The 144,179-nt window shown below is 35.8% G+C and overlaps 4 protein-coding genes and 1 long non-coding RNA gene across 7 annotated transcripts; 2 read left to right on the plus strand and 3 right to left on the minus strand.

Annotated features, from left to right (window-relative positions):
• The first annotated feature begins 9,143 nt into the window (after nt 1-9,143).
• On the plus strand, nt 9,144-12,235 carry LOC121174876 (uncharacterized). 3 transcript variants are annotated; one of them, XR_005891396.1, is made up of 4 exons: nt 9,148-9,497; nt 10,486-10,661; nt 11,670-11,945; nt 12,053-12,235. It is a non-coding gene; the product is annotated as an uncharacterized lncRNA (long non-coding RNA). The 3 variants fall into 3 exon arrangements; XR_005891395.1 differs by having other exon boundaries at nt 9,144-9,497; nt 9,772-11,945; XR_005891394.1 differs by having other exon boundaries at nt 9,144-9,497; nt 10,486-11,945.
• An 8,284-nt stretch (nt 12,236-20,519) lies between these two features.
• On the plus strand, nt 20,520-47,439 carry LOC102669003 (uncharacterized). Its single transcript, XM_006580673.1, has 7 exons — nt 20,520-20,702; nt 22,892-23,269; nt 23,365-23,910; nt 24,101-24,324; nt 24,480-24,690; nt 24,768-24,927; nt 47,357-47,439. Exons 1-7 carry the CDS (start codon nt 20,520-20,522, stop codon nt 47,437-47,439), a joined length of 1,785 nt encoding a protein of 594 aa, XP_006580736.1.
• Nucleotides 47,440-51,588: 4,149 nt separating this feature from the next.
• On the minus strand, nt 51,589-59,896 carry LOC106798780 (protein MAIN-LIKE 1-like). Its single transcript, XM_014775955.1, has 6 exons — nt 59,714-59,896; nt 57,540-57,585; nt 53,289-53,641; nt 52,534-53,193; nt 52,175-52,453; nt 51,589-51,783 (listed from the first exon to the last, which is right to left on the minus strand). The coding sequence occupies exons 1-6, from the start codon at nt 59,894-59,896 to the stop codon at nt 51,589-51,591; spliced, it is 1,716 nt and encodes a 571-aa protein (XP_014631441.1).
• Nucleotides 59,897-67,130: 7,234 nt separating this feature from the next.
• On the minus strand, nt 67,131-69,124 carry LOC100781353 (ribosomal RNA-processing protein 14-C-like). The gene is made up of 2 exons (NM_001317463.2): nt 68,938-69,124; nt 67,131-68,761 (listed from the first exon to the last, which is right to left on the minus strand). Exon 2 carries the CDS (start codon nt 68,739-68,741, stop codon nt 67,686-67,688), a length of 1,056 nt encoding a protein of 351 aa, NP_001304392.2. The 5' UTR covers nt 68,742-68,761; nt 68,938-69,124; the 3' UTR covers nt 67,131-67,685.
• A 21,724-nt stretch (nt 69,125-90,848) lies between these two features.
• On the minus strand, nt 90,849-92,836 carry LOC113001652 (kinesin-like protein KIP2). Its single transcript, XM_026128548.1, has 4 exons — nt 92,344-92,836; nt 91,295-91,362; nt 90,989-91,147; nt 90,849-90,908 (listed from the first exon to the last, which is right to left on the minus strand). The coding sequence occupies exons 1-4, from the start codon at nt 92,834-92,836 to the stop codon at nt 90,849-90,851; spliced, it is 780 nt and encodes a 259-aa protein (XP_025984333.1).
• Between the last annotated feature and the right edge of the window lie 51,343 nt (nt 92,837-144,179).

Below are 144,179 nucleotides of genomic sequence, written 5' to 3' on the forward strand. Positions count from 1 at the left end.
TTGATTACATAAAATAAAACCCACTAATGATAAATAACCAATATAATTATCTTATAATATTAGCCCACATTAATTATTAGAATAGAAAATTCCAAAAATCTTTCACCTGGGCTACATATTGTAACAATTTTATCAAAAATCCTTAAGCGTGCATCTGTATGCTATTTATCTTTAGACTTCCACCTTAACAACCTGATCCATCTCATGCGTCAATAATGGAATCATTGCGTCTTAACGTATGTGATAAATTGAGTATGCATTGACTTGTATATATGTGCATTGAGATATTATGTGCACTAAGTTGTGAGTTATGAACCGTACAATCACACGACTATAAGACCCTTTAAGGGTGACGAGTTAATGTGCGATGAGTATTGTGATGGGAACCACTGTGCAGACCCGACCAATTTAATCATAAGTGCGACGAGATAAAATTATTTTGAGAACAATTGAGAAGTCGTGTATTTTGTACAGTTCATAGATAAAGTATGTGTGCTAAAATATTTTCTGGGTTGGACCTAAATCAGGAGGGAGAGACCTTGACAAACTCTTCGAAGTCTAGGCCTTGGGGTAAATACATCTGGTTTGAGTGCTCTTTTAAGCATGTGTCGATCCCACATGGTTGGAGCATTTTCATAAAACAGCGTGACCCTGATTGGTCTCCCTATGATTTTACCTAGTGAAAGTGACCTGACTTACCAACATGTGATTTATCTTGTACGTACTCCTGGGCGCCCAATGAGGTTTTTCATTGACATGGTACCACATTGTATATAGGATTGAGTCTTAGTATATATGTTGCATAATGCTCGTACATTGATTGATTGGTTGAGTGATATCACGTTTGATCCTTGAGTACGTGAATGATGTGAAAATAAATGAGATGTGTTGTGTTGAGGTATGGTATTACGTGATAGGTGGTGGAATGATACGAACTGTATTTAAGTAAGTTATATTTCATTTATATTATATGTATATCTATGTTGTCTTGTTTCTCTCTATTAGTTAGGAATGTGATAACTCATTCCCCATGTGCTATTTGTGTTTGGATCCTGTGATGATCTTGAACTTTGTGTTCGTGGGAGCAGATGATTAGATGGATGACTATGGAAAATCTCATGCTAGAAGACGCCGGAACACAATGCTCTGATAAAATGTGACGTTGGGGGGTATAGATTTCTATATTAATTGCATGAAGTCTTGGACGACCTTGTTTTGAGCCAAGATGATTTTGCTATTTATTTGAACAAGTTCTATTATGATGTTAGAAAAGTGAATGTGGATCTTTTACCCTTTGAAATGCTTTTATTTAAATGTGTTTTAAAACTTTTAATTAATTCTGCATTCCTATTTCTTTTATTATTAGTACATATATGTGTGGGGTAGAGGGTGTCACATTGACAATGGGAAGGAATACATAAATGATGTTTTTGATAAATTTTGTGAAGAAACTGGTATTGAGCACCAACTCACCGTACCTTACACCCCACAACAAAATGGTGTGAGTGAGAGAAAAAATAGAAGCATCATGGAGATGACAAGGTGTATGCTGCATGAAAAGGAGTTGCAAAAGAAGTTATGGCGGAGGCTACAACCATTATAGTATTTTTGTTGAATAGACTACCTACTGGAGTTTTGCACAGAAAAACTCCATTTGAAGGCTCTTTGGTTACAAACCAGATTTACAAAATCTAAAAATCTTTGGTTGTGTTTATTTCTCTTATGTTCCACATGTTAAAAGGGACAAACTTGATAAGAAGGCAAAACCCAAAGTTTTCATTGGATACACCAACACTTCCAAAGCTTATAGAATTTTCCAACTTCAAAATGGAAAAATTCTTGTGAGTAGAGATGTCAAATTTATGGAAGATCAACAATGGAGTTAGGATGAGCCAATAAGGAAGCAGCTGCTAGAAATCTCACAATTCCTTGATGGTGTTGTTGTCAGAGGTTCAAGATCTTTATTTGAGATTTACCAAAAGAGCATTGTAGTTGTCTTAGAACCTGCAGAATTTGAAGAAGCTAAAAAGGATAGTGGATAAATGCCATGAAGGAAAAGTTGAAGATGATCGAAAAAATGACACGTGGGAGCTAATGGACAAACCTTAGCACAAGCAACCTATAGGGGTCAAATGGGTTTATAGAACCAAACTCAATTCAAACAGTTCTATAAATAAATACAAGGTCGGGGTGGTGGTGAAAGGCTATGCTCAGGTGTTTGGAGTCGATTTTTCAGAAACCTTTGCTCCAATTGCACACCTTGATACAATTAAAATGCTACTTGCCTTGATTGCACATAAAGGGTAGAAAGTTTATCATTTAGATGTAAAATCTGCTTTTCTAAATGGTTACTTGCAGGAGGAGATTTATGTAGAGCAACTTGAGGGATTTTAAACTAAAGGAAAGGAGGAGAAAGTTTACATGTTGAAAAAGGCCTTATATGGTCTTAAGCAGGCTCCTAGGGCCTGGTACAACAGGATAGATGATCATCTTCAAGATCTTGGATTTGTCAAAATTCCAAGTGAGGCTGCACTATACTTGAATTTGGTAGATGCAAATTTAATCATTATTGTTGTCTATGTTGATGATTTGCTTGTGACCGGAAGTGATAAGAAACTCATAAAGGAGTTTAAAGCAGAAATGCTTAAGGCATTTGAGATGAAAGACCTTGTCATGATGAGTTTCCTTTTGGGAATGAAGGTGAAACAAGATCATGATGGAATCTTCATTCGCCAAAAGAAATATGCAAGGGAAATACTCAAGAAGGTTCATATGGAGGACTGCAAAAGCACTACATCTCCAATGAACCAAAAGGATAAATTTAGCAAGGATGGTGGAGCTGATAAAGTTGACGAAATGCATTACAAAAACTTGATTGGTTGCTTAATGTATCTTACTGCAACTAAACCTGACGTTTTGTTTGTAGTAAGTATGTTTTCAAGGTTCATGCATTATGCTAGTGAAGTACATTTTCAAGCTGCCAAATGAGTTGTTAGATATATTAAAGGCACTTTAGACTATGGTGTGATGTACACTCATTCTCATAATTTTAAGCTTCATGGATACTCTGATAGTGATTGGACAAGTTGTATTGATGACATAATAAGCACCTTTGGTTACTGTTTTTCTTTTGGTTCTAGAGTTTTTTTTTTCTTGGTGTTCTAAAAAACAAGTTGTAGCACAATCAACTGTAGAAGCAGACATTGTAGCTATTGTTGATGCAGTGAATCAGACTCTTTGGATAAAAAAAAATATGATAGATTTGCATATGGAACAAGAAGAAAGCACACAGATTTTTATGAACAACCAGGCTGCCATCTCAATTGTTAATGATCTGGTGTTTTATGGAAAAACTAAGCATTTCAAGATAAAAATTTTTCTTCTAAGAGAAGTTCAAAGGGAAGGAGAAGTGAAGTTACTGTACTACAAAACAAAGAATCAAAGTGTTGATATTCTGACCAAAATACTTCCAAAAGCCAGATTTGAATACTTGAGACAAATGCTTGGAGTTTACAATTCCAAAGTCAAGGAGGAGTGTTGAAGATGTGATTGTTGTAACTATCTAACAAGCTATAGTAAATCAAATTTTTATGTTATTTTTTAGGAAAAATAAAACTTATGTTGATCGATAGGATAAAGTTGTTTTAGTCCTATTCTTTAGGCATGATCTGTTAGTGATTTTATCTCTCTGTTCACCATTTTTTTTATTATGTTTATAGATACATTGCTTCATATCTGAATAAAAATAAGTCTTTGCAGTCTAAATTTCCTCTACTTTCTCTTTCATTCTTTAACACTTTATATTTGTTGTTATTAACAAAAAAAACAACAAAAACAAATTTGGCAAAAATATAAATGAAATGTGTTAGAGACTTAGAAGTTCCAAAGTTAAAAGAAAAGAACTATAAAATTATACCTGGGGTAGCAAATTCAAGTGGCCATCCCTTACAATGAAAACCCGACACAACAAAACAAAAGAAGATTCTGAAACTCAATAAAAAGGGAGGGGAGCCACATCCAGGAGAAGGATATCTGGATCCAGAGCACACAACAATTAGAAAGCGAACAACATAGTAATCTACTTACATAAATAATATTTATTACTTATGGACAAGTAATAAAAAAAGCTAGATTACAGACTAAGGTACCTTTGGTTTCTTCCCCACCCTCTTCACTCAAAATGCTTCTTTGCACTGCATCACCATATGCAACTCTTCATCAGGGTTGACACCCTTGTTTGGCTTTTTTCCTTCAAAGTAGTCCTTCAAAAGATGTCGTACCTTTGGAATCCTTGTGCTTCCACCAACAAGATCGATCTCATCCATCTGATTCTTGTGTAATCCAACATCTTCCATACCCTTTTTATATACTATTTTACCATAATTCTTTTTATGTATGAAATAAGAGGAAACTAATATTGACATGCTGTAATGTACAAATACAGCTAGTTATGGAAGAAGAAAAAAACAAGAAAATCAAGAAAGTGTGTACAATTGCAATGTGCGTAATTGCACTGACACTCTTGGAAAGATTTCCTCAAGAGGAAAGAATGATATAAAAAATAACTGAACCTTAACATCCGAGTCCTTTAATTTATAAGCTAGTTGGTATACTTACCAACGAGAAATATGGAGGTCCCTTTGAGCTTTCAAGACCTCTGCTGCTTTGATCAACCAAAACAAAACAAACAGTTAAAACAATCATCTATTCTATCCACACTTATCACTTAATACAACAATATCTCTCAAAACCAGCTACCATTAGCATTTGCTTAAATGGTCAATGCAACTATGAATTTTATAGAAAAAATGTGGATCAGCAAGCTAGTCAAGCATGAATTGAGTCTGAAAAAATTGAAAATATATGTTAAAATCTATCTAAGATATTTAAAGAGAAGAAAGAGACGAGAAAACATTTGCAAAGAGAAGGAACACTATCAGAAAATCAGATTAATAGAATGATAGAACTGGACCAGAGGATTAAGGAAAAAGAAAGAGAGAAACTAAATAGAAGAAAAGGAACACAACAATTTGTGTTATTCTAAAGAGAGATGGTGTGTTTGATTTGGTACAGTGACCCTTGCACTTCAGTAATCTCCCCTTTCCTAAATCTTTCTTGGCTTAGTTCTTACATAAACTGGTCTAATTGGAGGCATACTCCTGTCATGGAACAAAAAAATAAATGGTAACAGTAACACTGTTATATAGCAGCCTCATTATTTCCTTAGCGTGATCACGTGGCGTATTCTTCACGCGCCTTCATATATGCATTTTTTGGTAGAGTAACCAACACCATTTATGTTCTGTAACATCTCTTCTGCATCCACGACACTGACAATCTGTGGATCCGTTTGGGGTCACCTTGTCCTACTTGAAACACACTCCTTCGATGAGTCTGAGAAAAAAGAGTGTATGGGACGAACAGAGAATTTAGATGCTCATTGTCTAACTATAACAAGATTTTAAGAAATACTATTAAAAAAAAAATACTCTGTTCGTCCCATTTGGGTTATAATTATAGTCATATCATATGTTATTTTATATAGACTAAAAAAATAATAAATGAATAGAAAATATGATACAACAACAACAACAACAACGCCTTATCCCACTAGGTGGGGTCGGCTACATGGATCAACTTCCGCCATAATGTTCTATCAAGTACCATACTTCTATCCAAACCATTAATTTCGAGATCCTTTTTTATAGTCTTTTTGGGTCTTCCTCTGCCTCGAATTGTTTGTCTTCTCTCCATCTGGTCTACTCTCCTCACTACAGAGTCTACCGGTCTTCTCTCTACATGCCCAAACCACCTAAGTCTATTTTCCACCATCTTCTCTACAATAGGCGCTACTCCAACCCTCTCTCTAATAGCTTCGTTTCTAATTTTATCCTGTCGAGTCTTACCACACATCCACCGCAACATCCTCATCTCCGCTACACCTACTTTATTCTCATGTTGGCTCTTGACCGCCCAACATTCTGTTCCGTACAAAATCGCCGGTCTTACCGCAGTCCGATAAAACTTTCCCTTTAGCTTGATCGGTACCTTTGCATCACATAACACCCCCGATGCTTTTCTCCATTTCATCCATCCTGCTTGAATGCGATGATTCACATCCCCTTCAATTTCCCCATCATCCTGTATTACAAACCCAAGATATTTAAACCGTGTGACTTGAGGGATAATATGGTCTCCTATTTTCACCTCTGAGTTAGAAGCCCTCCTTCTTTTGTTGAACTTACATTCCATATACTCCGATTTGCTTCTGCTTAGGCGAAAGCCATGTGTTTCTAGAGCTCGTCTCCAAGTTTCCAACCTCTCATTCAACTCCTCCCTCGACTCTCCAAGGAGGACTATGTCATCTGCAAAGAGCATGCATCTCGGCGCTATCTCTTGGATTTGTACCGTGAGGACATCCAGAATTAAGGTAAAAAGGTAGGGGCTAAGGGTTGACCCTTGATGTAAACCAATTGTGATGGGAAAATCGTCTGACTCTCCACCCTGTGTCCTAACACTAGTCGATACCCTATCATACATATCTTGGATAGCTTGAATATATGCAACCCTAACCCCTTTCTTCTCTAGAGCTTTCCACAAAATCTCTCTAGGCACTCTATCATACGCTTTCTCCAAGTCAATAAAAATCAAGTGCAAGTCTTGTTGGGCCATGCGATATTGCTCCATCACCCGCCGTAATAAATAAATCGCTTCCATGGTCGACCTTCCTGGCATGAAACCAAATTGATTCTCAGTAACTTGAGTCTCCTTTCTTAATCTCCGTTCAATCACTCTTTCCCATAATTTCATGGTATGACTCATGAGCTTGATTCCCCTATAATTTGCACAATTTTGTATATCCCCCTTGTTCTTATAGATTGGCACTAACGTGCTTCTCCTCCATTCCTCCGGCATGCTTTTTGACCTCATAATTTCGTTAAAGAGTTCGGTGAGCCACTCAAGACCTCTATCTCCAAGAGTTTTCCACACTTCAATAGGTATGTTGTCTGGCCCCACCGCCTTACCATTACTCATTCTTTTCAACGCTTCCTTTACTTCCTGTTTCTGAATCCGACGATAGTACTTATAGTTCCGGTCTTCTTCTCTTGTGTCTAGACTGCTAGAGTCATATCCATATACATCATTAAATAAATTGTGGAAATACGCCTTCCACCTTTCCTTGATATCTTTTTCATGCACTAAGACTTTGCCTTCTTCATCCTTAACACACTTTACTTGATCCAAATCTCTAGTCTTCCTCTCTCTACCCTTAGCAAGCCTATATATAGATCTTTCTCCGTCCCTGGTTCCTAGAGCTTGGTATAGTCCGTCAAAAGCTTGGGCTCTTGCCTCACTCACCGCCTTTTTGGTTTCATTTCTAGCTATCTTATACTTATCCCAAGTTTCAGAATTTCTACACCTAGACCACTCCTTGAAACACTCCTTTTTTACTCTAACTTTGCTCTGAACATTTTCATTCCACCACCACGATTCTTTACCCCTAGGTCCAAAACCTCTAGATTCACCCAACGTCTCTTTAGCCACTTTAATAATCTCTTGGGACATCTTGTTCCACATATCATTTGCACTTCCTTGTGATTGTCCACACCAACCCTCCCATATCTTTTGTTGGAAGATTCCTTGTTTCTCACCCTTCAAGTGCCACCATTTGATCCTTGGTGCTACCAGAGGACCTCTTCTCTTTTCCCTATCTCTAATTCTTACATCCATAACCAAAACTCTATGTTGGGTAGTCAAGCTCTCTCCCGGGATAACTTTACAGTTCAAGCAATACTTCCTATCAGACTTCCTGATAAGGAAGAAATCTATCTGAGAACATGTCCCTCCACTTTTGTAAGTGATAAGATGTTCCTCTCCAAGATCCAAAGCCTCCGAAAACTCCAAGATGGATTTACCCTCCCCATTCATCTCCCCTAGGCCAAAACCCCCATGCACCCCCTCAAAACCTCTAGCCACGCTACCTACATGTCCATTGAGATCCCCTCCTAGGAAAACTTTCTCTCCTTGGGGTATATCCTGAAGTACCCCTTCTAGATCCTCCCAAAATTTTACCTTAAAGTGTTCTGCTAACCCAACCTGAGGTGCGTACCCACTAATAACATTAAAGGTGTCCTGTCCCACTACCAATTTTAAGACGTACCCCATTGCTCAGAGGCTCTTCGCTATGCGAAAGTATGGGGGAGAGATATTGTACGCAGCCTTACCCTTGCATATGCAAAGAGGCTGTTTCCGGATTCGAACCCATGACCAACAAGTCACCAAGGCACAACTTTACCGCTGCACCAGGGCTCGCCCTCGAATAGAAAATATGATAATTTTATAAAATTAATTTTATGATCATTAATTTATTTTTCATTTTTATAACCTATATTATTAATATTATAAAGATATAAGTAAAAAAATAACTAATTAATATTATATTAAAAATTTAAAATGTTAATTATCATGATTATCATGGGACAAAGAGAATAATTTAATAAGTATGTATGCTTAACCAATCAAAATTATTTTTTAGATGATTTTTAAGATAATTATTATAAACATCAACAAATTTATTGATACAAATAAAATTTATTCAAAAGAAAAATATTATAAATATAACACATTATATTGTTTTTAGAAGCTATCACACATTTGATTATTGGCTAAAATTTATCAAAAATCACAAATTATCAATATCTAACCAATTTGTTTTTTTAGTTTTCAATAAATTTCTATTAACAATATAACAATATTAGAGAATTTACTACCGGAAAATATCTTTTTAAAAAAATATATTGTTAGTTCTATACTTAATGTTTTAATGACATTGATTAATATTTGTTTATACATTTTATAGTTTAAAAAAAAATATGCTGTAAAAACTGCGGCAAATTGGTAATGCATCATTTACGGCAGAATTTTTCTAGTTCCAAAATATACGTTCCTTACAGGATACATCATATACATTACAAAAAATATATAAACATAAAAGTCAATTAAATTTTGATCTTTTAACCTGAGAAAAAGAAATGAGGTTTATGTAGCACCATTAACTTCAACGTTTGATGTGAAAGTCGCTTGATTCTGGCGAGGCATCGCCATCAAGGACAATGGTGTTTTTAGTAGTTTACACTAAACAATCCCTTTGATGAGCCTTACCAAATGAATTACACATTCTTGGTAACAACAAGAGCCAGCCTTTTATTAATTTATTTTTTTAAACTACTTTAACTTGGAAATTCTATCTTTGCTTGAATGTTGCAATATTATATATATTCGAGTTAGTGTGCTTCACTAGCTGCATCGGAAAGTGAACCAGAAACAAAAAGAGTGTCAGAACAAAATAGAAAAAAAAAAAAAAAGACTACACTAAGTTACGGAGGGTGCTCATATTAACCAAAGTCAGATATCATATGGTGACCCCATTTCGGTTATAGCCATTTCTTGCAGCTTTCTGATTCTTCCAACACCTCCACCAGTCATTGCTTTTCCTGGTAAGGTCTACATACACCACTGGCTTTTTTTAATGCATTTTTATTTTTGTTATTTTATCTGTGACAAATTTAATGGCTTTTATGTTGTCGTGTTGTGTATTTAACTTGTAACTGGATTCAATGGTCCACATTATTAATTTTCTTCTTGGTTTTAGCTCCTTCCCATTTGTACACCCTTTTTGTTTATTTGGGTGGTTCTCTTTTTGAATATGATCCTGCATTTGTTTATTAATTAAAGTTCACACTTCACATGGTGTTCTGTGTTGCATTACAGTTATGTGCAACTAGTTTGTGAATTCATTTTGTGTTCCCAAGCTGGATTTGCTTGAGGGGGCTTGTGATTTTCTGCACATTCAACCAAGTTGAAGTAAAAGGTTCATATGGGAGGGTCAATCAGCTTAGATGCTCTATGGTTTTGGGCATGAGAAGAAAGAACAGGAGAGGTGTCACAATTCAAATTAATTTCCTCATTCATATTCAGGAGATTAAGCCACCGACTCTTCTTTAATGCATTTTCTTTCTGTTATCAGTGAAAAATTTGATGACTTTTATGTTGTGTACTTAACCTGTAACTGGATTCCATGGTTTACGTTATCAATTTTCTTCTTGGTTCATTTGTACACCCTTTTCATTTATGTTTTTTGGGTTATCCAGAGTACTTCGTAAATATGATCCTTCTAACTCAGGAGTAAAGAACTTGTTTGTATGTGTTTATTAATTAAGTTCACACTTCATAGGCTGTTCTCTGTGGTATTAAAGTTATGTGCAATTAGTTTGTGAAATATTTGTTAGGAATTTTATAATTCTTAATTAATTAATTAGTATAGGCTACATAGTATATTTATCATTTATATTAGTTGTTTATATTTATGAGCTTAATAAGAGTGATCTAATTTGATGAATTTATTGGACTATCATCAGAAGTTAATATGGGTTTGATAAGCGAAAATCAGTTTGGTTCGTTAAAAAATAATGGAAACTTTAACAGGTTAAAACCTAAAGCAAAGTTGTGGTTCTCAAGACATCAAATAAGAAATTATATTTTCTTCCCCCATCTCACGAGAAACCTAAGATCCCAAAAGGAAAACGATGATTTGGTTGAGGAAGAACACAAAATCAACAGTTCCTCAGACTCATCAATTTCGTTGCTTATCATGGATCCAGGTATTTTTTCACAGCCCCTCTTGATAATCTAACGTAATGTATTTTTGGTGATTATTGGTATTTTATTAAGATCCCTAAAATGTCAAACAAGTGGTATCAAAGTCACCATTATTGTTAGATTATTGGGAATTAGAGTTATTTGGTTTGTGTTATACCTGTATTATTTTGTTACATGTACCCTAATTTTATTTTGGGATTTTATCTTTGCAATTATAATTATGATTGTAAGTTTGAATTTTTTTTCTTTTCGATCACGATATAATAATAATCATATGCGCATTCATGTTTTGCGTTCGGATTCCATGAGAAAAACTTTTTTTTCTCGCTCCAGAATAGTCATCCTTTTGTTTCTCGTTCACGTGTTTGCTTTTTTATGCCTGCTGGTTTTGTTTCCTTATGCATGCCATGAATCCATGCCATACATGCCATGCCATGATATACATGTGATACATAATCTTTGGCTTTATTATATCATCATAAGAAAACCCCTGTTGCGTATCCTTAAATGCAATTTGGCTTTTGCATTTTCTTTTTGTTTTCCTTGTTTTTATTTGTGAATTATGTGTATTAATTGGTGATTCCCATTATGATTTGGTGTAAATTTAGAAATTACAAACCCTCAAAATTATTCCTTTTTTATGTCTGGTAATTTTGATTGAGTTGATTGAAACAATATATTATCAAAACAATCTCTATTGCCTAAATTAATTTAATTAAAATTACATAGATATTAGTATAAAATTATTTATGCGAATTTTGCTCAACCCAAAGGAAGACACAATTTGACCAAATAATTTTGTACACGTGATGATAAATGTGTGACAGTTATAAGGTAATTTCATGTGAACTATAGTCAGCCCAAAGAAAGACTATGATTTGATAGAATTTGTTGTCAATATTTGTCTGACTTGTCATCTAAACTGAAAGCACTTAAGTTAGAGCTTGGTGAAGATATTCTCGTGCATTTAGTTTTGATCTCACTTCCTGCACACTTTGGGCAATTCAAAGTGAGTTATAACATTCAGAAGGACAAATGGTTCCTTAATGAACTTATATCTCAATGTGGGCAAGAGGAAGAGAGGCTGCAGAGAGATAGATCTGAAAGTGCGCATTTAAGCTCCACCTCTCAGAATAAGAAAAGAAAGAAACCTAAGGGTGTTATTGAAGGGTTTTCTCAGCAAAAGAAACCAAAGAAGGATGAGGAATTTACCTGCTACTTCTGCAAGAAGTCTGGACACATAAAGAAAGAGTGTCCCAAGTACGCCACATGACGTGTAAAGAAAGGTAAATCTCTTGCTTTTGTTTGTTCTGAAGTTAATTTAGCTTTCGTGCCTAAAGATACCTGGTGGGTAGATTCTGGTGCTACTACTCACATAAGTGTAACCATGCAGGGTTGCTTGTGGAGCCATCTGCCAAGTGATGATGAAAGATTCATATTTGTTGGTGATGGCAAAAAGGTTGCGGTGGAGGCTATAGGAACTTTTAGATTGTAGTTAAAGACTAGATTTTATTTGGATTTGTTTGATACTTTTGTTGTACCCTCTTTTAGATGGAATTTAATTTCTATTTCTAGTTTGGACAAATTTGATTTTTCTCATTCATTTGGAAATAATAAAGTTAGTCTTTACCAGAATTTGAATTTGATTGGTTCCGATTCCTTAATTGATAATCTATATATGTTGAATGTTAATTGTTCCTATAATAAAATACTGCAAACAAATTCACGTGGTACAAAAAGGAAATTAAAAGAGAATTCAACCACTTTATGGCACAAACACTTAGGTCATATCTCTAAACAGAGAATTCAGAGACTTGTGTGATATAAAATTCTTGAACCTTTAGATTTATCCGACTTTGAAGTCCATGTTGAATTCATAAAGGGAAAACGAACAAACATAAGGAAATTAGGTGTCGAAAGAGCTAAAGACATCTTAGAACTGGTACATACGAACATTTGTGATCCTTTTCCAACACCTTCTTGGAATGAGTAGCAATACTTTATCTTGTTCATAGATGACTACTCTAGATACGGTTACCTTTATTTGCTACATGAGAAGTCCCAATCCCTAGACGTTTTTAAGGGTTTCATGGCTAAAGTTGAACTTCAACTTGGAAAGAAAATTAAGGCTATCAAATATGACCGTGGTGGAGAGTACTATGGTAGATATGATGGATAAGGAGAACAACGTCCAGGACCTTTTACGCTTTTTCTCAAAGAGTGTGGAGTTGTTCCACAATACACTATGCCAGGCAAACCTAGCATGAATGGTGTTGTAGAGCGACAAAACCGAACTCTTAAGGATATGGTGAGAAGTATGGTTAGTCATTCTTCTTTTCCAGAGTCACTTTGGGGAAAAGCCTTAAAGACCGCAGCTTACATCCTTAATAGGGTGTCAAGTAAAGCAGTTAATAAAACCCCTTATGAACTTTGGACTAGCAAAAAGCCAAGCATTAAGCATTTGCATATTTGGGGTTGTCCGGCTGAGGCGCGGCCTTATAGGCCAAATGAAAGAAAGTTGGATTCAAGAACAATTAGCTGTTATTTTGTTGGCTACGCTGAATGCTCTTGGGGCTATAAGTTTTATGATCCCACTTTAAGATCAATATTTGAAATGGGAAATGCAAGATTTCTTGAAGAAGTTGAGTTTGGGAAGGAAGAGAACATAAGGAAAGTTTTCTTTGAGGAAGAACCTGTTATTGACAGTGCTCAAGTCCACATACCTATTATTGTTCAAGAAACAACTCTAGTGATAGAAAACAATGTTCAAACTATTGTTGATGACATTGTTCAAGAACAAGACAATGATGAAGTTCTTCCTCAAATACCTATACAACAACCTCAACAACTTCAAGAAGTGCCATTAAGGAGATCTGATAGAGAGAGGAGAAGTGTAATCCCTGATGATTATATTATCTTTCTCCAAGAACATGAGGATGACATTGGTTTAACAGAGGATGATCTGATTAACTTCTGTCATGTCATGTGTAGTTCTAACTCTCAAAACTGGATCAATGCCATGAAGGATGAGATGAAATCTATGCAAGACAATGACGTTTGGGATCTTGTTGAATTACCTGAAAGTGTGAAACCTATTGGTTGCAAATGGATATTTAAAACCAAAAGGGATTCAAAGGGCAATGTTGAGTGATATAAGGCTTGTCTAGTTGCTAAAGGATTTATCCAAAAGGAAGGCATTGACTATAAAGAAACATTTTCTCCAGTATCTTCAAAGGATTCTTTTAGAACAATAATGACACTGGTAGCTCATTATGATTTAGAGTTACATCAAATGGATGTTAAGACTGTGTTTCTAAATGGTGACATTGAAGAAAAAATTTATATGATGCAACCAGAAAACTTTGTATCAGGTGACTCAAAGTCTATGGTTTGCAAACTAAACAAATTCATCTATCGTTTGAACCCATCAATGGTATTACAAGTTCTATCAACTCATTACCTCATATGGTTTTGAGGCAAATGCAGTTGATGATTGTGTATACCACAAGTTTAGTGGGAGTAAATACACATTCTTGGTGTTATATGTCAATGATATACTGCTTGCTAGCAACGATATAAGCTTTCTACAAAAGACTAAGAAATTTCTGACGAAATTTTTTGAGATGAAAGATCTTGGGGAAGCCTCTTTTGTATTAGGAATCAAGATACTAAGAGATCTCTCTCAAGGTATCCTAAGGTTGTCACAAGAGAGTTATATCGATAAGGTCGTAGATAGATTCGACATGAAAGATAATGAAACAAGAGATACCCCGATAGCTAAAGGAGACAAATTTAGTCTCAAACAATGCCCCAATAATGACCTTGAAAGAATAGAGATGCAAAAGATTCCTTATGCATTAGCAATATGAAGTCTAATGTACGCTCAAGTTTGCACTTGTCCCGATATAGCATTTGTAGTAGGAGTTCTGGGCAGATATTTGAGTAATCCTAGAATACAACATCGGAAAGCAGCAAAACGTGTGATGTGTTACCTAAAGAGAACAAAAGGATACATGCTCACTTATCAGAAGTCTGAGAATTTGGAGATCATTGGGTACTCAAACTCTGATTTTTTTGGATGTCAACATAGCAAATGCTCCACATCTAGATACAAATTTATGCTAGATGGAGGAGCTATTTCTTGGAATTCTGCGAAACAGACTCTCATAAGCTTCTTCGACCATGGTCGTGGAGTTCATTGCTTGTTTTGAGGCATCCAACCATGGGATATGGATGAGAAATTTTTTCACTAGTTTACATGTGGTTGACGGCATTGAAAGACCATTAAAAATTTATTTTGACAATAACTCAGTAGTTCTTTATTCCAACAACAATAGGAGTGCAACCAAATCAAAGTTTATTGACATCAAGTTTTTGGTTGTTAAAGAAAGAGTTCAGAATAAACAAATTTCCATAGAACATTTAAGGACTAATGATATGCTAGCTGACCTACTTATGAAAGGTTTGGTACTTAAAGTTTTTCATGACCACACTGCTCATATGGGATTGATTCCTTATAGTACCTTAGTTTAGTGAGAGTCCCATTTATGTTCTATATATGCCTTATATTTTTTCAGATATTTGTATAGATTGATTTTCTATAAAATAAAGTTAAAGGTTATCATTTCATTCTGAGCTTGTTTTGTTTGCAATATTTATATTATGTTTGGATTGATTTCTATAAAGAATAAAGTTTGGACTAGTTGGAAATGAACATAAATGAGATCATATTGCATGTTATTTTCATGTCACTTATCCATATTTGACCTATGTCATCAAGTATATGTGACATTGGTAATCATTGTGGCTCAATCACATTGGATTGTGAGAAAAACTGCAATGGTTTTGTGTTACTATATAAGATGAACCATATTGTTTAAGGAAAGTCTAAAAGTAAATAACATACGGTTGCGCGCATAAAGACTTTTGCAATATAAATGATTAAGGTTAATATGAAACTCAAGTGGGAGATTGTTAGGAATTTTATAATTCCTAATTAATTAATTAGTGTGGGATACATAATATACTTATCATTTATATTAGTTATTTACATTTATGGGCTCAATAAGAGTGATCTAATTTTGTGAGCCTATTGGACTATCATCAGAAATTAATATGAGCTTGATAAACAAAAATCAATTTGGCTCGTTAGGGAACAATGAGAACTCTAACAAGTTAAAACCTAAAGCAAGGTTGTGGTCCCCAATACACTAAATCAGAAATTGTATTCTCTTCTCCCCATTTGACAAGAAACCTAAGGTCTCAAAAGGAAAACGGTGATTTGGTTGAGGAAGAACACAAAACCAACAATTCCTCATACTCATTTATTCCGTTGCTTATCATGGATCCATGTATTTTTCACAACCCCTCTTGATAATGTAACGTAATATATTTTCGATGATTATTGATATTTTATTAAGATCCCTAAAATGTCAAACAAAACAATCTTAGGGTCCTCACTATAGCTTTCATAGCAACGTCCCCATCTAGGATCTCTACAGATCTGTGGAAGAATAAGGCTATAAAGTATCAACATAGTAGGACACTAGATCAATGTTAAACTTTTATGTCATCTAGAAAACATAATAATCAACACTTGCTTAATTACCGGAATGCATGGAGCAAACACATTGAATTCCAGTAGCCCTAACTTCAAGGGCAGTTGAATCTCCAATCTTCTTTATCAACACTGGATCCCTATCAACATTAATATAATTATCGCAATACATGGAGCAAACACATATTTGATTTATCTCTGAATGAAGGATAATTAATTGAGGGGTCTAGTGATAAATCAAATGTTAGCATATTGAAATATTCAACTACATATAACAACATTTGCATTTGAAAAACCAAGGTCTTCATATTACCAATAAGTAAAAAAAGTTAACATGACTACTAATTGAGTGCATGTATACTTGCCTGGTAACTCCTAGCCAAACATTGTGAGGAAAAATGGTTGCCTTGTAGACATTATTGTGACCATGAACAACATCTATTCCACAAATCATTCGAATCCCAAGGCATGTAGACAAAGATCCATTTTGGATCCCATTCACCATTTGGATCCCATTCACCATTTGGATCCAAGTCTCAGCAGATGCATTTATTTCTGGAACACTCCCTCCCCCACTCAGCACACTCCCTGCCCATCAATCATCACATGACTTATATCTCTTTAATGTATGTCACCTCCATAATAGCAAACACTATTATGCCCCTTATATTAAACAAATCATACACTTAAATAAGGAAAAGAAAACATTACTAACTATTAATCATAGTAAACTATAGTATAGCATATAAGGCACTAGTATTTGGTTAGAGTTTGGATGAGAGCAATTTACCAATGAATTGAATGAGAATAGAAAGGAATAGAATAAGAGGAGAATACACTTAATTAGGGGTGTGAGGTTAAAAATATGAGAGAAATAAATAAGTGACAAAATATTTACAATATACTAGAAATTAACCAGATAATAATAAATAAATAAATAATAATAGAACCAGACCCCAAAAAGGATGGTGTAAATAGTAGTTTCTACTTCATGCTCCAAGCACTCAATCTTGTGATCTTGACATCAGCAGTTCCATTATTAAAAGCATTGTGCTTTATCATTGATTTTTGTTTTTATCTCCATTAGCACTATTAAACTTATCTGTTTACAAATGATCTTTTTGTGCATAAATGTTTGAATAGGTGTATATAAAATTCTTTTTTATATTTTCTGAGAAATACTAGTATACCTATATTTTTTTTATATTAAGATCATGCACTTGTTAAAACGTAAAAGTTTGATTTGAATGCATCCATTTTGTGAGCCACTACAATTCATAGAAATTTTTATTTGAAGAAAGTTTGTGCTTTGTAATATTTCATCATTTTAGACAAATTGGAAAATTTTCTAATTAATGTGATCATCATGCATAGACATGGCAGTGAGGTGAGGCGGATAAGGGTATTGTCTCCCCAATCTCTGACCCTGACTCCCCAACATATCCCTATACCCGTACCCGATACTCGACGGGTTAAAGTTTATTATCCCATCCCCGTACCCATAAGGTATCGGGTATCCCCGACCCCGTCCTATACTGTTCGGCTTCTGGCAAGTGCACCGAATATCATAAGTAATATAAAATGGTAAGAACCGAGTATCGAACTCTCGGGGAACTTGTGTTATTTGGTAAGCTATTTCAGCAAATAGATGTCTGGTGTGTAAAGATAAGTGTGAATATGAACAGGTGTATAAACTATCTGTGCAAAAAGAAAGCAAATTATGCGAGAGAAATGATGTGTAAAAACAAGTAGAAACATGTTGGCCTTCCTAATAGGTGCTTGATGCTAAAAAGATATTCTCTATCTAACAATGCTCATGTGTTCTTATGGTGTCTCCTGAGATAGTAAACCCTGATTCCTCATGATAGTTTAGCCTAATCCTGATCAAGCATCGTCCGCAGATTCCTCTTGTAGGACTAAACTCAACCAGGACCGCATTAAGACACACATACACAACTAACTTATCGCACCCCGATTCCTCATGATAGTATGACAGCTTAGCCCTGTACTCTCAAGGACTTTAGAGTCAGACCAGTTTCCACTGTTGAATAACCCTAACAAAGCATGCATCTACGTGATAAAGGTAAAGGCATACTGGAGTGAAAATCAGACAGCACAGAGAACACACAAAACATCATTAAATAGATAGAAATATATTTACATCAGGTACCTACAGGGAAGATCCAACAGAGGATTTAACTTTCCATACCAGGAAATCTTCTTTACAACAAAGAGAAGAACAAGATGAGAGATTGTTAAAATACAAGTGGTGAGGATGTCTCCACCTCTAGGATCACACAATCACTCACAAACTCATCTCAAGCTCTCAAACCGGCTTCTGCTTCAAGCTCTGGTCTCTGCAGATCTTCACACAGCAAAATCTCTCAAAACTCTCTGGAACTTGGACCTTTCTCTCTCTAGAAACTCTAGACATGCAAAGCTTTGAATCTCAGTCCAAACTCTCCCTCTAAAATCTGATTTCAAGCTTAAATAGGTGGCCTTGTTCGTGCTCGTGCGCTTAGCGCAATTATGGACCGCTTAGCGCACATTAGTGAATTTTGGCTTAGCGTGTGCCTTTCTCCCTTAGCAGATGAACTGAAGCGGTGCGCTTAGTGAGATGAAGCAGTGCGCTTGGCGAACCTGTACAACTCATCTTCTTCCAGAGTCTTCCTCGCGCTTAGCCCATGAGTGTTGCGCTTAGCGGACACTCGCTAAGCCAGCAGATTGACTTAGCGAGAAGGTGAAAAACAACACTTTTCAAAGCTTGCCTAATTAACCTGAAATTGAGAGAAAATGATTATTAAACACACAAAATGGAAGTACTAAGTATTTATTACCTATACTTAACAGAAAATACTTATAACACTACAAAATAACCATAAATTGGAAGAGTTTGATACAATTTACACAAGTTTTATACACACAAGTTAGTTGTATTCACCGACTAACACATACCCGATTCAAATTAGAAAAATAGTTTTTTTTTGTAAAAAAATATTAAAAATTTGATTTTAGAAAAAATAAATTGATTGTTAAAAATTTATTTTTAACTACTTATATATCAATAAATTTATTATAAATCGTTAAGAAAATAATATTAAATTATGTAAAAATTCTAAAATAAAATTAACTAGTAATAAAAATTCTAGGCCTTTTGATTAAATTATACTAAAATTCTAAAGATTTTAAGTGCCGGGGCGGATTCGTGTTCGGGGTCGGGGCAAATCTAGTAATCTCATACCTGTACCCGTAGCCGACTTTTGGTTATCGGGAAAAACCTGAACCCGAACCCATACCCAGTTAACTCAAATATTGTCCGTCAGAACGGATTCGGATGGATACCCACGGGTACGGATTTTCTTGCCATGTCTAATCATGCATTTGATGTAATTAGGTGGAACTTACCAAGGTTCTCAATGTTATGAAGAGGGTCCACGTCCACAAAAGTTCCATAAGTGGTCAAATCATTTTCTTTGTTTAAGGAAGACCTGTCAGGCATTTGTATATCATGACAGTTAGGCTCCATTCCTTTGAGTTAAAAAAGATAAAGAAAAAAAAGGAAAAATAAATAAGAAAATAAGATGATTTACATTTTTTACATTTCATTTTAATTCAAAAAATTTATTTCAATTGATTTTTATTTCATTTTTTTCCACTCAATCAAACGTAACCTTAATGTGGAGAGAATTAAATTTGAATCGATGAAAATAATTAGAGAACACAACACAAACCTGTTTTGGTCACTGCACAAGAGCACCAAATATTTGGGTTGGTGTCTGAATATTCTGAAGAAAACTGATGTATACTCTTGCAAACCCTCTGAAGCAAAAACTTGCAATCAAATGGGCCCAATCCACTTTTGACGAATGAACCTTTTTGGGCGTTGCTAGGTGCACCCAGCAATTCAATGAACTTTCAAAAATACCCTTCATTTAAAAAATAAAAGTTAATATATTTTTTTTAAAAAAACCTTTTCTTCTTCCGCGCTTTCGTTCTTCTCCCGTGCACCCAGCAATCTCCCTCCCAGCAAGCTTTCATTCTTCTTTCGCGCTTTCGTTCTTCTCCTTCCAAAAAGGTTCGTCTTCTTCCTTCGTCTTCTTCCGTTCTTCCTTTGCACCCTTCATTTGCTTCTCGATTTCAAATTTGGTTCCCTTCTTCTCCTCCACAGCTATTGGCATCCTCCATTGGCTATTGGCATCCTCCATTGGCTAGCTTTGTTCGTTTCTTCCGCCATCCAGGTTAGTGTTCTAACCTCGTGTCTGTTTGAATCGCGTAAATGGCCGTAGGATAGACGACATTAGTGATGTGTAGTGATGTGTGGTGCCTGAGGTTGAAGACGAAGATTCTTCCGCGAGAAGAACCTTCTTCCGGGCGTGTGGAAGTGGAAGTTGGATATTGTAGCGGAAGAAGGAGTTCTTCCACGGGCTCCTGCGGAAGAAAGGTGAAAAGGTTCTTCCGCGGGTTCCGGCGGAAGAAGGCGAAGAAGGTTCTTCCGCTGGATCCAGCGGAAGAAGGTTCCGCAGGCTACATTTTATGGTCGTGGAAGAACCTGCGGAACCTTCTTCCGCAGGCAACATTTTTTGGTTGCGGAAGAACCTGCGGAACCTTCTTCCGCAGGCTACCTATCCTTCTCGCGGAAGAACATGCGAAACTTCTTCTGTGGACCATGTTTTGCTGTTTTTTGGTTTTTTTTCTTGAAAATTTTGTCTGAACCACCAATTTATTGATATTAGTAATTAGTTTTATTTATTTATTTGCTATTACAAAATGTATATGGTATTTAACTTACACAAACTCCCTAATTTTGATGCATCACCGTACTACAGGTTTATTGTATTTTGCTTTCATTTGGTTAGGATGTCTAAATTGAATTGTTATTTACTGTCATTTGGTTAGGATGTCTAAATGACTGTGTACACTGCATAAATTATGTGGATTAGTTAGGATTCTTTTCCCCTGATGAATGAGAGGGTTAAGAAAAAAAACAAGGTAAGCTAGGATACTAATATGCACTAAACTCAAATGGGATTGAAGTTGTATTTAAATATTGTAATAGATACCAATAGAACCAGAATGCAACTATTAGACTAATGATAGACTTGTAATTAAGAAAAAATATGAGACAAGAAAACAAAGTTCCTATGTTACTCTGTTTCTAAATTTATTTTGATATTGAAAAGAAATTTGTCTAATCTAATCTAATAGCCTGCAACCTGTCAAGTACAATGGGAATTCTTTTGATATTGAAAACAAATTTGTCTACTCTGATACCTACACAATCTAAGCAATGTTATAAGCATGGGAATTCAAAGCTGATACCATATGAGATAAATAGGAACTTGTGAATCACAAATACAGCATCGCATCTCATCATCACACAATGTTACAGGCTAATAGAATTCATTTCAGGCTAATAGAATTGAAGAGAGAGAGAAAAATGGAGGAAACTGAAAGGTAGAAGAATAATAAACAAAACTTAGTGATATTAATCAGGAAGTAGTTGAGGGCTAGCTTTTAGGTTGGATTCTACGTACCAAAAAATAAGAATAAGCAAAAAGTAAGACAACATTTGATAGTGCTTTACATTTGTTGGAAAGTATTAGTTTGCTTTCTACATTGAAGCAGTTAATAAGCACAAATTGATCTTCTTTATGTCAATATATGCGAGCGGCACATGAATCGTGTGTTGATCCCCTTCTCAAGCTTCCAACCATAGGTAAACTTACCCCACATTTGTTCTTTGCACTTGCTCTACATAAATGAGATCTCATTAAAGATTGAATTAGTGAAATATTTTTGTTTCACCAAGCTGTGTTCTAGATAAGTTTCATCATGAGACATATTTGAGAAGCAACCATCTCCTGATTCTTTAAATTATGCATCAAATAGTGGCCTATGCGAGGGAGATAATAAGGAGATTGAGTGTAGAGCTGCAACATCAAAGCCTAGATATGTTTTGGCCAACAACTCAGATCTCAACATATTTGAGAAGCAACCATCTCTTGATCCCTTGATAATTTTGTCACAAGATTTTGGATTGGATTTATCAGAAAACATTTTAGTCAAGCAAGCTATGCTTAATGTATTGTATAATATAATTCTAGACATGTAAGGATGGCAAAAATGTGGAGTGAATTAGCTTTGTATGGATTATGGAATACGAGGTAGGTAGCAATTTGGATCATTACTAATGAGAGAAGGGTAAGTGTTAATCTTGTTGGAGCTGTAAAAAGAATTTAAGCATGATCCAAACAGAAACCAAAAATTGTGCCTATTATTTTTCCCTCGGAAGTAAATCTTATAATGTTTGATTTGATTATTCCCTTGGAAGCAAACTATTTGATTATTCAATTTTAGTTTTTAGGAGAATTGTGTCTCCTAAATTCTTTGTCCTATTTTCAAAATACTAAACCAAAAAACAAAAAGAATCAAGACACACAAACCAGCTTCGTTTGGAAGAGAATGGCATGCCTTGATTCTACATGTCCCTCATAATGAAGCATAATGTCACACATATCATAAGTGACAATGTCACACATATCATGAGAACATCATGTCCAAGAAACATTGAAAACTTAATTTGACCAAATTAGTAAGAAACATACAAAACAAGTGTTTGAACAAATTTGTAATGACAAAGCTTTGTTACCAATTATTTGTTCTTCATGATTTCAGATCATGGTTAGAATACGAGGTTTAGGTCATGCGTTAGGAGTTGGTAGAGGTAGAGGCATTAGTGAGGATCCGCATCAGGCTGATGTTCCTCGACGTTGCAGGCCTATTGCTTCAGCATGTAGGCAACGGGTTCGTGTGCATAAGGACAATACAGAGAAACCTAAGGATGTGCCTCAGTTGCATGAGGGTGTTCCTCATGTGTCTGATGCTACCCCAGAGATGACAGGCGCCGCCGATGCTGTTCACACAGAGGGAGTGGCTATTGATGGAAGCTTGGGGTCACCTGCTGCAGATGAGGGATTCCCCGGTGGGCCACGCGACCCATCCTTTTTGACAGGTTTTGCTGAGCATGTTGCACACAGCATTTGGAGTGGACAGGTAAGTAGTTTTTAATGTTGAGTAATTACATAAAAATTATTTGTAGTTTGATTGTTTTTTATATACACGTTATTATAAATTGTTATTCAATTTAGGAACGACCCGATCTGAAGTTGGTCTCCCACGATAGAAAAGTAGATAAAATTGGGAGACCAGCGCCTGAGATCGAAGGCATGATTGCTGCCACCGGATTGAGTCCACTGATCAGGTGTTCTGTTATCACTACTGATCCTGGACTCATATCCGTCTTCGTCGAGAGGTGGCATCGCGAGACTAGCACGTTCCACTTGCCAGTAGGCGAGTTGATGATCACGCTGGATGACGTGGCGTCACTCCTACACGTTCCCATCACTGGCGCGCTGCATAAGTTTGAGCCGCTAGTTACTTCAGACACGATTGGTCTACTGATAGAGCTTCTTGAGGTCAGTCATGAGGAGGCTACATTTGAGACCCGACAGGCTGGTGGGCCTCATGTCCGGTTGGGGTGGCTTCGGGACTTGTATGAGAGCCAGTGCAGGGCCAGACGATGGGTTGCAACAGTCCGCACGTATCTGCTCCACTTGGTGGGTTGTACTCTTTTCGCCAAGAGTTCAACCCATGTACATGTCGTGCACCTAGAGGCTTTCAGGGACCTGGCCCAGGTAGGGGGATTCGCCTGGGAAGCGACTGCATTAGTCCACATGTATGAGCATCTGAACGACGCGTCGCATGCCTCTACACGGTAGCTGGGCGGTTATATTAAACTTCTCCAGGTACTATTATTACTGATAATTTAAATTGAAGTAGCATTGAATCCCTTTTTTTTTATTGATGTTGACTATGTGTTTGTAGTGCTGGATATACGAGCACTTTCCTACAGTGCATACATGTGTCATTCATGATGCTTATGATGAGGAGAGCCCACGGGCCTACAGGTGGCTTACGGGTAAGGCTCATATGACGGGGATCCAGGGAGCCCCGTATCGGAGACGTCTGGATGCCCTGACTGTGACTGACATGTGCTGGATGCCCTATGCTGAGCATCGAGGAGTCAGGGGCTTTGACTTGATATTGTCGTACACCGGCTAGCTCAGATGGGGTCAGATTGTGGTGTACGTTCGACCTGAGCGGGTTCTTCGATAGTTTGGCTACCTTCTGACGGTCCCTCCATCGCCGGTTTGTGATTCTTTGACGGGTGATGATATAGATGACCGGTGGCTACATTTTTCAGACCATTTGATGCCTTCAGGGGAGCTCTGTGTAGTTCCTGGGTAGGTGGCGCCAGACTACATAGAGTGGGTTTTCGGATTTCGCACCCGTTCGTCACCTGGACCGAGGAGACTGCTGAGCCAAGACATCCGCCTCCCCCTCATGATGAGGAGTTCGTTGAGCCACCCATCCCTGAGGTTTCAGTCGCGTCCGATCTCCCTACGCATTCAGTGGTAAGCATAAGTTGTGTTTTTCATAATTTAAATTTTTTAAAAATGTGATACTGACTTTGTTATTTTGACTGTGACAGGTTGACTGCGAAGGATGTCAGGTGATGGCTGAGGATTTAGGAGCGATTGCTGAGGATTTGGAGCGGGTCATCAACCTCAGGATGGTCACTGAAGGCACTGACTTATATGACATCATGACTCGTTGTCTGAGGAGAGCTAGAGGTGACGCCGCAGATGGAAGTTGTCGCAACCTACCCTTCGGCGGGAGGGCGACGCGTGACTCGCTGGATGCGTGTTCCACGAAAGGAATACGCGCGGAGTCGCCACCAACGTTTATTTGAGGAAAACGTCGGAAAAACCGGAAAAGACGCGATCTACGAACTTGAAAGGTTCGGGAGTTGTATTTACGCATGGGGAAGGTATTAGCACCCCACACGTCCACCCCAAGGGACGACAGCCTTTAATCGAATGTGCAAACATGACTTTGATTTTTTATGTTCCTTTTTTATGTCTCTATATCCTTTATACCCTTTTTATATTTTCTCTTTTTGTGGTCGACAAGGGTGTTTCCCTTTGCTCCTACGTATTCCTCAATTTGGGATGAGGAAATCAGACCTACGTAGTTCTTTTTTATCAAGTGATTCTTTTTTACTTTAAGAGGTGATCATTTTAAGGCGTTGGACCTTAAAAATGATCCATTTTACTTAGTGAGGAAATGAAATGACAAACTTTAAAAGCCTATTTTTTATGGACGAGCTTGACTAGGCGAATTGATTTTAGCCTTTAGTTTCACTTTAGTTATTAATCAATTCGATTAAGAATGAGAAATCCCAAAGAGAAAATGTCCACTTGATTTTCCGCTTTATTTTACTAAAAGATGTCTTTTTTTGATTATTATATTATTTTTTACCTCTTTTTGATTTCCAACGTGGTTACGGCACGACCGAACGGTCGGAATTCATTTTAACCGAAATTAACGGATGTTACAATTCAAATGATCGGTGGAAATTTATTTTATTTTTAAGTTAAGCGAGCAACGACTTAAGTAAAATGGCTTAAGCACGTCAACAGGGGGTATAAAAAGTAAACAAAACGAGAATAAAAATGCACGAAACACAATGTGGACCACTACGGGCGCATAGAATGAATTGAAAAGCTTGGTTCGAGGTACTTACCCGTTGAAGATCGAAGAACGATGAAGAACGAATGAAGAACGTCGAAGAACGGTTGAAATCTTTGCGAAATTCCTCACGGAAAACGTTACGGAAACGTTTCGGAAGCGCCTCGGCTTAGATTTTCTTCACGGAAACAATTTTTCCAAGCAAATTCGAAAGAGAGAGAAGTGCCTAAGGGGCTGGACCCCTTTCTTCTTCACTTCCTCCCCTATTTATAGCAAAATAGGGGAGGTGGTTGCCGCCCAGCTCGCCCAGGCGAGCTCAGCTCGCCCAGGCGAGCAGGGTTGCTTCCTCCAGAAGCAACCGCCTTCTGGAGGAATCTTCTGGAGGGCCCAAATGGGCCTGGGTGCTATTTGCACCCCTATTTTTACTAAGTACACCCCCCCCTCTGCTGTTTTTTGGTGATTCTTTTTTCGTAAAGTTACGGAAACTTACGAATTTCGTAACGATACTTGTTTTCTTTCCGTAATGTTACGGAACCTTGCGGATTACATAATCATCCCCTTTTTGACTTACGGAATGTTACGGAACCTCACTTAATTATGCAACGATGCTTCCATTTGATTTCCGGTGTGTCACGGAAACTTACGGATTGTGCATCAATATTTTTTTGGTTTTTTGGCATGTCCTGGAATTTCACAAATTGCCTAATGATGGGTGCCAAGCACCTCACGAGGACCAAAGAATGGTCGCATGTCATCGAGCAAAGGTCCCCGGACGAAATTAGGGTATGACAGTTGCCCCTCTTTACTTGTCTTTTATTGGAGATAAAAGGAAAGTAAAGATAAGACACTAATTTCGTTCCTCTCGATTTGGCGAGAGTCGCGGGTGACCATAAAATCTCCACATGCAAATGACTTGTTGTTCCCAAAATTTCACAAATTGCCTAATGATGGGTGCCAAGCACCTCACAAGGACCAAAGAATGGTCGCATGTCATCAAGCGAAGGTCCCCGAAAATCAACGTATGACACTAATTTGGCTCCTCTCGGTTGACGAGAGTCGCGGGTGACCATGACTTGTCGTTCCTAGAATTTCACAAATCGCCTAATGATGGATGCCAAGCATCTCACAAGGACCAAAGAATGGTCGCATGTCATCAAGCAAAGGTCCCCGAAAATTAGTGTATGACACTAGTTTGGCTCCTCTCGGTTGACGAGAGTCGCGGGCGACCATGAAATTTCCGCATGTAAATGACTTGTTGTCCCCGGAGGAACAAAAGGTGCAGAAGACTATGTCAGTCTCTGCATGCTATCAAGCGTTCTGTCTTACAGATAGCAAAAGAATGTTTATACGGATAACCACTCGGGTATTTCCGCGTATCATCGGGCCCGCCGCCTCTGGATGATACAAGGGTGCAGAATGACCAAACTTGGTCTCTGCTTGTCATCGGGCCCGCCGCCTCTGGATGACAAAAGGGTGCGAATAACCGTAAGGTATCTCCGCGTATCATGGGTGCAGAATGACCAAACTTGGTCTCTGCTTGTCATCGGGCCCGCCGCCTCTGGATGACAAAAGGGTGCGAATAACCATAAGGTATCTCCGCGTATCATGGGTGCAGAATGACCAAACTTGGCCTCTGCTTGTCATCGGGCCCGCCGCCTCTGGATGACAAAAGGGTGCGAATAACCATAAGGTATCTCCGCGTATCATGGGTGCAGAATGACCAAACTTGGCCTCTGCTTGTCATCGGGCCCGCCGCCTCTGGATGACAAAAGGGTGCGAATAACCATAAGGTATCTCCGCGTATCATGGGTGCAGAATGACCAAACTTGGCCTCTGCTTGTCATCGGGCCCGCCGCCTCTGGATGACAAAAGGGTGCGAATAACCGTAAGGTATCTCCGCGTATCATGGGTGCAGAATGACCAAACTTGGCCTCTGCTTGTCATCGGGCCCGCCGCCTCTGGATGACAAAAGGGTGCGAATAACCATAAGGTATCTCCGCGTATCATGGGTGCAGAATGACCAAACTTGGCCTCTGCTTGTCATCGGGCCCGCCGCCTCTGGATGACAAAAGGGTGCGAATAACCATAAGGTATCTCCGCGTATCATGGGTGCAGAATGACCAAACTTGGCCTCTGCTTGTCATCGGGCCCGCCGCCTCTGGATGACAAAAGGGTGCGAATAACCATAAGGTATCTCCGCGTATCATGGGTGCAGAATGACCAAACTTGGTCTCTGCTTGTCATCGGGCCCGCCGCCTCTGGATGACAAAAGGGTGCGAATAACCATAAGGTATCTCCGCGTATCATGGGTGCAGAATGACCAAACTTGGTCTCTGCTTGTCATCGGGCCCGCCGCCTCTGGATGACAAAAGGGTGCGAATAACCATAAGGTATCTCCGCGTATCATGGGTGCAGAATGACCAAACTTGGTCTCTGCTTGTCATCGGGCCCGCCGCCTCTGGATGACAAAAGGGTGCGAATAACCATAAGGTATCTCCGCGTATCATGGGTGCAGAATGACCAAACTTGGTCTCTGCTTGTCATCGGGCCCGCCGCCTCTGGATGACAAAAGGGTGCGAATAACCATAAGGTATCTCCGCGTATCATGGGTGCAGAATGACCAAACTTGGTCTCTGCTCGTCAATCACACTTGGGGTCACTGAATGACGAGGTGCGGATAACCGTAAGGTGTCTCCGCGGGCTACCAGCTCTTGAGTCATGGCAACAAAAGGCGGTATGGTCGACAAAAGGGAGGCTCTTGCTCCTACGTATCCTCCAATGAGGAATTCAGACCTACGTAGTTCTGGATAACTTGTGAGACTTGAAAAAGTCTCGGTGTTTTCTCCACTAAAATGCAAACATGCTTTAGCAAAGAGACAAATATTCCAACTGTTTAAAGCAGCATATGCTTTTTTTGAGTGACAAACAATGCGTCTACCAGGGAAGGAGAGTCTGCTGATGGGATCCCCCATAACCATAAATGAGATTTTGGATGTTAGCATTTCGTTTCTAAATGACCATTTAGAGGAAACACTGGGTCCGACAAAAATAGAAGAAATCCACTCAAAGTGTATCAATCTCGCACAGGTAAGTGTTTCATCCTAATTCCGGACCATAGATATGTCCTGACTTGACTTTGCAAATTATTTCCTATCAAATCAAAAATTACATGCGTGATCATGGATCAAATAGGACTTCCCTTGGGAATGGGTTCTTTTGGGGAGTTTTTCGGCTTTTGTGTGTTTTTGGCTTTTGATTTTTCTGGCTTTTTTCTTTTTCTGTTTTTGTTTAGTGCGGGGCGAGAAAAAGGGTCGCTAGCGCACGGGATTCTGGTTGGTAATCAAAGGGAGAAGACTATTTTAGGTTGTGGTTCTCTTTCCTTCTTTTTTCGTTCATTTGGTGACAATTCTGTATTGTTCAGATATTGTCTGGTCAAAAGACCTTTCTGCACATTTCTTCTAGTTCTTTGATCAAGAACTTTCTTTCCTTCCTTTTTTACTTTCTCCTATTCTTTGGTTGGGAATTTTCTTTCTTTTCTTTTTGACTTTCTCTTTGATTGGAAATTTTCCTTCTTTTCTTTTTTTTGCTTTCTCCCACTCTTTGATTGGGGGAATTTTCCTTCTTTTCTTTTTTGCTCCCGAGGGTAAGGATTGACATTCTCACCCTAGGTCAAGGTTCATGGTGAGTCAGGATTTTGGCTCAAGGTTTGTAGAATGGCTAGACATGATACATGTCGGGGTTTGGTTTGGTTCAAGGATAAAAAGGGATGCCCCACATTATTTCCATGACACAAATGCAAAAATGATGATTTAGAAACTTTATGCAAAACTGGTCATGCATGCACCTACGCGGACACTCAAGTGTCAAATCTTTATGGTCATGTGATGCTAGGGTTCAGGATTCATTTCCTCTAGTTTAAATCAACCCAATGTTTCCAAAATATGTTCTTTTATCAATTTGTGCATTCATCCGAGTCCATTTCGGGCGTCTGGGAAAATCTTCACAGCATTCACCCTTCAGGTGTATACACATTTTCCAAAAACTGGTTATGATCAATGAATTTTTTTCAAAGAAAAGCTGAAAATCGTCTCTTTTCAAAAGCATGTTGGTTTTTCAGCTTAACAACTTATTTTTTTTCTTTTTTCTACCTTTTTCCTTACTTGCCCCTTTTTTTTCTTATTTGCTCTCTTTTTCTTTTCACTTTCTTCTCTTTTCTATCTCATTTTCTTTCTTTTTCTATTTCATTTTTATCATGATTTTTTTTTTGTTTATTTCACATATATACTTTTGGACGATGTTCCTAAACGAAGAACTCTACACGGTTCTGGAATTTCAAACATCATTGATAGTAGTGATATATAAACACTAACGCAACAATCTAAACAAAAATGTATGCGCTGTACAAATGACAATCGAAACAACAAAAACAAACATTAGTCTCTCAAGTCAACACAATAACATAGAATAAAAATGATAAAAGAAATATGAAAGAAAACATGAATCTGGGGATCTCCCAGTCACGTATCTCCACTCCCTCCCAAGAAGTCAAGCAAATCGGCCATCTCCTCGTCCTCGTGGGCCTCTTCTCCATCGCCGGGAGCTTCTGGGGGCGCCTCTCCTGCTTGGGCCTCAGGCCAATCTCCGGGCCATGCAACCTCTGCCCTGAACTGGTCTGGAGTAGGGCATGAAAAAGAAGCGAAGCCCTGGCTCTGCATGCTGAGGCTCATCTGGTACAGACAATCATGGGTCTGTACATGTGCTCGGTGGTTGGCCGCCTGTTGGCGAACCAAATGCCGTAAATACTGCTCCATGTCAAATGCCCCAGCCTGGCCAGCCTGATGAGGCGGTGGTGGCGCGCCTGCGGCCTGTGGAGCATCACCCTGAGCCTGTCTCTGGGTACAGTACTTCTCAATAAAAGCCCGGGTGATGGGCGGCCGAATCACCTTGGTAGGTGCAACGGGGACCCCGAACGACTGGCAGAGTCCTGTGATCAGTGCGGGGAATCCCAGAGCCCTGTTGGACTTATCTGGGTCCAAAGGGTGCCTAGTGGGCGTCATACCTGCAAAAATATAGATGGCATCAGCGATCAACTGAGCCACATGGATGCTCATCCGTGTCAGGATGGCGTACACCAGCTGGCACTTCGGCATGGGGAGGTCGGAATTATGATCGGTGGGCAGGATGTTGCTGAGGAGCAACGTCATCCATATCTGGGTCAGGGTGGTCATGTTGGTGCGCATGATTCGCACTCGCCTTCCTGCAGCAGTCCGGGCAAAATCTTGCCCCGGTATACATAGCAGCTGGGCGATGGCCTCCTCATCGAACCCATCACACCGGTTCCTCCTCTGGCCATACTCGCATTCCTGGCCCTCTTCCAATACCATCGGATATCCCAGGAGCTGGCTGATAGCGTCGGCATCGAACGGGATCCACTGACCCCTAACCCAGGATCTCATGTCACGCACGCCCTCCTCTGTTGGCCAAGCATTGGCATAAAATTCAAGGACTATTTCTGGATCAAACTTGGCCATGGGAGTAACCAGTGGTGCCCACCGCCGGCGCCCTATTTCTTCCTGGAAATCAGTATACTCGTCGTCCTTGAGCTGGACGCGTCGCTCCCGGAGAAACGACCATCCCTTAATGGCTTCGAAGCGCTGCTGGTGTACAACACTCCTAAAGCGGTGACTGTCGTACTCCGGGGTGGAACTAGTTCCTTCGGCCACCTTGTCCTTCCTGGACCTCTTTGAGGCAAGCTTCCTCGGGGCCATTCCTGCGAAGGCAAACATTTGGAAAGTTAGTTTTACCAGTGGGACGTTACTCTTTAAAGCAAAAATGGCATATAACCTCCTCCCATAAATACAAACATCAATGTAAATTTAGAGTAAGCTTATGCGCATACTTCCTTACAAATGTTCTCTTGCACAAGACATTCTATTAACCGAAAAAATGCACCCATATACAATCAAGGCAGCTCCGTTACCTAGATTATTTACACGTACTTCCAGGGTGTATTTGTTACTTACATCCCACACATCTCCTTGGCTAAATTCACATACATGCATACCCAAAGCATTTTGGGGTACCAAAAATTGCACATGTACACCTCTTGGTATTTCTAATACCTATACATACACAAACTTTATGATGAATCTTGACTATCTACACAATAAGGTGCTACATTTCATGCTCTTTTCAAGTTTTTGCTACCTAAAGCCGCATGCAAATTCCAGTATATTTTCCTTTGCTAACTAAAATTGTATTCAAATTAAAAGGTATACATTTTTTTGGTAATGTATCTTCTTTACATAACATGCAACATATTTATGTGTATTTTTTTGTGAGACATTTTGACTACCAAAAATTATATGTACATACATCCAAGTATTTTGCCATCATACCCAAAGTATAAATTGCCAAAGGTATTTCGCTACCTGTTCTAAACCTACACATTTATGATGGGCAAAATTCCTAACCATCTAGGCATAGGGAAAATATTGTAGCGTGGCCCATAGCTGATTGCTGGCCAAAAAAGGGTAACTTTACCCAATATGCACCTCCTTTTGTGCTCTTTTTGCATAAAATTTCAGTTTCTAGGACTAGGATATATGTGGGGCAATTACTCTAGCCTTTTTCGGGAATGAATACATATTAGAAAATATGCACAAACCAAAATACCCCATGGGTTGTCTCCTTACAAAAGTCACACGCTAATGCCATTGAGGCATTTCACCGAACACTTGGTGGGCGCGCGTTTAGGCATCAATAGCAAGAGAACGGGGACAATGTGGCATGTCCTATTGTTTCAAAATGCATTATAGGCCTAGGGCCATCTCATACCAACCCCTAATTCAACCTAATCAAGCAAGAAAACAAATCAAAATTGCCCCATATATTTGAGCACACCCCCACAATTTAGAGCACCAAAAGGAGATCAAAATACACCAATGAAAAGCTAGAAAGCTTAGGGATGGAATACTTACTTGTTGGTGATGAACAAAAGCGCAAAACGGAATCAAAAAATGCGAAAAAGGATGACCCTAGGGCTGCAAATTCGTCAATCCCGTGGGTATGGCTTTTGAAAGGGGGGAAAAGAGTTTTTTGAATGTAAAAACGCCCCCCCTTTCGTCATTTTTATAATTTGGTGCAGGGGTGGCTCGCCCAGGCGAGCTAACCTGCATTTTTTTTTTTTTTTTTTTTTTTTTTTTGAGGGGAACATTAACCATGTCCCCTCCCTTCTCATGGATTATCATTTTGCCTAACTTGAACTTACTTAGGTTAGAATTAGGCGTTGATTACTTATTTTATTATTACTCTTTTCCTTTTTAAAACAAGCAAATAGTAAAAGAAAGCTGCAAAATACAAAGGATACGGGGCTGCCTTGCAGCGACATTCCCTGCTTGTTTCGCACAGAGCAAGGGCAACGATCGGTCGGTCGTGACCCCATCCCCGCTTGCGTTCATCCTTAAGTACCTGCAAGTAATAAACAACCAGGTATGGCCAATCTTGACCGCATCATTACCTTACCTTGATTGGTTTCTGCCGTTCATGTTTTGTCTCCCCTCCAGAAGGTAGCCCAAGGTGATCCTGCCCCTGTTTTACCACAACAATATACATGCGTATGCGTATGCGTATGCATGGATGTTTTCAAACGCAGAAAATTTAGGGAAAGTTGGTTCAGGTTCAATTCTAATTAAGCGCTTGGGGGATCCCATGAACTGAGCGGAAGGGCTCAGGCGATCACAAATTAACGCAAGGTGTGAAACTAACGTGAGGACTAAAAGCCTCAAATCCATGTTTATTTCTTTGAAAGATCGTAACAAGAGATACAACAGACCGGAAAATCCTGGGGGGAAATCTAGAAAACGCATAAAGATAGAGAACATGCAGCGACATCCTTAATTGCCCCAGCTTCTAAGCATAATATTGTTTGACGACATCAGAGTTCACGGGTGAAGGTAGCTCTTCGCCATCCATGTTGGTAAGCACCAGGGCTCCTCCAGAAAAAGCCCTCTTCACAACAAAAGGCCCTTCGTAGTTCGGGGCCCATTTCCCTCGATGGTCCTTGACAGCATGGGACATTTTCTTTAGTACAAGGTCTCCCTCATGGAACTTGCATAAGCGTACTTTCTTGTCGAATGCACTCTTCATTCTTCGCTGGTATAAGCGCCCATGACTCATGGCCGTTAAGCGCTTACCCTCAATGAGGTTGAGCTGATCGTAGCGTGTTTGAGCCCACTCTGATTCCTTTAATCCGGATTCTGCCAAGATCCTTAATGACGGGACTTCTACCTCAAATGGTAACACCGCCTCCATCCCATATACCAATGAGAACGGCGTTGCCCCAGTTGACGTTCGTACTGAAGTCCGGTAACCGTGTAACGCGAATGGGAGCATCTCGTGCCAATCCTTGTATGACACGGTCATCTTTTGGATAATCTTTTTGATATTCTTATTGGCTGCTTCCACGGCTCCATTCATCTTTGGCCGGTAGGGTGTGGAATTGTGATGCTGGATTTTAAACTCCTCGCACATTTCCCCCATCATCTTGTTATTCAGGTTGGTGCCGTTGTCCGTGATAATCTTCCTTGGCAAACCATATCGGCAGATGATCTCCTTCTTAATGAACCTGACCACCACATTCCTCGTGACATTGGTATATGAAGCCGCCTCGACCCACTTGGTGAAATAATCTATTGCTACGAGGATGAAGCGATGACCATTCGAGGCCTTGGGCTCAATGGCCCCGATGACATCTATTCCCCACATGGAGAAAGGCCAAGGGGCGGACATGACATTCAGAGGATGCGGTGGGGCATTGACATTATCCGTGAATGTTTGACATTTGTGGCACTTCCTCACATGGACACAACAATCACTTTCCATGGTAAGCCAGTAATAACCTGCTCTTAAGATCTTCCTGGCCATAGCATGCCCGTTGGCGTGTGTTCCAAACGAGCCCTCATGGACTTCCTCGATCATGTGATTTGCCTCCTTGGCATCCACACATCGCAGGAGTGTCATGTCGTGATTTCTCTTATACAGTGTGCCTCCGCTCATGAAGAAGCTGGCTGCCAACCTCCTCAATGTCCTTTTATCGTTGTCGGCAATCTCTGGCGGGTATTCTTTGCTTTCGACATATCGCTTGATGTCGTAATACCAGGGCTTTCCGTCCCGTTCCTCTTCCACTTGGCAACAATGTGCGGGTTTGCCACGACACTGAAATTCAATGTAGGGTAGGTCCCCGTGCGGTGTTAGCTGGAACATAGATGCCAACGTAGCAAGTGCATCCGCCATTTGATTTTCCTCGCGGGGAACATGATGGAAGGAGATCTCATCGAAAGTCTCAGCCAACTCCTTGATGTAGGCTTTGTAGGGTATCAGCTTGGGATCTCTAGTTTCCCATTCTCCTCTCAGCTGATGGATTACCAACGCTGAATCGCCGTACACCTTGAGTAGTTTGACATCGGAGTCAATTGCTGCCTGGACGGCTAGGGCACATGCTTCATATTCGGCCATGTTGTTGGTGCAGTCGAATCCTAGCCTGGCTGTGAAAGGTACACATTGATTGTCCGGAGAGATCAACACTGCCCCAACGCCATGACCTAGAATGTTTGACGCTCCGTCAAACCATACAGTCCATTTGTCCCGATCTTCGTCCAATTTTTCCTCGAACAAGGCCATGATGTCCTCATCCGGGAATTCCGGATGCATGGGCTGGTAGTCGTTAAGAGGCTGTTGAGCCAAATAATCCGCCAAAGCGCTTCCTTTTATCGCCTTTTGGGTGACGTAGACTATGTCAAACTCAGATAGCAAGACTTGCCACCGGGCGATTCGTCCTGTGAGAGCTGGCTTTTCAAAGATGTACTTGACCGGGTCCATTTTGGATATCAACCAGGTAGTATGGCTCAGCATGTACTGCCTTAAGCGATGGGATGCCCATACTAAAGCACAACACGTTCTTTCGAGCAAGGAGTAATTCATCTCACAGGTCGTGAACTTCTTACTTAGGTAGTAAACAGCGCGCTCTTTCTTCCCGGATTCGTCATGTTGCCCCAGCATACACCCCATTGATTCGTCCAAAATTGTCATGTACAAAATGAGAGGCCTTCCCGGTACTGGTGGCATAAGCACGGGAGGACTCATTAAGCACTTTTTGATCCTTCCAAAAGCCTCTTGGCAATCCTCATTCCACCGATCAGTTTGGTTTTTGCGCAAGAGTTTAAACAACGGCTCACAAACGGCTGTGAGCTGCGATATGAATCTGGCAATATAATTCAAGCGCCCCAGGAAACCTCGGACTTGCCTCTCTGTACGGGGTTCTGGCATCTCAAGGATAGCCTTCACTTTTTCGGGGTCTACCTCTATCCCTTTCTGGCTTACAACGAAACCAAGCAATTTCCCTGATTTGACCCCAAAGGTACATTTAGCGGGGTTCAACCTTAATTGATATTTCTTAAGCCTTTCGAACAACTTCCGCAGGTTGACAAGGTGTTCTTCCTCAGATTTAGATTTAGCAATTATGTCGTCCACGTAGACCTCGATCTCTTGATGCATCATATCATGGAACAAAGCTACCATGGCCCGTTGATAAGTTGCCCCGGCATTCTTGAGTCCAAAGGACATCACCTTGTAACAGAACATTCCCCACAGGGTGACGAAAGTAGTCTTTTCCATATCCTCGGGCGCCATCTTTATCTGATTGTAACCAGAGAAACCGTCCATGAAGGAAAATAAAGCGAAATTGGCCGTGTTATCTACGAGGATATCGATGTGTGGTAAAGGAAAATTGTCCTTGGGACTGGCCCGATTCAGGTCCCGATAATCTACACACATTCGTACTTTCCCATCTTTTTTAGGAACTGGTACGATGTTGGCAACCCATTCTGGATACCGAGCGACGGCCAGAAATCCAGCGTCAAATTGCTTCTTCACTTCTTCTTTTATCTTCAAGGATGTTTCGGGCTTCATCCTCCTCAATTTCTGTTTTACCGGGGAGCACCCGGGATTTAGAGGTAATCGGTGCTGCACAATGTCAGAACTCAAACCGGGCATATCTTGGTATGACCAAGCAAAGATGTCTTGGTAGTCTTTTAGCAGGATTATTAATTCTTCACGGATAGGTGCGGTAATGCCTGTACCTATCTTTACTTCCCTCTTTCCACTGCCAATTCCTAAGTCTACTAGCTCTGTTTCTTCTTGATGAGGCCCCATTTCTTGGTCCTCATGGGCGACCATTCTTTCTAGTTCCGAACGAAGTCCCACATCCTCATCTCCTTCATCTTCCGTTTGGTTCATTTCTTGCTCGAAGTTGATAGACGGGTCCCAGGTATTAGTACCTTCGGGGGACTCGTCATCGAATCTGCCGTTTCAGAAAAAGAAGTAAACATGCAAATGAATGAGAATGGGTAGAGACCAGGAACAGATGAAGAAAGATCCTTGTATTATAAATTCAAAAACAAAAGACACAAAGCCTTAACAAAATGAAAACTCTAAAGCCTAGGCCCAACTATAGAGCTTTTAAAATCGTAAAGGTTTACATTATGCTTGTTGCGTAAATGCCGGGGCGTTCCTCCACTCGCCAATTTCCCAGCTGGAAATCAGGAGGGCATGGTCGTACCAAATCCAAAGTACTCGGAATATCATCTTCGCATATCACGAACGCTTGACCTTTGTCTCCCAAACCCGCGCTTATAAAGCTTCTACTTATGTGGCAGGGCGGGCTTCCTTCACCTTCTTGTCTCCAACGTGAACTTTGACCACTGTTCTTCCTTCCTGCGATGCTTCTTTTCATGTCCGCCTGAGTGGGCTTATAGCCTAAACCATACTTCCCACGATTTCCTTGGGTATTTATCAGGCTAGTTATGCCGCCGTTGTTTTTGCCTAAACCCATCCCGGGTTCATAACCGTTCCCCAACATAACTCGGGCCATCATTACCGCCGCATCGGACAGACAAGGTTGCCCAAAGAGGGAGTCCACGGAGGAAATGCTGACCACCTCAAAAGACTGGAAAGCGGTTTCTAACGATTCTTCTGCGGCTTCCACATAAGGCATGGAGGATGGGCAGCTTACCAAGATATCTTCCTCGCCTGACACGATGACCAAGTGCCCTTCCACTACGAATTTCAGCTTTTGGTGGAGTGTAGAAGGCACAACTCCCACTGAGTGGATCCAAGGGCGCCCCAACAGGCAGCTGTAGGGGGGGTTAATATCCATTATTTGGAAGGTGACTTGACAGGTGTGAGGGCCTATTTGTACTGGGAGATCGATCTCTCCCCTAACCTCTCGGCGAGTGCCGTCGAAGGCCCGAACCACCATTGAACTTGGTTTTAAATGGGAAGCACTGAATGGTAACTTGTCCAAAGTGCTCTTAGGCATCACGTTTAAACTGGAACCATTATCGATGAGTACCTTGGCCACGATATGGTCCATACACTTGACTGATACGTGTAAAGCCTTATTATGCCCTCTCCCCTCGGCGGGGATTTCTTCTTCGGCGAAGGCAAGATAGTTGTTGGCAGTGATATTGTTGACCAGCCCTCCGAAACCTTCTACCGAAATATCTTGGGCCACGTGAGCCTCGTTCAGCACTTTTACTAGCAGAGCCCGATGAGGCTCGGAGCTCATAAGTAACTCTAGCAGCGAGACCCTAGCCGGGGTTTTGTTGAGCTGTTCGATAACCTTGAATTCGCTCTGCTGAATTATCCGCAGGAACTCACTGGCTTCCTCTAGCGACACCTCCTTTCTACCATCCCTTTTCTCTGGGGGCCCCTTTGCTGGCATATCTTTATTCGAAGCGTGGGGTGCTTCGCCATCTTGTTCCTCCACCACTTTTCCTTTTCCCTTGACGTCGGCGGGTTGGACTGGTAGGTCCGGAGGTGCGAACACACGACCACTACGGGTCACACCGCTCAGCCCCGTGATATTTGTTACTTTAGCTGACAGCGAGCTGACGTCAGTGACTTCTTCTTCCTTCTTCCCCGGAGGTGTATATCTCCACGGGACCGCGTGACTATTTTGGTACGGGAAAGGAACAGGTTTGGCCATTAAGGGGTGCCCGGGCTTTTGCGAGGCTGCACTTTTAGTGAAGTATATCACCAAGGGTTTGGGCTTCGCAACACCGCTCCCCTCCGTAGATTGCATGCATATATGCTGCTCTTCTTTTCCTTTAATGCCGACTTCTAGTCGACCTTGGTCTATCATCCGCTGTAACAATTCCTCTACTTCCAAACACGTCTCCATGTCATGCATCTTGCCGGAATGTAGCAGACAGGAATCCTCCTTACACCCACTATGGGGAATTACACCTCCCTTTTGTAGGGCCTCAAAGATAAACCTCCTAGGGGTTGCCACATCTCTTAAAGGTTTGGACCTGTGGGGCCTATCGGATTCAACTGCATTAACTGCTCCCCCTCCATGATTGGCGAGCGGGTTGGTCCTCACATTGGGCCGATCCTCTTGGAAAGTCAGCCATCCGGCATCCATTAGATGTTGGACCTTGTATTTAAGGGCCAAGCATTTTTCGACGGAATGCCCCGGGGCACCCCCATGGTACTTGCAAGTTGCATTAGGGTCATACCACTTCGGGAAAGGGGGTTCGAGGACCCTTCCGGGAGTTACCACGGCCAAATGATTGGCGATGAGGGATGGTAGAAGATCTTCGTACGTCATCGGGAGCGGGGTGAATTCCGGCAATGGCCTTGGAGGGAAGTTCCTTGTCGTGTTGGAGTTACCGGCCGGTCGAGCCGTGTTCGGAGTTGGAACTTGGGGAGCTTCCCTCTGGGTGGGTGCCTTAGGCTGCACGGGTGTTGAACTAGAGGCGTTCCCAGCATGAGCCGAGAAGCTTGGGTGATGTTGCGCGTACTGATGGGTACCATGAGGTGTTTGCTGGGGTTTGACCCACGCGGGTGTTGAAGAGACGGCATGGGCATCTCCTTCCTTCCTTTTTGCCCCTGTTGCCCCGATTCTTTTGGCGTTCACGTTTGTGGAGGAAACGTAATCAAACTTTCCTCTCTTCAATCCAACCTCGATTCTTTCCCCGGCAAACACCAGATCCGCAAAGCTGGACGGCATGTAACCCACTAGCTTCTCATAGTAGAACACTGGCAAAGTGTCTACCATCATGGTGATCATCTCTCTCTCAACCATGGGAGGAGCTACTTGTGCCGCCAAATCCCTCCATCGCTGCGCATATTCTTTAAAGGTTTCACCCTCTTTCTTGAACATATTCTGCAGTTGAGTACGGTCAGGAGCCATATCAGAATTGTACTGATACTGCCTTAGGAAGGCGGTAATCAGATCCTTCCAAGTACGGATACGGGAAGCTTCCAAATTAGTGTACCACACTACCGCAGCTCCGGCCAAGCTATCCTGAAAGAAGTGTATTAACAGCTTTTCATCTTTAGAATGGGCGCCCATCTTACGGCAGTACATTTTGAGATGGTTTTTGGGACAAGTCGTCCCTTTATACTTGTCGAAGTCCAGCACTTTGAACTTCGGGGGAATAACAACATCGGGTACTAAGCAAAGATCCGTCATGTCTGCAAACGGATAGTCCCCAAATCCTTCCACAGCCCTCAATCTTTCCTCAAGGAGATCGAGCTTCCTCCTTTCTTCAGTTGCCGGGGCGGCCCTTCCATAGACAAAACTATTGGCGATGCTGCGAGGTTGGGTTGAGGCAACGTGCCTGGTGCCGGCCCTTCGGGGATCGGGGGATAAAACTCGACATCCCTCCGAGCATAATCTTGAGGGTCTTTATGGACTTCGTCGGGCTGCTGAGGAGGTTCCTTTTCATGGACGGGAGAAGCAATGTGGCCCGCATCTTCTTGCAAGATGGGTGGTGAATAGTTGGGCGGCAATCCATAAGGGTAAGCCGCTCGGTTGTACCCCAGGTGAGGGCTGCCATCGTGCCCCAGTGCGTCCCTTCCCCGTCCTACTATGTTTGAGGGAGGATGGTGCGTAGTTGCCAAGAGAGTCGGGTCTGCCTCGGCAGCCGAACTGACAGCGGCGGCAGTGGCCGCGTTCTTCTCCATGAGCTGCTTCATACCTAACATGGCCTCCATCATGGAGGCCATTTGTTCTTTCAGAGCCGACATGTCGGCTTTCATCTGTTCCTGTGTCTCCTCTTGATCACCCATCGTTCTAGATTTGGATCTGGTGCGATAGGGATCCCTTGCGGCACGTTTAGTTATGGTGTTTTCCCCAAAAAACCAAACGTGAGGAGTGGGTAAAGAAAGAAAATGCATGCTAGAGATGAGATGTAGGAGTGATTTGATTTGCACAAGCTTTTTGGAGTAGAAACATGGGACCAACTCATTTTATTTCAAAAAGGAAGTCATGTCTAGTCAAGGTCGGAGGGACCATACAAGTTTCCTAACGATTTCTAATTATGTGGGCCATTAAGTCTATCATATGCTGACAATAGCCTAGAAGCCCATGAATCTCTTCGGGGGCGGAGTAGGTGTCTGCCATCGCCTTGGCCTTGGCTAACAATCGGGGAAGTTCTTGACTCCCGTTCAAGGTAAGAGCAAACCGATCCATCCACATGGTTGCCTCTTGGTGTAAAGAGTCGATCACCCTTCCTCTAGCCTCTTTTTCCACATATACTTGAGCATACTCATCCGCGATTCTATGCTCGTGGGCCGTGGCTAGACCTAACTCTTCTTCGTACTTGGCGATGATAGCTAACATGTTGGTCTCCGTCTCGCATAGACGCTGAGACAAGCTTCTTTTGGACCTTGAACAAGCAATCAACTCCTCTTTCAGAACCATGCTATGTGCTCGCGACTGGTCCCTTTCTTCCCTTCGCAACTTGAGTTCATTATTGCTACCCCATAGAGCTCCGCGAAATTTGTTCCGGCCATACTCTTCCTTGCGAGCCCTCTTGGTCTCTTGTTCAAGGGCTCTTGCGGCAATTGCGTTCTCTTCCTGTAACCCGGCGCACTCCTTCCGAACGTGTGTAGCAGCCAACTTGAACTTCTCCTTGGCGAGTTTTGCCTTTCCTAACTCGCTTTTGAGAGCTTGGACTTCTTCGTCCTCTTCCGGTGCTTCAAAATTCTCTTCGCTGACGACTTTTAACTTGGCGAGCCAATCTAAACCTCGTATGCGAACCTTCAGCCATTCGTGGTACCCACCAATGATGCCATTACGAATGCCTCTAAGCTCTTGATCTTTCCTTAACGGGGTTTCCCATGCCTTATGGATTCTTTGTATAGTCTTGGAATTTTGTGCGCCGAGATCCCTCACAAGGAAAGGAGACATGCTTTCTTCCGTCGGTGCTCCCCTCATGGGGTACCCTAGTTGTCTTATAGCGAGCGTGGGATTGTAATTAATACAACCCCTCGTTCCTACCAGCGGAATGTTTGGGTATCTTTCACATGAGAAAAGGACTCCTTCTTTTCCTTCCTTCCATCGGGGGAACCAACTGATTGTTCTACTTCCTATCCCGGCCAAGAGCTGGTCCCAATCCATTCTCCTCTTTTCAGTACACGAGCGATGGCTCAGGAGCGGACATGGATGTCTTGTGTCTTGTTGGAACAAGTGTGAAACCAACCAAACACAGAGGGCGGGTAAGCAACAGATGATCCGTGCGCTACTCTTCTCGCACCTTCGGTCAAATGTGTCAAATAGATCTGCCAAGACAGCTACCACCGGACTTTCCTTGCTATGGTGGTAGGCAAGGAAAGCGTCGATTGCTGCTAGGCCTACCAAACCATCCACGTTTGGAAAGAGGACGACCCCAAAAATTAGCAAAGCTAACACATCCATAAACGGGACCCATTCTCCTTGATTGGCCATACCCCTTGCTTTGTCTTCTAAGTACTTCTGTGGTAGGCCCGCTATGCCGTTCCGAGTCTGTTTTATGCGGTCCAAACCTCTGGCTGAATCCTTGACCACAGTTGCAATTCTGCTTAAAGAGGGGAGACACCCGGAGGAAAGATATGGTTTCCTTCCCCCGAGAGGACATCCTAGAATTTCCTCAAATTCTTCAATGGTTGGTATTAATTGGAAGTCCCCGAATGTGAAGCATCTCAAGGGCTGGTCGTAGTATTGGGTAAGTGATGCAATGGCTTCTATGGACACCTCTGCTATGGTCAACTCTAAGATCTTTCCGTAAGTCTTGCGGAAGGCTTGCATTTGGAGGGGTTCCATCAACCGCCCTAATTCCTTGATGCTGGTGGTATCTGGGCTTTTGACCTTGACTTGGTAGAACCTCTTGCCGGTTTGATTTGTTCCCATGCTTACTAAAGTGAGATAAAAGCTGGTGCAAATCAAAACTCCGATATCTCATGGGTGGAATGGATGAATGCATGATGGAATGCATATGACACAGATGCAATCTAGGAATGCGGGGGTCCGGGGAATTTGTTCCCTTCTTAGATACGACGTCTAGGGGTAGCAAAATGCCCCCAACGCACGTTTTTAAGAAGGTGACACGGACCCTCCGTTGGTTTGTTTACAGTAGGGATCAAGACAGAACCCGTATGCAATGCCTATGCAAAAGACACAATGCGGGAATGTACACAGTATGACAATATTTACCGAACATAAGCAAAAGGGTATATGATACTCATGCATGGCAGTGTGAAAAATGGCACGCAGCGTGTTTGCTTCGTGCCCCTATTTAAAGGACCTATAAGGGAGAGAACTAACTAGGCTTTTAGCAATAATCCCCAAGGTAGTTATATCTCTCTTGATGGTTTCTAGAGGTATCATCCCCTTTGAAGAACACATTGTAGCAGTAGGGACTACTAGCAACAATAGGTTTTCAAAGAGAAAAGCTCTAGATGAGGGTTCACTGTAATCAAGCAAGTCGGAGACCTAGCATGATCACAGATTCACCTCCACTCCTTATGCTCCTATGAACCCGGGTATAGGGCCCTTTTTCACTCACAGTGTGTGCAAATAGTGTTGGTGTTTGTGTGCATCAAATGAATAAATATTTACTTCACGCATACATTTAAAACGCACTAAAAGCAACAAAGAGTTTTATATACACAAGAACATAATGAAAGGAAACCAACAAAGGGGTAAGTCATGATAAAACATTGCACAAGATTTAAATGGCCTAACTCTCTAAAAAACAGTCCCCAGCGGAGTCGCCAACTGTCGCAACCTACCCTTCGGCGGGAGGGCGACGCGTGACTCGCTGGATGCGTGTTCCACGAAAGGAATACGCGCGGAGTCGCCACCAACGTTTATTTGAGGAAAACGTCGGAAAAACCGGAAAAGACGCGATCTACGAACTTGAAAGGTTCGGGAGTTGTATTTACGCATGGGGAAGGTATTAGCACCCCACACGTCCGCCCCAAGGGACGACAGCCTTTAATCGAATGTGCAAACATGACTTTGATTTTTTATGTTCCTTTTTTATGTCTCTATATCCTTTATACCCTTTTTATATTTTCTCTTTTTGTGGTCGACAAGGGTGTTTCCCTTTGCTCCTACGTATTCCTCAATTTGGGATGAGGAAATCAGACCTACGTAGTTCTTTTTTATCAAGTGATTCTTTTTTACTTTAAGAGGTGATCATTTTAAGGCGTTGGACCTTAAAAATGATCCATTTTACTTAGTGAGGAAATGAAATGACAAACTTTAAAAGCCTATTTTTTATGGACGAGCTTGACTAGGCGAATTGATTTTAGCCTTTAGTTTCACTTTAGTTATTAATCAATTCGATTAAGAATGAGAAATCCCAAAGAGAAAATGTCCACTTGATTTTCCGCTTTATTTTACTAAAAGATGTCTTTTTTTGATTATTATATTATTTTTTACCTCTTTTTGATTTCCAACGTGGTTACGGCACCACCGAACGGTCGGAATTCATTTTAACCGAAATTAACGGATGTTACAATTCAAATGATCGGTGGAAATTTATTTTATTTTTAAGTTAAGCGAGCAACGACTTAAGTAAAATGGCTTAAGCACGTCAACAGGGGGTATAAAAAGTAAACAAAACGAGAATAAAAATGCACGAAACACAATGTGGACCACTACGGGCGCATAGAATGAATTGAAAAGCTTGGTTCGAGGTACTTACCCGTTGAAGATCGAAGAACGATGAAGAACGAATGAAGAACGTCGAAGAACGGTTGAAATCTTCGCGAAATTCCTCACGGAAAACGTTACGGAAACGTTTCGGAAGCGCCTCGGCTTAGATTTTCTTCACGGAAACAATTTTTCCAAGCAAATTCGAAAGAGAGAGAAGTGCCTAAGGGGCTGGACCCCTTTCTTCTTCACTTCCTCCCCTATTTATAGCAAAATAGGGGAGGTGGTTGCCGCCCAGCTCGCCCAGGCGAGCTCAGCTCGCCCAGGCGAGCAGGGTTGCTTCCTCCAGAAGCAACCGCCTTCTGGAGGAATCTTCTGGAGGGCCCAAATGGGCCTGGGTGCTATTTGCACCCCCATTTTTACTAAGTACACCCCCCCCCTCTGCTGTTTTTTGGTGATTCTTTTTTCGTAAAGTTACGGAAACTTACGAATTTCGTAACGATACTTGTTTTCTTTCCGTAATGTTACGGAACCTTGCGGATTACATAATCATCCCCTTTTTGACTTACGGAATGTTACGGAACCTCACTTAATTATGCAACGATGCTTCCATTTGATTTCCGGTGTGTCACGGAAACTTACGGATTGTGCATCAATATTTTTTTGGTTTTTCGGCATGTCCTGGAATTTCACAAATTGCCTAATGATGGGTGCCAAGCACCTCACGAGGACCAAAGAATGGTCGCATGTCATCGAGCAAAGGTCCCCGGACGAAATTAGGGTATGACAGAAGTCTTAGACCGCGACAGAGATGCCGCATAGATTAGGATTTATATTTTTATTGTATTTAAATTATTTATTTTAGTATTTGTTTATGTATGTGATAAAACACATTTACTTACATCATTTATAATTTATGTTTGTCTCTCTATAAATATATGGTTTCAAATTTAAATATAAACCACACACATGAGTCACATTTATAATGGTATTTGAATATATAAATTAAAGAAGATAAAATAATTTAACAAGGAGATTTTCTCCTACTTTGTAATTTAATTTCAATATATATATATATATATATATATATATATATATATATATATATATTATTTGTTTTAGGAAAAGAAAAAAATTGTCATGTTAAAAATAATGTTATTCCATTGATTCAAATATGGAAAGAAAAAAAATTATGACATCACAATTTTATTAAAGAAAAAAAAATATGTAAAATAAACTTATTATTTATAGTATTTATTTTAGGAAAAGATAGTATTTTAGAATTAAAATAGTATTTAATAAATAAAATTAAGTTGTATCAGTATAAATTACTTTTTTAGTAGTAATAAATATGTGCCTTTATAAAAAAATTAGTCAGTGATAAAATTGATTTATATTTTAAACTAATACAATGTTATGGTGACTAACAAACTTTAAAAAAATAATCAAAACATCTCTATTTTTTGTTTTCAGTACATCTGGTTTTTTTTAGAAGAAAAATTGATGTAAAACCATTTTGAAAGTGAGGTAAAATTAATTTATCCCAATTTTGGTCAAATTTGCTTTGTTATTAAAATTAAATATGTAATTTAAATGTTACAATTTATAACCATTCTGAAATTATATAATTTAACCATATATATATGTACAATAAAATTTAAAAGTTGGTTTTGGGCCTGTTAGAAACATGCCTAAGTACCCCTGTTTGGGCTTTTTTTAAAATTATGTGGGAGCCGCTTGAGATTGTCTAGGGCCGCTATTTGTCATGTTTGCACGTCAAGGAACCCAAAAAAAATAAAAGCAGCGCCCCGTTCCATCGAATCGCACCTCAAACCGAGGCATCAAAAATAAAAAAAACTTGGTTTTGGGCCTGTTAGAAACATGTCTAAGTACCCCTGTTCGGGCTTTTTTTAGAATTATGTGGGAGCTGCTTGAGACTGTCGAGCGCCGCTATTTCTCATGTTTGCACGTCAAGGAACCCAAAAAAACATAAAAGCAGCGCCCCGTTCCATCGAATCGCACCTCAAACCGAGACACCAAAAATAAAAAAAAAACTTGGTTTTGGGCCTATTAGAAACATGCCTAAGTACCCCTGTTCGGGCTTTTTTTAAAATTATCTGGGAGCCGCTTGAGACTGTCGATGGCTGCTATTTGTCATGTTTGCACGTCAAGGAACCCAAAAAAATAAAAGCAGCGCCCCGTTCAATCGAATCGCACCTCAAACCGAGGCACAAAAAATAAAATAAAAAACTTGGTTTTGGGCCTATTAGAAACATATAACTAGCATTCCGTTGAACAAAAATATAACAGTTTGACACGTCAGTAATTGTCGTGTCACGTCAATCAATGTCGACTAACGCTAGTAATTGTCCTGTCACGTAATTGCTTTTAAATGGACAAGCTAGTCAATTTGTTCACGCAACAATTCATTAATTACATGAACATAAATCCAATCATAAATATAGATACATAAATATTACAAGTTCAGTGTCCGCTTAGGTCTACGTGCGTTGTATTAATTGTCATTAGGCTTAAGTAGTGTTGCATTCTACTTACAAATGCAGTTGGCCATTGTTTTGCCTCTGGATACGAATTGCTTGACCACAACAACACCATAGACGGTAAGGGACAACGATCTTTCAGATAAACATGTTGTAAGTGAAATTACAATAATAACTTAGACGAATAAACCAACTCATTCAATAATTGAAATTATTTGAGTAAACGAATTTTCAATGGACCTGAACAAAATGGTTGCCAAACACATGTCCGACGCATATCATGCGATGCATAGAAGAATCGGTCGGTGGTCGACTTCTGAGAGGAAAAAATGTGAAGCTCTGTTGTCGTGACAATGATACAAGGATTACATTATATCTTGACGCAATTACATATCCCATATCTGTTATATCCATCCATCTGTCCATACTAACCTAAATCACAAAAAAAATACACGTGTCACTCATGTAAACATTATTTATATAAATAAAAAGCATAAAACACATACCTTGGATAACCCATCCACGTGTAGGGACAACCTCAACTGTTCATATCTCTCCGTACCACCAAAGATCTTTATGTAGTCTTGCGACCATTTGCCAAGTTCTTTAATCAATTCGTTACGCATCACGACCCAACACTCTTCTCCCACACCTAACAAAGCGGAAACTGACCGATATCCACAATTACCATCCGCTTTCACATCAACAACATCCTCAATGAAACCATGCATAAATGGCGGAAATTGATCCAACATGGGGATCTTCCTTGCTGGCTTCAGTGGTTCAAAAGATGATGCACTGGGTCTAACTAAGGTGTTGCTGTTTTGAACCGAATGATAAGCATCAACATACTCCCAATAAGATGGATCACGCTTTGCCGATCTTTTGCTTCTTTTCATTACCTTTTTTGGGGCACCTTTCGTCTTAACCTTTGTTGGAGGAGGACACATAGAGGTCTCATCGGGAAACGCGAATTCTCGGAGTTTACTCTTGAAAGTAACTTTCCCGCAAACATCAAGTTCCTTGAATCTTTTATATATTCTATCCATCTCTTCCTTGATGCTGACTTCGACCTCACATAGCTTCTGGTCTGAAAAACTAAGTCTCCTCCAGTACATATGGACTGCATCCAGTGGGATGCTGCCACCATCATACCTTTGTAGCTCGCATGCACAAGGAAGACCTAGCATGGTTCTCAAGACACAACCACAAGAAGACAAATTGTCTTTGAAATGACGTACGCGCTCAAACTCAACCAAAATTTCATTTAAAGTGTACCTTGACACCATTCCCAGAAGCCTCTTGTATAAGGTTTTCTTAAAAACATGACCAACGACATGCGTACTTGTTTCGAATGATGCTCTAATTTCAGTGTGCTGCAACGCCATCATGTTGTTCATTGCATCCCAAACACTACAGAGGTCTCCAACGCTATTCTGCAATATCCTTTTCAAAGACCAGTGAGCAGATTCAACCCTACATTTAAAACACACAATAGAGAAGACAAATTAATAACAATAATATTCCAAACAATCATTAAAAGAAACTTGACTAAAATAATAAAACATTTAAATACCTATTTGTTGTTGTGTTGCCTAGGTGCATCACTTTATTCGTCCAGGCCGTGATAAATTTCTTCTTGTGTGGGACAATCCATGTCTCACATACGTAGTCTACGAACATTGGCCACGGGGAATGCACTACTTGAAACCTTTGAAGGTGCTCAGGGAACTCCTGTTCCGAAGGACAATCTACTAGGTTACCCCAGCTATCCATTACGTAGTCCCAGGCATTCTTCTGACCAATTAGCGATTTGCACTTTGCCTTCACATTCTTGTCTATGTGAAACCTGCACAACAAATTCGTACACTCCGGAAACACAACTTTCACAGCATTCATCAGGGCTAGGTCTCTGTCTATGACAATAACAACAGGAAGACGATCGTTTCTTAAAAAAAGGTCTCGAAACCGTTCCAATGCCCATACAAGATTTTTCACGCGCTCACCCTCCAAATATGCAAACCCAGCAGAGAAAGTCATCCCGGTTGGTGTCACCCCCACAAAGTCAAGCAATGGGAGCCTGTACCTATTTGTTTTGTAGGTATTGTCTATAAAAAAAACAAGATGACATGCATTACATAACTTAACTGCATCTGGGTGACACCAAAACAAATCACGCACCACATCTTGATCCTTCAATCTATGCCAATGAATGTATTGGTCACGTTCGAGGAGCCTCATTAGGTGTTGCATTTCAGTGTCATCTCCTCTGATTGAAGAACGATATGCACTTCTTGCATTGTAGATTTTTTTGATTGTGGTGCAACTGTTGGCGTTGTGCTCCTTCAACATTAGCAGGATGTTTCTTGGTTTCACATTCGACTTATATCAGCAATGATATTCTTCTCATAATCTGTCAATCTCCTAGCATATGGATGTCTAACTAAGGTCTTCACCAATTCGTGGTTGCGAATCCCACATATCAGCTTCATCGTCCAACCTTCACCTCCATGCACTGGTTTTCCACGAATCTTAAAGGGACAACCACATTTTCTAGTGCATGTGTCTCTTCTAACAAATTCTTTCTTCCTACACTTGTACTTACCGCTCCTTTTACACCCAATTAACATAAATGAAGTTCTTCCTCTGCTACCAGTATATGTATCAGACCTCATAATTACTGCAACAAAACCGTTTTCATGGGCAACCGTTCGAGCCCACTGCAAAACATCTTCTCGGGTTGCAAAGACCATAACATTGTATTACAAAAAAATAGACATGTTTTGATTATTTTTTAAAAGTTTCTTAGTGACCATAACATTGTATTACTTTAACATATTTTTTCCAACATGACTATAAGTTTATTTTGTAAATCATGAAGATTTTGATGATGTCAAGAAGAATTAAGAATTTGTTTGAGAAAGGGGGAGAATGTAAATCATGCAAGCTTTGATGGTGTTGAGAAGAAATCACATGTTTGTCATCATCAAAAAGGGGGAGAATGTGAATGTATGTATACATGATTTTGATGATGTCAAAAGAAGAATCAAACAAGGCTCATTTTGCTTAAAGATTAATACAAGATTGTTTCAACAAACAAAGCCTTGATTCAAGATTTCTTCAAGATCAAGCCTTGCCTCACAATGAAAGGTTTCAAGTCATTCAAGGCACATGTAATCGAATACCAATACATGTAATCGATTACCAATGGTTTGAAAGTGTGTAATCGATTACCAGAGAATTACAGCAGGCAGGAATCCCTGGGGGAAACCAAGAAGAACACACAAAAATAAAAGAACATGCATACACTAATTATGTAATCGATTACCAGAGAGGATTTTCAAGGAATATCGCCAACAGTCACATCTTATTATTTGGATTTTGAATGGTCATCAAAGGCCTATATATATGTGTGACTTGGGATGAAATTGAAGAGAGAGTTTTGCTTGGCAAAAATGTCTTATCCTCTCAAAAGACAATGAGAGAGATTCCAAAAGAACTTCATTGTCAAATGCTCTCTCAAAAGAAATCCTTGACCAAACACTTGCAAAATCTATAAGGATTCTTACATGATCTTCATTGTAATATTCTTCTCTTGAAGAGAGAATTCTTCTTTCATTCTTCTTATTCAATGAGATTGGTTAAGAGACTGTAAGTCTCTTGTTGTAAAGCATCTGAACACAAGGGATGGGTTGTCCCTGTGTGGTTCAGACTTTGTAAAGGAATTTATAAAGATAGTGGAAATCTCAAGTGAGTTGTTTGAGTACTGGACCTAGGCACGGGAAGTGGCCGAACCAGTATAAAATTGTGTTTGCATTCTCTCTTCCCTTATCTTAATTATTTTGTTGCAATCAATTGTGTCTTGCATGTTTAAAGAACATTGTTAAATTGATTGTTGTTACTTCTTCTGCATTCTAAGCCTATCCCTCTTAAGATTATTAAGGTCACAAGGTCCAACATATTTTACATATTTTTTTCTTTAATAAAATTTTCATGTCATATTTTTTATTTTTCATTTCCATATTTGAATGAATGGAATAACATATTATTTTCAACATGACAATTTTTTTTCTTTTCCTAATATTATCTCCTTGTTAAATTATTTTATCTTCTTTATTTTATATATTCAAATACCATTTTAAATGTGACTCATGTGTGTGGTTTATATTTAAATTTCAAACCATATATTTATAGAGAGACAAACATAAATCATAAATGATGTAAGTAAATGTGTTTTATGACATATATAAACAAATACAAAAATTAATAATTTAAGTACAATAAAAATATAAATCCTAATCTATTCGGCGTCTCTGGTGCGGCCTAAGACTTCCATTTGCGGCGTCACCTCTAGCTCTCCTCAGACAACGAGTCATGATGTCATATAAGTCAGTGCCCTCAGTGACCATCCTGAGGTTGATGACCCGCTCCAAATCCTCAGCAATTGCTCCTAAATCCTGAGCCATCCCCTGACATCCTTCGCAGTGAACCTGTCACAGTCAAAATAACAAAGTCAGTATCACATTTTAAAAAAATTTAAATTATGAAAAACTACAAAAGTTATGCTTACCACTGAATGCGTAGGGAGATCGGTCACGACTGAAACCTCGGGGATGGGTGGTCGACGAACTCCTCATGATGAGGGGGAGGCGGATGTCTCGGCATAGCAGTCTCCTCGGTCTGCATGACAACTGGGTGCGATATTCGAAAAAACCACTCCATGTAGTCTGGAGCCACCTGTCTAGGAACTACACAGAGCTCCCCTGAAGGCACCAAATGGTCTGAAAAATGCTGCCACCGGTCATCTATATCATCACCCGTCAAAGAATCACAAACCGGTGGCGGAGGGACCGTCTAAAGGTAGCCAAACTGTCGAAGAACCCACTCAGGTCGAACGTACACCACAATTTGACCCCATCTGAGCTGGCCGGTGTACAACGATATCAGGTCAAAGGCCCTGACTCTCCGGTGCTCACCATAGGGCATCCAGCACACGTTAGTCACAGTCAGGGCATCCAAACGTCTCCGATACGGGGCTCCCTTGATCCCCGTCATATGAGCCTTGCCCGTAAGCCACCTGTAGGCCCGTCGGCTCCCCTCATCATAAGCATCATGAGCGACGGATGTATGCACTGTAGGAAAGTGCTCGTATATCCAACACTACAAACACATAGTCAACATCAATACAAAAAAAGAGATTCAATGCTACTTCAATTTAAATTATCAGTGATAATACGTACCTGGAGAAGTGTAATATAACCGCCCAGCTGCCATGTAGAGGCCTGCGATGCGTCATTCAGATGGTCGTACATGTGGACTAATGCAGCCGCTCCCCAGGCGAATCCCCCTGCCTGGGCCAGGTCCCTGAAAGCCTCTAAGTGCACGACATGTACATGGGTTGAACTCTTTTTGGCGAAAAGAGTACAACCCACCAAGTGGAGCAGATACGTGCGGGCTGCTACAACCCATCGTCTGGCCCTGCACTGGCTCTGATACAAGTTCCCAAGCCACCCCAACCGGACATGAGGCCCACCAGCCTGTCGGGTCTCAAATGTAGCCTCCTCATGACTGACCTCAAGAAGCTCCATTAGTAGACCAATCGCGTCTGAAGTAACAAGCGGCTCGAACGTATGCAGTGCGCCAGTGATGGGAAGGTGTAGAAGTGACGCCACGTCATCCAACGTGATCGTCAACTCGCCTACTTGAAGGTGGAACGTGCTAGTCTCGCGATGCCACCTCTCGACTAAGGCGAATATGAGTCCAGGATCAGTGGTGATAACAGAACACCTGATCAGTGGACTCAATCCGGTGCCAGCAATCAACCCTTCAATCTCAGGCTTTGGTCTCCCAATTTTATCTACTTTTCTACCGTGGGAGACAAACTTCAGATCGGGTCGTTCCTAAATTGAATAACAATTTATAATAACGTGTATATAAAAAACAATCCAACTACAAATAATTTTTATGTAATTAGTCAACATTAAAAACTACGTACCTGTCCACTCCAGATGCTGTGTGCGACATGCTCAGCAAAATCGGTCAAAATCGATGGGTCGCGTGGTCCAGCGGGGAATCCCTCATCTGCAGCAGGTGACCCCAAGCTCCCATCAGTAGCCACTCCCTCTGTCTGAACAACATCGGCGGCGCCTGTCATCTCTGGGGTGGCATCAGACACATGAGGAACATCCTCATGCAACTGAGGCACATCCTCAGGTCTCTCAGTGACGTCCTCATGCAGACGAACCCGTTGCCTACGTGCTGAAGCAGTAGGCCTGCGACGCCGAGGAACATCAGCCTCATGCGCATCCTCACTAATGCCTCTACCTCTACCAGCTCCTAACGCACGACCTAAACCTCGTGTTCTAACCATGATCTGAAATCATGAACATTTATTTTTTTCGGTCAAATTAAATATTCAAATAATTGGTAACAAAGCTTTGTCATTATAAATTTGTTCAAACACATGTTTTGTATGTTTCTTACTAATTTGTTCAAATTAAGTTTTCAAACCTCTATTTGCATGTAAGGTTGAAATGCCACTATGTCCAAATGTATCATTTCACGACTAATACAATTTAGTTTATATTGTTTCACTCAATTGGATGGGTAAGGTGCATGTAATCAATTGGATGGGCATGTTTATGATTCACCGTTTTCTACTTATCTCATATGGTATTAGCTTTGAATTCTCATGCTTATAACAATGCTTAGATTGTGTAGGTATCAGATTACACAAATTTGTTTTCAATATCAAAAGAATTCCCATTAAGTATTTAAGACATCTTATTCTAGAAATCAATTTATCTGTGTTTCACTTCGTTAATCCACTTTAAGATAAATTATACTTTTAATTGTGATTTAATGATCAAGTCAAAGATCAAACTCCATATCTTAATTAAAAAGATTCAACTATCAAATCACTTGTGTTAATAACTTTTAATTCTCATTACATTATGTTGTCACGCGTGAATTGATGTCAGTATTATTTAACCAAAGTACACATATGCATATTTACCTGATATATGTGGGGGGATTAGAATATAGAATGTCACTAACAAAAATTTAGAATCAAGTACCGAAATATAATTAATGGTGTGTCTCCATTTGAGGAGTTCTTCTTCCCTTAACACTCAGTTTTTTAGACTGAAATTTATGTTTTGAACTTCCAATCATACATATAATAAGCACATTGTTTCAGTCTATAGTATATGCCCTTGTATGAGGTTTAAGCTTTGTACAAAAGGTACATATCTTTAACATTCACAGCTGTAAAATTTTAGGTTTAGTGGAGTCTTTATAATTTTGTCCACAAATGTTTGGAAAGGCAACAACATGGACACAGTCATTTAGACATCCTAACAATTCAATTTAGACATCCTAATGCATATATAAATCACACCAAATATAATTTCAATTTACATACAAGCGCAATTTTTAATAGCAACTAAATAACACAAACTGCCTAATAATATGAACAAATTCAGGTATAATCTAAAAAAAAGCAAAAAAAAACAAAATACACAGCAAAACATGATCCCTGGAAGAACTTCCGCAGGATCTTCCGCGAGAAGTGTAACATCCCAATTTTTCGTAAATAAATTTAAAAAGCTTTTTAGTAAAAATAAATAAATAAATAAATATAGAGCAAATAATAGGCTGAGTACCCTAGGTATAAATAGTTATGTTAAGTCAACTGCCTCCTTTTGGCCTCATTTTCGTTTTTCCTCTTCTCCTCTCAAAACCCTTTCTTTTTCCCGCAGCCCACCAAACCTGTCTCAGTAAAACGATGATCTCGAACTCGTTCACCGTTGGATCGTCGTGAAATTTGAGTATCATGTTTACAACCCAATTCCGAACAGTCTCACCGTTGGTAATTTCAAAATCATATCTGAGCTTAGAGAAAAGCCCTTCGCATTGTAGCATTTTAATTTCCCGCAGAAACCCAAAACTGTCTCGGTAAAACTACGATCCCGGTTTCGTTAGCCGTTGGATTTTCATGAAATTTGGATATATTGTTCGAAATTCAATTCCGCACGCTTCCACCGTTGAGATTTGCGAGACAATATTCGTGGAGGAAGAAAAAGGAATCGCATGAAGACAGTACAAGTGGAAGTTTCAATCTCTTCTCCGTCTCTCTGACGTTTGGGAATTCTATCGGAGCAGTCAGAGGAATAATTGAAAGAATTTCAGGGAACCGCTAGAGATGTTGCTATCGCTGGCTGAAGACACGTGAGTCTGCTCAGAGGTAAGGGATGAGTTATTCACAATTGGGGATTAGTGAGAACATGTGTAGGGATCCTTAGAGGATTAAATTGGGGTTTTATTTTGGGATATTTGTTAAATTACAATTTTTTCCTTTATGATTATAAATAAAATATTGATGTCCTAATGAAGATTGCTTGATAAATTGTGCTCTTGATATTTGTATGTTTCGACCTATGATTTTGATATAATTGTGTAATATTATTTGAGGGGTTTTAGTCCTCATGTTGTGATGGTCTTATATATAAATTGTTATATTGAGGATATGAAATGATGATTCAAATTGTGAGTATGTGATGAATTGTAAAATAACATGTTGCTTTGAGATTATAATATTGTTATTGAGATTGAGTATAAGTGTAAAGTTGAACATGTGTTAATTTGTGAGATACGTGTAAACATGTGATGGTGGATTGTCACACTATGAGATGTGAAATTGTGAATGAGTTCTAGTTGTGGATAAGTGTGTAGTTAACACTTGATGTGAAATTACTTGTGTTGTAAGCTATGAATTGTACAATAACCCGACCAGTGTTATTTTGAGAAAAGCGTTGATGCGCAGTGTTAAAGAGAAAATGTAGGTTTCCTATTTAGGAACCAGTGTTAAATCGTAGCACAATTGTGTTGAACGTGTTTAAAACACGAGTGTAAGGTCGTGGGTGTTGTATAATTCATGAGCAGTGTCTGCATGCAAAAATTATTTTAGGGGTTGGACCTGAATCAGGAGGGAGAGGCCCTGACGGACTCTTCGGAGTGTAGGCCTTGGGGGTCACCGGGTTTGAGTGCTCCTTTAAGCCTATGCTGATCTCATATGGTTGGAGCATTCTCGCAAAACATCGTGACCCTGACTGGTCTCCCTATGATCTTACTTAGTGAGAGTGACCTGACAAACCCATGGTGTGGTGTGTCTTGTTATGTACTCCTAAGCGCCCCAGGGTGGTTTTTCACTGACATGGTACCACATTGCATATAGGATTAAGTCTTAGCATAACTATTGCATATGCTTGCTAATTGATGTGTTATTATATCTTGATCGAAGTGTGGGATTCTTGTGTAATGTGATTGATAATTGAAAAGTGAATTTTGAATGACGAAGTGGTGAAGTTACGTGAGCTATGTTTAAGCAAGTGGTATCTCATTTATATAATATGTATATTTAACTGTCTTGTTTCTCTATTAGCTAGGAATGTGATAACTCACTCCCTGTGTGTTGTTGTGTTTGGATCCTGTGATGATCTTGAACTTGTGTTCGGGGGAGCAGATGAATAGGTGGATGACTATGAAGAACCTCATGCTAGAGGACACGGGAACACAACGCTCTGATAGGATGTGACATTAGGATATAGGTTCTATATTAATTGTATGAAGCTTAGACGACCTTGTTGAGTCGAGAATACTTTATTATTTATTTTGACAAGTTTAAATATGATGTAGAAGAAAATGAATGTGAGCCTTTTTCCCCTTTGAAAGACTTGTTTTAAAAAAATGTTTTAAAAATACTTTTAATTAATATTTGAATTTTTTTTTATTCCTTATTAGTATGTATGTGAGGGATAGAGGGTGTCACAAGAAGAAAATGTACCATGCGGAAGAAGCTTCCGCAAGTTCTTCCGCGATAACAAAATATAGCCTATGGAAGAAGGTTCTGCAGGATCTTCCGCGGGATCCGCGGAAGACAACTTTCTTCCGCTAGATCACGCGGAAGATCCTACAAAACCTTCTTCCGTTGGATCACGCGGAAGATCCTGTAGAAGCTTCTTCCGTAGGAATCCGCGGAAGAACCTTCCACACTTCTTCCGCGGAAGAACACCTTCTTCCGCTACAGTTCCCAGAAGCCCCTTTCATACGTGAGGAAGAATGTTCTTCTTGCGGTAGAACCTTCGTCTTCAACCTCCAGCACCATAGGTCACTAATGTCGTCTATCCTAAGGTTCCTACGGCCATTTACGTCATTCAAACAGTTACAAGGAGGTTAGAAGACTAACCTTGATGGCGGAGGACACGAACAACAGCTTCAATGGAGGATGTCAACTTTAGAAGGAAACAACAACTTCAAATGAAGGGAACCAAATTTCAAATGGAGAAGGAAATGAGGGCGCGGAGGAAGAAGGGCAATATCGGGGAAGAAGAAGCACGAATGGAGATTGCTGGGTGCATGGGGAAGAAACAAGCACGGAAGCAAGGGGAAGAAGAAAGGTATCGCAGAAGAAGAAGCTTTTTTTTTAATTACGTTATTTTTATATTTTAAACAAATGGTATTTTGGGTACTTCATTGAATTGCTGGGTGCACCAGCAATTTTGCTGGGTGCACCTAGCAACAGCCAACGAAATTTCAACATCAGCCTGGAAAGAGCAAAAGATGAATGATTGGTGTTAAAACTTAAAAGTTAAAACAAATATATTCATAGGTTTTTATTATCATTATCTATCAATGCAAATCACTAAAGTGAGTTTTATCAACAAAGTCTTTTAATTTTTAGTTTATTATAGTGATCAATTTCTCTATATATATTCTATCTAAATTTGAACTTTAATATAAGGATGGTATAGTGAATTTTGATATATATATATATATATAATCTGAAAATCAATAGATCTAATGTACCATAAAAGTTATATTTTATTAAGTGTTCGTATGTTTAACATCTAAGACAGAAGCATCCAAGTATACTAGTAACACTCTTTCAACCTTTTTTTTTTCTTCAGTACATTCTTTTTTATTAATTGAAATTCAAGTAGGTCTCATTATTTTGGAAAATAAAAGACGCAGTAAATAAAAAATGAAATCTACATATTTACTATACATGAATTCCACTTAATAATTAATTAAGAGAGAATCTATGGAAAAGAGTATGACAAGCTAAAAAGTTTGTTCTTGTTAAAACTCACGGGGTATATCAGCTTCTGCTCTATGCGTGTTTCTTTCTGCTATATCAGCTTCTGCTCTATGCGTGTTTCTTTCTGCTACATATCTTCTCCTCCAGGGTCATTCGCTTCAACAAGTCCTTGATTGTAACATTCATGTCATGGTGAACTCTGTTTTCCTTTTAACCATTGGGGTATATCAGCTTATGCTTTATGCGTGTTTCTTTCTGCTATTGGTTTCAAAGGCTCCTTATTGAACTTACCAAGTCTGTATATTGAAACACTAACAAGTGAAAGTAAATTTAGAAACAATAAATTATATTTGAAACAACAAAATGAGTACCATGACAACCAATAAAGGATCCTTCTGAAAAAACAGCTTGAGACCTCATCATTGCATTCGTATCACTGTTTAAGTCCTGTTTCAAGAGCCAAGACTGTTATGGCTAACCAATGAAAACAACCTATTATATAATAATATTCACCACTATGCTTACACCAGAGATAACAAAACAGAACATTAAAAAACTATGAAAACTGTAAGAAAATAAAATAAAAGCCAGTGTACCTTTTCTTGTTTGTGCAATAGGTAACTCTTGAACTGACGAACACCACACCCACTTGATGTTTGATCCATTTTATGGGCCTTCTCAAACGCATGGAAGCGACCTAATTAGAAAAACAAATAAACGTCAGTATTATATACTCTTCCGCAATTAGAAATAAGGGACAAAGAAGACCCTTTTGGATCTTCCAATCAATGGGGTTTTATGCTAATTGCTTCCGGTATGAATAAAACCTCATTTGCCTTTGGATTGGGAATGCCAACTTCAATGTGCTGCTTAGAATAAATAATGGTTAAATTACTCATTTAGTTCCTATAGTTTCATGATTCTTACCTTTTTAGTCCCTATAATTTGAAAGTGGTCTTTTTAGTTCCTATAATTTACATTTTAATTTTCTTTTAGTTCTTGTAATTTAAAAGTGTTCTTTTTAGTCCTTATAGTTTGTATTTTAATTCTTTTTTAGTCCCTATAATTTAAAAACTATAGGGACTAAAAAAGTAAGAATCATGAAATTATAGAGACTAAAAAGACCACTTTCAAAACCACAGGGACTAAAAGAGAATTAAAATGTAAACTATAGGAACTAAAAAGACTACTTTCAAATTATAGGGACTAAAAAAGTAAGAATCATGAAACTATAGGAACCAAATAAGTAATTTAACCATAAATAAATAAGGAAATTTCAATTGAAGAACAACAACAGATACACACAGAGAGTTGAAAGAAACCTTGAGGCCAGCGGGACCTCCATCGTAGGTGTTGTAGCTAAGACATCGTAGCACATTAATCAATTTTTTTTCTTCAGAGAGCTGAAACTTGAGTGCGAGATCTTCAATCTTCTTCGTTAACTCTTCATCAGAGAAAGGCTCCAAGCTAGTGTTGTAAGCCCTTCTCAAACTCCCCCTGCACATGAGAATAATGAAGAAGAAGCTACAGTGGTTCATGAAATGACACACTAGGGTTCAAGCGGTTCATGAAATGACATAGTAGGGTTCACATTTTGGACGATAAAGGGGAAAGGATTGCAAAAGTGAGGGTTTGAGAAGAAGAAGGGGAATGAGGAAGAAAGTGTTGCAGACCATTGTAACCAGTTCTCTGGAGAGATTCTGGCAAGCCTTCGGTTTGAGCAACACTACCTAGGTATGTAAACTCGAGAGGAGAGGAATGGGCGGGATGTGAAGAGGAACATGCGCAAGTGTAAACAAAAAAGAAAAAAAGACCTACAACGGTTCCTATATAAGACGAACTTTAAAAAATTGTAATTATTTATAAAAATACCACCATGTTTTTTAAGACAAATGTTTTTCTTGGACTGTCCTCGATGCAATGTCGTAATAATGCTGTTTTGTAATAGTGCAAGGTTGAATAGCAAGGTGTCTTCATTTTTAATATCTTACACTCTAATATATGGCCAAGAATGGTTGATAAATGCATAATAATTATATCATCAATTGATGATAACATCTCACAATTTAACTAATTACAAAATATACTTAGCAAATAAATAAATATGTATAATAATAATAATAACGAAACATATCTAACTTCAAGACATATAAATAAATTTACATGTATCAAATATATGTAACGCACCACTATAAAATTACATGTAATACTATATATATATATATATATAATTAATAATAACAATAATAATAAACGTATCATTAGATAAATATTATATAGCATATATATTTATATATTAAATACATTAACGTAACATTAAAAATATTAACCTAAATATATTAAATATATATATATATATATATATTTAATATATTAATGTAAACATAATTAATATATATATTAACGTAAACATATATTAACATAAATATATTAAAAGCTTATTATTATTATTATATTAACGTAACCATTAAATACATTAAAATAATAATAATAATAGTAATAATAATAATAATAATAAACATGTTCATATATATATATATATATATATATATATATATATATATATATATATATATATATATATTATTTATATAAATAAGAAAAGTATTATATATATATATATATATATATATAACTAACATATAAAATATATATATATAACTAACATATAAAATATATAAAAGAAATGTATTATATATATATATATATATATATATATATATATATATATATATATATTAATATAAAATAATAATAATATCAAACATATCATTGAATAAATATATAGTATATATATAACAAGTAAAAAATTTATATACTTAGAAAACATATATACCTATATCCTAAATATATTTCAATGAAATTATGGACATCAAGTAAATGCCTAATTACACATGTGAATACAACTTTAGTCAATTTAATTATCTAATAATCACTACACCTATGCATTTCATGATAAGAAGTCAGGTATGCAGAAGAAAAAAAATAAAGTTTGTGAAATAAAAGTGTCAATATGTGTGTGCGCATATGGTGAGACTTCAAAAATTTTAGAAGAAAAAAAGAAAAAGAAATTGACAAGATTGAAAGATCAATATATCAAGTATAAAAAAAAATCACCACGACACAATTTTTATGCTAATTATAAAAAATTTCAATTTCAAGGGTACACACTTAACATATGAACATATCAATTTCACAACAAATTCGCATCAGAAAACTAATTGGTCCATCAAACACAGTCAATATATGATTAAAACATAAAAACATAATTGAATTTCTTAAAACAACCCAAAAATTGATCCTCTAGAAATTCCTAGACATGTTCATTCTAATCCTCAAGCGTGAGCATCTTATTCCTTACCTCCAGATAATCGCTCAAGCATTCTCTGTGTGGCGTTTCTGGTGCTCTCTAGAGCTCCTTCTCCGATTGTTTTGGTAGGACTTTTGAGAGTTAGAGAAAAAAGAACAAAAATATTTTACAAAGTTGCTCAGGATTAAAGTTTCCTTATATAGTAAGTACCAATGACCTAATCTTATTTTATTTATTTAAGAGAAACAAAAGGAGGGTTGTTACACACTAAGTGACCTCTTGATGCTTCCTAAGGATATGTTGTTAAGTGCATCCATAAGGAATGAGGTTTGTTTGGCTACGAAATTGAATTTTTCTTCAAGTTACTAGTTGTTAACATTGTGTTATGCCCAATGTTTAATGCAACACTTATCAAGAAGATTCTAGACAACATTGTCTCGGATGAGCTTTGCCCTGATCCTGTTCCCTCTAATGTTTTTGAAGCTTTGGACTCAGAGGTTAAGTTCCAGCATGCATGAGAAATCCGGGTGCTGTCTTCAACAGGGGTCTCAATGGAAATATGAAATTCACATACTATGGTGCATAGGTATAGATGAGTATTGGATATGATGTATAAACAATAAAAAACTTCGTACCCCATTGCCCGGAGGCTCTTCGTTATGCGAAGGTATGGGGGAGGGATGTTGTACGCAGCCTTACCCTTGCATATGCAAAGAGGCTGTTTCCGGATTCAAACCCATGACCAACAAGTCACCAAGGCACAACTTTACCACTGCACCAGGGCTCGGCCTCATATGATGTATAAACAATAAATTTTTTAAAATCTAAGATACAGAAACGATATTATATATTGAGTGAAATATAATTATATTTACATTTTATTAAGGTTAAACTAATGATTTAATCGCTACACGTTCTTATTAATAGACATTGGTCCCTGTTGTTACTATGTTTCTTAAGTTTTAGTCTCTAAAAAAGTTGAGTTTTGGTTTCTATATAGTATACATGTACCCTTGTAGGGACTAAAACTTCAGTTTTTTCATAAAGGAGCTAATTATTAAATGAGTGAAGCCTGTAGGGATCAAATGATTAGTACAATTTTATTATTTTACTTTTTCTTGTTTTTTGTTTATTTTTCTCTACATATAGATAATATTTATATTGAGTAGTCATCACTTGTTTTTAAAATATCCATACAACTGTTGACTAATTCAAGATATGTGTAGCTTTTTAATGTGCAATGTGATTTCTTCTAAGTTCTGTTTCGAATTTCACACAGAATGAAATGGAAGATGGAAAGGAGTGTGTCAACAGCTTTCCATGCATTGCAGCTACCATAGCCTATTCACCACCAGCAGCAACTTCCATTGCAAGCATTGTTGGGGAGATGGGAAACAAATCTCAACTAAGAAGAAACAAATCTTCTGTTGTTAGGAAGTCGCACACAAGTGATGATGAGCTCGATGAATTGATGTCTCCATTGTCTTCAATATTCTTCAGTGCTTCCTCATCCCCAAAAGTTTCAACAAACTCCAGCTTGAAGTTGAAAGAAATTCGCAACCAATCTCCTGTCAGATATGAACTCCTTAGGGAGGTGTGGATGAACTGCGAGTAGTCTTTCTTGTAGATAGATTCTACTCTCTTTTAAAGTGAACTTGTATGGAAAATAAAATAATAAATTGTGCAGGTAAATGTGTATCCACTTTTGATAAAACTCATACTGTTCATTAGGTGCTTTTAGTTCTATACCAATGAGTGCATGGATCAAACTGGCATGGAGTTGTTCCAACTTAGTCAGTGGTCTCGAGTTCGAATCCTGATATTCAAGTGTGTTAAATATCTAGAGAAAGAACTTTTCCGTCCATAATAATATTATTCGGCTCAAATAGGATAGCCTTTAATGGAGGATACCTATGGCCTAGACCAAAAAAGGATGATTTTAGTACTATTCCTAATTAGAATTAGAATTTTATGTTAACAATTTTTGTAATAAAAATGTGCATTAAATGTTAACCTAGGTTATTGAAACTCTAATTTTAATTGAAGAATAACACCAAAAGTATTTGTATCAAAGTTTTATCCAAAAATTTAAAAGTAAAATCGCTTTTATTGGTACACTTTAGAGACAAGCTGACTTTAGAGAAACTTATTCATTCTAGGTATAGGAGTGCATAAGCTTCTTCTTTTACAGCATAAAGTACAAAGAGAAGGAGAGTATACTATGCATATAAATATATATACTAGTACTCTGTTGAGACTCTAAATGCAACTTACTGCATGGCCTTAGATGAGAGGTTGACCAGATTACAAGATATTAATACCAAATCTCAAGTGAGGTTTTGTTGTGCACTTTGCCATTTGAATCTTAATTCAAATGACACAAGAAATTTAAGCACGAAGAGACAAACAAAAACATTAGAATGTAACGACATCATCAAATGGCAGCTCGGATTTCTCTAAAGCATGCCAAAACATTGAGGCCAGATTCCTGTGAGCAAACTAAAACAACAGCATAAAATGAATACCTATAGATGTAACATTTTCTTGCTCAAAAAATGACACTGGAGCATTAAACAAGAAAAAAAATTAAAGATGTCTATAGAAAGCTGAAACAAACACTGGCATAGATTAATATGCAATTCTTTATTAGTTTGCTTATGAGTGTGTTTGTGTTTGAGGGGTAAAAATGAGTTGGGTATGACCAAAGCAGGATCTTACTTTTTGTTTGTACAAAAGTGAACCATTTAGAAGTTCTGATGATATTTGTGACAAAATGGCTCTTGAGCAGCTTACACTAAACAATTTCTTGGGCACCTGGCTCTTGAAAACTACTTGTCACACAGTGAAGGTGAGTATGGAGTAAATGTGAGAAGAACTTTTTCACTTGCTTCTTTGAAGCATGGTTGCTCCAAAAATCAACTTTTTCACAAAGATTTGACCAAATGAGTGTTGGCAATGATTTTTTGCTAGCAGCATAAACTCCTAGATCTTGTCGGTTGCTGTCAGGAGCAACAGAAACTACATCTTCACAAGTTACATAATCAAAAACAAAGATTGGAGATTGATACACACATGAAAAATTTTCCAAAATAAAATTTTCAGTGCGTTGATTTGTGATCTATAAGGCTTCTTTTGCAAATAATGCTTATGCAATTACTTGAAAATCTGCCCATTCAAGTTAACAAGCCTTTGAAGATCCATAGATTGAAATATATAGATCAAAGGGGAAGAATCTGACGAAAACCATTTCCTAAGGTAACTGGAAATTTGGATAATCGTCGTCTGAATTAGAAGGACGATGCTGCGGATATGTGGGGGTTCTGTTTGTTTTTCTGAAATCATTTTTTACTTCTGGGATGTAACCTGCAAAGCAACCTCTGCCACATCTCCTTATATTTGTATCTAGCACTGTGTTGTGTGCGTATATATTTTATTCTTTCATAGCTTTGTTTTGCTTTTCATTTGTATCCAGTTTCCCATATACAATTACATGCACACAAGTGCAAAAGACATGCTATTCTTAACGTGATGAGGCCATGCTATCAATAACGGAAATAATGTTTACACAAACATTTTATTGAATCCTCAAAAAATCCAGGCACCATCTATAATCAATGCTATTCAAAACAGGGCATGATTAGAAGTAGGCAAAACCATTGTCAACTCAAAACAGGCAGTAATCTAAACTCAAAAACCATGCAATGGCTAGAAATTTATCAACCAAATGCCATCAAATTATGGGATGTTTGGTATTAGAAGAGAAATCACTTCGTTATTTTACTAATATAAATAAGAAGCTTTCTGAAGAAAAAAAAAATTGAATAAGAAACTCTTTTAGAATACAAAAAATTAAGAGTACGAATTACTATTGATATCTTGCAAATTTTTATAACTCCTCAGTTTTCTTATTAAACACCATTGTAACTCTTAGTTTTCCTATTAACATAACTTCAATTGAAACAATTTTGAGTCTAGGAAGAAAAAGCCCCCAAAAAAAGCCCTGCGAAATAGAGGTTAGAACTTTGAATCTACATCTACAATAGAAGCTTGAGCTTTATTTCTACTTTGACAATGTAATCCCCTCTCCCTCATTTGATAGCTTCCATGAAGACTACAATAAGTGCTTTTGAGTCCTACAATGTAAATTTCAAATCTAAATATTATATGTGAAAATATCTTAGATTTGTTAAGTGCTTTATAGTTAAATCACTAGTTAAGTAGAAATAATAAGCCAAATTATTCATACTAAATTAATAGAATAATCAAGTTGAAAGTTTTCAAATTTGCGAGTAGGAGAAACTAGTGTTGACGAGAAGAAATAAATTAAAGTTTATAGACTTAAGTTTGGGTTAAACTCAAGTTTGAAAAATATCTTAGGTTATACTTTTTTATAGACCCAATTTTGGATTAAACTTGCAAATTGAGTTTGTAAAAATATCTTAAGTTATGTTTTTTTAAAACCGAGTTTTAAAGCAAAAATTTTCTGTCAAATATATCGGTGAGAATAACCAAATATAATCCTAAATTGAGTTTTGCTGATTTCATTAACTCAAGAGATACAACTGAAAGTACTATATTTTGATTGAAGCCATAAATAGAATACGCAGTATATATTTTTGTGATTGAGGTTGGTCATATAGTAAATTTAGGTCTATCTAGTGGCAGCTCTTGACAGTGGAATTCACAATTTACCTTACCTAAAAATCAGCTGTTGAATTTTAACGTATTTAACATAAAGCTCGAGTTATTAACAAAAGGTCAACAATTATAAATAATTTTGTGAGCTTTAATTAGCTTTCATCATCAAATGTTCTACGCGATTTAAAAAATGGCATCATGTCATATCATTTCATCATTTACTATTACTTTACGCTTTAAAGAAAAAGCTACTTAATCGTATAATTATTTATAGGCCGCAATTAATCTTATATATAAATACCCTATTATTATAAATATTTATATTATCATTTCCGATAATGCTACGGCAATTTCTCAGCTGCACATAACAGGCTCATACTCTTGTTTTTCAATTCAGTGATATATTTTTTTAAAAAAAAAAACAAATATAGTTTTTTTTTTTCCTTCCGTATGTAAACAAAGCATTTCTATTGTTACAACTATTAAAACAAAGTTTGAACACAAGCAAGGAGTACAAACAGTGGTAGACACACATTGCTACCATCAACCTGATATAACAGCTCCACTAAATACTTAGCATTTTAACATGTTTGACCAATTTTCATTGTCACTAATTTTTACCAAATCTTCACACCAAATTTCAATATTTCCATTAAAAAATGAACTAAGCAAAGAAATATATAACAATTTGCATATCTCTGAAAACAAACATAACATAAATAGAGCAGCACAAAATAAAATAAATAGACATTAACAATCCAACATATGATCACAAAAGAAATATATGTTTCGTAAGAGTATCCTTGCATACTTTATAAAACGAAATCGCACTGGAACCAAGATTATAAGCTATAAACAAAGCATTATATTGCTTTTAAGATGTCGACACAAAAAACTCTATCAGAATGAATAGAAACTTCAAAACCTCACAACTTCCTTGCATGCAGTTCTTATTCTGAGTAAAAAAATTCTTGTTATCCTCCATTCCAACTTCGATGAATCCAAAATATGGTCAATTCACACAATCAATCATAGAAGATTCTATGAGACAGATTGCTCTGAAGATGCAGCAAGGTAAAAAAGAAAGACACATTGAAGCAAAAAACTGCATAAGAAAGTCAACTACATGAAATTGAAAACTATATATTAAGATTGAGATTGTTGAAATCATAAATTGGAAACAGAGCCTGAGAAAGTTTATACTCAGTTTAAGAAATATAGTGAAGCAGAGAGAAATGAATAGGTGCATCTTTTAACCCTTGAATTGTCATTCTCTAACACTACTCTTCAATCAAAAGCAAGATAATAACAATGAAAAGAAAAATCAACAAACTTCAAAACCCATTTTAGCTGGAACCACCATCATTCATAAAACCTTCTTTGCGACCTTCAAAGCCAGGCCGCATAAGTTTTTTCTCCCTTTTGGCAATTTTCCGCATTTTCTTCTCATGAATCCTTGCAGATATATTCTCGGACCTTTTCTGCTGCTTCTCTGCCTTCAACTGGTCCCTCGTTTGAATTCTATCCTTCCATTTCTCCGCATTCTTCTGCTGTTTCTTCTTCTCTTTATGAATGCTTTTATGCAACAGTTTGGGATCATCATGGACCTTAACCCCTGAAGCTCTATCCATTGCTGCTTTCCATGATTGCTTTTTAGCAAAAGCTTCAGCCTTCTCAGGATCTTTCTTCTTCACTTCTTCCAATTTCTTAGCCCTTTCAAGTTCCTTATGCTTTGAAACCTTCCTCTTCTTTTTCCCTAGCATTTCCTCATTCTGAAGTTTAACATGTCCAAACACAAGATCCTTGGAGGCCTCTGCAGCATCCTTCTTCACTTTCTCCGCCGCCAATTCACCACGCACAGGGTTACCTTCCTCAGTTTCTTCATCCCTCTTGCGTTTCTTGTCCTTATATCCTCTCCTAGCATTTCTTTCATCCCTCTTCCTATCCGAATTCCCAGTATTACGACTTGCACGAAACTCTTCGAGCCTGCGACGAAGCCTTTGCTGAAGCTCTTCATAAGTCACAGACCCATCATCTCTTTTCATCCCAGAAACAACAGGCCTAGGCGCCGCGGCACCCTGCTCTTCATCACTGTCATCCACCTTCTCTTTTCCAAAACTTTCCTTGAGAAGGTCAAGGGTAGTTGCAGAGGGTTTGTCAGGGTCTAAACGATCCCTCCGAGACTTCTTGATATTCTCCTTGGTCTCTTTCTTTGCTTCAGCTTTTGCAGCCTTGCTGAGACCCTGAAACCATGGCTTCTCCTTGTCATCAGTTGGCAGATAGAACTTGGCGGGAATCAACTCGATCAACTTATCGAAAAAAAGGGCGTGCTTGTGTATGAGAGACTCCAAATCATCACCCTCTCCAACAACCCCACCACTTGGTTTCTTCTTCTTGGTCATTATGTAACCCTAAAATCTCACTGAAACAGAAGCAAGAGATTATACATAAAAGACTCCTTTCATTCTAACAAAAAATAATTCTTGGAGAGATATCGCAATGAGTTCTTAAATTAATAGTTTCTGATAGGAAAAAAATAAATAAATCAACGCAACGAAATTCAAAACCAAAAAATTGCAAACATTCAATAGAACTCACCTTTGTTAGGATCGTATAATCGAACGATCTCACGCGTCAAGAACCCCCTTCGTTGGTGAAGTCGCGACCTGCACCGGCGTGGTGGAAAAGCCCTGTGTCTGGCGTTTTATTGTTCCGACCCAGATCGCTGAACAGTTTGTAACTTTGTATACGTGCTCTTACACACAGAAGATAATAGGGTTTAAGGGGAACTGGACCAAGTGTTTTTCTTTGGGTACTGCTATTAATCCTATCAAAACTGCTATTCATACTACCCACGTGGATAACTTTTTATTAATTTCTAAAAGTATCCTTCCGACAGAAATACATTTTTATTGTGTAATCACATACAAAATCTATAACAAAAACTTATTTTTGTTGTAGTTCAGGGGGGTGCATACAAAATATAAAATGGAAACATAACGAAAATATGTTTTCGTTTTATATTTTGTATGCATCCATTGTTTTGCGGAAATAATTTTATGTGGCAGATTTTTTACATAATTGTTATGCTATAGTAGAAATGTATTTTCATTGTTGTATTAGGAGCCATGTACAAAATCTAAAATAGAAACATGTTTCTGGATACAAAATCTACAATGAAAATGTGTTTTTTCAAACAAAATACACAAAATATATTTTCATTTTAGATTTTTTATGTATCCCATGTAGGTACAATGAAATTATAATTTTGTTGTAATTTATGCAAATTAAAAAAACAGAAAACATGTTTTTGCATACAAAATTTATAGTGTAAGCATGTTTCAACATACAAAATACACAATAGAAACGTATTTTTATTTTAGATTTTTTTGCACCCCATGTATGCACAACAAAATTATGGGTTTCAAAAGTTAGAAAAAAAACAAAATCACAATTTTACTGTATAAAAAAATCTTACCTTATCTTAGATTGGTCCAACGAGAAAAAGAAGATGAATTAGGAGGGGGAAGGGTTTGGGGTGGGTTGGGGGTGCCGTGAAAGAGGAAGTGAGAAGTGATGGAGAAGTGAGAGAGGAATGAAAACCCATAGGAGGATAAAATAGTCATTTTCGAATATATGTAGTGCTGATAGCAATTATGTTATTGGCAATCGCAACTCCCTTTTTCTTTTTCTTTTTTGTTGTTTTGTTGGGCTCATTTGAGTCCAATTAGGCTTTTCATTGTTTGTCTTTTACATAAGGAATTGCTATTTTCACTTTTGTGTTTTTACTAATGCACTCTACTTTCAAATTTATTTACTCAAAAATACCCTCTTACCTGAAAATCGATTCGGAAATTTATTTACACTCCCCTGTTTCCATAATCTAATTTCCAAAATGTAATTCTAATTCTGATTACTCTCCCATCAAAAGCAAATGCAGATGGCTTCTTCAAGATTATTAGATTCTTATAGTTAAGCAAAAAGTAAATTATAAATTGAAAAATCAAGGATCTCAAAATAAGAATAAAAACAAGTTGATCCAAGTTGTACCGTGATCAAGAATAATTCCAACTGAATCTCATGACTTATGACCGGTTGGTGTCGTGGCTTGTTATCACCTTATATATAACACAAATATATTTTTTGAAAAAGGAAAAACATATTTATATTCAAACCCATTTGCATCTTATTCCTTGTCATAAAACGTACCCCTGCCAATACTTGAAACATAAGAGTTACATCAACCAGAACGAGTGGTCAATTTGAGATCTTGGATGTGGATAAAAGAAAAAAGTGCAGTGTTTTTCAACCTCTTTTTTATGATTGGATGCAAAAACCAAAATTGAAGGTTATTTTGTCATTATATATATATATATATATATATATATATATATATATATATATATATATATATATATATATATATATATATATATATTCGGAATGTCATTTTGCATATAAAAATATATAATTTAGAATAAAGGTTAATTTCAGAAAATTCGATATTATTTTATTTTAGATTTGAATGAATAGAATTAAGATTTGTTTTCATACAATTCAATATTACTGTTATGCATTTATCTTATATATCTTTTTAAATATTTTAAAAAATTAATTAGAAAGACTTAAAAAAAATTCAAAAATCTAACTACCTACTTAAAACTCTTAAATCTACATTTCTTTTATTCATGTTCTTGAAATATTTACTTAACTGAAAATAATAGAAAATAATTTTCCTTTTCTAATACTAATACTATAACACCTATGATCAAGGGAATGAAAAAATATTTATAGAAATACGTAGAAATAAAAATAGTATTTATGATAATCGATTATAACTAACTATTTAAAATATAGGTGTTATGATAGAAATGAAACCCGACAGTTTCGCACATAAAAGGAGAAAATAAATCGTTTTACAATTGTTAAAATTAGAATTTTTATTTAGTCTTTTTTTTTTTGGAAGAACAAATAAAGAAAATATTAACAAAAATTGAGCTGCACCCAACGTGTTTTTTTATCCGCAATAGCAATAGCAATCTTAATATATTGAAAACACAGGAAGCTTTGCAAGGATGGCAATAGCCATGAGGAACTCGTGAAAAAGTGGATTTGGGTTTAATTTAATTCTACAAAATCAACTTGTAAGATGAAAATTATTTTTTACTTATATAATTTATCTCGACACTATCTTTATTCGACATGAGATTTCAACATACCCTATTTTTCTCATGATTACTCACCATATAAGACTTTTAATACATCCCTCTATTTAGGCATGACCATGAAATTGTCTAAGCATATGTTGCATAATGCTTACACAACCCTGCAATGAAAACCACAAATTCAAGATTAAGCAGGAAATGATAATTTCATATTTCTTTATTGCAATGGATAAACATGTTGGCCAGAACTACAAAATTGAAAGTACTAAAATGAAAAAGATCAAGAAAAAGATAAAAACTAAATTTACCAAATAAAAAGGAAAAAATAATTTATCTAAGAGTTGAGTAATTGGAAGATAAACAGGTCATTCTTATTCAGATCAGACTATCTCCTAGAGTGAGATTGTTCCTTACTTTGGTGCAACATGAAAAACTTGTGCAACAAAAAAAATTATAAAAGAAAAGTTGAGTAAATAAACAGAGAGAGAGTTTAAGTTGGTGATAAAAAAACTAAGGAGATGACATTTTCTGCATAAAAAAAAAGTAAAAGACTGACTATAACGCAGTGACTGAAAATCAAAGAGAGATTGAATATAAACAGAATGCATGAGATCTTTGGAAAAAAAAAACACAGCTCAAAGATAGAGTTTTGCTTCTACAAATAGAAGACAACGAAACAGAGACAAAGGTGTTATCATGACAACCTTTATATATATATATATATATATATATATATATATATATATATATATATAATTTAGAATAAAGGTTAATTTCAGAAAATTCAATATTATTTTATTTTAGATTTGAATGAATAGAATTAAGATTTATTTTCATGCAATTCAATATTACTGTTATGCATTTATCCTATATATCTTTTTAAATATTTTAAAAAATTAATTAAAAAGACTTAAAAAATTTCAAAATCCTAACTACCATGTACTTAAAACTCTTAAATCTACATTTCTTTTGTTCATGTTCTTGAAATATTTATTTAACTGAAAATAATAAAAAATAATTTTCCTTTTCTAATAATAATACTGTAACACCTATGATCAAGGGAATGAAAATAATATTTATAGAAATGCGTAGAAATAAAAAAATAGTATTTATCATAATCGATTATAACTAATTATTATTTAAAATATAGGTGTTATGATAGAAATGAAACCCGACAGTTTCACATGCTTTTTGCAAAAAAAAAAAGAGAAAATAAATCGTTTACAATTGTTAAAATTAGAAATTTTACTTAGTCTTTTTGTTCGGAAGACCAAATAGAGAAAATATTAAGCAAATATTGAGGTGCACTACCCAACGTGTTTTTTTTTTTTTTTTTTTTGCAATGGCAATAGCAATTTAATATATTGAAAACACAACCCTGCAATGAAAACCACAAATTCAAGATTAAGCAGGAAATGATAATTTCATATTTCTTTATTGCAATGGACAAACATGTTGGCCAGAACTACAAAATTGAAAGTACTAAAATGAAAAAGATCAAGAAAAAGATAAAAACTAAATTTACCAAATAAAAAGGAAAAAATAATTTATCTAAGAGTTGAGTAATTGGAAGATAAATAGGTCATTCTTATTCAGATCAGACTATCTCCTAGAGTGAGATTGTTTCTTACTTTGGTGCAACATGAAAAACTTGTGCAATAAAAAAAAATTATAAAAGAAAAGCTGAGTAAATAAACACAAAGAGAGTTTAAGTTGGTGATAAAAAAAACTAAGGAGATGACATTTTTTGCATAAAAAAACAAAAGACTGATTAGAACACAAAGTGATGAGAATCCTGAAACTGTCCAAATATAGGGACCTATGACTAGGAGTAGGACCAAATAGTCAGTGGATACCCTCTAACAAATGGTTGTAGACATACTTAACAAAGCCTAGGTGGAGAAGGATGAAGGCCTAGAGGCAGAGATACTACTAAACATATTAATCGTTGCTAAAGACCCAGACTAATTTGAAGGCCCATGCCAAATATGTTCAATTTTTTTATTTATAATTTTTCGTTGTAATTTTGGCCCAAACTAATTTAAAGGTTCATGTCTATTTCTATTTTTTCATTCAGATACACTACATGTATGGATTTCATTTTCAATAGAGGACTTTTGGCATTTGATAAAATTTGGTGAGAGCTTCTCTCTGAGTTTCTTGTTGAACCAATCTCAGACTTATCAAGGTAATTCTTGTGGCGCCTACCCTGACTTATTTTCCCTCCCTGGAAGTGGCGTCATCCAAAACTCTATAACTTGTATTAAGCGATCCGCAACTAGTAAGGATCACATCATCTAGTATCAGAGCTTTGGCTCTTGATACATGTTCTATCCTATCCAATTCTTTTTCTTTGTAATTTGTCTCAGGTTAGTGTTTTGTCCTTGTTCTGTTATTTGCATTCTTGTTTATGTCTTGTTGCATTCTTGTTTGTGTTCTTGTTTTTGTTCTCGTTCGTGTTCTTGTTTCTTTCAGATTACGTGTCAAAAAAAATTCTGTTTGAATTTTGTTTCAAAATCCTGTTACAAATTCTATTTGGGGACAATTTGGCTTATAGGAAGAATTTAGGGGTTTAGTAGGCTCTTGAATCTGTTTGCCTATTTGCCTATTGAACGAATTTCCTAAATTATTCTAGACAAATTTGAAAAGAAAGCATTATAAAAAAAAGGTTGTAGAAAGTTTGAAAAAAAAAAGAAAAGAAGTGGGTGTTTAATCTTTGAACACGGATTTGAGGCAGTTAGAGGTGTTTATTGGCAAAAATAGTAAACCAAATCAGGCATTCTCCTCTGAATTCTTAGCATTTTGACATATAGTGCGCCTCAAATGGACAACCGTAGAAAAAGTTATGACCATTTAAAGTTTACATGTCATCTTCATTCATTTTATTCTTTTCTTCTCTGTAGTTAAGTAGTTTCTTTGTTTCTTTGTTATCCAAATCTGTTATCATATCTGTTATCCAATATGTTATCAAATTTGTTATCTAATCTGTTATCCAATATGTTATCCAATCTTTTATCCAGATCTGTTATTGATTCTGTGATAATTAAATTGTCTTTCCTGTTATATTACCTTGTGTGTCTAATTTGATTCATCCAAGAACTTAAGAGGGAGTGAGTGGTAAAAGGCAAGAGTGAAAACATCACACAAAAGCCTATATTGAGAGCATCAAACACGAGTGTACTATCATCGAAGAAAGAAACACGTGAGTAGAGTGTGGTGAGGTCCTGAAACCTTTTTTTAAAATTACTGCAGATTTTCTTCTCTGTTAATTATGGCAGGAGCTGGTGATGGTGGTGGTGAATATCATCAACTGGACGGATCACAACGCTTGTTATTAGACGTGATGACTACACAAATGCAATGTTTGTTGAACCGTAACAACAAAGAGCTCTATGGACGAATAGAAGGACTAGAGCACCAAATGAATCAGAATGCTAGGAGACCTTATGGTGGGAACAGAAGGGTCAATGATGGATCGAACCGAATGGAGGGACAAAATAGAATTGAGGGAGTAAAACTCAATGTACCTCCTTTCAAGGGCAGGAGTGATCCAGATGCCTACCTTGACTGGGAGATGAAAATTGAGCATGTATTCTCCTACAATGACTATACTGAAGAGCAGAAGGTGAAGTTAGCAACAACTGAATTCTCAGACTATGCCCTTGTTTGGTGGAATAAAAATCAAAGAATGATGATGAGAGAGGAAGGGCGGGAGATAGATACATGAACTGAGATGAGAAGGGTTATGCGAAAGAGGTATGTTCCGACTAGCTACAGCAGAACCATGCGATATAAACTCCAAAGGCTGTCCCAGGGAAGTTTAACTATGGAGGAGTACTACAAAGAGATGGAGATGGCACTAGTGAGGGTAAACATTGAAGAGGAAATTGAGGACACAATGGCTCACTTTTTGAGTGGCTTAAATCCTGACATTAGAGATGTCGTTGAATTACATGAGTACGTGGAATTGGATGACTTGCTACATAAGGCAGTCTAGGTTGAACAGTAGCTGAAGAGGAAAATTGCAGCAAGAAGGAACCTACTTAACAATTTCAACTAGAGTTGGACCAACAGATCCAAGAAGGAGGGAGGCAACTCATACAGTTGTTCGCTTCTGACAAGTGCACCAGATCGCACCAGTAGTATAAAATGGTAAGAATCGAGTATCGAACTCTCGGGGAACTTGTGTTATTTGGTAAGCTATTTCAGCAAATAGGTGTCTGGTGTGTAAAGATAAGTGTGAATATGAATAGGTGCGTAAACTATCTGTGCAAAAAGGAAAATCATGCAAGAGAAATGATGTGTAAAAACAAGTAGAAACATGTTGGCCTTACTAATAGGTGCCTAATGCTAAAAAGATATTCTCTATCTAACAATGCTCGTGTGTTCCTATGGTGTCTCCTGAGATACTAAATCCCGATTCCTCATGATAGTTTAGCCTAATCCTAATCAAGCATCGTCCATAGATTCCTCTTGTTGGACTAAACTTAACCAGGACCGCATTAAGACACACATACACGAATAAATTATTGCACAACAATTCCTCATGATAGTACGACAACTTAGCCTTGTACTATCAAGGACTTTAGAATTAAACCAGTTTCCACTGTTGAATGACCCTAACAAAGCATGCATCTACGTGATCAAGGTAAAGGCATACTGGAGTGAAAATCAGATAGCACAGAGAACACACAAAACATCATTAAATAGATAGAAATATATTTACATCAGGTACCTACAGGGAAGATCCAACAGAGGATTTAGCTTTCCATAACCAGGAAGCCTTCTTTACAATAAAGAGAAGAACAAGATGAAAGATTGCAAAAATACAAGTGGTGAGGATGTCTCCTTCACCTCTAGGATCTCACAACCACTCACAAACTCATCTCAAGCTCTCAGAACGGCTCCTGCTTCAAGCTCTAGTCTCTGTAGATCTTCACACAGCAAAATCTCTCAAAACTCTCTGGAACTTGGACCTTTCTCTCTCTAGAATCTCTAGACATGCAAAGCTCTAAATCCCAGCCCAAACTCCCTTCACAAAATCTGATTTCAGGCTTAAATAGATGGCTTTGTTCGTGCTCGCACGCTTAGCGAGATTATGATCCACTTAGCGCACATTAGTGAATTTTCGCTTAGCGGATGGACTGAAGCGGTGCGCTTAGTGAGATGAAGCGCTGTTCTTAGCGAACCTGTACAACTCATCTTCTTCCAGATTCTTCCTTGCGCTTAGCCAATGAGTGTTGCGCTTAGCGGATGCTCGCTAAGCCAGTGGATTGGCTTAGCGAGAAGGTGAAAAACAACATTTTTCAAAGCTTGCCTAATTAACCTGAAATTGAGAGAAAATGATTATTAAACACACAAAATGGAAGTACTAAGTATTTATTACCTATGCTTAGTAGAAAATACTTATAACACTACAAAATAACCATAAATTGGAAGAGTTTGATACAATTTACACAAGTTTTATACACAAAAGTTAGTCGTATTCATCGACTAACACCAGTCCCCATGAAAAGTTAGCAATTTCCAGTGTTGAAACCAAACATAATTTTGCCTCATCATCCAACACCAGTACCATAAACATAAAATGCTTCAAATGCTTAGGCAGAGGACATATTGCTTTTGATTGTCCAACCTGGAGGACCGTGATCATGAAGGCAGATGGAGAAATCACCAGTGAATCTAAAATCAATGAAGAAGAAGTGGAAGAATAGCTTGAGGAGGAAGCTATGTAGGGTGATATGCTAATGGTGAGAAGGCTCTTGGGAAGTCAGATGCAGCCACTGGACAACACTCAAAGAGAAAATATTTTCCACACCAGATGCACAATTAATGGTAAGCTTTGCTCTTTAATTGTTGATGGAGGAAGTTGTACCAATGTTGCAAGTTCCAGGTTAGTGTCCAAACTGAATTTCAATATAAGCCCTATCCTAGGCCATACAGACTTCAGTGACTTAGTGAAGATGAAGAGGTAAAAGTGACTCAGCAGGTTGAGATGTGTTTCACCATTGGAAGATACAATGATAGGGTGTTGTGTGATGTGGTTCCAATGGAGGCGACTCATATACTATTAGGAAGACCATGACAGTATGACACCAAAGCAGTGCATGATGACTTCACCAACAAGATTTCTTTCCCGCACCATGACTAGAAGATTATTCTTAAACCTCTATCCCTTAGAAAAGTATGTGATGATCAAATCAGAATGAGAGAACAAGATAAAGAAAAGAGTGGGCACCAAAGAGGAATAGGGAAAAGAAGAGTGATACACATGAGAGAGAGTGTGATACACATGAGAGAAAATTTAATTGTTTAGCAAAGGCGAGTGAAGTGAGGAAAGTGTTACTTGCTTGTGAACCACTCTATCTACTGTATTGCAAAGACAGTAAAATTTCTACTGATAATTCTAATGAGTTAACTATTTCTGTTTCTCCTAGTGTTGAACTTTTATTGCAGGAATTTAAGGATGTCTTTCCCAAGGAGCCTCATGGACTGCCACCCTCAAGAGGCATAGAACATCAAATTGACCTCCTTCCAGGAGCTTTATTGCCTAATAGACTAGTTTACAAAAGCAATCCCCAAGAGATCGAGGAGATTAAGAAGCAAGTGCAAGACCTCATGCAGAAGGGGTGGGTGCAAGAAAGCTTAAGTCTGTGTGTCATCCCAGTCATTCTAGTGCCATAGAAAGACGAAACTTAGAGGATGTGCATAGACTGCAGGGCCATCAACAACATCACGGTAAAGTATAGACATCCCATTCCTAGGCTAAACAATATGTTGGATGAATATCATGGAGCTTTTGTTTTCTCTAAAATTGATTTGAAAAGTAGGTACCATCAAATTAAGATTAGAGGGGGGGATGAATGAAAAATAACTTTCAAAACTAAGTATGAGTTGTATGAATGGCTAGTTATGCCCTTTGGGCTGACCAATGCCCCTAGCACTTTCATGAGATTAATGAACCATGTGTTAAGGGAATTTATAGGAAAATTTATTGTGGTTTATTTTGATGATATCTTGATTTACAACAAATTCCATGATGAACATCTTGTGCATCTGAGACAAGTTTTAGAGGCCCATAGCGTGAGAGCTTGTATGCTAACATGGATAAATGTGTGTTCTGTATGGACCATATAGTTTTCCTTGGTTTTGTTGTTAGTTCATAGGGAGTACAGGTTGATCAATAAAAGGTGAAAGCCATTCAAGAATGGCCAACCCCCAAAGCTGTTGGTGAGGTAAGAAGCTTTCATGGTTTGGCAAGTTTCTACAGGAAATTTGTTAGGTATTTTAGTACTGTGGTAGCACCTTTTACTGAGATTTCCAAGATAGATGTAGCATTTAAATGGGGGGAAAACAAGAACATGCATTCACTGCACTTAAGGAAAAATTGATGCATGCACTAATTCTTGCATTACCTAATTTTGACACATCCTTTGAAATTGAGTGTGATGCATCTGGGGTGGGGATAGGGGCTGTTTTAATGCAAGAGGGACATCTTATTGCCTACTTTAGTGAAAAATTGAATGGGGATGTCCTTAATTATTCCACATATGACAAGGAGTTGTATGCATTGGTAAGGGCATTACAAAATTGGCAGCATTAGCTTTTACCCAAACAATTTGTCATACATAGTGACCATGAATCCTTAAAGCATCTTAAGGGTCAAGGCAAACTGAGCAAGAGACATGCCAGGTGGGTGGAGTTTCTTGAACAATTCCAATATGTCATCAAGTACAAGAAAGGTAAGTCCAATGTAGTTGCTGATGCACTTTCAAGAAGGTATGCCTTATTCTCTACTCTTGAAACTAAATTCATTGGGTTTGAGCATATTAAAGAATTGTATGACCATGATCCAGATTTTGCTTCTTAATATTCTGTATGTGTACATACTGCTCAAAATGGGTTTTTTCAGCATAATGACTATTTGTTAAAAGAAAAACAATTATGTGTGCCTAAAGAATCCATGAGGAGATTGCTTGTGAAAGAAGCCCATGCGGGGGGATTAATGGGGCATTTTGGGGTTCAAAAGACTTTAAACATGTTGCAGGAGCATTTCTATTGGTCGCACATGAAACATGATGTGCATAAGTTTTGTGAACAGTGCATTGTTTGTAAGCACTCAAAGTCTAGGGTCATGCCTCACGGTCTTTACTCTCCTTTGCCTGTTCCTGAATATCCTTGGACTAATTTATCTATGGATTTTGTTTTAGGTTTGCCTTGGACAAGGAATGGTAAGGACTCTATTTTTGTTGTGGTTGACAGGTTCTAAAAAATGGCACATTTCATACCCTACAAAAAGATTGATGATGTGTGTCATGTTGTTGATTTATTTTTCAAGGAAGTGGTCTGTCTCCATGGACTACCAAGAAGCATCGTTTCAGATCGAGACACCAAGTTTCTTAGTCACTTTTGGAGAACATTGTGGGGGTAAGGTTGGAATAAAACTGCTTTTTTCCACCACATGCCATCCTCAAACCGATGGCCAAACTAAGGTAATAAATCGAACTTTGTCTTCTCTTCTTAGAGTTGTGATTAAAAAGAATATAAAGAGTTGAGAAGAATGTCTGCCTCATGTTGAATTTGCATACAATAGGGTTGTACATAGCACTACACAACAGTCTTCATTCAAAGTAGTGTATGGTTTTAATCCCTTGACTCCTCTTGATTTGTTACCATTGCCTAACATTTATGATTTTAAGCATAAGGATGCACAGGCTAAAGTTGAGTATGTGAAAATATTGCATGAGTAGGTGAAGGCTCAAATTGCAAAGAAGAATGAAAGCTATCCCAAGAAAGCCAACAAGAACAGGAAGAAAGTAATACTTGAACCAGGTATTGGGTTTGGGTACATATGAGAAATGAGAGATTCCCTAAACAAAGGAAGTCCAAACTTCAACCTAGAGGAGATAGACCTTTCCAAGTACTAGAGAGGATCAATAACAATGCTTACATGATTGTTATTCTAGGTGAGTATAGAGTAAGTTCTTCATTTAATGTTGCTAACTTGACTCCATTTGTTGCATGTGATGACTCTGAACATTTGAGGGCAAATGCTTTCCAAGAAGGAAGGAATGATGAGAATCCTGAAACTACCCAAATACAGGAACCTATGACAAGGAGTAGGACCAAACAGTTAGTGGATACCCTCCAACAAATGGTAGCAGACGTACTTAACAAGGCCCAAGTGGAGAAGGATGAAGGCCCAGAGGTAGAGATACTACTAAGCATATTAATCGTTGCTGAAGACCTAGACTAATTTGAAGGCTCATGCCAAATAGATTCTATTTTTTTTATTTATAATTTTTCGTTGTAATTTTGGCCCAAACTGATTTAAAGGCCCGTGTCTATTTCTATTTTTTCGTTCAGATACACCATATGTATGAATTTTGTTTTAAATAGAGGACTTTTGGCATTTGATAAAATTTGGTGAGAGCTTCTCTCTGGGTTTCTTGTTAAACCAATCTCAGACTTATCAAGATAATTCTTGTGGTGTCTATCCTGACTTATCTTCTCTCTCTAGAAGTGACGTTATCCAAAACTTTGTAACATGTATCAAACGATCCGCTCCTAGTAAGAATCACATCACAAAGTCACTGAAAACCAAAGAGATTGAATCTAAATTGAATGAGAACTTTGAAAGAAAAACACAACTGAGAGAGACAGTTTTGCTTCTATAAATAGAAGACAACAAAATAGAGAGAAAGGTGTGATGATAACAACCTTAAAAATGAAGGATCTCATGCTTGTCATTAAGGATATTCTTTCCCTTTAAACCTACAAAAATCCCACTATGGGAGACAACATATATTAGTTAAATATGTGTCATATTTTCCAGACCATTCGTATTCAACTTAGAATTTGAAAAGGCCTATAAATAGAGAAAACATTACCCTTCCCACCCTTGGCAGAGACACAATATCATTGACAGTGCATAAACCACGAAGGTTGAGTTCCGGAAAAAAAAAAAAAAAACTAAACACGATTTTAATATACAATATGAAGAGCAGGCGATCAACATGATTTTATACACCATCTTTGACACTTCATAAAACAACATTAAGAAAATAAGCAAACATAAGTGATTTAATGTATCCCAAATTCTCCAAATCATTATTTATCACATTTTTTCTCACTGATTATATACTAACATATTTTATATTATTAGTCATTATTAATTTAATCTCATCATGTAAAGCAAGATTCCCTCAACCTTTTTGTGTTTCTTTTTATTGGAATAAAAATACATGGTTCTTGAATCTGAAACCGAGTTTGACAAATGACAATGCATAAAACATCAAGAAAATAAGCAAAAATGTCGTGTTTAAAATCAATCACTTGATACTGATAAAAAAAATTGTGTTAAAGGATTTGATTCATACCCCATTTATCAATGAATAAATAAATAAATAATCAAACTTAAAAATAATGGTATCATACAATGTTAGAAACTAATTTATCACATTTACTTAATTACTTTATTTGGAAAATGTTCCAAAGTAAGCATTAGATTATCCAACAAAATACAACCCAAGTTATCTACCAATTACAAATTAGTTAATCTACTAATGTCATTAAAAATAGTGCACATTCATCCATTTTCTCTTATTGGACCAAGACCACAACAATCATCTATAGTCCCAAAAACATGATCAATATGAAAGACTTAATACTACTAATGACAAGTGATAAATACATTGTAAAAGGTTGGTAAAATATAGTCAAATAACAGAACATCATTTTTTTAAAGCTTAAAACATGATGTGACAAGTACTGAATGTTCCAAAGTAAATACTCACCAACTGGAGACACTTGTGCCTCTGTAACAAAGGGGAAAAAAAGGCAAAGTATTGTCAATCGGAGAAAGAAAAAATGAAAAAAAAAATCAAATATAGAAGAAAGGAAACCTAAAGATGCAAAGTATTTTAAATATTTACCTACAAGACACACTTTGGAGTTCTGTAACAACATGAAAATGAAGATGAAAGAAAAAAAAAAGAAGAAGAAACAGACATGCAAAGTATTAATATAAATTTGATGAATAATAGAAAAAGAATAAGACATTATTTTATTTAAATTCTAAAAGACATGTTAAGATACCACTTCCAAGTGGATGCCAAATACATCTGTCACTCTTTAAGTCACTCTTTAAGTTGTTGTTAATTATGAAAAAATAGCAAAGAAATATTTATTAGCGGATGGAAACACATAGAATAGGCTTGTTGGAGAGGTGAATGAATACCATCAATTGACTTGTAACTTAGTTAAATAGCGTGATTAGGAGTGAATGGTTAGTACAACTGGTGATGTGTGTGCACCAGTTTGCAATGATAGTTTGAAACAATTACTAACAGACTAAGATATGACAGATTTTATATTTAGTGATTAGGTTCTGGAATGATAGAAATCATAGCATAACATGGACAAATGATTTGAAATTAGAAACATATGAAAAAAGTTGATCATATTTCATTAAAAACTAAGAAATAAAAAATTAAAAGGAAACAAAGAAAGCACTTGTATTTCATTTAGCACCTATACCTATGAAGTATAAGAAAAGTGCAGCATGCATACAAACAAAAAAAACATTATAGATGAAAAGAGAATAAAGGGAGTAGAAAAGATGAAGCATTATGTGACCATGAATGTCTTTATCGTTCCAGGCTTCACACGACGAACGTGAATTGATCTCATTGTAGCCACTGGCAACCATGGAGTAATTTGCAAGATCAGAATAAATGTAAAAGGTATTATTATCCTTCAAGTCTCTATCGAATGCTTGGACAAATCCATTCTTATATTTGACAGTTATTGAATTGAGAGCCTTTTTACAAGCAAATAGCGCCCACGTTACAACCCTCATCGCGTCATACATCTGGTAAGAGTTGGAACAATACTCAAATTTCCAAGTGCAAATGGAATCAAACATAAGAACATGATTACCAAGAGTATAAACAATGAAAAAAACTAACAGTCAACTCAACCTCAACTTGGTCTGCTTGAGTGGCAAGATTGTTAGCATGGCCTGCATAAAGCATAGTGGTGATTATAATTATTATAAGTTAATTAATATAAGTTGAATGTATTCTTGTTTTGTTCCTCGAAAGTTTCATACTTTCTCAATCCAGTAAACTCCTTCACACTATAAAACAAGGAAATCAATTGCATTGCATCGTCTTCACACAACCACTGAATCAAGAAAGAACAAGAACCATTACCATTAACTGAAGCATAGAGAGCCCTGTTGGGAATTTTCAATAAACCTTATAAAATACTAAATCAGCACCAAAACGCATTACATCGGATTATCAAGAGGTTTTAAGGAATACCTGGATCCATAGAGAGCTTGATCAACACGCAGCGGAATCTGACAGTGGCCACGAACAATTGGTTTAATGACCTTCCTCAACCAAATCACCTTTTTCCTTATAGGACCTTCATTTTCTCTTCAGATGGGGAGATGAGAAACTGTTTATTGATTTGGTGTATTGGGGACCATAACCATGCCTTATGTTTTAAACCTATTAGGGTTCCCATTATCCCCTAATGGGCCAAACTGGTTTCCGCTGATTAAGCCCATATCAATTTTTTGTTGGCAGTCTAATAGGCTCACTTAAATAGATCACTTTATATTGAACCCATTTAAATGTAAATAACTAATATAAATGTTTTAATATAATATGTAGCCCATATTAATTAATTAGTAATTATAAAATTCCAAACAATCTCTCACTTGGGCTTTATATTAACCTTAGACATTTATATCACAAAATTCTTTAGGCGCGCAACCGTATGTTATTTACTTTTAGACTCCTTTTATACAATCTGGTCCATCTCATATAGCAACAGGAAACCACTGCAGTTTTCATCACAATTTAGCTTGACTAAGCCACAATGATCACCACTGTTACTCATACTCGATGACATAGATCAAATATGGATAAGCGGCATGGAAATTACATACAATGTGATCTTAATCATGTCTATTTCTAACTAGTCCAAACTTTCTTCTTTATAGAGATCAATCCAAAATGCAATACAAACATTGCACACAAAACGAACTCTAAATAAAATGATAAACATCAACTTTATTTTTGCAGAAAATCCAAATAACAAAATGTTTGTAAACAGTAAGATATAAAACATGAGTAAGACTCCCACTAAACTAAGGTATTGTCATGAATTATACTCATATGAGCAGTGTGCTCGTCAAAAAACTTTAGTGTCATACCTTTAGTAAGTGGATCAGCTAGCATGGAATGAGTTCTTATATGTTCTATATAAATATGTATTTTCTAAATTCTTTATTTAATAACCAAATACTTTATGTCAACAAAAAAAAATACTTTTACTTAGTTGAATCCTTAACAAGACTGCTAAGATATTGTCTCAATAAACATCTAATGGCTACTTAATGTTGGCGACAACAGGCAAGCCAGTTACAATAATTTAGTAATCATAAATTCTAGTATAATGTCTCATAGCAAAATATTAACTCCACCAACATGATCAAATGTGAATCCTTATGTGAAGTGATTGCTATTAAGACATTCTGAAATAATCGAAGTCATAATACCCAATGATCTCTAAACTTCTAGACTTTTGATATGAAAACATGTAGTTCTTTGTTCTCTTCAATTAATGCATAATGCACTTTACTACTTTCTAGTGTTGCATACCAAGGTTACTCATATATCACCTTACTCACAAAAATAATTTCAAACTTTAAATTTTATACATGCAGATTTGGGATTCACATATGAGTAATTTAAACCATAGTAGTAACGACAACAACAATTAAAGAAGAGAACAATAAACATGTAATGCACAAATAATATTTATGGTAAATTTCAAGACCCAAACAAGATACCTAACACATCATTAATCCTCAATCTTTGGATTGAAAAAGACTAACTGCAAGTGATACTCTCAACGTATTGATCAAACATTGGTGATAAGTCCCATCAATTAAAGGTTGTCTTTGGACACTCCATTGCTCACATGGAAATCTTATATGATGATTATTCCGGTCAAATAATAATTGTCTTTGAACATTTCATTATTCACATGGAAAATCACACTATTTATAATTACCACATGTTTACCATTGCAAGCATGTAATTATTATGTCAAATTGTGTCTTCCTTTGGGCCGAGCACACTTCACATGAATAATTCCATGCAACATCCATGTAAATTCAATCAAATTAACTTACGCAACAGAGGTTACTTTGGCAACATGTTGTTTCAATCAATTTAACCCAAAAATATAGGACAAATTAATATAACAAATGGGAGGTCCTAAAATTACACAAATTTTCTTAAAATTACACAATTTAACCAAAAGAATCCTTTGAAGATACTGGAGAAAAAGTTTCTTTATAGTCAATGCCTTCCTTTTGAGTAAAGTCTTTAGAAACTAGATGAGCCTTATATCTCTCGATATTACCCTTTGAATCCTTCTTGGTTTTAAATATCCATTTACAACCAATAGGTTTCACACCTTCAAGCAACTCGACTAGATCCCAAATTTCATTGTCATTCATAGACTTCATCTCATCCTTCATGGTGTCAATCCAATTTTGAGAGTTAGAACTGTGCATAGCTTGACAGAAGTTGATTGAATCATCCTCTGTTAAACCAACACCATCCTCATGTTCTTGGAGAAATATAATATAATCATTTGAGATTGCACTTCTCCTCTCTCTAATGGATCTCCTTAATGACACTTCTTGAGGTTACTCTAAAGGTATTTGAGGGAGAACCTCATTGTTGTCTTGTTCTGGAACAATGTCAATAGTTTGAACATTGTCTTCTATTACTGGAGTTGTGTCTTGAATAGTAATAGGTACGAGGACTTGATCACTGTAAATAACAGGTTATTCCTCAAAGACAACATTCCTTATGTTCTATTCCTTCCCAAACTCAACTTCCTCAAGAAATCTTGCATTTCCCGTCTCAAAAAAGGATCTTAAGGTGGGATTGTAAAATTTATAGCCCTGAGAGCGTTTAGCATAGCCAACAAAATAACAACTAATTGTTCTTGAGTCCAGCTTTCTTTCATATGGCCTATAAGGTCGTGCCTCAGCTGGACAACACCAAATGTGCAAATGTTTAATGCTTGGCCTTTTATCAGTCCAAAGTTCATAAGGGGTTTTATTAACTACTTTACTTGGCACCCTATTCAAGATGTAAACTGCGGTCTTTAAGGCTTCTCCCCAAAGTGACTATAGCAAAGAGGAATGACTAATCATACTTTTCACCATATCCTTAAGAGTTCGATTTCTTCGTTCTACTATACCATTCATGCTAGGTTTGCCCGACATAGTGTATTGCGGAACAATTCCACACTCTTTGAGGAAAAGTGTAAAAGGTCCTGGACGTTGTTCTCCTGATCCATCATATCTGCCATAGTACTCACCACCACGGTCAGATTTGACAACCTTAATTTTCTTTCCAAGTTGAAGTTCAACCTCAGCCTTGAAAGTCTTAAAAACGTCTAGGGATTGGGATTTCTCATGTATCAAATATAGGTAACCGTATCAAGAGTAGTCATCTATGAACGTAATGAAATATTGTTGTCCATTTCAAGAAGTTGTAGGAAAAGGACCACAAATGTCTGTATGCACTAGTTCTATGGTGTCTTTAGCTCTTTCGGCACCTAATTTCCTTATGTTTGTTCATTTTCCCTTTACGCATTCAATACAAACCTCAAAGCCTGATAAATCCAAAGGGTCAAGAATTTCATCCAACACAAGTCTCTGAATTCTTTGTTTAGAGATATGGCCTAAACGCTTATGCCATAAGGTGGTTGAATTCTCATTCAATTTTCATTTTGTACCATGTGAACTTATTTGCAGTATTTCATTATAAGAACTAACAACATCAAGCATGTAAAGATTATCAATTAAAGAACTAGAACCAACCATATTTGAATTTTGGTAGAGACTAACTTTATTATTTCCAAATGAACAAGAAAATCCAAATTTGTCCAAACTAGAAATAGAAATCAAATTCCGTCTAAAAGGCTGTACAACAAAAGTCTCAAATAAATCCAAATAAAATCCAGTTTTTTAACTGTAATCTAAAAGTTCCAATAGCTTCCACTGCACTCTTCTTGCCATCACCCACAAAGATGAATCTTTCATCATCACTTGGTAGTCGGCTCCACAGACAACCCTGCATAGTCATACTTATGTGAGTAGTAGCACCAGAATCTACCCACCAAGTATCTTTGGGTACAAAAGCCAAATTAACTTATGAACAAACTAGACTAAGAAATTTACCTTTCTTCACACGCCATGCGACATACTTGGGACACTCTTTCTTCATGTGTCCCGACTTCTTGCAAAAGTAACAGGAAAATTCCTCATCCTTATTTTGTTTCTTTTGCTGGGAAGTCCTTTCCGTAACACCCTTAGTCTTCTTCCTTTTCTTATTCTGAGAGGTCGAATTCAAGTGAGCACTTTCAGTCCTATCTCTCTCCAGCCTCTCCTCCTCTTGCACACAGTGAGATATAAGCTCACTAAGGGACCATTTGTCCTTCTGAGTGTTATAGCTCACTTTGAATTGCCCAAAGTGTGCAGGAAGCAAGATCAAAACCAAGTGCACGAGCAGGTCTTCACCAAGCTCTAGCTTAAGTGACTTGAGTTTTGATGCGAGATTGGACATCTCCATAATGTACTCCTTTATGTTTCCTTTGCCTTTATACTTCATGGAGATGAGTTTAGCCAAAAGGTTACTCATCTTCGCCTTTTTATTTTTGGCAAAGTATTGCTCAATTTCCTCAAGGAATTTCTTTGCACTTTGACCCTAAAAAATAGAGCCCCGAATTGCCTCTCGAATAGAGCGTTTCATGATCATAAGGCACATTCGGTTGGACCGATCCCACTTCTCAATTTTTACCTCATTAGAGGTTTCCGGAGTGGAAATGGGTCGTTCCGTCCTCAATGCCAAGTCCAAATCCATACAACCAAGAACAATTTCTATGGCTTCCTTCTAGACCTTAAAATTTGTCCCATTCAACATTGGGATAGAATTCACTTGGGCAGCATTTGCAGCACTAGTAATTTTAACTAAAGAGAGAACAAAAATAATAACATGTTCATAAATAATCAAGCAAGTCATATAAAGTATATATATAACAAGACATGCAAATATTTCCCATAACATATCCATCACAAGATACCTAGCACAACATTAATTCTAGTCTTTGCACAGAGAAATTAATTTGTAATTGGTACTCTCAATGCAATGATCAAATATTGACAATTAGTTTTGACAAATAATAGTCTTTCTTTGGACCGACTATTATTCTCATGAAAAAAAAACTTAATAATTGTCACATATTTATCATCGCAGGTATGTTATTATTTGGCCAAATAGTGTCTTCCTTTGGGCTGAGCACAATTCGCATAAATAATTCCATACTAACATCCATGAAATTTAATTAAATCAATTTACACAATAGAGGTTACTTTGGCAACATAATGGTTCAACCAATTTAATTAAAATTATTGGACACGCAATTAAATGGAAAGGATCTGTAATGGTTAAATTTGTATCCAATTGTGATAGCAGTAAATGTTTGAAAAAAAAATATCATGGTAAACTAATTACACACTCGAAACAAACATACCACGATACCATCACAAATTTATACTAACCACATGAATATCATAAATTATCAGTTTATCACCATTTCATAAAAAAACAGTTGGCCAAAAAATGCAGAGGCCCTTTATTGATTCTAGAGAGGAGAAAAACTTTATGGCCATAACATATAAATTTAGGGGTTTTACAATTTTATTGATCAAAATAATTTCTCCTCAAAATAAAATTAGGGTTCATATAACTAAAAGGATCCAGATATATTACATATCAAACAGAGCTTTAAATCCCAATAATCTAACAGTAATGATGGCTCTGATACCACTTGTTGGGAATTTTCAATAAACCTTATAAAATACTAAATGAGCACCAAAACATATTACGTCGGATTATCAAGAGGTTTTAAGGAATACCTGGATCCATAGAGAGCTTGATCAACATGCAGCAGAATCTGACAGTGGTCACGAACAATTGGTTTAATGACCTTCCTCAACCAAATCACCTTCTTCCTTATGGGACCTTTGTTTTCTCTTCAGATGGGGAGATGAGAAACTGTTTATTGATTTGGTGTATTGGGGACCATAACCATGCCTTATGTTTTAAACCTATTAGGGTTCCCATTATCCCCTAATGGGCCAAACTGGTTTCCACTGATTAAGCCCATATTAATTTTCTGTTGGCAGTCTAATGAGCTCACTTAAATAGATCACTTTATATTGAACTCATTTAAATGTAAATAACTAATATAAATGTTATAATATAATATGTAGCCCATATTAATTAATTAGGAATTATAAAATTCCTAACAAGCCCAACCAGCAGCAGCCTTCACCCCTAAAGCCTCAGTGGGAAGCCGATAAAGCCCTGCAAGGAGAAAGCACATACATCCATAACAAGTTGCAAAATAAATTCCAACAAAAAATTCACACCAAAACCAAGCCCTACATTAGAACACTAACTACTTAACTTTTCTATATATAAATGAGTCCTTAACACTCACTGATTTAGAACTTTATTGTGTATAGTTACTATTAAGTGCTTTACTTTTACCTGATTCAATCAAGAGATAAGAGTTATACAGTAGAAAATAAACACCTCTACAACATATGAATTTTAAATAACACAGCGATTATTCTTTCACTTCTTCCTAAAACACCATATAGTTAAATAATTTAATTTCTGCATTTAAAAAATAACTATTTGTCTTCATGTCTTATTTCAATTTAAAAAATAATTTAATGAAGTCTTGAGAAGAACATGAAAAATTGGTAACGAACTTCTAAATTGGCTAGCTTTTTTTTAAGGCAACTGATGTTCATAAGAATTCAAATAGTTCTCATTTTACGTCTTCTCACCAATTTCAATAACTTTCTATTTCCCATATGAATATTAGATTATCTACCCAAATTGCTTCCAGACATCATACTTGTTCAAAACCAACTGTTAAGAGGTTGGATTAAATAAAGATATAATAAATATAGCAGATTCAGAAATAAATATTGCACAATGAAAGTAAATTGGATGAAATACCATTTACCTCTCTAATCCATTACTTGCCAACTAAAGAAATAGCAAAACAACAATTACCTTGATTGCTTGTTCAATAAAGTTTCTGCAGTTCGTCGTTTAGAAGACCCTCTCTCCAGAAAAGCAAATCAGTGATTTCTTCATTATACAATTCCAAAAAGGTGACCTTCACATTGTACACAACATTCTGGCTCTCAAGTGTGTCAAGAATCTACTTGACAACCCTAGGAATAACTCCAGCTCCTAGAGGCAACTTTCCATTAGGACCACTCTGTAGTACAATACTCAAATGAAGTCACTAACCTAACTCATTAATCTGCGTGTGGATAACATCAAAACACTAAAGCATACCTTGGCCTTTTTACATTTCCCTTCCATTGTGTAGATTTTTCCCGTACCAGTTTGACCATACGCGAATATAGTGTAATTAAATCCCTCTAGAACTTCATTAACTATTGGAGTAACAACTTGTTCATAAAGATCCATTTGCTGTGTAGAAGGACCAAAAACCTTCACAAAATAAAATGAACACATTTCATATTTGAAATTGAAATCCCCCAAAAACTAACTCAACATCCCACTATTTGTGTCCATTTTCATAAACTCAAGCTTGGAGATTATAACATATCGAACACGAGGAAGAGTGAGAAGAAGGACCTTATCAAAGGTGAAAACCCTGTTGATGTGCTTGCCGACGATGCTCTGTAACACGACCACTAAACGGACTGTGAAAAATTGATTTGTAAGGGAGGAAAATGGAGTTCCAGAACGTGAAAATTAACGAAGGAAAATAGAATTACCTGCAACGAAGGAGAACCTGAACATTGGTGCCCTTCTCTTTCGAATACATTTTTGGTTCATAGATCTAATTCTGAAATGGCTTCTGAGAAATGAAAATGGTTTCTTATTTGTCTCTCTCTTCATCCCTATCGATGAGAAAAAAGGGTGTAAGGTGCATGTTCTACGTCTCTCACCAGACATCCTCCAAGCTGTTGCGGTGGACGAGTTTGCGTGTGGGCAAGAGAGCGTCGCAACCCAGTTCTCATCTTTTCAATCCCTCACTCGCTGGAAACCTTAAGGTAAGAGAGTAGAGGGAAAGACATCTTGCGCGGGTCATTAAATATCCCTCTCTTATAAGATGGTTTTTAAAAAACGGTCTTAAAATTAAAATTTTTTAAGGCGGTTTTTGTAAAATCGTCTTCGTTAAAAATCTCATATTTACAAAGTTGTCACCACCTTACATATTAAGACGGTTCTTGGGAACCATCGCCGAATGCGCGTCGTAAAAGATTGCTTTTTTAGTAATGGATATTGGTGCAAAGTATTCACTAACTTTGTTCATGATTAATCTCCTCTAAAAATTCTGGCTGATCATCATTAATGGGATCTTCCCCTAATAAAACTACATTTTATGTAGATTTATAGGACAATATCTTGTGACTTTAGCATCCAATTCATAGGAAATGTGTGAGAAATTAAACCAATATTGAAAAATTCATGAAGTTAATGTTTTGTGTGTTTTAGAGCGTCAATCTCTGAAAAACGCGATATCCAATCCAATTCCTCATCGCCGACCTCCACCACGCATTCCACTAGTTCAAGCACTCTCATCAATCTCCAAGTATTGGATATCCCACATTGATCAGTAATAAATGATTACTAACTTTTTTTTACGATGAAACCCAAATTGTAAGATTAGTAAGAACCTGTAGTTAGAGGTGAGGGCGGCAAGAGCGGTGGTGCCAAAGCCTTCACAGCACGAGAGAAGGAGGTCTTGGAAGGAGGGGAAGGAGTGGGAGAGGAGGTTGAGGTCATGGTCAGTGAGGGACATGTGTTTGAGGTGGAGTTTGTTGAGGAATGAGTGGTAAGTTTGGGAGAGTGCGGTGGCCTAAGGGGTGAAGTGGACCCCCAGTTTAGGGGCATGAGGTCGAAGTCGGCGAAGCATGGCTTGCCATTAATGGTCACAGACCAAACGCGGGGGAATTGGGTGCTGGCGCGATGCGGGGACACGACGTAGCAGTTTTTGATGAAGAGCTCGGTGCGGGTGAGGGCCTCGGCATGGTACCAGGACTTGTAGACCAGTGAGGCGGCGTTGCGATCGTGCCGGGAGGTAAGGAAGTGGAGCACACTTTCCAAGACATTCTCTGGGGCTTGGTCCAATAGAGGGGAAAGGGTTCGACCATCGTCAATTTGGTTCATCTTTGGCTTCAGAGATAGAGAAAATGAGAGTGAGTGAGGAAGGAGGAGCAAGAGTCGCCTTTGCTTTGTAGTCTCTGTCTCTATCAACTCGTCTCGTCATCACTTCTCCTCACCAATTATCTAGGTCCTAGATAATTAATGCCTTCATCAATTAGAGTACTAGTTAGTTCCTTCACACTCAAGTGTACCAATTCGGTAAAGAAAGAGAAGAAAAAAATACCTACTAAGGGTGGTTGCCGGAAAAACAAGTGGTATGACAGAGAAACAAGTAGTACCTAAAATAAAACTAATTAGGGTTTCTAAAAGGAAAGGCAAAAATAGATGTTTGTCATGGCTGTCGTGAACCGCCACGGCGCAATAATGCCAATGCACGAAACCATACCTGCAACAATGGTGACAATGTGTCGTTTGGGTTTCAAGCGACGATAATGAAATCGAGCCGTGACAGTGGCAACCAGTCGGGATGGTGGTGACTACGACGATGAGTCGTGACAGTGCGTGGCAATGATGGGTGACAGAGGTTAACGAGGGAAAGAAAGAAAGAGCAAAGGTGAGAGATATGAGAGAAACATGGTTAGCAAAGAAGAAAGGAGCAGAAAAAAGTAATTAAGTGAGAAACGAAATATTAAAGGCATTCAAATTTCAAAGACGGTTTTTAGAGGACTATCTTTGAAAGCTATTATTCAAAGATGATTTTTAGAGGACCGTCTTTGAAAGAAACCATTCTAAGATGGTTTTTACAAAACTGGCGTCGTATAACTTTTATTATTTACAAAGTTGACACTGCCTAACATTCTAAGACAGTTTTGCATAACCATCTTAAAATGTACGTCTTAAAAAATAATATTTTTAGTAGTGGTGGAGTCGAATCTCCTTATTAAAATTCAAAGACCATATGTGGGATAACATCAAAATTATTTATGCATAGACTTTTGTTTTTCAAAATGTATATGTTATTTTTAATTTAATTTAATATATAACGAGTAATCCCAACTCATAATTATTTTTTAAACAATTATAATAAAAAATTATTACATTATTTTTCATAATTTATTTATATTCTTGACATGCAAAAAGAGAAAAATGCTATTTGTTAAGACTCATTTTTTAATATAAGATTTTTTTTATAAAATCATATATATATATATATATATATATATATATATATTAAACTAATTTTATATCGTTGTCATCTAATTATAAAACACTATATGCATGTATCACAAATTTTATTAAATTTTATAATAATTATTTTAAAATAATAATAATAATAATTTTCAATCGATTAATAATATAAAATTTTTACACCGAAAATACATATAGCCATTAAATTCTAGATATATACACACTTTTTTTAATCAATATTTGTTTTAAAAGTGGTCAATGTTCTAGTGTTACATGTGCTTCTTGCATATTCCTTTCGTACTAGAAGCGCTCATCCGTAAATTAAATTGCGGTTAGATTAATTTAAGTCAAATTAATTAAATTTCCTACCACTTATTACAAACCAACAAAACAGACCTCTTTAGATAATTTTTTTACATTCACATAAAATTGTGGCAGAGCTCAAAAGAGAGGAATCATTCCGAATGTGATTTTTTTTTTTAATTCGGTCAACTGCGTTCTGCGGTCTGTATTATACTTCTAGAAATTTCGAACTGAGTGGGATACTTTTATCAAATGGGGAAAGAAGAAAGATTCTTGATGGCTTTGTCTCCTTCACTAGTTTTGAATACTAAGGTAAACGTAATTCATTTACGCTTCAATGCTTTACTGTAGTTATAGACAATCTACACATGCAGTCCTCTTTACTCAACTAGTTGTTTATACCGGGTTTCGACCAAATGGTGGTAATTTCATTTGAAATTTATCAAAAGCACTATTTTTTGAATTAATCTTCAAGCGGGATAAGTGGTAAATTATTTTAAGGCTCTTGAATATTAAATTATAAAAAATGTATGATTTTGATTTTTTTTATAGTTAAATCTTAAAAAGTCCAACAAATTTAGTTTTTTTTTTAAAATTATTTATATAAAGTCCTAAAATTTTCACAACTTAAAAGTCGTGATTAATTTTTTAAAAATTAATTTTTAATGACTTTAAAGTCGTTTTAATTATAATTTTATATTTTATTGTTTAATTCTTTTAAAATTAAAAATAATTATAAATAATATTATTTTATAGCATACGGCTTTAAAGTCGTTCAATAAGGAATTTTATAATTAATATATTTAATCAAATGATTTTTATTTTTTATTCTTAACCATTAATTATTAATTTTAATTAATATTTTTAAAAAAATAATAATTAGATAAAATGAATAAATAATTATTTTTAAATTATTAATTTATACTGTTTAAATTTATTTTCGTTTCTAAATTTAATAAATAATAATAATTTAAAAAATCAAATATAGAAAATATTAAATAAAATAAGAGAAAAATGAACTTATACCAAACATTTATCATATATGACGACGTGATAAAACAAATACAGTAATAGAAACACAATAACATAAAATATAAAATTATAAAAGAAAGACAACAACATTCATTGTTTGTGCCAATATATTTTTTATATTAATTGAAAAGCATATTAAAAATATGTATGGTAAAAGAAAAAATAGGCAGGAGAAAAATAAACTTATACCATAGAGTTATCGTGTATGACGAGATGACAAATTTAAAGTCTTAAATTATAATTATTATTTAAATGACTTTAAAGTTATAAATTATAAAAATATTAATTATAATTATTTTAATTTTAAAATACTTACACAATGCAATATAAAATTATATTAAAACGATTTTAAAGTGGTAAATTATAAAAAACTTAGTTTGATTATAATTATTATTTGAACGACTTTAAAGTCATAAGTTATTAAAAAAATATTAATTATAACTATTTTTTAATTTAAAAACAACTAAACAATAAAATATAAAATTATAATTAATCATGATTTTGAAATCATGAAAAATTTACGACTATATAAATAATTAAAAAAAACTAAAGTTGTTAGAATTTTACGACTTCATTATAAAAGAATCAAAGTGGTGAAATTTTTTATTATTTCATTTAGAGATTTACCCAAAAAATACTCCCATTTGGTAAATTTCAAATGGAATTATCCCTTTTGTTTGAAATTCCTGTTTATACCTTTTACATTATCCAACTCTAATCTAGTGTTTCATTTGTGGACTTGGCCAAAAAAAACATGTTTCTTGTCACTTGCTCACATATATTATGTGGAGGTGCTTTCTAATGATGGTACCAACTAACTAACAGTTTCTCATCTTTTATTGTTCATACACGGGCGGAGCTAGCTTATTTTTTCATGAAGGGCCACATTCACAAGCTATACCTCAAAGTATTTGACAAAGGCAACCACATACTTTGCACAAAAGTCGTCAACAACAACCAAATATGTCATGTCTACAGCGTACCTTGTTGGATCGAGTGGTCTCAGAATAATTAAGAAGGGGGGTTGAATTAATTATTCCTAAACCTTTACTAATTAAAAAATTACTCTTTTAAGGTTTTTACTAAATTGTTAAGAGAATGAGGAGTAGAAGAAAAACTTAACAAAAAGTAAAAGCGGAAATTAAATGCACAGCGGAAAGTAAAAGAGTGGGGAAGAAGAAGACAAACACACAAGAGTTTTTATACGGGTTCGGCAACAACCCGTGCCTACATTCAGTCCCCAAGCGACCTGCGGTCCTTGAGATTTCTTTCAACCTTGTAAAAATCCTTTTACAAGCAAAGATCCACAAGGGATGTACCCTCCCTTGTTCTCTTTGAACCTAGTGGATGTACCCTCCACTAGAACTGATCCACAAGAGATGTACCCTCTCTTGTTCTCAGTCAAACCCAAGTAGATGTACCCTCTACTTGTACCACAAAGGATGTACCCTCCAATGTGTTGAGACAAAGATCTCATGCTGTTAAACCTTTGATACTTTGTGAATGGGAATACAAAAGAATTCTCAGACGGTTAGTCCTTTGAACACTTTTGTATTAGGGAATGGGAAGAATCAAAAGAATTCTCAGACTGTGTCGTTTTGAATTCTTTGACAAGGGAGAAGGAAGACACAAAAGAATTCAGGCGGTTAGTCCTTTGTTCTTTTGGAAAAGGGAGAAGAGAGACACAAAAAGAATTTAGGCGGTTAGTCCTTGGCGAATTCTTTTTGGCAAAGGGAGAAGAGAATGAAAAGATGAATAGCACAAGTTTTCAAGGTTTGGAAAACCAGAAAACTTCAGAAAGCTTTTGGTACAAAGAAGAAGAAGAAGAAGAAGTTCAAAGAGATTCAAGGCTTGTAAAGGATTGTAAGAGATTGATTGGAAAAGTATTCAAGATTGAATCAATGAATTGATTGAAAAATGCAAAACAAAGTCTTGCTTTTATAGACTCTTCGTGTCTGGTTAAGAAGACCATTTAGAAGAGTTATAACTTTTAGAAAAACTTAAAACCAATTTGAAAAAGTCAAAAACCTTTTGAAGAGTTACATCTTTTGATTTATTCAGAAACAGTCACTGGTAATCGATAACCAAATTAGTGTAATTGATTACACAAAGCTTTTGTGTGAAAGGAAGTGACTCTTCACATTTGAATTTGAATTTCAACGTTCAAAGGCACTGGTAATCGATTACCAAAACATTGTAATTGATTACAGCTTTTTGAAAATAATTGGAACGTTGTAAATTCAATTTGAAAACTTTTTTAAAACAATTTTGCTACTGGTAATCGATTACAACAATATGGTAATCGATTACCAAAGAGTAAAAACTCTTTGGTAAAAGGTTTTGTCAAAAATTCATGTGCTATTCAAAGTTTTGAGAAAAAAACTTTTCATACTTATCTTGATTGAGCCTTCTCTTGATTCTTGAATCTTGAGTCTTGAATCTTGCTCTTGATTCTTGAGATCTTGAACCTTGAATCTTGATTCTTGATTCTTGACTCTAGACTTTCTTCTTGAGTCTTGAATTCTTCTTGATTCTTATCTTGAACTCTTGAATTGTTCTTGATTGATCTTGGATTCTCTTGAGTTGTTCTTTGATTGATCTTTGAGCATTTTGTCATCACCTTTGTCATCATCTTTTGTTATCATCATTGTTATCATCAAAACACCTTTGAATCACCTTTGATTCACCATGAAGCTTTGCTTCTACATACCTTCCCAACAAAAAATGTTTACTTAGCATTAACACAACATAAAAAGGCCAGAAAAAGCTAGACACAGGTATAGCCACCAGGAAATTTAACAGGAATTGAGTTTGGTGACAAATACAATACCCAAAGGAAGATTTAAGAAGATTTTAACAAATCCAAGGGCTGAATTCTTTAGCCATATCCAATATATATATAACTCTTGGACAAATTCTTTTACCACTTTCCCTGCTCGTAAATTCTTAACCACTTCCTTTCCCTAGCTAAGGCTTTAGGATCAAACTAAATGAGGCTGAATCCCTGAGCAGTCAATTATTAATGGATATATGATTAATGATTTTAAGAGCTCCTTAAACACTGAGTAGATACTACACTCACTTGCATTAATTGAGGTTGTGAAAGAAAAGTTGATTCCAATCATAAGCTCTGGCATAGAAGCATTAAAAGATAAACCTCAATACATGCAAGTTAACTGTATCAATAGTAAAAGGGCATTAAAAAATATTATGTATCAAGGATTGCATGCTCAGAAGGGGCTATCACGTATTGTGTTATGATATAGGACGTGGTTATGCCTTTTTTTCTATGGAAGGATATGGTAGAAATGTATGATAGAAATTATGGGAGTAGGAAGATGATGAGTTTTCAGAAAATTGACACCTTAACTTGAATTGTGCTTATTAGCTTCTTTTCTTTCATTACTTGGCTTGCTACAACTTATGCCTTTATATAGGTTACATAGGTGATTTCTACACACTTCTATATTACTTAGTCCTAAAGTCTTCTAGACTCATCTATCATCTACCATCCATCTCTATAATGTTCTAGGTGCTTCTATAAGATATTTTTCTACATCCATCAAGAAGTTTATACACACTACAACATCTCCATAGGTGTAGAACTCTCTAGATAATTGACCACCAATTATACATCTACACTTTTCTAGATTAATCTTCAACACTCCCTCTTAATCTAGAAAAGTCTTAAACTCCAAGCATGTCTTTGAATTTGATGAACTTCTCTGTTGTAATTGGCTTGGTGAAGATGTCTGCTAATTGTTCTTCAGTCTTGCAGAACTCCATTTTGATTTCTTCACGTTCCACGAGCTCTTTGATGAAGTGGTATCTAATCTCAACGTGCTTTGTACGACTGTGGAATACTGGATTCTTAGTCATTGCAATAGCTGACATATTATCACAATGAATAACTGTTGGAGTCTTGAAGTCTTGTTGTACGTCTTGCAGAATTTTTCTGAGCCATATCGCTTCACACGCAGTGCTTGTTGCAGCCATGTATTCTGCTTCTGCTGATGATAGAGCAACTATTGTTTGCTTCTTTGATGCCCATGATATTGCTTTGTTTCCTAGAAGAAACACATATCCACTTGTGTTTTTTCTATCATCTGTGCTTCCTGCCCAGTCGCTATCTGTATAACCTGTCAAGTTAAAGTCTCTATCTGCCTCGTACAAAATGCCAAAATCCTTTGTGCCTTTGACATATCTTAGGATTCTCTTGGCTGCTGCAAAGTGTGCTTTGCTTGGGTTACTCATGAATCTAGACACGATGCTAACTGCATGTATGATGTCTGGCCTTGAGTTGGTTAAGTAGATTAGCGAACCGACTAGGCTTCTATAAACTGTTGCATCAACTTTGTTTTGCCCATCATCTTTTGAAAGCTTTTTGTTCATCGCCATAGGTGTGGCAAGTGGTTTGCAATCTTGCATGTTGAAATTCTTTAGTAAGTCATCCGCATATTTTTCTTGTGAGATATTAAATCATCTACGTATAGGCACAAAATCAAGAAATGATTACCTTGCATCTTCACATATAGTGATGGCTCACTTGGACTTTTGGGGAATCTATGCTCGATGAGGTATTTGTCTATTTTGTTGTTCCATGCTCGGGGAGCTTGTTTGAGACCATAAAGAGCCTTTTTCCAGCGATATACTTTGTCTTCTTCTCCTTGAACTTTGTATCCTTGTGGTTGCTCCACGTAGACTTCTTCTTCAATCTCTCTATTCAAGAAAGCTGATTTTACATCTAGCTGGTAGACTTGTAGCTTCAACTGTGCAGTTAAGGCTAGTACAATTCTGATTGTTTCCATGCGCACAACAGGAGCAAATGTCTCATTGAAATCAACTCCTGACAGTTGTGAATAGCCTTTAGCGGCAAGTCATGCTTTGTGTTTTTGGATTGTTCCATCCTCATTATATTTAATTTTGTAAACCCATTTTAGGCCAATGATCTCCTTGTCTTCTGGTTTTTGCATGAGCTCCCATGTATGATTTTTCTCTATCTTTTTATTTCCTCGTCCATGGCTTTTCTCTAAACTTCTTCTTTCGATACTTCCTCAAACTTTTGAGGTTCACAGGAAAAAAATCCAACATTTGCGTACTTTGGATTCAGTTTGTGTGGCCTTCCTGATCTTCGAAGTTGTTGTTGTGGGACTTCTTCTACTTCTTCTTGCTGGTGCTATTGGTCATGCTGTGTTGGTGATGGTGGTAGTGTGCACGGGCTTGGATTGGTTACTTCTTGCGTCTCATTGACTTCAGTACTCCATTGCTAGCTTGCTCCTTCGTCAAAGATGACATCTCTTGAAATGATCAGCTGCTTTGAATCTAGTTTGAATAATCGGTAACCTTTAGATTGGTCACTATAGCCGACAAAGATGCACTTTTCTCCTTTTTCATTGAGCTTTTCTCGGTTTTCCTTTGGAATGTGCGAATAAGCAACACATCCAAAAACTTTAAAATGATTAACTGTTGGTTTTCTGTTGAACCATGCTTCATATGGCGTCATATTTAAGACTGCTTTAGTTGGAGAACGGTTGAGGATGTATACTGCTGTGCTAATAGCTTCTGCCCATAGATTCTTTGGCAAGTTCTTATGCTGTAGCATCGATCGAGCCATTTCCACAATGGTTTTGTTTTTCCTTTCAACGACACCATTCTGTTGTGGAGTGTGACGAACAGTCAACTCCTTCTTGATGCCATGATCATTGCAAAAATTGATGAATATGTGCCCATTGAATTCTCCCCCACGATCTGTTCTCAAGATTTTGAGGGAATGCCCACTTTGCTTTTCCACTAGGGCCTTGAACTCCTTGAAGCAAGAGAATGCATCGGATTTTTGTTGGATGAAGTACACCCACATCATTCGAGTGTAGTCATCAATGAAGAGGAGAAAATATCTTCTTCCACCAAAGCTGGGGGTACTTGATGGTCCCCAGATATCAACATGCACCAATTGAAGTGGAGCTTTAGCTCCCCAAGATATTTTTGGAAATGGTAACCTGTGCATCTTGCCATAAATGCAGCCTTCACAAACTTTAAGGTTAGATGAAATAAAAGGAAGCCCAAGCACCATATTTTTTTTGTTTTAATAATTTGAGGCCATTAAAGTTTAGATGACCATACCTCAAGTGCCACGGTATGAACTCATCCATATTCTCACATTTCAATGCATTGTTTTGCCCAAATGGCATAAATAGAGGAAATACTTTATTAGGAGCCATTTTGATAGAAATAATTTGGCCCTTTCTTTTATCAATGATATTACATTTATCATCATCAAAGATGACTTTATAATTTTTATGAATAAGTTGACCAACACTTAGAAGATTTTGAGTAAGACCTGGCACATAAAAAACATCATGGATATATTTTTGGCTACCATTTTGAGTTTTAACAGCAATGATACCTTTTCCTTTAACTGTTTGAACATTTCCATCACCAAGTGTAACTTTGGATTTTATTGTCTCATCTAGTTGCACAAAGCAACTTTTGTTTTTTGTCATGTGGTTTGAACAACCACTATCAACATACCATACATCCCTTGATTCTTGAGAAGATAAAGCGGAGTACAAAGTATGATCAAGGGATTCTTTATTTTCTAGAAAATTTGCTTCTTCTTTTTGTCGGTAAAAACAATCTTTTTCGTAGTGTATGTGCCTTTTGCACTTTTTGCATTTGTACCGACAATCATTTGTATCATGATTATTTTTCTTACATAATTTGCAATAAGAGCTTGAAGCATTATTACTCCATTTCTTTTTGCTCCTTTTACCATGATTAGTAAATGCTCCTCCTCTTTTTTGAGGAAATTTACCGTGATTATTTTTCTTATCTCCATCATTTTTAGAGATATTAATTTTAGATTGGAATGCTTGCTCTAGTGGCTGCTCAAATCTTTTCATTTTATCTTCATGAGCTTCTAAAGAGCCCATTAATTCTACTAGAGTGAGTTTAGATAAATCTTTTGATTCTTCTATGGCAGTCACAATATGATCATATTTTACGGAAAGACTTCTTAATATTTTTAGTATTATTTTCTTGTCTTCAATCGTGTCCCCGTAACTTCTAATTTGATTGAAGATATTAGAGACATGAGAGAAGAAAGATTGTATAGATTCATCTTCCCGCATTATTAATGTATCAAAATCCTTCCACAAAGATTGAAGTTTAATAGAAATTACCTTGTCTGTGCCTTTAAATTCATTTTTCAGAGTCTCATACGCCTCCTTTGCATTTTTTGCTTGCATGATTCTTGGAAAGATCTCTCTACTAACTCCTTGTTGGATGAATAGAAGAGCCTTAGCATCATGTTGCTTGTTTTGCTTGTACTCCTTTTGTTTTGCTGCTGTCCATGTAGCCAATTCTTCTTGGCTTTCTGGGACTGGATAGCCATTCTCAATAACATCCCACAAGTCTTGTGAGATGAATAGAGTTTGCATTTGGATGCTCCAATAATCATATGCTTCACCATTAAATATGGGAACTAAGGTTTGGTTATAGTTGAAGGTTGGTGGGCTAGGTGATGTAGCAAAGGCCATAGGATCAACATTGCTCTGATGCCACTGTTAGGATATGGGACGTGATTATGCATTTTTTCTATGGAAGGATATGGTAGAAATGTATGATAGAAATGATGGGAGTAGGAAGAGGATGAGTTTTCAGAAAATTGACACCTTAGCTTGAATTGTGCTTATTAGCTTCTTTTCTTCCATTACTTGGCTTGCTACAACTTATGCCTTTATATAGGTTACATAGGTGATTTCTACACACTTCTATACTACTTAGTTCTAGAGTCTTCTAGACTCATTTATCATCTACCATCCATCTCTATAATGTTCTAGGTGCTTCTATAAGATATTTTTCTACATCCATCAAGAAGTTTCTACACACTACAACATCTCCATAGGTGTAGAACTCTCTAGATAATGGACCACCAATTATACATCTACACTTTTCTAGATTAATCTTCAACACTATGATCACTTGAGTTGCTTTAAAGTTCTCTGCATGGGTTATTGCTATCAATAATAATATTATCATAAAAAAAAAGTCACACCATAAGCTCCACACACCTATCTTCAATATCCACAAACACAAATAGTTCATAAAATAGATGTGATGTGGTTTTGCTGCATTTCATGGTATCTGTATTATAGATAATATATATTAATATCCTTCAGAATCACATTTGTACAGGTCATTTCACCATTCTTTCAATGAGCAGCAACCACCGATATGTTAATGTGTGTCTTACTAAACAATAGAGAACTTAAGATTAAACAATATGAAACATAAGCACAAAAATATTGCAATTGTTACAGCGTGGATGAATACATAAATTGAACTTTGTTGTTCAAGAAATCATACTTGTTGCAATGTTGAATGATACAAGTCAGATTGCTCTTGTTCCCTGTAGCATCAAGTCTTGTAGCGTGTAGGTGAGTGTGTCCCTTTGAGAGTATGGCCAGTTCACAGTTTTTTTGGTGCATTAATCTTGTTCACAAATTAGTTTACGTGCTATATTACTGTCTCTTTCAAAATATGAGATTAATTTATCTACTTATATGTGGATTCTTCAATTTTGTGTAGTTAACTCATCTAAATAATTTTGTGTGTAATAAGTTCTCGTTACTAAGTAGACATTTTTTTTCCTACAATACGACACAATCCTACATTGCACCACAAGATTTTATTTTTATCTTATCATGACAAGGTTGTTGATAATTTAGTCTCAAATTCTCTATTTTTTTCATGGCAAATGTCATATTCACTCCCTCTTTTTTTTTTAAGTACACTACCCTTTTATATTAATTCAAAATTTTTACTATCATTAATACTCTGTAAATCCAAAATACCCTTATATGTTGTCTAATCATTATTCTAAAAAGTATTTTCTAAAAAACTATTTTAGTTTTAAGTTTTGGAAAATAACTTTTTGAATGCAAAATTTGAGACAACATTCTGAAAACTACTTTCCGAAATACAACAATAAAGTTCCGAAAAATAGTTTCTCCGAAAAGTACTTTCTAGAATACAAAATCTAAAACATTATTCTGGAAACTACTTTTTTGAAATTTAAAAATAAACGTTCAAAAAATCGTATCAAACTTAATTTTTAATTTTCTTTCCTTCACAACTTTATTTCTTTTAATTATGCATAAATCACAAAAAATGAGCGCAAATGCACTGTGTTTAAGAGTTTGGAGGATGAAAAATTTCTAATGTTAGACAAAGAGACCAAGCAAGCAAGAAAGACTAGAGTAAGATATTGAATCAAAGGTCATAAAGGGAGTAAAAGAGATGAACAATTCTAATGAAAGGGAGGGGGAATGTTTCGTTGCCTTGAAAGGAGTGTATTGTCAGGCGGAAGGAGTGTGTAGTAGTATGAGGAAAAGGTTAAGATTTGAAAAAAGAAAGTCATTTAAGTCATAATCAAATTAAAATATGAAAGGGAAGTGTAGTTAGAAAAAAGACAAGAGTAGATATAACATTTTCCTTGTTCATTTGGGTGAACCGGACCAGCCCTTGGCCTAGTTTGGAGGTGCGAAAGCATATGGTCCCATGGCTAAAAGGGCCCCAACTTTTTTTAAAAATTGTATATATGTTTGTGTAATAATTTTTTAGTTATTTTATAACTAAATTGAAGCTTTTTATTTCACTTCTCTTAAAAAAAAAATTAAGACATGACATGATTAAAAAATATTTTTACATTGATTGTTAGTTTTTATTTATTTATTGCTTTCATAAGTTTATAGTGAACGGATTTTCAGTCCACTGTAAAGTAAACATACAGTGGATTTATGATAATATATTTAAAATATTTATTTTTTCTAGAAAAATAAGAAATACAAACAAAAACTTAAATTATAAAGGATGAAAAACTAAATGCTAGTATATTAATAAGAAAAAATATATATTTAAGCTCTAATATTAAATAATATTTTATTGATGATAGACCATAGTGATCAAGTCAGAGCATTTTCTTTAAAAATATATAATTAAATTAAAGTTATAAAAAAGTATAACAAGTTCCTCATAAATTTAACCAAATACGATAAAACTCCATAGGAATGAAATAAAATATGTCATTATCAATAAGGATATACTACCTTCAATACCCAATTATGTTAAGGAATAAAATATGTCATTAGGGGTTTTCTATTGGTCCTTACTAAAATTGCTATTGGCCCAACAATCCTTGGAAAAAACCTTCTCCAAACCCCAACCCTCTTCCCTTTCAGCAACCCTTCACTTGTTCTCCTCTCCTTTTGCATTTACCTTCACCTTTGTCTTCATTGAAACGTGCAGCCCTCGCTAGTAATTTTTTTTCATAATTTTATATTCAATGGAATCATGATTCTGATCTATATGTTACTATAACAAAATCACGTTTTTGTTTTGTATTTTTTAAAACCAGAAAACACACACACACACACAAAAAAAACATAATTCCATTGTATCTCTCAACAAAGAGAACAACATGATTGTATTTATGTTGTGTATTCTTGTTTTGTTTTTTAAATTGTTATTTAAATGAATGATTACTATTTTTTAGTTAATAGTTAAATATGTTATTTTTGTTCTAATGTTTTTCAAATTTGTAATTTATATTTGTTGCTCTCAATTAAAATTTTATATTAATGGTTATTATACTTTTTTCCAGATTTTTTATGGCTAACACAAAAGGAGCATCATATGTTGCTGGACACGACCCCCAGTGGAAGGGAGTGATGTTAGTGAGCCTATTAAGAAAGACAACAGTCAATGTGTGATTGCGTCAGCACGTTGTCATGCATGGATTCAAGTGATCGACACTACTTTAGTAGCAACAACTTTAGCAACAACAACAACATGCAAATATGGTTGCAAATGACTTTCAGCTAGAGGCTGAGCCACAACGGCCAGAGATAATGTTTGTTGTTTGGATCATTGGATCACCATTTGGAGGAAGTTTGGTTGATTTGATGTTGTTAGTGCCAGTTAACATCGATTTTTTAAAAAATCGATGTTGTTTTTAGAACTTTTTTTTAATATACTGTCTGTGTTTTCAATAAATCCAAAATTAACCTGCAAATTTTAAAACCAGACCACATAACATATAATTTTCATCTTGTTTTGAAACTTACTAATTACTATGTATTAAAAGCATATTTAATGTTGAGACATGAATTGTAAAAATTGTAAAGTAAGTAAATATAAACTACAATTACAAAATTGTCTAAACATCCTAAGTTTCATTTTTAACTTTCAAATAGTACTTTGCCCACCGGATGATGTTTGTTTCTTATAAGATCTAATCTATAATATTTCTTATATTAATTTTTTATACTAGAAATATTCTTTATTAAAAGAAAAAAATATTAATAAATCATTAGAAGAGAAAAAAGTATTAATGATAAAAATAATTTTGAAAAAATTATAAATTTTAGATAAATTTATTGTTATCAACTAAATAAATTATTTTTGTTAATCTTAACTAATTAGTTGATTAGGTTTTATATAGATGAACAAAGAGAGTACCTGTGATGAACAAAACTTGTATCTAATTAATGTAAAATACATCAATGACATAAAACAACATACAAAAACAATCGTAACAAAATTAAGCATAATAAGTTTATGAAAAAGTTTGGTACATGTGATGATGATCAGAACAGCATGCAAAAAACTAGATAAATATTGTCTGCAAAAGGAGGTACAGAGTTCTGAACGCCCCACATATACTCTCCTATGATTTTAAAATATACTTCCACATAATTTTCAATAAAATATTTTCATTTTTAATTTCTTAACTAATTTCTTTAAAACATTATTAACAAGACCCTTTTTACATATTATTTTTGTCATCCTGTTGCAATCCTCCTTGTGACAATCTTAAAATTACTCGACAAAAATTCAGAGCATTACTTTTTTTTTTAATAAAGTTAAGGTATGCTAGCTAGCACATTACAATAGCCCCATAGATCTCAATGAGGTTGCCACCTAAGATTTTATCCATCATTTGCTACTCATGCATGTAATATTCATTCAATCCAAAAATAAAAAAAAATCATAGTATTACTTCATGATAGCGTTCATTCAAGAATATGACTAAATCAATCCGATAAAGACCACAACAAAAACAACAGGCAACCATAAATAACTCAACAATAAAATTACTCAACAAAAAAAATACCACAATAAAGAACTTAATAAAAAAAATTAAGACAACAAAAAAGAAAGACCACAATAAAGAACGAATCAATAACAAAATTAAATAAATTAAGAAAATCACAATAAAGACAGCAAGATACGAAGCCTAATCTTTGGTTAATGCCATAACATAAATGGAAAAGGAGCGAAGTACCTTAGTTTGTGCCTTAACTATAAGCTTGTGCTTTACTCAACATTTGTGCTTATCATGCAAGAATTTTCTCCCAAATTTCAATTCATCGGATCACTATGATGACTTTCACACTGTTAATGTAAGAGTTTTCACACTATTAATTAATTAGAAATAAGTATCAGCCAAACTTTTTATTCGTAATATTAGTTAGTTTTAAACTTAACAAACTTATTATAAATATTAGTTGTGACTGAATGAAAATATAAAAAATCTTTACATTGTTAATACATCAACGACAAACAATATTAAAACCAAGTCATTGATAAAATATAATCAAATTGTATATGACTTATTGCAATTAAATATAATTGAATAATGTATTCTTTACATATGAATTGCAACAAATATATATATATATATATATATATATATATATATATATATATATATATAATTAAACTCTTTGTATATAATTATTAAGGAAGATTTTTGTACCCAAACAATTGTTTTCAATTTTTGGATTTTTTATTTTCTCTTTGTTGGACAAGTGGCCTCAGAAATTTTAAGAAGGGAAGGGTTAAATTAAGATTTCGTTAACTATTCCTAATTGAAATTTTCCCTTTCTTAGTTATTCCCTAGATTCAATTATTTATTTATTAACAAGTTACTGAAATAATAAATGAAGGAAAATAACTTAAGGAAATGTAAAGACAACAGAAAGTAAAAGAGATAAGGGAAGAGAGAATGCAAAACCGGATTTATACTGGTTCGGCCACAACCCGTGCCTATGTCCAGTCCCCAAGCAATCCGCTTGAGATTTCCACTATCCTTGTAAAATCCTTTACAATCAATGAACCACAAAGGAATCCCCTCCTTTGTGTTCAGTGATTACAACCAAGAAGTTATTCCCACTTCTTGCAATGAACCCCAAGGAAGGTTGGTTCCTTGTGTCCAGTGATAACAACCAAGAAGTTATACCCACTTCTTGCAATGAACCCAAAAGACGTTGGTCTTTTGTGTCCAGTGATCAATCAAGAAGCAAATCCTGTTTCTTGCAATGAATCTAAGGAACGTTGGTTCCTTGTGTTCAGTGTTTGCAACCAAGAAGACCTTCTCTTGAAAATAGTCACCAAGAGTAGGTCTCTTGAAAAACTTTTTGTAAGAATGGAGGAGGAGAGGAAGAAAATAGAATAGCACAAGTTTTTACCCAATGAACTTTTCTTGACAAAGCAAGTGTTTGAACAAAAACTCTTAGAAAGATGTTGAGAATGATTCAGATATTAAATCAGTATAGAAATTCGTGTCATGGTCACATATTTATAGCCATTTGATGGCTCTTGAAAAACCATGTTAAAAGTTATGACTCTTGGCAATTTCTTCAAAACTAGTCACTTTAAAAGTTGTGACTCTCTTCAAAACTAGTCACTTTAAGAATTGCGACTCTCTTCAAAACTAGTCACTTTAAAAGTTGTGACTCTTGAAAAATTCTTCAAAAACCAGTCACTTTAAAGATTGTGACTCTTGGCAATTTATTTTTCAAAACCAGTCACTGGTAATCGATTACCATTATAGTGTAATCGATTACACATCAACAGTTGTGACTCTTCAGGTTTAGATTTGAAAACCAACATTTAGAAATATTGGTAATTGATTACAAATGTTGTGTAATCGATTACACAAGTTTGAAAAAGTTTTATCACAAGTTGTAACTCTTGAGATTTGAAATTCAATGTTCAAAAACATTGGCAATCGATTACATGCCCATGGTAATCGATTACTACTTTGTAAAATAGTTATAAAACTGTTTTGGACTTCTATGATAATCGATTACCAGAGAGTAAAAATTCTGGTAAAAGATTTTTCTTTGAAAAATTCTTTTGGACAAATTGTGTTATTCAATCTTTTCTTTGAAAAATTATTTTTATACTTATCTTGATGTTTTTCTTGAGGTTCCTGCATATCTTGAGTCTTCTCTTGAATCTTCACTTGAATCTTCTTGATTTCTTTAATCTTGTTTGAACAATCTTTGGTAATCTTTGGCATTATCAAAATAATCTTGGAAGTTTTGCTTCTACACTCTTCATTAAAACTTGTATTTAAAAGAAAATAATAAATATTGGTTCTACTAGACTGGTTCACTGATTCAATCAAGTCAGGTCCAATTGGATCAATGGCATATCTGATTCAATAAGTGGCTCAGACCGATTATACCACTAGTTCTTGGTCCAACTGGTTAGATCGATCAATTCAAGGAAAATTTTAAAACTATCATTTTAACCATAAAACAATCATCCCAAGGTATCCAACACAAATCAAGCAAAATTGTGTTGACCATCATAATCATAAAACCACACCACAAGTCCATTTCTTCAAAAAACAAAATAATAACTAAATAATCATGTTTCTTTCATCTAACTATTAAGTAAGTTCAATCTCTAGGATAAATGTGTTTCTACTACAGTTACATTAGTCATTGAGAAATGTGGGATCAGTCTTGCATTACCCCAAATAAATTTCCAACTTAATTATTCAAATCGATAGTGAGTTAGGACCACACGGGTCACTTCAAATCAGAAGCAAATAGCTCTTCAACGTATATATTATTTGCATATTTAATCCATACATTATTTTCATATTATCTCTTTGGTAATCAATATAATAGACATATCTTTTAATACCTATATTTATTTTTATTTTTCTTTTTCTCCAGACAATTTCTTGTGCAAAAAAGTAGCATCCAGTACGTGGTAAACATTTTTCTTATCTTTTGCAAGTCTATACTTCTAATTATTATAGATATTGAACTATCAACTACTCCACATAATTTCACACATGCAATCTTTTTCTTCTCATTCTTCCTCTCCATCCCTATCTAGCTCATAGGTATAAATAACATTTAGATTATAATAAGGAATCCTTTCCTTTAACATGGTTGTGATGGCGAGGATCGTAGCTAGCCAATGTCTACAAGAACAATTTAAAGTAGTTTGTCTTTTATATCAATTTTATTTAATCTAATTAAAAAAAGAATTAAATATTATATATATATATATATATATATATATATATATATATATATATATATATATATATGCATGAGTACACATTGAAATAATAATATCCCTGCATAAAGTGATTGATAATTTACTTGCCGTTTTCTTTTAATCTAAAATTATTAGCTTACTGCAAGTAGTTTTGACTTCCAGCTAGTATACAGATCAACTATATCTGTCTGGCAGACTCAAATGGACTATATAGGATTGTATAGGAGTGATATTTGGTATGTCCCTCGCTCTGAACAACATCACATAACGTGCGGATAATATGATGATGTCCAGAATTATTATATATAGTTGAAGATAATTAGTAAAAAGTAGGTGTATTAAAGATATTAACAAATCTCATTTATGCTGAGTGATTAAATCTCATTATCACAAACTATTGTACGCACTCCCCTAAACCTATGAATGAGTCATTTAAACAAACACCTTGAGTGCATACACCACTTACAACATCAACGAAGTTAATGGAAGCATACCAAAACTCAACCAGCCTCACATTGCATGTTATTTAGTTAAAGTGGGTAGAGATAACAGCAAAATAACGTACCCTACCGAGCCTTTGTCTTCCAGGAGAGAGCAAGCAAGGTGGCACGACAAATTCTGGTGATTTTTTCTACTTTTCTAGCAAGGTGGCATGATGTTTTCCGTTTCCGATACGGTGGTGCACGCGAACGACGGCGATCCCTTTGTCTCTGGCGAGAGACCCGCACAAGGTGGCCCCTTTGTCTCCGACGCACTTGTGCTTCAAGGGTTGAGAGAGAGTTGAGCGTGAGAGAGAATGATTTTGTGGCCAAGGGTGGGGTTCGTGTTGTAGTTATTTAAAAAAAATCTACATCAGTTATTTGAAAACAAATGTAAACATCACGAGTTTAACATCAGTTTTCAAACAACCGATGTTAATAAAATTTTTTATTTTAAAAAATATTACCGCGTATTACGTAACATCGGTTTTTAGGATAATCGATGTTAATAAGACGATGTTAAAACTAATTTTTTTAGTAGTGTATACATTACACATCATGTGTCCCGAGATAGTTTTCTCTCACAATAATAGGCAACTAAATTTTATATGGGTAAAATATATTTTTAGTCCTTATATTTTTGTTGAATCTTGATTTTAGTTTCTAAATTTTTATATTGGACCATTTAATGTTAAAGTTTACAATTTTTTTTTTTTTACTTTTAGTCCCTCCTCAAACCTAAAGTTATAAAAAATGTAAAACTTGAAGAGTAAACTCAAGGACTAAAAAACATGTTTTTAATAAAATTCAGAAACTAAATTACATGATATGAAAGTTTCACAATTAAAAATAATATTCAACAAAAATAGAAGGCTAAAAACATATTTGATTCATTTTATATTTATGAAGTTACTCTCAATTTTTATTTGAAAAATCCCTTTTATTTACTAAAACTCATTTGAAAAATGAGATCAAGCTCGATAGATTGAGTCAACTTGTATGCCCCAAATACGTCTATCTTAGGCTAATTATGATTTTATATATATAACTTTAAAATGGAATTTACCCACACATAAATGAGTGGATCCCTTTCTCTTACAATTTGTAGGAACATGTTTTTGAACAAATTCATATTAATGCTTTTTTTTTCTTCATTTGGTTATCTATAACTTATTAAAGAAAAAAAAATAATGCACCTGAAAATTCTAGGGATCATTAACTTGCACTTTTATTTATTGTTTTCATTTATTGCTTTCACTTTTCAATTACAAAAATATTACCTTGTTAGTACAACTTACAACTTTAAGTTCAAATAGCTTATAAACACATTACACGTTATTTGCATAAATCTTTTAAACTTTACTTAAGTATTTATTCGACAAGATAAATTTAAATAAACTGTAAATAAGTTTGTCCAAACAAGACTCCTAACAAATCTGTCTTTTCTTCTAAAATTTATGTGGGATATCTTATTTTAGGGGACTTCATACAAAATATAATAAACTTGTTTTAAGTCCAATTAATTAAGGAGTAAACAAGATCTTTTCTGAAAGGCTGATCGATGATAACATTACACGCTGATGAGCAACATTTAGATACTAGCTAGGGATTTATGAATATTGCCAATAACAGTTACTTTAGTGTTAACGCACTTTTAATTCATAGAAGTCCAATCTTTAAACATTTTAATATGGATAAATATGATGCAAAAAGAAGTACTTTTATTTTTAAAAGAAAATTTAAGAATGGAACTTCAGAAAGTTGAAAATTAGAAGGCACAAAAGATTAGAAGGTTCAATCTTAAAATAATCTAGTTGAGAAGGCCAAAATATTAAAAGGATCGAGATCAGAAAACTAAAAATAAAGAAGTGTCTGTGAAATAGAAGGCTGGAGATTAGTGAAGAATGAATATTGTTGACTGGTATCCTTTTTTCAAATTGTCAATCACAGAAATACCAGTGTTATATATATATATATAAAAGCAGATAATGCTTGTAGATCCGGAAAGAGTGAGAGTTGTAATCTAAAAGTTAGCATCGACAAAGGTCATATCTAGTTAAAATTTTATTTATCTATTGTTCAAGAAAGGGTTAATTATGGCAATAATTATGTTGTAGTTCTTTATTATTATTATTATTATTATTATTATTATTAAAGGACAACATTCTTAATGTCCGGTGGCTCTTGCAAAAGATGGGGCTACCCGTTTAATTTCATGAAAAAAAAAATTTAAGATGGTTGTAAAAACCGTGTTAGAAATAAAAAAAAATTAAATCTATTTTTAAGATAATTTTTGATTTTGACCGTCTTAGAAAAGGTTATTTCTATTTTTATTAAAAAAAATTATTAATTCAAAGACGATTTTTTTTATAACCGTCTTAAAAATAACAAGATTTCAAATACAATTTTGCTTTGAAACTATCTCATATACAAGTATTTTTTTTTTAAAAAAAACTTATTCTAAGACGGTTTACGTAAAAAACCGTTGTATATTTTTAACTATTTGAAGATGGTTAGAAATCTCTAATCGAAAGTGTTTAGCTTCCACGACATAGTTTATAAAGACAGTTGAAAATCAACTTTGAAAGATCATTATAACTGAAATTGTATTCCATTTTTTAATAGTGAGTGTACATACGAAGTAAAAATCAAACTCCTGACCACATGCTTAAGGAAACAAAGTTATCAACTAACAATGACACACCATATTGGTTCTTTCATAATATATTAAGTGTATATTTATCGATTATTTTGGGTTTAATTGTACTTTTAGTTTCTAAAATATTATGATTGTGTATTTTTTATCATTTAAGTTCTAATTAAACTAATTAAATCCGGAATTTTTTTCTTATTTACAATCAAATCCCTCCATCCTAATTTCCTTCAATGTTTATAATTTTTTTTGTTTATTATTTTCATAAAAATAATAATTAGTTCTTAAGTATCCTCAACACAACATTTCATTCAATCAACTCAATATATACAATGAAAGAAATCAAGAATTTTAGATTATTGTAATTCAAATACTCTATATTTTTTAGCTAGTACATTGTATTTAGTCATTTACATGTCATCCCTAAATTTCCATGTTATTTCATTTAATAGATGAAATAAGGATAGAGCGAAATTCGATTGTAAAAAAAAAAAAAAACTTAAAGTACCCATTTGATGCATTTAAAGTTTAGTAGATGAAACTCATGTGAACACATTTGGTCAAATTAGCTTATAAGCAAGTCAAATTAGTTTATAAACTCTCGAAGTCTCTTACTCAACACACTTTGATACTAAAAATAAAATTAAACATTTATTTTAAGAGTTTAATAATCATATACACCGTTAGATTATCATTCAATTATAAAACTATTATTTATATGACTTTTAAAATAATTATTATAAAAATAAATAAACTTATCATATGATTAAATAATGGTGTAAAATATTTTTAAATTGTCAATATATAGTTTATTCTCTCTTTAAAAATATGTACTCATTCTTTAAGAAATACTCTTTTTAAAAAATTGGTAAACAAGCCTTTTTTTAACTCTAAATATTTAACTAATTCAAATATACACTTGAATATCGAAGATGTTGACGAATGCTGGCCACATATATATGTATACTCATTTTCCGTATGCATTGATTCAGCTAAAAGAATATATTGTAATTTAGTTAATTTTAATGAGGTATCGTAGTAAGTTAGGAAGACAACAAGAAATAAATGGTGCTGTAGGGTAACCGTGTGCTGTAGTTAATTTTGATGCATCCAGGCCTCCTGCTGCATAGAAATTAGAATTGATTATAAGAAAAATACCCAGTAGCAAGAGATTTCGGACTTTTTTAAACTTATAAACAAAAAAAAAAAATTTAATAAAAAAAAATGCTTTTTTAAAAAAGCATTTTAAATAGTAGTATATAAGATTTACCTCTAAGAACCAGATTGTTCAAGCTTAATTTAAAAATATTTTTTTTAATAAAATAAGTAGTTTTTCTGCTTCTTTGATGTATTTGTCTTTTATAATAAAAAAATCTTTTACTTTTGAAAAAGCGAATTTTATATATTTCTTAAAAAGCGCTTTTTGAAAAACATTGTTTTAAATTATCTTTTTTAATTTTAAACAAACTAGTCCATAAACAAATGGAATTTTTTATACAAAAATTAGTTGATAAATAAGGTTTATAAAAGTTAATCAAATAGTATATAACAATTATTAATGGTATAATACCACTAGAAATTAGCCGCGTTACTATTTGTATAATTTACATTTTTAACAATTAAAATGTTGGTAAATACTTCATTTCATCTAATTGAATATAATATTTAAGATTTTTAAAAAAATTCTTATAAAATAAAAGGTTTCATGAAACTTTAATCTTTACACCTTCCACGCATATATAGATATTAGTAAATTTAACGTATTGGCTTCCAAAGTCCATTCAAAATTCATAATTAAATTATCATAATTTAAAATATAAATTCAAAGAGAAAAATAAACATAAATCTAACCTCAAAGTCATAACCTATGAGACCATTACAACCCATAAGAAAACATAAAATAATTAGATTTTAAATTAAAGTTTAAATTCCTCTTCAAGAATCACAATTGTAAAAATGTCATTCAATGACGATTCTCGTCATTGAAGTCAACATCGTCGAAAAGTCAAGATTTTTTACGATGGTCTCATTAAAAATTATTTTAAAAAAACGTTTTAAGATGGTTCTTAATTAGAAATCTCTTAAAATAATATCTTTTTGAGACGATTTTTATCTAAAAATTATTTTAGAATGATGTTTTTCTAAAATGATTCTTTTTAGAATTGTCTTAAAATATTATTTTTTTAAAATAAAAAAATTATAATTCTAAGACTTAAAAAATAGACTTTCTAAAATAATTTTTTAAAAAATCGTCTTAGAATTTATTTTATAAAAAATTTAAAAAAATTAAAGATAATGAAAATGTTATATATATATATATATATATATATATATATATATATATATATATATATGAACAATTAAGACATATATGTATTCTCAACTCTATATGTATCAAATCAAACCAAAATATTCTCAATTTATAACAATGGAAATAAATATATCATTCAAATATATATATATATATATATATATATATATATATATTACATATATAATAATCTGCACACACAATATTCTGAATGTTGAGTTTCAAAAGCAAGTTTCCAATTGCCTATTCCAAATAATAATATAAAATAATATTTATGTAAGAAGAAAGCTTTATACACTTGTAAATTGTCCAAGTGCATGACACGCAAACACGCTGCAGCATTCACGAGGTGCATTCATAAGCCAAAATCTTTTATTTTAATAACTACAGCACAATCACGCAAATTTAGGAAAACTCCACCACGACTTGAATATGCAAGGACATACAATTGAGATCTCAAAAGGAAATTGACGCATACGGATAAATATATGTATAATATACTCTATATCTTAAATAGGTAACTGGAATGCAATTTTTCGGGATAACCACTGCACCCTTTCTATCAGAGAAACTTCACATGTGAATTAAGCATATAAACTAAATGTATCAATATGCATATGCACAGCGCGGTGTCACGATTTTTGAAGGAGAAAGACTTCGCAAATATGAATATAAGATTGCAAGACCTTTCATTAAATTCAAAGGAATTACGTAACAAAATCTTTACGTCTTTGTTGTGTACAAGTTCAGGAAATAAAATTATCATTGCAAGCGAAATATAAGTATATAATAGAATATTGATTCATCAAAATCCCTAAATAGACAGAAAAATAGAAAATATAATATCATAATCTCTCTCTCCTCTTATCTTGAAAAGAGTCATTATTTTGACACCAATTCACAGTTCCAACGGAACTCTCTATGAAGACTCTACGGTGTGTCAAGAATTCCAAGAATAGAAAAAAAAAAGAAGAAGAAAAGAAAGTGGTGAGGATTTTCTAAAGAAAGAAAGAAATTGTTTTTCATCTTGTAAAAGAATTCAGTTTATTTTATTGGGCACACTAACACACACAAAGACCAAACTTACTTACTAAGCATGCTCGTAAAACTCTTTTTGATTTTTATATATTTTATTATAAAATAAACCCATTTTATTTTTCCACAATAATAACCCAAAGTAATATTTATTTATTTAATTATAAAGAAAATATTTTCACAATACATAATATATTTATTTAATAAATAAATATATAAAACAAATACTAGAGTGTTACAATAATCATCTAACTTTTTTTTATCTATTTCATGACATTTTTATAGTGATGTTTTTTTTATAATTATTAGAAAAAATAAAACAAAAAAATGTTTATTCAAAATAAATAAATCTTAATTAATTAGCTCTTATTAAGATTGGGTACTAGAAAATACCATGATAATTTTTTTTATTTTTTTATAATATTTATTAGTTATGTATAATAATATATAATATAATACCTAAATCCACTTTTGGCTATTAGATGCATAAATGGACGAAAATTGGAAGATTTTTATTATAAAATGTTCAACATATTAATAAGTTTTGTAGATATATTCTTATTGACAAATTCTTTTTAATATATTTTGATAGAGAAAATTTCATGGAATAATTATTTTAGTAAAAACTTTAAAAACCGATATAAGCAAATCGCAAAAGATTGGTTTGGTTTGATTTTGATATTAAAATTCAAACCAAACCACATAAATTTTATGTTTGGCTGGGTGACATTTTAATAAAAAAAACTAAACCAAACCACACTACAAACACCCTTAATATATACATGTGTGTGTGTTAGGGTTCTAAATTCCATACATTGAGACAATCAAGGATTATAGGTAAGAGTGGTTCTTTTCATTTGTGATTTAGATATTTTTTTCAAGTTCTATTCATGTCTATGTGTGAGCAGTTCATTTTTTTTTAGGATTAGGTATGTTTTAATGGATGTTGATTGATTTCCTATGTTTATAATTGAGTTTTTCATCTGATTTTTTTTTTATCGTGATTTATTATGCAAAGAGACTAATCACCAATTTGTATAACCTACGGTAGTTAGGGAAGAACTAAAAAGTGAACCTAAGCATCAAATCTATAGGAAAGGAACATATATAAGATTTAGGTCATGAAAGTATATTTAATTCCTCTATCAGGAGAAACTAAATTAACAAAGAATGTAATAAGTCTAATTGAACATAGTTACATCAAAAGTAGGACTCAATTCAAATAGATATCCCTTCGTGTCTTGAAAGAGAATATATGATAACTTAGTTTAGTTCACCTTCAATTGAGAACCAACCAGAGCATATAGGTAATGAAATTATCCATTAACTATCGTTATGTGAATCCCAATCCTAGAAGTTTTTCTAATATTAATTTCCCTAATTTTGAATTGCCTACATTCTATGAATTTGTGCTAGCTTGAATCTTAGTTGTTCAATACAATCCAATAAGTTCTTTGAACTTCTTTGCAAAATATCTCATAACTAGTCCAATGAGTATTTGAGTAAGATTTAAATATGTGTCTCCCTAAGTGCTCTTACTTGTGTTCATCTCCTCATCATTCCCATCTTTTTGAGAAGGATTTGTCCTCAAATCATCCCCTACCATCAAATGACTTAAGTCAGACACATAATAAACAATACTTACACCATACTTGCATGGCAAGTCCTTGCAAGCATTATCATTAATCCTTTCAATAATTTGAAAAGGATTGTTCCTTCTAGGGAATATCTTAGATTTTCTTTCTTTTGAAAATCTCTCATTCGGTAGGTGAAACCACACCCAACTCCAGGATTGAAGAAAAGCTAACGACACCTCTTAACAACAAATACATTCTTGTATTCATGTAAAAGATAAATAACATAAATTGTTTACAAGAGCACAATCATTGGTTGGTTTAAAGACACCACTTGTTGTACTCACCTTTTCTATTAGTTATTCTATATATCTTTTGTTGACAAGCAAAACTCCTCTTTTCTATCACTTTTTTGTTGGAGTACAAGTGTGGACATCCAAAGGGGAGAAAACACTAAGGAGATCTACATCACATTGGTTGAAATCCAACATTGGGCATGGGGATCCCTTATATCAAAATTCTTCTTGGTGGTAGGTCCATACGTGGAGGCCAGGCAACATGCCCCGTGAACGGTTGAAAGCTAACGGTGAAGAGCGAAAATGCAAGGTACTAGATCATGAAGCTCTATAGACACTATCATTGGATACTCATGGATTAAAAATGAATTTAGCTGGAGGGGCAACTACCATGTGAAAGAGACTCACACTTTAGGGAGAGATTGTTGGAGTCCAAGTGTGAAGGTGAAGTCCCATATTGGATAGAAATAATGGGCAAATTGAGCAACATATAAGTGAAAACACCAGCAAACCTAAAGCCTTAATATTTTTGGTTAAAATGTAGTGTCAAGTTCTCTTTTGTGGTGTGCTCGAGGCCCATTGGTGAAGATCACCTTGGAGTTTTACCCCCTCAATTTGCACAACAATTGGTATCTGAGTTGATTGTTCAACCAGGTGACTGACTCGAATGAGTATAATGGAAAGTGACCTGGATCCAGGCATAGGGATCCTTGTATTGAAAGTCTTCCTAACGATAAGTTCATATATGGAGACACTACTACAAAATCTACATTTAACATCGTTAAGTTAACATCGGTTTTTGATAAAACCGATGTTAACAAAAATGCGGTGGCATAATTGTGAATAATGTGTATACGTTAACATCAGGTTTGAAGAAAACCGATGTTAACGAAGTGACTTTAACATCGGTTCTGGAAAAATCGATGTTAACATTAATTAGTTAACATCGGGTTTTCAGAAAACCGATGTTAACCTTAGTTCGTTAACACTGGTTTTCTGAAAACCGATGTTAATGTATGATCAGTTAACATCGGTTTGTTGAATAAAACCGATGTTAACATTAACATCAATTTGTTATCGTCGATTTTTTTTAATTGAAAACCGATGTTGAACTTACAATTTAAATTATATTAGACGTGACCTATTTTGCTCGCACTTTTTTCTTCTCTATGCGTGTACCCTCTGCATCTTAAGGTTGTTCTCCATCGAAGCTTGTTGTTCTACATTGTGCTGAAGACCACGACAGCTCGCCTTTTGGTTGTTCATCTGCACCTTACCTAGGTACGTTTTGTGTACCTGTGTTTGTTTCGGGAACCTGTGGTTAACCCAAGTAGGTTTTTTGGTTTTTGCTGCCAGTGTCGTGGTGACCTGAGGTACGTTTGACTGCTAGTGTCGCTGCCATTGTCACTGTTGGGTTCAAGGTAAGCTTCAAGTCTTCATTGTATAATTAGTCACTAGATGCCTTTATTTGTTCACTGGAAACTCTTAATTAGTCATTGGATTTGTCTGCTTTTGATTCCTGTTAGTTTTTTGGTTTCTGCTGCCTGTGTCGTGTTGAGCTGAGGTACATTTGACTGCCAGTGTCGCTGCCATTGTCGCTGTTGGGTTTGAGGTAAGCTTTATGTCTTCATTGTATAATTAGTCACTGTATTTTTCTCTTAATTAGTCACTGGATGCCTTTATTTGTTCATTGGATTAGTCACTGGATTTTTCTTTGAGTGAAGGAAATTATTTAATTCCACATGCTTGCATCAAGAAATTAAATTAGATGGAAAATTGTTTAATTGCTGAATTGGTCTATAAACGAGTATTCCATCAAGAAAATTGGTCCTTGAAATTGGTTTTGGTGGTGTGAGTCATGATTAGTGAAAGAAATGCACATTTAATTAAGGAGCTTAGCCATAAATATCACCCACTGGCAGTTGCTGACTTTGAATTTTGCTGAATTTTGTGAATAAAATGTGAAATTAGTCCCTAATGGTTGTGATCCTGAATGTGATATATGGTTTCCTGCCAAATTAGTCCCTAATTCCAATCTTTTAAAATTTATTACTAAAGAATAAAGTTATTCAGTGGCCAAAATGTGATTACAAACACAATCTCTTAAAACTTGACACATATCCCCCCCTTTCTTAATAGAAGAAACTATACACAATATATTAATTTTCTGAACATAAGAAACTAAGTTTTGGTGGCTGTGGTTTTCATGACATTGATTTTCTCCATTTGTGAGTATTATTCTTACTAGTACCTTTAGCATTGACCAATCTAGTTTTAAGGTCCGCAGGCATGTACATTCCATTTCCTTCAAGCTCTAGTTCCATTTTGTCATGCTCACTCTTGCCAAATATTTACTTCTTCACTTGAAGAAGCCTTTCTTCTTTTCCACCACCATTGTCTCCATCTATGCCTGCATGGCATTGCAATGGCTTTGTAGCCTGTACACATCTGCCTTCAACCAAAACTAGTAGTGTGTTCTTCAAATGAACCTATATTAGCAGAGTTGCTGACACCATTCCTATTAGTCTCTTCAGCATCAACTGTAACCTATACAATTTCTGAATGGATTAAGCCACTTGATACAAATGACATAGGCTGATTAGCATATGAACCCTTGTAATGACTAATAAAGTAACTAATTGATGAATCCTTGTAATCTTAATTCTACCACTATATATATATATATATATATATATATATATATATATATATATATATATATATATATATATTTCTGTTACATCAGATGTTTAGTTTTTTTTTAAACAAAATACTTTATTAATCATATAAAACTAATTAAATTTTGCATAAGTTATGCCCAACTCATCAAGTATCCAACAAAGAAGTCCTCAGATTCTTGGTTATTAGCACTGTGATTTATCAAACTAGGCTTATAAGGGAGTCCATCACTAAACTCTCCCTCATCCATCTCAATGTGATGCCTCTCTTTGTCTTCCATATTGTCTTCCTTCATACTGTTTGATGAGTTCCCAGCCATAACTGGGGACACATTGCCCTCACTATTGTTATTATTGTTGCTCTCTTGTTCATCCTTTGTTCTTGTAGTTGTGCCCTTTTGGGGGTTTCAGCCTTCTGAATTCTTTGAATTGGAAACAACATTGTTGTTGTGCTTGGATGACTGTGATGTTGTTGAACCAGGTAGAGCATTTCTTTGAGTTGGCCATGAATGGTTGTGCTCTGATGTGTATGTGATAACCAACATGTTTGGATCATTCTTGCTCCTCTCAAGTTGCTTCCTCGCAGAGCAACCCTTAGAGCTGCTACAATGTATCCTATTGCCCCTCTTAAAATAGTGCTTGTTCGAATTTTGACTTCTTAGCAAAGGATTTGGCCTGTACCAATATAAGGTATTAGCAACAAATTCCAGCATACTTAGAATCAGCAGCAACAAAATAAGTGTCTGTTATCTTAGGCACAAGAGCATGACAACACACTGATAGTTACCATCAAGCTTACAAGATCCCTGAGTGAGATAATATGAGTCTACTCATATCTCTACAGCACCAATAATTTGCTTGGTTGAAATGTGATCTTGGTTGAAATGGTTTTGACTATATACTAGAATAAATTTTAAATGGTTTATCATATACTAAAAATTAATAATGGATATGTATAAGAGTATTCTCTTAGAAATAAATGTACTTTTAACCCGACTAACTTGTATATATTAGGTGTCTTAGTCTATATGCACTATAGCCAAAGCCTCTCCTCCTTTGGAGAATGCATATCTACTTCTGCCACTCAAGACACAATGTTAGAACACATCCCTTGTTGATTAGAGAAGCCAAAGCTAAGCCAAAACAAACTGTTTTAAGTGGAGGAGTGTCAGTGGTAAGGACCCTCTCACACCCATTTATCTCCATGCTTCTTCAAGAACCATGGATGGATGTTTTCCAACAAAGCTTCATATTTCCTCACTAGATTCAGGACTTCATAGTTTGGTTTAGAGGGTGTGTCCAAAGGGCTCTACACATAAAAACTAGTGGAGAAGTTAGCCTCTGACCATTGTTTTAAATAATTGATGATTGACAACTAACAAGTGCTATCATCATCTTTTCATCATCCATCTGCTTATTGCTTTTTCATTTTAAAAAACCATCAAAAGTTGAAACTCAAGAAATAAATATGTACTGTGCTCATTAAAATAATTAAATGGATTAAAAAAAATTATTTGGTTTATTGAATTTAAACTTAACCTAATTACTGGCCTAACTTTTTCTTGAATCTTAAATCTAACTCTACCCAACATAGATCTTACCTAATTGTATGTTATACACTTATTTTTCTTCTACTGTTTTACATGGGAATGAAGTTTTCAGATCCCTAACCTAATTTGATTATCTCATTTTGTATTTCTACTATTTAAGTAGTACTTAGTTTATAATATATTCATATTGAATTTGGGACTTGTATGTTGTCCTGGCCAAATTTCAGCTTATTTTTTTACCGCATACATACACTATAGGCATTTGAGTGAATTTAAAGATCAAATAGTTCCATAGAACATATCTAATCTAATTGCTGGATGAAGGATATGAATATCAAAGTAACTTGTTGCAGAAGCAGCACAAGGCACATTTTGTGCCACTGTTTAGTAACTTGCATGATATTTTTCTTCATCAATATTCTGATGCACACAATTAATATCAAGTACATACCCCAACTTTTTTTATCTCTGAGATTAATTGATACAACTCAAAATATATTTCTCCTTCTTTTGGATGTGATTTCCTTTCTGTGGAGAACACATGAATAGTCTGCTTAACTTGTATCCAACTCCAAACATTTGGGATTTTCATGCCCAAGCCAGTCATTGACTCTTTAAGGCGCTCCACGTCCCCCCATATGTCAAAAGTGGAATATATGTTCATCATCAGCACATAGTTAGCAGAATTATATGGCTCCAACCTTAAGAGATTCCTAGCGACAATCTCCGCTATCTTAATGTCTTTGTGAAGTTTGCAGGCTGCAAGAACAACACCCGAAATACTAGCATCTACCTTTTGTGGCACAGTGTGAATGAAATCCAAAGCTTCATCAAGAAACCCAACTTTTCCAAGAAGATCTACCATGCAAGAGTAGTGCTCAATTGTTGGATTAATATTGTAATCTGTCTTGATGCTATCAAAGTACTTCCACCCATCCATAACTAAACCTGAATTCTTGCAGCCAGATAGAAGAGCAATGCATCTCTTCACCTATCTTTAATAGTGACGGGCCTGCACATGCTCGGAGAAGTGTGCAAATGGTAGTAGAGTTAGGTTTTACATTTTCTTCTTGCATTTGGCTGAAAAACTGTAGGGCATCCATGTAGTTCTCATTTTCACAATAGCCTGATATCATAGTAGTCCAAGACACCACATTAGGTGATATCATAGCAGCTTGGTTATTCCCCTTTTGTTATAGAGCCCAGATGAAGGATAAATTTCATTTTCATTAAATCTCAAGCTCAATATAATTTATCTTAACAAGCTTGAGTTTACTAGTATTCTGTTCAAATCCACTCAATTATTTTATTACTACTAAAAAGCAAGATGTGTTCCTTTCATAGTGGCGAACTGCTTTATGCTTTCACACATCTGAAAGCTCATACATTAAAAACATGAGTAGCCTTAAAACTCAAGCAATTCTATAAATCATAATCAATCTTCACCAAAATATGGGGAGAATGTAGGATAGGATTGAAAACAAAAAGGATTAAAAAATAGAAGAAAAATTAAAAGAAGCATACCGCTTCCTATTTCCTAAAGTGTAGCATATCAGGGAAGTCATCTTACAATGACTCCACTCTTTTCATCAATGGAATAATCAAAATAAAAACTGTTTATGAAATCAATTTTCAAAAACTCGAAAGTGAATCAAATCTGCCCTAAAAAATCTCTGTTTTCTCTCTTCTATATTCTTCCCCTTCTACCTCTTTTTTTTTTTCTCTTTTTTCCCTATCACCTACACTTGACATGGCAGTGTAGCACCCCAAACTTTTCAACCCCATGTTATAGAATCATCAAATATACATATCCACCAATGAAGTACAAACATAGACATCATACTCAAGCTTACTCCAAGTGTAGAAGATTTGTTACAAGCTCACTTGTATGTGTTGAACAACAATAATGAAGTTTTTCCATACATACTTCAACATGAAGCTTTAGTCAAACAAAATAATCCAAAAATGTCAAAGAACTGGGTCTTGAAAAAGCATAACAAGACTTTCTCTGATTGGTTTAAAGATACAATCTTTGCTGATGAAAATGCTTTAGAAACATTAAGAAAACTAGTAGATGGGCCTAAAAGAAATGTTATAAGTTGGCAAGGATACGACATAAACAAGTATTCCTTTTACACAAAAGCACAGGACGATAAAAGTATAGTGCAAAGCAGCAGGGTCACCCTAAGGGCTGAATCTCAACACTTCACAAGTGTGCATGATGACAATCCCTGTGTAGCTTCCATCCCTTACTTTGGGTTCATTGATGAAATTTGGGAGCTTAACCATGTCAAATTTACTATATGTATTTTCAAATGTAAATGGGTTGACAGCAACACCGGTGTGCGAACCGATGATGTAGGATTTACGTTGGTAGACCTAAAGAAACTAGCTTATCACAATGACCCTTTCATCATGGCAGAACAAGCTAAACAAGTATTTTATTATCAAGACTCTTGTGATGAAAGGTGGTGCGTGGTTCTACATGGGAAAACAATTGGTGTTAATGTAGAAGATGATGATTCATACATGGACACTTATGTTAGTCCTTTGTCCACACAAATGACTCCTAACATCGTCGGAGAAGAAGAAGCTACCGACGTTCATGCTAATCGTAATGATCATGATGAAGGAGAATTAATTAACATCGTCTAATGTAATTTTCTAATTATGTATTTGATTTCGGTAAATTGATTTACATAACTGATTCAATTTTTTGATAATATTAACTAACTCAAGTTTTACTCTTTACAGGACCATGACTACTCCACCAGCCTCGCCTCCTCCTCCTCATCCCGCAGTAGCATCAGAGTCTCCGTCTACCTTGAAACGGACACGCAAAGCTACACGGCTACGATCCTTGGCCACTAGACCACCTGGGGCAGAGAGACCAGTGGTCCACGTCGATCTTGTGACCGACAAGGCCGACGGTCCCCACAAGAAGAAATTAAGAAAATATTTGGGGATTGTCGCTCGTGATAAGGTCGACGTGACATACGAGATCTGGAAGGAAGTCCCTACTGCTTAGAAGGATTTGATATGGGAGGATATTCAGGTATTTTAGTTTTCTTCTTTGATTTTCTTTATTAACCAAAATTTATAATTTACTAATAATAAAACCTAATTTATTTTTTGTCAGGCAGAATTTGAAATCCCTGAAGCTTCTGATGGTAGGACAAAGAAGAAAGTTCTTCAGACTGTCGGTGAGTGGTGGTGGCAGTTTAAATCTGATTTGACGAGGAAATGGACACTTGCAGCCAACAAGGACGGTGTGGAGGACACTGTCTCTGAAAAATACGACATTTGCAAGGAGAAATGGGCCCAGTTTTGTCAGACCTGCAGTGACCCCTCGTGGGAGGTATGTTCTTTGTCATTTTAATTGTTTTCCACAAAAAATTCTCTTCTTATAATTCATTGTAGTAATGATTTTCATTAATGTTTGATTTTTGCAGGATGTGCGGAAAAAGGCACAGGCCATCCAGAAGCAAAATACTGCCCCCCACATGTTGTCTCATGGGGGTTATGATTATTTAGAACAGAAGCTCATGGTTGAGAAGACAAAGAAAAGACTGGAGGAAGCTACTTAGTCCAGAAGCACTGAGGGCGCCACTGACCCTCCATCTCCTATCAGACGACATATGAAGTGGAAGATGGCCCGCACCAAGAAAACTGGGCAGATAATGTTTGAGGCAGCAAAGGAAATCGTTGACAAGATTGTAAGTCATTTTCAATTAAGAATTGTAATTATCTTTGTTTATTCTATGAATGCCTTGGACAAATATATGTGTTATGTACAAAATTCTTTGGAGGAGCAGGCGTCACAGGGTTCGTTTGTCCCCCATGGACGTCAGGATCTCCTAACTACTACCATTGGGTGACCAAAACACCCTGGTCGTGTGCGTGCTGCTAGAGCCGGTGTTACCATCAAGCAAAACTTCGGATTGGCTCCACGAAGCTCTCGTAGTTCCTCCTCCATGCCTCCTGAATAACTCGAGCAGCTGACTCAACAAATCAGGGATCAGCTGGAGGATCGATCATAGAAAAAGTGACTCAACAGCTGATGTTATCCTTCAACCAGATGCAGTCCCAGTTGCAATCACAGATCCAATCACAGGGACTTGCACTGCCTCCGGAGCCTGAGGTTGGTCCCTCAGCTACTCGTGTGAGCACAAAAGGGAGTTGTGTTGATCCCTCACCGACCGATCTAGAGACAGGTGACCTAGACAAATGCGGGTTATACATCAAAGACAATCCTTCCCACCTGGTTGCCCTAGGAAGAGTTTATGAGGGATCCATAGTGGTTCACAACATCCCTTTGTTGCATGGCCAAGTCAAGGTAGGTGTTGAGCAGGTTAAAGATGCAGAGGCTCCCGTTCCTGTACCCACTGACGAGGTTAATTTAGTGGGGCAGACACTTAAGACCTTCCTTGCTTGGCCGACACATCTCATGAAGCGTGTATCAGAACAAGTATTTTACTCTTATTATATGCTTCTTTTTTTCAATTGAATTGTTCCCTGTAATTAAATTATGTTAATTAACTATGTTCGATAAACAGGCAGCTGTGTCTCCAGCAAAATCTCATGATAGGCCGGATCATGAGGTCAATGATCCCCTATATCTGATGACGTTGATCATCTGAGGAAAACAAAGTAGATGATCATGGAGATGACAAGGAAGGAGGAACTGGTGCTGTGGGTGCTTCAGATGGTCCGTGGCATCGATGGCCAGCAGCGGCGATGGTGGTGGAAGAGCCATTTTGCTTTTTCATCGATTCAGCCATTTGAGGAAGTTTTTGTAGATTTCAATCAATGGAATCAAAAGAGGATTGAAAATGATGAAGTTTGGGCTTTGTGGGACGTGATTTGGTTAAGAAATGAAGAAGATTTGAGGATTTGAAGTTTGGGAAAAGAAAAGGGCGCCACAATCATGAGTTTCGTGGCTGCAACGTTTGAAACACATGTTATTTATAGTGGAGGACGAATGGTAATCGATTACAGGGCTTCATAATCGATTATATGGCCATATTGCCTACTAGTAATCGATTACAGGGATCTGTAATCGATTACAGGCTACCTGTTCTTGTGTAATCGATTACACGTAATGGTAATCGATTATCAGAACACCAAACAAGGCTTTTCTCCTAAAAATTACCTATTTCTATTATCTAAGAACATCATCTAACTCTATCAATCAATTATACTAACAAGCATACAATATTAATCAAGCAAAATCAAAACACAACAACACATCAATCAAAAAAACAATCAAATACTTACAATTAAACACAATCAAACATCAATCTCAAACACAATCAAAAACTCATTCAAAAACAATCATCAAAGAAAATCAACATTTAAGCAGAAAACAAGCATAAAAATTCAATCAAGAGTTAACAATCATAGGAAAAAAGTAATTAAAAGTAATTAATCAAAGACAAGTGACCTTTGTTTGTTGTCTCCATAGATCACATATTTACTATCTTTGAGAGAAATATGAATAAACTCTGATGCATCTCCCGCCATGTGTTTGGAGAAATTGCTATCAATGTATCAACTTTGCTCTTCTCCGCTTTCATAGTCTTTCAACATGAAACCCAGATTTATGATTTTATTTTTTCTGAATCACTTGAAGAATTCATGTCATTATCTTCCTAAGTGATTTATGCTTTCTTTTCTTTAAGATTCCTCTTGTTAGATTTTTCCATTCTTCTTTTAAAGACAAGACAATTAAATCTCATGTGCCCATGTTGATTGCTTTCATAACATGTTGGGGCTAAGGAGGAATCTTCTTCTTTCTTCTTTGCATTGATGTTTGATTCCCTTTTATTTCTTTTGTTTCTCAGAAATTTATTGAACCTTTTCACAAAGAATCTGAAATCATCATCATCTTCTTCTATTTCAGTCAAGTCCTCTTTGTCACTTTCTTCTTGAATAGAAGATGATGAGGCTCAAAGTGCTATTCCTTTTCTCTTTATATCATTCTCTTCATGTTGATGAAGTCTCATAAGTTCCATTTCATGTTCTTGAAGTTTTCCAAAGAGAGTGGCAAGAGACATATTAGCGAGATCTCTTGATTCTGCAATTGCTGTTACTTTTGGTTGCCATTGCCTGCTTAAACTTCTCAACACTATGTTAATAAGATCTTTATTAGGAAATATTTTTCCCAATGATGCAAGATGATTAACTATACGAGTAAATCTCTTTTGCATATCTTCTATGGTCTCATATTGAAACATTCTGAATAGTTCATATTCATGTGTGAGAGTGTTTATTCTAGATCTCTTGACATCAGTTGTGCCTTCATAGGTTACTTGCAATGTATCCCACATTTGTTTCGCATTTTTACAATTTGAGATTCTAAAATATTCATCCTTGCCTAATGCAGAAGTGATTATATTTTTGGCCTTTAAATTGTATTGAACCTTTCTTCTTTCATCATCATTCCATTCCTCTCTTGGTTTTTCTATAGTTTCATTTTTCACTATCTTTGTAGGAATAAAGGGACCAACTTCAATGGCTTCCCATATATTTAAATCTATGGATTCAATAAGGATCTGCATTCGGGTTTTCCAATAGTGATAACCCTCACCATTGAACATAAGAGTCCTATTAATAGAATTTCCCTCAGGAAATGGAAAGTTGGATGAGGCCATATCTATTCTTGAAGTTTTTAAACTTCATACAAGAAACCTGTTCTGATACCACTTGTTAGACATGTGGCCTCAGTTATCTTAAGAAGGGGGAGGGGGGGTTGAATTAAGATACAAAGACTATTCCCCAATTAAAATTCCACTCTCTCTTTTTGGATTAACAATGCACCCTTAACATGAATTACTCAAAAGACAATTCAAAATAAACTTCTTTAAAGCAAAAGATAAATAGCAATAAATAAAAGAAGTTTAAGGGAAGAGAGAAATGCAAACTTGATTTATACTGGTTCGACCATTTCCCGTGCCTACGTCCAGTCCTCAAGCAAACCACTTGAGATTTTCTACTCTCTTTGTAAAACTCCTTTTACAAAGTCTGAACCACACAGGGACAACCCTTCCCTTGTGTTCAGGAATCCTTTACAACAAGAGACCCTCGGTCTCTTAATCCCTTTTCAGAAGTAAGAAGAAGAGAAGAAGAAATATCTCTTAAAAGAGAAAGATATTACAACTGAAGATCAATCAAGATTCCTTATTGAATATAAAAGTGTTTGACCAAAGAATCCTTTTTGAGAGGATAAGACATTTCAGTTCAAAAAAACTCTCTTAATCTTTTGAGAGGATAAGACTTTTTGGGCAATAAAAACTCTCAAGAATTTTCGTATCCCAAGTCACTTATATATAGGCCTTTGATGGCCATTAAAAAACATTTGAAAATATGTGACTGTTGGGAGTTATATTCGAAAATCCTCACTGGTAATCGATTACAATAATGGTGTAATCGATTACATAGTTGCTTCTGAAGAGTTATGACTCTTCTCATTTGAAATTTGAATATTTAAACACTGGTAATCGATTACCAATTTACTGTAATCAATTACACAACTTTGAAATTTAAATTCAAATTTCTTATGGCTGTTTTAAAACGTTCCAAACCTCTGGTAATTGATTACAAGCCATGTGTAATTGATTACAAGCTTTCTAAAATATTTAAAACCTTTTAAAACCTTTTTAGAAAGCATCTTGGCCACTGGTAATCGATTACATCCTCTGGTAATCGATTACCAGAGAGTAAATCTCATTTTAAAATGATTTAGATAAAATTCTTTGGCCAAACCTTTTGTTTTTTCAATTTGGAAACTTCTTCCTAAGATTCTAGAGATCAACTTGATCATATATCTTGATTTTCTTGGATTCTTGGATTCTTGTCTTGAATAAAACTTGAGAAGCACTTGATCTTTGGGCATCATTAAAACATCAAAATATCTTGCTTCTACATGTACATCAAGCACAAAGATCTTTTTGAAATTGCACACGGTGGTCAATGTCTCAGCATATCTGTTATACAGTTGTGGATTCTGTAAGTCAATTTACATTATTGTTAATTACCTAAGTTATTGTTTTAAATTCATCCATAATTAAATTTGTCTTAAGAACAACAAGCATCTGACTGAGACAAGTATATGAGCGGGGAATTCCGATGTGTATGGATTCCTCGAGCCACAGTGGTGTAAGCTCTATTGGAGCTTGTAGGCCTAGGATCATCTTCATCAATGGATTCCTTTACTTCTTGGAAGATGAATGGCAGCGGAATGGAGAAGGAAGAGAGAGAGGAGACACCACTTCAAGGAGAAGATGAGTCTAGAAGAAGCTCACCACCATCGGAGGCCATGGATAAGAGCTTGGAGGAAGAAGGAGATGAATGAAGGGAGAGGAAGAGAAGAGCACGAAATTTTGTACTCTAAAAGAGCTCTGAAATCTGAAGTTTAATTTTCAAATGATCAAAGTTGAAAAAATGCACACACATGGCCTCTATTTATAGCCTAAGTGTCACACAAAATTGGAGGGAAATTTGAATTTCTATTCAAATTTCACTTGAATTTGAAATTGAATTTGTGGAGCCAAATTTTGGAGCCAAAATTTTACTAATTATGATTAGTGAATTTTAACTATGGTTCAGCCCACTAATCCAAGATCAAGTCCAAGATTCTCCACTAAGTGTGCTTTGGTGTCATGAAGCATGTAAAGCATGAAGGACATGCACAAAGTGTGACTACATGATGTGGCAATAAGGTGTAGCAAGCAAATGCTCACCTCCCCCTCTAAAATTTAATTGGATTGGTCTTCTCCCAATTCAATTAAATTTATTTGCAACCACACACATCAAATATTCACTTAATGCATATGAAATTACAAAACTACCCCTAATACAAAAAACTAGTCTAGGTGCCCTAAAATACAAGGGCTGAAAAATCCTACATTTCTAGGGTACCTTACTTATATTATGGAGCCTTAAATATAAGACCCAAAAATAATGAAACCTTAATCTAATATGTACAAAGATAAGTGGGCTCATACTTAGCCCATGGGCCCGAAATCTACCCTAAGGCTCATGAGAACCCTAGGGCCTTCTCTTGCATCTCTGGCCCAATCTTTTTGGAGTCTTCTATCCAATGCCCTTACGGGGTAGGATTGCATCATTCCCTCCCCCTTGAAAAGGATTTGACCTCAAATCCCGAGGTTCTTGAAACTTTGGGCTTTTTTCCTCAACACCTGTAAAAAGAACAAAAACATATGTATTAGTGGTGTTTGGTATGTTGAAGTAAGGTAAGGTCTGAAAACCCATTTCCTAGGCATCTTCCCATGAAGGAACATGGTTTCTCAGCAACTCAATGAGTGGTGCTACAAGTATAGAAAAATATGGGACAAACCTTTTGTAAAAGTTTGTTAAGTCATGGAAGCCCAAATTTTTCTTACTCTTGGTGGAGTGGACCACTCAGGAATGACCGTTATTCTCTTAGGGTTCATGGGAACCCCTTGATCACTATTTAAAAAATTAAGAAAAGTAATGCAATAAAATATACCTTTTTCGGTATTTTCATGTTGATTATTCCTACCAAAAAGTATGACAAACCTAAGGTGTCCCATATGAGTACCTAAGTTTGTATTGAAACTAAAAATAAGAACAAACCTACCTAATGAGTCCATATGTACACAAATCATGAAGGTGTTGGGTGCATGAGTGATTTTACAAAAGAGGGTTGCACCACTCAAAACATTCATCATACCACCTATTTTAGGGATTTGATGCCTAATAATACCTATTTTGGGCACCAACAAAGCACAAGGATTTAAGCTCTTGCGAACCAAACCCTCATCCAACAACTCCTTTACTTGAGGAATAAACTCAAGCCTAAGAGGTGTGGCAATGCTAACAAGTGTCTTTTCACAAAGGAGAAAATATGGAGGTTGTATAAGAGGGGAAATAACTTTAATATTTGTCTTTATTTCAAAATGTCTTTCCTTCTTAGCTAACCTCTTGGAGGAGACACTTGCCTCCTTACACTCCTCCTTAACCATTAAAGGTTGTCCTTCTTCTTATGGGTAGATCTCTTCACTAGATTCTTCCCCTTTTGCTTCTTCACTTTCACTATAGGAAGGAAAAGTAGTAGCCTCATCTTGGCTACTATAAATGTCTTGGCCCCTCATAATCATGGTTTTCTTGGTGGGGCATTGAGAAGTAAAGTGTCCTCTTCCAAGACATTTAAAGCACTTTATAAATCTAGTCTTCTCTTGCATACTAGCCTTAAGGGGTTGCCTTTCTATTGTCTTCCCCTTATCATCTTTGGGCTTAGAAGGTGTCACCCCTAAGATGCCTTGACCATGGTCTTTCTTTGGATAAGAGTGAGAGCCATAAGATTTCGAAGTAGACTTTCTTTTAAGTTGTTGCTCTACCCTTATTTCCCAATCTAAGTTAGCCTCTACATTGTCCTTCCCATGGAAGTATGGGAGGTTAATGTTAGCCTCTTGAGGATTTCTTTCCTTTTCTCTCATATGGGAGTGAGGTCTAAGATGTGACCTATGCCTTCCTTCATAATAGTCACGAAGTTCCTCACTTAGGCTTTTGCAAGAGTTATGACTACTATAGGAGGCATGTTTTTCTTTTCTTAATTCTTTTAGTATTTTCCTTCTTTCTTCTTCCCTTATTTGTTCCCTCTCATCTTGATTTATTTTTACCCTCTCTTTTCCTTTTACTTTTCTTTCTAGTTTTTCTTTCCATAACTTGAGGGAACTCAACTCATCTAAGATTCTAGATAGAGGGTCCTTATGACTAGTACCCTTGCCATTAACACTAGATGAATGATGACTCATGTTGGTTCCTAAGTTGTGGTTCTTTCTTGTTGGGGGTTTGTAAAATAAAAGGTAAAAGCTAAGGTTCCAAAAGTAATCAAGATAAGCGTTATAAGAAAGAAGAAAGTACTATGTAATAACAAGATAAACTAGGTGTGGCTAGTAAAGAAAATAAACTATGAAAGTAAGAAAGAAATTAAAGTGAAAGAAATGTAAACTAGGCGGATCCTAAGAGTGTTTGGATGACCTCATTTAAGGTTCCCAACAAAACACTCACTGTCCTAAGGAAAAATTGCCTAAAATTGTTACACACAAATAGAAGTAGGGTGACCTATTGGAGGCTCCCAACTTACTTCCAATGAAAGGCCTTTTTGTTACAAAATTTGAAAGCAATGAAGGTAAGTAAATTCTCAATTAAAAAAATTACAAAAAGCTCCTCAATTTTTGGTGATTTTTCTCTTTTTAGTGAGTCACTCAATTTGGAGTGCTTCTTAGTCCAATAGCTCTTAAGGTGGTTTTTCCTTTGCTTCTTGACTCAAATTCTTCAAGGGATGGCACTAACAAACAAGGAAACAAAGAGACAAGCAATAACCAAAGGCCAAAAAAATGAAATGAAAGCTAAACCAATAGAGTTTTAACAAGACAAATTTTCAAGGATTATTCAACAATTAAAGCAATGAAAAGCACATAAAAGCAAGCTAGGACTCAAAGAGAAACTTAGAATGGCTCTAGAGTAGAGTAAAAAAAAACACTAAAAAAAAGACTCAGGAAACCTCTAGTTTTGGAACTTGTATTCACAGTAATTTTCAATTGAAATTTCAGAACTAGGATTGGTATAAAATAGGCACCAATTATAGAATAAATTTTGAGCCAAAATAACAAGCACACTTCTCTTTTACTTTTTTTTCCTGGACACTGATTTTTCTGCCAAATTGTGTGATTTTACTTATTTTTTCCTTTAATCCAAATCGCTTGTTTCTTTTTTCATAATTTTGGTCCAGATGTCTAGAAAATTCAGTAAAAGTTTCAGCTCAAAACACGTAGTGACTAATTCCCAGTAATTTATACAAGTTCGTATGTTCAAGCTGCCAACACCAGCGATTTCAACCTAGAAATCAAGAGTAGTGTTTATGTTGCTTAAGGCTTGGATAGTTACAATTTATGTTTGCTTATGCTCAATTATCTTGAATAACACAATTCAAGAGAGCTTAAGACTTATTTTGATTCACAAATCCAGCCACAACTCAGCACCACAACTCAACTTCATCATAGGCATCATGTAGGAAACTTAGAAAGCAAAAAAAAAAAGTTCAAGAACAAGACTACTTCTAGGAATTGATTTAGAACATGTTATGAACTAAATAACATGCATGAATTAGACTCAAAATTCAAAAGATAGGCTAAGAATGACAAGAATACATGAACAAATGTATCTAGAATTCAATCAACAAAATAAAAATTCAACACAAACTTAGAACATAATGTGACAATTACTATGACTAAACATGACTCTAAGACAACATGGATTAAGTGATTTACACTTAGATTTTTGTGTTTTTTTACTAATCAATATTTTGGAAGAAAATTTTGATCTAAGGTTCAGCACAAGAATATTATGAATGAAAAATGATAGAACCTAAAATTAACAGAAAAACATGATTCATGAGTAGATCTACAAAATTTGAACCATAAAAACACAAGAACAAGTGTAGATCTATGATTTAATCGGTTTACTTGTTTGAATCTACTCTAAACAGCACCAAACCACAAGACAATGGAGGATATACATGGAGAATAAGATGAAGAACATGGAATTAAAGAGAATTTACTGAACAAAAAGATAGAGGAAGCAAAAGAACATCACCTAGATGAAGATGCTCTTGATACCACATGATGTAAGCTCCATTGGAGCTTGTAGGCCTAAGATCTTCTTCATCAATGGATTCCTTTGCTTCTTCAAGGAGAAGATGAGTCTAGAAGAAGCTCACCACTATAGGAGGCCATGGATAAGAGCTTGGAGGAAGAAGAAGATGAATGAAGGGAGAGGAAGAGAAGAGCACGAAATTTTGTGCTCTAAAAGAGCTCTGAAATCTAAAGTTTAATTTTCAAATGATCAAAGTTGAAAAAATGCACACACATGGCCTCTATTTATAGCCTAAGTGTCACACAAAATTGGAGGGAAATTTGAATTTCTATTAAAATTTCACTTGAATTTGAAATTGAATTTGTGGAGCCAAATTTTAGAGCCAAAATTTCACTAATTATGATTAGTGAATTTTAGCTATGGTTCAGCCCACTAATCCAAGATCAAGTCCAAGATTCTCCACTAAGTGTACTTAGGTGTCATGAAGCATGTAAAGCATGAAGGACATGCACAAAGTATGACTATATGATGTGGCAATGGGGTGTAGCAAGCAAATGCTCACCTCCCCCTCTAAAATTTAATTGGATTGGGCTTCTCTCAATTCAATTAAATTTATTTGCAACCACACACATCAAATATTCACTTAATGCATGTGAAATTACAAAACTACCCCTAATACAAAAAACTAGTCTAGGTGCCCTAAAATACAAGGGCTGAAAAATCCTACATTTCTATGATACCTTACCTATATTATGGAGCCCTAAATACAAGGCCCAAAAATAATGAAACCTTAATCTAATATGTACAAAGATAAGCGGGCTCATACTTAGTCCATGGGCCCAAAATCTACCCTAAGGCTTATGAGAACCCTAGGGCCTTCTCTTGCATCTCTGACCCAATCTTCTTGGAGTCTTCTATCCAATGCCCTTGCAAGGTAGGATTGCATCACATAGTCCATTCAGAGATCTGGGCAATCACAATTTGAATAGGAAAGTTACATCAAGAGTTGGATGCAGAGTTCATAACGCAATGTCTACCTTGGAGCCTACCTGAATGGGTAAGTCAAACTAAACAACTGAATTTAAATAATGTATAATACTACAATAACCCATATTCGTCTCCACTACAGCGGACACTGGCAAATGGTCATCATTTTGCTTAAGGAAAACCTTGTTGTCTGGTTTTCTTCCTTGAATAACAGGCCAAACAACTACTTTAAAGGAATAATTAACAGGTCAGTGTTGTTTTTCAATACATTTGCATTAGCATAACTCAACAACATCAATATTTTAATGTTCCTCATATTCAACAGTGCTTTGAAAGGACTTGATGATACTCCACAACCTAAATCCAAGGCTGGTGCTAGGAGGATTGTTGTTAAGGTACGTCATTTAAATAAAACTTCTACTTATATACACTGCTTATGTGTGTGTACACTAATTGTAGTTAATGTTTAATTAATATCCAAATTTTAGTATGTATTTAGTGTAATAGACAAAAAGGAAGCACTGAGTGCGGCTATTACGTCATGCATTGGATGTCCATGATAATCTTAGGAACTTTCAGGAATAATTGGGAAACGATAATTTTTTATTTCAAACAAAGTTGATTTTCTTATCATTAGTATTTCATTATTAACTTATCTTTTATTTGATCATGCAGTATTTTAATGATGTTAGACCATTGGAATCAGAGAGATTATAGGCACTTCGCATCCAGTGGGCACAATATTATCTCAAAGTTAGAAATCAAACTTAGGATGTTAGGGAACTATGTAACTTTAGGTTACTTAATTAGTTTACTATAGCTTGCATTACATTTTTTTACAATTGTTGTTTCATTTTAACATTGAATAATCTTTGTTGATAGTTATTAATAAATATCAATTGATTTTTTTACAATTGATGGTTTACTAGCTTGGTTTATGCTAAAACCTGTTTGAAAGCATAATGCAAATGATATATAATGTGTCGCGTGGTCTGATTTTATATTTACAGGTTAAATTTTGCGTTTTTTTGTAAAAACAGACAGATTATTTAAAAAAAAAATTCCTAAAAACAACATTAGTTTTTTAAAAAAATCGATGTTAATATACACCAACAACATCGGTTTTTTGTGTTAACATATAAGTTAACATCGGTTTTTCAAAAAACCGATGTTGTTTGTGTATATTAACATCGGTTTTTTAAAAATAGATGTTAATATCCAAAATGTTAACATTGGTTTTTTACTTAAACTGATGTTAACGTTTGGAAGTTAGCATTGGTTTTCTATAAGAACCAATGTCAACTGTATACATTCATACATTTTTTTGGGTGTAATGCTTATCATATAACATCGGTTATTTAAATAACCGATGTTGTTAATTTTTCGTTAACATTGGTTTTAAAAACCGATGTTAACGATAATACTTTCAACATCGGTTAAAAACCGATGTAGAAAGTCATAAATAACCGATGTAAAAAGTATATTTTCTAATAGTGAGATCAAAAGTCTTCCTGATAAATGGAGACCAGGTGGCATGTCTTGCAATCGTGAAACGATGGAGGAAAGGTGTTATTAGCTAGAGCATGTTAGTCTCTGGTGGTCATCATTGGATTCTCGTGGATTGAATAGTTTGTGCTTGAGGGGCAATTACCATGTAGAAGAGACTCACACTTGAGGGGAAGGTTGTGGGAGTACAAGTGAGAAGGTGAAGTTCCAAATTGGGTAGGAATTGGAAATTTTAGTAACACATAAATGAGGAAACACCCACAAACCCAAAATGTTAAGATTTTTGATGGAAGTGTGGTGTTAAGTTCACTTGTGTGATTAGCTCATGACCCATTGGTGAAGATCTTCCCAGAGATTTACCCTCTCAGTTTGCACTACACTTTTGATTTTTCTTCACTTATTCCTTCTTAGTTTTTTCTCTATATACTCACCTAGTTTTCATAAACATGTTTTGGTGTTAATGGAACACAAACGAGTACTTATTGGTGAAGCCATCATGCTTCATTCATTAGTTGAACTACCAAGAATGTGTAATAAGTGTTTTGCCTACCTAGGTGTTATATACATAACACACCTTATTGTAGAAGCAAAGCTTCATGATGAATTAAGAATGATTCAAAGATGTTTTGATGATAACAAAGGTGATGACAAAAAGCTCAAAGGTCAATCAAAGAATGAGTTCAAGATGTTCAAGATAGAATCAAGAAAGAATGAGTTCAAGATGTTCAAGATAGAATCAAGAACACTTCAAGATTCAAGGATCAAGCTTCCAAGAATCAAGATCAAGATTCAAGATTCAAGAATAAAGAGAAGACTTAATCAAGATAAGTATGAAAAGGTTTTTTCAAAAACTGAGTAGCACATGGATTTTTCTCAAAACATGTTTACCAAAGAGTTTTTACTCTCTGGTAATCGATTACCAGATTGTTGTAATCGATTACCAGTAGCAAAATGGATTTGAAAAAGTTTTCAAATGAATTTACAACGTTCCAATTGATTTAAAAAAAGCTGTAATCGGTTACAATGTTTTGGTAATCGATTACCAGTGCCTTCGAACGTTGAAATTCAAATTCAAATGTGAAGAGTCACATCCGTTCACATAAAAGCTTTGTGTAATCGATTACACTGATTTGGTAATCGATTACCAGTGATTGTTTCTGAATAAATCAAAAGATGTAACTCTTCAAATGGTTTTTGACTTTTTCAAATTGGTTTTAAGTTTTTCTAAAAGTCATAACTCTTCTAAATGGTCCTCTTGACTAGACATGAAGAGTCTATAAAAGCAAGGCTTTGTTTTGCATTTTATTACAATCCAATCAATCCAATCAATCTTATACAATCCTTTACAAGCCTTGAATCTCTTTGAACTTCTTCTTCTTTTTTGTGCCAAAAGCTTTCCAAAGTTTTCTGGTTTTCTAAACCTTGAAAACTTGTGCTATTCATTCTTTTCATCTCTTCTCCCTTTGCCAAAAATAATTCGCCAAGGACTAACCGCCTGAATTCTTTTTGTGTCTCTCTTCTCCCTTTTCCAAAAGAACAAAGGACTAACCGCCTGAATTCTTTTGTGTCTCCCTTCTCCCTTGTCAAAGAATTCAAAATGACACAGTCTGAGAATTCTTTTGATTCTTCCCTTTCCCTTATACAAAAGTTTTCAAAGGACTAACCGCTTGAGAATTCTTTTGTATCCCCATTCACAAAGTATCAAAGGTTTAACCACCTGAGATATTTGTCTTAACACATTGGAGGGTACATCCTTTGTGGTACAAGTAGAGGGTACATCTACTTGGGTTGTTGACTGAGAACAAGAGAGGGTACATCTCTTGTGGATCAGTTCTAGTGGAGGGTACATCCACTAGGTTCAAAGAGAACAAGGGAGGGTACATCCCTTGTGGATCTTTGCTTGTAAAAGGATTTTTACAAGGTTTGAAAAGAAATCTCAAGGACCGCAGGTCGCTTGGGGACTGGATGTAGGCACGGGTTGTTGCCGAACCAGTATAAAAACTCTTGTGTGTTTGTCTCCTTCTTCCCTATTCTTTTACTTTCCGCTGTGCATTTTAATTTCCGCTTTTACTTTTGGTTAAGTTTCTCTTCTACTCCTTATTCTCTTAACATCATAAGTAAAAGCCTTAGAAGAGTAAATTTTTTAATTAGTAAAGGTTTATGAATAATTAATTCAACCCCCCTTCTTAATTATTCCGAGGCCACTTGATCCAACACTCATCTTTGGGAGAAATAAGGCTTTCTAAGATGTTTGAATTGGAAATGGTTTAGTGCAAAAAAGAAGGAAAGTAAAAACTCACAAAACACCTTTATGAAGAAGTTATGATAATGACAAATTAATCCTCTCATTAGTCTCTATTCCCTATAATTAATGACAGAAACAACTTATAATATGTGATATAATGGAGGTTGCAAGGAATGTACATGTGGGAGCTAGAACTTAACCTTTTTGGAAAAAATGTTTTTTCTTTTCCCTCCCTCCCTTTTTTTGGAACAACGCTTGCCCAGCGTTCCCTACCAATATGGCCACTACAACATAAACACAATTGGATCAAATGGAGGAATGCATTTGTTGTTAATTGTGAAATTGGGAACACCCTATAAATGCCAACAATGAGGTCATTCTCGAGGGGGTGATCTAGGATGCTCCTTTCCTTACATGAGTTAGGTGAGGGTGATGAAACATCCTAAAACTTTAATATAATTATTGTTATTAGTTTTGTTATAAAAATTATTAGTATAAGAGTTTATTTGAATTAAAATGATTAATGATAATATATATATATATATATATATATATATATATATATATATATATATATGGAATGCTTGTGTTATGATATATTAAATATCATTGAAATAATTGAATAAAAAAATATGTCTATTTTAATTAATTTATTTAAAATTGATCGAGTGAAATATTTTTTCTCAATAAAAAAATTAGGTGGTTGATATAAGATTGTTGAAATTATTTTATAATTATAAAAGATAGTGTGACAACTCCATATCCTAATTAAAAGGATCAAACGATTATTATTACTGTAAAGATAATTATTATGGATAAAATATTTGTTATATTTGAATTTGTGATCATTGAAAATGATTTAAATCTTATCATGTTTTATCAAAATATATCTTGAAAGAAATAAAATATTAGATAATGTTGATGATTAGATAAATCTAGATAATAGAGTAGAAAAACATAAAAGAATATTTGATTAGATAAATCTACTAGGAATATATCTCATGTGACATAATCTTAAATCATATACTCTTGTATTATATAAGGATAGACAATTCTCTTCTCTTAGAATTTTGTAGACAACCTCTCTTGGAAAATGGAAAATTAGTATATCATATAGGATTGAGAAAAGAAAGAAGAAACAAAGAGAATCATGCTGATCCACTAAATGGAGAAGAGGAAAAATAAGCGAAGAATGTGTGAATTGCCATGTGCTTCAAGAGGTGAGTAAATCAATATTTTTTCTAAACTTCCATGGTATAAGTTTTTAGAAACACGTGGTTTTGAGTTTTTTTTCTCATGAATCGATAAATTGGTACATTGATCCATGTGTAAATTAATCCATTTGATGATTGTAAAATTTAGGTTCCATACCATTCTTGCATGAAATTATTTAAGTGTTTGATACAATCATACCAATATGTAGTTTTACTATTCGTTGGGTTTAATTTAATTTTATAAAAAGGGATATTGTAATGTACAAATTTTCATTGGTTACGTATTAAATCTTTGAATTTATTTGAAAATTCACGAATTAACTTGCTTGAGTTTTGTGTTTAGCTATCACATATATCAATTAAAATATATTTTGATGATATATGCGTGTTTTATTTCATAGTTAATTATTAATTGACTCATATGATGCTATAATTTGGGGTATGACTTTGAGAGTTATTAGTGTGTATGAAATTAGAGTATTTATTCGGTAGTTATTTGGAATGATGTTTTATAATTATGCGTGAATTGGTCATCATCTTCTGAGAAATGGTGGTAGTGTATATTTTATTTTGAGAATTGAATTGCATGAGATACCTCTGTACTTACCGAAATCTAGAGTAGATTGATGTCAAGGTTGACCATCGTCAAAGTGGACTCCAAGATCACCTACATTGGACCTATAGGTGTCCTTCACTAGAGGAACGAGAGAGGGGGTACCTGCAAAAGGGACTCTGATGCTCAAGTAAGTATGCGAGTGAGTGGAGAATGAATCAAAAGGGAAGATAAAACCTAGTATTTATAGCATTGGATGAGAGCCTCAGGTCCTTGATTGTCGGGGTTGTTACAACTCTTATAGATAACTTGTATCTACTAGATAAGTGGAGTTCCTGTAATTTGAAAAGAGGATAACAACATTATCATTAAGATTCAAACATTTTAATTGCTTATCGACCCAATGGCCTGGCTATTGAGGGAGTAGTGTCCATGCTTTTGTACCAGGGCTGACGTGCATATTTCAATGCCACGTCACTTGCCACGTCAATTTGTGGATCCCAAACAGTACATAAGCCCCACAAGCTTTGACTCCACCTTGTTGGTGAAAGAGGTTATCCAGTGTCTAGGGTGGTAACCCTGACAAGTATAAGGGTTACGGGTTTGTCAAGGCCCCCCCAGCTTGGACAAGCGTTGTCCGAGTTGTTTCTGCTAGGTTGTCTAAGGTGAACCCACTTTTCACTTTGTGAGAAAAGTCAGACGTTCCTTGTGAAAAATCCTTGTATTAGACAATTCTACCCTTTTTTTACCGTTAGAGGGCACATTGAAGAGAGGTGTTTCGTTTTTCTTCAAAGTGGGTGCATGTATACATGCATATTGCTTTTTATATATGTGTCACTTCATAAAAGGGCACGTCTTAAAGACACGTTGCATGGGTTGGTGGGATTACATCGTGGAATGAATTTTTAGGGTGTCATTTTAACTCATGCTAATTACTGAAAGGTCGTGTCCACATTTAAATAGGTTGTATGTTCGATTTTGGTCACCGTAACACCTAAGTATTCTTTTATCTTCCTCTCTGCAATTTGTTGTTGTGTTCATCGTGATCTTGCGCACTTGCCTCCCGAAGTTGTTGATTTTTGCCTCTGCATTTCTTCCTTCCTCCGATCGTCTTCCCCATTTCAAGGTACACTTCCCCTTTTTCACTATGTCTTTTGTTGCAGACTCTACTTTGGGTATGGGTGGAAGCGATTCTGGGGGTTCCATCCAATAGCCCCTGGTGGAATGAGAGGTAATTCCAATCGGCGATTCCTCATCGAAGGAGACACACCAGGAAGCTTCTGACAGTGGGTCTTCCTCTTTCGAGAGGTTGTTGGACCCACACTATGTTGGCAAGGTAGCTCTCGACCCTATGAGAGGGTTCCACCCTCTACTGCTCCTCTGGAAGAGGAACCCATCCCCGGCATGGCAATCCTTCCCTCTTCTCCTTCGACAGCTATAGGAAGGGGTTACGGTGGTGTTGTTAGGGTTTCACCTCATAACAGGCATAGCTGTAGTGCCGGGACGTCCTCACCTCCTCCCTTTGTTGGTAGTTATGAGTGGTGAGGGATGATGTCCCGAAGTGTCACTCCTCAATAACATTTTGTTGTGAGCGTTATGGCTCTATGGCACCGATTGGAGCTGGGTAAATCAGGATATTTTCACAAGATGATTGTCCAGGCTTGTGGGAAAGATGAGTTTCTGTTTATGCGAGCGGTGTCAGGTTGTCCACCCTTCTTCTATGTATATCGCTGCCTGTTCGAGGTTCTGAACTTGACCCTTCCGCTGAACTCCTTTCAATGTGCCCTGCTGCAA

This window comes from Glycine max, chromosome 5 (genome assembly GCF_000004515.6).
Source record: "Glycine max cultivar Williams 82 chromosome 5, Glycine_max_v4.0, whole genome shotgun sequence".
NCBI classification, from domain to species: Eukaryota; Viridiplantae; Streptophyta; class Magnoliopsida; order Fabales; family Fabaceae; genus Glycine; species Glycine max.

Coding starts and splice junctions, on each gene's coding strand:
- LOC102669003 (XM_006580673.1), top strand. CDS start 20,520: ATGTGTAGTGATGTGTGGTGCCTGAGGTTGAAGACGAAGATTCTTCCG. Junction 23,911..24,100: donor CTTTCAGGGACCTGGCCCAG/GTAGGGGGATTC, acceptor ATGTGTTTGTAG/TGCTGGATATACGAGCACTT. Junction 24,691..24,767: donor ATCTCCCTACGCATTCAGTG/GTAAGCATAAGT, acceptor TGACTGTGACAG/GTTGACTGCGAAGGATGTCA.
- LOC106798780 (XM_014775955.1), bottom strand. CDS start 59,896: ATGTGCAGGGGGAGTTTGAGAAGGGCTTACAACACTAGCTTGGAGCCT. Junction 52,454..52,533: donor GTTATATTACACTTCTCCAG/GTACGTATTATC, acceptor ATGTGTTTGTAG/TGTTGGATATACGAGCACTT. Junction 51,784..52,174: donor TGTACGTTCGACCTGAGTGG/GTTCTTCGACAG, acceptor TGACTGTGACAG/GTTCACTGCGAAGGATGTCA.
- LOC100781353 (NM_001317463.2), bottom strand. CDS start 68,741: ATGACCAAGAAGAAGAAACCAAGTGGTGGGGTTGTTGGAGAGGGTGAT.
- LOC113001652 (XM_026128548.1), bottom strand. CDS start 92,836: ATGAACCAAATTGACGATGGTCGAACCCTTTCCCCTCTATTGGACCAA. Junction 91,148..91,294: donor GGGTTTTCACCTTTGATAAG/GTCCTTCTTCTC, acceptor TATTTTGTGAAG/GTTTTTGGTCCTTCTACACA. Junction 90,909..90,988: donor GGAAATGTAAAAAGGCCAAG/GTATGCTTTAGT, acceptor ATTGTACTACAG/AGTGGTCCTAATGGAAAGTT.